The 139,753-nt window shown below is 48.3% G+C and overlaps 4 protein-coding genes across 8 annotated transcripts; all 4 read left to right on the top strand.

The window, feature by feature from the left end:
* Positions 1–15,758: 15,758 nt before the first annotated feature.
* On the top strand, positions 15,759–63,911 carry LOC138814820 (protein DDI1 homolog 2). 4 transcript variants are annotated; one of them, XM_070003902.1, is made up of 9 exons: positions 15,760–16,077; positions 30,038–30,167; positions 34,278–34,514; positions 37,293–37,419; positions 42,122–42,249; positions 44,201–44,329; positions 47,094–47,197; positions 49,090–49,282; positions 52,531–52,593. In XM_070003902.1, exons 1-9 carry the CDS (start codon positions 15,940–15,942, stop codon positions 52,545–52,547), a joined length of 1,203 nt encoding a protein of 400 aa, XP_069860003.1. In that variant the 5' UTR covers positions 15,760–15,939; the 3' UTR covers positions 52,548–52,593. The 4 variants fall into 4 exon arrangements, with proteins under 4 accessions (XP_069860002.1, XP_069860003.1, XP_069860000.1 ...); XM_070003899.1 differs by lacking the exon at positions 52,531–52,593 and adding an exon at positions 55,287–63,911 and having other exon boundaries at positions 15,764–16,077; XM_070003901.1 differs by lacking the exon at positions 52,531–52,593 and having other exon boundaries at positions 15,759–16,077; positions 49,090–49,311.
* A 12,594-nt stretch (positions 63,912–76,505) lies between these two features.
* On the top strand, positions 76,506–117,920 carry LOC138814819 (pleckstrin homology domain-containing family M member 2). 2 transcript variants are annotated; one of them, XM_070003897.1, is made up of 20 exons: positions 76,506–76,683; positions 99,327–99,433; positions 99,653–99,762; positions 100,755–100,854; positions 101,370–101,457; positions 103,137–103,323; positions 105,904–105,963; positions 109,309–109,537; positions 111,134–111,958; positions 112,650–112,719; positions 112,829–112,919; positions 113,137–113,201; positions 113,528–113,616; positions 114,045–114,177; positions 114,415–114,605; positions 114,960–115,025; positions 115,490–115,649; positions 115,943–116,122; positions 116,231–116,347; positions 117,008–117,920. In XM_070003897.1, the coding sequence occupies exons 1-20, from the start codon at positions 76,624–76,626 to the stop codon at positions 117,143–117,145; spliced, it is 3,066 nt and encodes a 1,021-aa protein (XP_069859998.1). In that variant the 5' UTR covers positions 76,506–76,623; the 3' UTR covers positions 117,146–117,920. The 2 variants fall into 2 exon arrangements, with proteins under 2 accessions (XP_069859998.1, XP_069859999.1); XM_070003898.1 differs by lacking the exon at positions 105,904–105,963.
* A 1,614-nt stretch (positions 117,921–119,534) lies between these two features.
* Positions 119,535–125,089, top strand: LOC138814818 (solute carrier family 25 member 34). The gene is made up of 5 exons (XM_070003895.1): positions 119,535–120,079; positions 121,127–121,192; positions 121,278–121,430; positions 121,746–121,880; positions 123,156–125,089. Exons 1-5 carry the CDS (start codon positions 119,675–119,677, stop codon positions 123,336–123,338), a joined length of 942 nt encoding a protein of 313 aa, XP_069859996.1. The 5' UTR covers positions 119,535–119,674; the 3' UTR covers positions 123,339–125,089.
* An 832-nt stretch (positions 125,090–125,921) lies between these two features.
* Positions 125,922–132,784, top strand: LOC138814802 (transmembrane protein 82-like). Its single transcript, XM_070003870.1, has 6 exons — positions 125,922–126,032; positions 126,213–126,285; positions 126,464–126,638; positions 128,042–128,459; positions 130,046–130,236; positions 132,414–132,784. Exons 1-6 carry the CDS (start codon positions 125,945–125,947, stop codon positions 132,567–132,569), a joined length of 1,101 nt encoding a protein of 366 aa, XP_069859971.1. The 5' UTR covers positions 125,922–125,944; the 3' UTR covers positions 132,570–132,784.
* The last annotated feature ends 6,969 nt before the right edge of the window (positions 132,785–139,753 follow it).

Genomic DNA, 139,753 nt, shown 5'->3' with positions numbered 1-139,753 from the left:
GATGGGCGCAGGAAGCGCCGTACAGGTCCAGGTGCACACCTCCTCTCAGGCCGAGCACGGAGGCCTGGCCGGATCCGTGGGGAGGAGGCCTGAACCACGCCGGGGATAGTCGCGCCCAGGCTGCTCACCCCACATTTAGCGTTGCACCCCCGGGTGACGCCCGACGCCCGGGAGGGCTCAGGCCAAGACGGAGGCCAACACCCAGGAGGAAAGCGGCCACCGGAGAAGCGCCCCGCCGCACAAGGTCCGGAGACGTCCGGGGACGTGCGCCGGGGATGAACCGATGAACCGCAAAAAGCCTGGTTTGCAGCTGTCAAAGCCCGCCCGGAACTGGGTCGCCTAGCAACCAGAGCCGCTCGCGGACAGCCCTCATTGGCTGCTTGCATCACGTGAGCCAGCGCAGCGGGCCCATTGGGAGCGGGCCTGAGCGCACGTGACGCTCGCACACGCAAGCGCGTAGCTGGGCGCCGGGGCGGGTCCGGGTCGGCCCCCGGGTGCTGCGGCCTGCGGTTCCCAATCTCGGTACTGTTTGGACTTTGCAGCCTTTGGCCGTGGCCAGGGTGAAGCAGTCAAACGCAGCGGGATGGGAACATCTCGTCTGGCAAGACTCTGACGTCAGGGACTAAAATCTGTGTCCTGAGGGAACACGGAATGGACGCGGACAACTGTTGGGCCTCGAAGGAGTCTTGTGCAAGGGGCTGGGGGGGCGGGGGGGGGGGGGGGAGGCCTAGCGGGACACTGTTTATCCAGCGCGGTCTGGAAGAGTTTGATTGGACCGGAAAGACGTCCTGGAGACTCAGTAAAAGGAGAAGTAGAAGTTTGTGTTATCCACGTGTCGGTTCCTGAAATCCAGACCCTGCTACCCGCGGTCCAGGATGATCCACAACCTGGTCCCCCAGACCTTCCCGGGTGAAAAGATCTGAGATCTCGGGGTGCAGCCCTTCCTCTTAAATCCACCTTGGAGGTGGTAGTCGATGCTCTCTGTCTCTGTCTCTCTCACACACACACTTTGCTGACACCCTAACACCCTTTAATTAGCACCTTGGGGACGACTTCTCCTAATGATTGGGGTCTGTTCATTTTACTTCCCAAAGCATCGGGGACACCTGAAAGCAGTGGGACAGGTCACTCCCGTAGTCCTACCAAATTTTCCAACATGAGCTCTAAGTTGACTGTTCCAGAGACACCCCATTGGCTTGCCTGCGGTAAGACTCTCCAGCTGACTGATTTGCAGTCAAAGGAAACTGACTTGCTTTGGAATAGGGAGTTTGGGTCTGGCTGGATGGTGGATGGTAGGGTCTGGCATCTTGTCTTCTTGGTGGAGGAAGGTAAAGCCCCTGCTTCTTAGGTGATGGGCATGCCTGAATCTCTGGAGCTAGGGGTAGGCACTTGGCTAATAGGTTACTAAACCTGTCAGTCCAGTTCCTGGGACTGGGAATTTCCTGTGACCCTGCCCCCTGACCTGAGACTATTTAGGTCTGGACCAGCTCAAGTGCCATGGTGCCATGCCATATGTGCCTCCGTGTTGGTGTCCTGCCTCCTGTCTCCTGCCTCTCTTCTGGTCACCATGGCATCCCAATTTAGCTCTTCTTTGGAGCTGAACTGGTTTGTTAGTATTGTTTTTTCTTTCCTCTCGGGCCTTTATGTTAAGTGTATTTTCTGGATGCTAGTCTACCATGCAGTTGCCAGCCTTTGAATAATACTCCAAGATTCAACCTCTCAAATATTCAACCTTCTCTTAGCTGGGCACTGGTGGCTTATGCCACCAGCTACTCAGGAGGTTGAGATCTGAGGATCGCAGTTCAAAGCCAGCCCAGGCAGGAAAGTCTGTGAGACTCTTATCTCCAATAAACCACTCAGGAAACCAGAAGTGATGCTGTGGCTCAAGTGGTAGAGCGCTAGCCTTGAACTGAAGAGCTGAGGGATAGCGCCCAGGCCCAGAGTTCAAGCCCTACAACAGACACCCCCCCCCAAAAAAAAAAAAAGTGGCTTCTCTATCTTCTCACCTTATAACATCTTGTCTACTGAAATTGGGCCTCAGTATCATTTAAACAATGGCCTGGAACCTTCCATTTTAAGATTCTTACTGATTTAAACAATTCTCCAACGAAACGGCGAGGGGTCCAAGGTCCACTATACCCATATACCCATACCCCCACTGCTGGTCTTGTTTTGCTCACCAAGTCCTTCTCTGACCTCCGCTTCAGATGTCCCCCCCCCCCACCCTCCAAGCTCTCCTGCCTTGCTCACCAAGCCCTCCTCTGCCATAAGCCTCCCAGCCATCTCCTCTATAAAGGTAACTCTCCTTATCTTGTAGCAGCTCAGTCTCTCTCTCCTCTCTCTCTTCTTTGATGACCTTCAGACCAGAGATCTTTTTCTCCTTCCTTGCTCTTATAGCACAATCTGTCTGTCTGTCTGTGTCTCTTTCTCCTTCTCTTCCTCCTTTTATGACCTCCAGACTGGAGATCCTTTTCTCCATCCTTGCTCTTTTAACTACATTCTTGCTTTTTGCAGTTGGTCCAGATTCTCTAAGCTAAAACCATCTGTCCTGTAAGTAAACTTCCTTTATCGACCTTTGCTCCTGTGTGTGTGTCTGCCTGTCAGTGTAGCTGACTCAAAGTGGGGGCAGGCATAAGCCTCCAAAGGTAAAACAAGCTAACAACCCTGCTTAAACTCCCTCTAAGCAAGCCCTTTTCTTTTTCTTACGAACCACTCACTCTTTAACTTCATAGGACAGACAATCATATTCCCTACCAACCTCAATCCTCTGAAAAGTCAGAGACCTAACAAAACCCTTAAGAAAATTTTAACCCAATTAACTGTGGAGTTCAAACAAGACTGTTAGGTTTTGAAAAAGAGGTAGCCAAGTAAGAACTGCACCACGCGGGCTGGGAAGATGGCTCAGTGGTAGAGCACTTGCCTTGCATGCCTGAGGCCCTGGGTTCGATTCTTCAGCACCACGTAAGCAAAAAGAAAAAAGTCAGAAGTGGTGCTGTGGCTCAGGTGGTAGAGTGCTAGCCTTGAGCTGAAGAGCTGAGGGACAGCGCCCAGGCCCAGAGTTCAGGCCCCACTACCGGACCCCAAAAAAAAAAAAAAAAAAAAAAAAACTGCACCACGCATGTGGTATTCAGGTAGGGGTATCAATGCACATGAGACTTCTCCTGACTCCATCTAAGAATTCAACCCCACCAAGGGACAGCTGCTGCTCACTGCCTTCTCTGGGAGGAGACCAAATTCCAGCCTTTTACCCCTATTGTCGACGCCCCTTGTCAGCAGGAAGTAGCCAGAGAGAATCCGCGCCCTATTTCATGATTATTAAAAGGCTGGAATGTAAGGTCCGCTCCTGGTTGGCTAGCAGACTCCAACCTCCTTGCAGCAAAGTCTCCACCCAGTACCTGCGTTACCTAGGCAACTGGGACACCTGGAAGAGGTCACATCTGCATCCGCTGAGGTCACATCTGAATTTGATGTGGCCACACCCTTCTCCGCCCATACCCTAGATAAGGCCTAGAGCAGGCCCAGAAGCTCTCTCTCTGTTCTTTTCTTGCTCTCTCTGCTCTTTTCTAGCTCTTTTCTCTCTCTTTCCTCTCTCTTTCCTCTTTCTTTTGCCAGCCGCGTGGAGTGCCAACCTTGCCTGGTCCCAGCAGGTCTACTGAATAAACCTACCCCTACCTGAATACCCCGTGTGTGGTGCAGTTCTTACTCGGCTACCTCTTTTTAAAAACCTAACAAAGACTGGGTTAAACTTTTACCCCTAGCACTTCTTTACCCTTCCCCATAAACCTTGCTAAATAAGCCCCTTCAAACTTACACATTTCCCAATTATCTTCTCTGGCTAATACACCTTCTTCCCTGTAAACTCTAAATAAATGGGTCTCTGCTCTGGCTCTTTCACTAATCTATCACTGACAGTGGCCAGCTGGCTAACACCCTAAGCTAGCTTCTCTCCTTTCACCACCCCTAAATTTCATAATAAAAACAAACCACTTTTTTTTTTTTTTTTGGTCTTAATCCATTCCTTTTCTCTTTCCTTAGTCTACTCACTTCAGAATTTGGATTCTTAGTTTCTCCTTTAAGGCAATCTCCTCTAGGAGACTGCTAAAGGTCCCCTAGAGAAACTCCTTCTCCCCTAGTTCTCTCTGTAGGTCCTAGAGACTGATGCCTAGAGAGAGACAAAGGCCACATGATAGGTTTTTCTTTTTCTTTTTTTTTTTGGGGGGGGGGGCGTCTGGTCATGGGGCCTGAACTCTGGGCCTGGTTGCTGTCTCTCAGCTCTTCAGCTCAAGGTTAGTGCTCTACCACTTGAGCCACAGTGCTACTTCCGGCTTTTTTTTTCTGGTTATGTGGTGCTGAGGAATTGAACCCAGGGCCTCATGCATGCAAGGCAAGCACTCTACCACTAAGCCACCTTCCCAGACCATGGTGGGTTTTTCTGCAACCCCCAACCTTCCACTAAGCTTACTCTGTCTTCATCCTTCTAAGTGTTCAAAATCAGTTTATATACTAATGTGCCTCATTGTCTTAAAGGTTTTCTGTTGTTGTTATCACTGTTTAAACATGAAAATTGTGTTAAATTCTCTTTGTTGTTGGCAGAAGTTAAACTAAAGTGCCTCTGGCTTGTTGTGTCTTGAGTTTTGCCTTGTATTTTGTTTGGTGTTGTTTATTTTTCTAGCATTGACCATATGGTTCTATAATAAAATGGGCAAAAATATCTTTGCCATTGAAATTCCAAAAGCCTTATGGCCAATTTTCATTTTTTTCAAAACCTAAGCACACCTTAAAACTTTTGTGTACAAGTGTGTGTGTCTGTGTGTGAACATGTTCAAAGGAACCTCATTGAAATACATAAAAACTGTTATCATGGTATGAGAAAAAGTAATTTTTTCTATTTCTTGGTACTGGTATTTCCTAGAATTACTTGCTTTTTGATTGCAATTGTAACTAGTAGTCATGTGAGGAATGTGAACCTTGTATTATAAAGGAGTTAATTATCAAGTGTGCTGCTTGTTAAAAGGAAAAATCTTCTGAACAACAGGAACCAATATACAAGGACATGTGCACCTCCATGTTTATTGCAGCACTGTTCACAATAGCTAGGATATGGAAACAACCTAGATGCCCCACCACAGATGAATGGATTCAAAAATTGTAGTATCTATACATAATGGAATATTATGCAGCCATTAGAAATGACAAAATAATGGCATTTGCAGGGAAATGGATGGAGCTAGAAGGAATCATGTTGAGCAAGGTAAGCCAAGAACGAAGAGACAAATGGTACATGGTCTCCCTGATAAGTGGATGCTAAATCCAAAATGTTAGGTGATATGACAAAACTAACAGGACTTAAGAAACAAAGAACTCCCACTCATCTGGTTGAACCACTACCAAATATCCCCATGCTGCTGATCACATATATGGTATATAACATGTGAGCACCGTTATATATTACAGAATGTGATAGACAATTTGCTCCAGGAAAGTTAGAATGAACTTGTGACTTTAAATGAGCATCATTATTCCACAATACTGTGAATCTCCGGAAATTATGTAATCACTTAATCACAATAAAAAAAAAAAAAGAACCTAGGGGAAGGGAGGGAGGGAGGGGATGGTAGAGGGAAAACAATGGAGGGGGTAACAATGTTCAAGAGGAAGTGTACTCATTACCTCACTCATGTAACTGTAACCCTCTGTATAGTATTTTTACAATAAAAAAATAAAAATAAGCTGGGCGCTGGTGGCTCACGCCTGTAATCCTAGCTACTCAGGAGGCTGAGATCTGAGGATCGTGGTTCAAAGCCAGCCCGGGCAGGAGAGACCGTGAGACTCCTATCTCCAATAAACCACCAGAAAACCGGAAGTGGCGCTGTAGCTCAAGTGGTAGAGCGCTCTCCTTGAGCTGAAGAGCTGAGGGACAGCGCCCAGGCCCAGAGTTCAAGCCCCACGACCGACAAAAAAATAAATAAATAAATAAATAAATAAAAATAAAAATAAATAAATAAATAAAGGAAAAATCTTTATCAATGGAAGTAGTTAAAGGAATGAGACCCAGTCCTGGTCCTAACCAGTCAGGAGATAAGGAAATGTAAAAAAAGAGAAAAGTGTTAGGTGCTGGTGGCTCACTCCTGTAATCTTGGCTACTCAGGAGGCTGAGATCTGAGGATCCCGGTTCAAAGTCAGCCCAGCAGGAAACTCCGTGAGACTCTTTTTTTTTTTTTTTGTAGGTCATGGCATGAACCCTGGGCTTGGGTACTGTCCCTATGCTCTTCAGCTCAAGGTGAGCACTCTATTGCTTGAGCCACAGCTTCACTTCCAGTTTTCTGGTAGTTAGTTGGAGATAAGAGTCTCATGGACTTTCCTGTCCTGGCTGGCCTTTGAACCTGAACCTCAGATCTCAGCCTCCTGAGTAGCTAGGATTACAAGTGTGAGCCACTGGTGCCCAGCTCCAGCTCTGTGACACTCTTATCTCCAATTAACCACCAGAAAACTAGAAGTGGCATTGTGGCTCAAGTGGTAGAGCACTTTCCTTGAGCTGAAGAGTTCAGGGATAGTGCCCAGGCACAGAGTTCAAGCCCCACCACCAACAAAAAAATAGAAAAGAGAGAGGCCGGGCGCCGGTGGCTTATATCTGTAATCCTAGCTACTCAGGAGGCTGAGATCTCAGGATCACGGTTCAAAGCCAGCCAGGACAAGAAAGTCCGTGAGACCCTTATCTCCAATAAAACCACTAGAAAACCAGAAGTGGTGCTGTGGCTCAAGTGGTAGAGCACTTGTCTTGAACTGAAGAGCTGAGGGAAAGCGCCCAAGCCCAGAGTTCAAGCCCCACGACTGACAAAAAAGAAAAAGAAAAAAAAGAGAAGTCAGTATGAGTAAAGTTAGTAAAGTTGATATGTAATCAAGTTGGCTATTATATAAATAAGATCAAGATTAATACACTGATGTAAAACTAGCATTTCATTCTTTATGTCCATCTATGAAAGTGATTGTTTGTGCACTCTTAAGTTTGTCACACAAAACTAAGTGGCAACTGAACCAAAGTTCACTTAAGTGTTTGTTTTTGTTAAGGTCCTTCAAATGAACACCTTTCACCTAAAATGCCATTTTGCCCTGTTTAATGTCTGTTTCCCAAGTAATTAGTATCCTAAAGTGCTATGTTAAGTAAATATTAACTAGATTATTTAATCAGTTGCAGTGTCAAAGATCTCATGTTTGCTAAGTTTGTCATTACAAATTTTATCCTATGTAGCATTTATACTCACAGAGGGACAAATGACTTACAAGTTTGTCAGATTTAACTTTGATTCTTATTAAGTTTCAGGTAAGCCCTGTTTAAAAACAATTTCTATTGATCTCCTTATTGCTTAAATTGGCAATAAAAGGGGTACAGATTCTATCACCCCCTCCAGTGTGGGATTCAGCCAACTAGCACATGTCATTCTAGCAACGATCAATGGCAAGTATCAACTCAGCAAGAAGAGACCTCCCAGACCCACCTGAACATTTCTGGTGACCGGGACCACACAGGGGCAGTTGGGAAGAACTGCTCAGCTAAGAAAGGAAGGTGTTGGATCCTGAATAGAGTCACTGGTGCTTATCCTTTCAAAAGTAATCAAAAGCCAGGAAATCAAGAGAAAATAATTTATAAGCATGCCTCTCTAATATCCATACCTGTCTACCTTCTAACTGGACAGGAACTTACATTCTTGCCTTTGGTACCTGCTATTTCTATTTCACATCCATACTATATAGAATCTATAGTCTAGTAATATGGAAATTCCTCCTTCCCTATAATAGGCTACAACTGGGATGATGCTCCAAATAGAACTTTTCTGGCATGTGCCCAGGTGTGTTTTCCTGTGCCATTCATATCAACCAGTACTGTTACCTTGTCAGCCTTTTGCCTGATCTCATCTTTTTCAAGTTTTTCTTTAACAGGTTAACAGCCATCACTCAGGACATTACCTGGGAGCACTTCAAGGCAATCCTATTACTGCAGGCAACCAGAGGCTTCACTTACAACAGCCTGTGCTGCCCAGCACCGATGTGGACTCCTTGATGCCCCCATGTCAGCAGGAAGTAGCCAGAAAAGACCATGACATCTCTCAACTTTTTATTCTTCAGGGTTTCAAATGATGGGAATCTGCTTTGTTCTTATAACTCCATGTTGCTCCCCTCTCAGCCCATTCTTTTTATGTATCCAAAGACCCTATATGAAGGACTTGTCTCTCCTCTCTTGGCCCATTCTTGGATATGCATCCAAAGATAGATTATGAAGGTTTGACTCCCACCTTGTTTTCTCAGGGGCATACAGATACCAGGCAAGCTACCAAACAATATGCAAAGACTGCCTGGCACAGGCAGGGCAATCTACCTAAACCTGGCTGTAAGAATTCCATTGTGGGCCCAACTGAAACCCCCATCCCCACCAACCTAGACCTTATAGCTTTTTCATTAACCTCTGCCTCTTTGCTCAGATCTCATAAAAGCCCAACTCCTGTTCCACCTCTTTTCTCATTCTCCAAGCCCTAGAGAAGGCTGTGCCCCTTGCTGTTATGACTCAGTAAACAATCCTTGCCTGTGGAAGATCAAGTCCAGCCTGTTTCCTTCCTTTTTCCTCCATTTTCCTAACAGAGAACAGTTTTGAAAAGGAACACTAGGGGCTGGGAAGTTGGCTCAGTGGTAGAGTGCTTGCCTCTTATGCATGCGGCCCTGGGTTCGATTCCACAGTACTACATAAGCCAAAAAAAGCCAGAAGTAGTGCTGTGGCTCTTCAGCCTTGAGCTGAAGAGCTGAGGGACAGTGCCCAGGCCCAGAGTTCAAGCCCCACAACCAACAAAAGAAAAGAAAAGGAACACTAGACAACTCAGGAGAGTCAGGTGGAGAAAAAGCCTAGGAGCAGAGGAAGGGGCACCAAGTTGAACTTGCTGAGGATGAACTTTGCCCTATTTTGTACTTTTGTCTAGGCTGGTTCTAACAAGCAAAATACTTATTGATTGATCTCTAGCCTCAAATTGGTGAGTCAGCAAATCATGGCATCTGATGAACCAAGTTCAGAATTATGTGATTTTTGTTGTTGCTGTTGGTGGTGGTGGTCATGGGGTTTGAACTCTAGTCCTAGGCACTGTTCCTGAGCTCTTCAGCTCAAGGCTAGCGCTCTACCGCTTGAGCCACAGTGCCACTTCCATCCTTTTCTGTTTATGTGGTGCTGAGGAATCAAACCCAGGGCCTCATGCATGAGGGGCAAGCACTCTACTGCTGAGCCACCTTCCCAGTGCCCCATTTTTTTTTTTTACAGGTGTGAGTCAACAGCACCCAGCACTTGAACTTTTTTAAATACCCAATGAGTTCAAGTTCATTGGAAAGGGTTAACTCAGAGTACAGTGGGACTCATCTTGCCTGTAGGAATCAATCTGGTGTCCAGGTCAGAGAGGATCACTCTAGGGGGCTCCAGTGTGTCAGAGCTGGCCACTCACCCCAATGTGCGAAGTAAAAAGGCTTGCTTGTTTTGGCAAAGGGTAGAAAAAGGGGACTTATTCAAACTTGGCTGCAGGAAGATGGAGAGTAAGCATTTCAAGCCATCTTCCTGGTACTGTTATGAGCTTGAGATTTAAATAGAAGAATTGGGGCTTGGGCTAGGAAGGTGGCTCAGTGGTAGAGCGCTTGCCTTGCATGCCTGAGGCCCTGGGTTCGATTCCTCAGCACCACATAAGCAAAAAGAAAAAAGCCGGGGGCTGGGAAGGTGGCTCAGTGGTAGAGCACTTGCCTTGCATGCTCGAGGCCCTGGGTTCGATTCCTCAGCACCACATAAGAAAAAAAAAAGCTGGAAGTGGCGCTGTGGCTCATGGTAGAGTGCTAGCCTTGAGCTGAAGAGCTGAGGGACAGCGTCCAGGCCCAGAGTTCAGGCCCCACGACGGGACCAAAAACAAAAAGAAAAAAGCCGGAAGTGGCGCTGTGGCTCAAGTGGTAGAGCGCTAGCCTTGAGCTGAAGAGCTGAGGGACAGTGCCCAGGCCCAGAGTTCAGGCCCCACAACCAGACCAAAAACAAAAAAAAGAAGAATTGGGGCTTAAGACAAGAAGTATGCATAAATAAGCAGTCTTAGTCGAAGCTACCTCCAGTAGATCAGTGTAGGGCACATGGGCAGCAAAGATGGTGCTGAGAGGGAGTTCAGTGGGCAGAGCCCGATTTACTGTAGAGCTCATGGGCAGCAAAGATGGCGCTGAGAGAGAGTAGAGTGGGCAGAGCCCAATTTGCTTTACGTTCAGTGCGTAACCAGCCCGTGGAAGTTTAGGTGCATGATAGAGTGTGACTTTGACAGTGATTGGTTCCTCTTCCTCCCCTGCCATGCCACCGCTCTTTTTTGCTTTAAAAAGGGCTGCTCTTTGTTAATAAACGAGTTTCTTCCTGCTTGATATGACTCCCCGCTGCATCTGATTGTCTCCCGCGCTGAGGGAGGCTGGGGAATGGGCGAGGGGCCGCACTTACCTTTCCTTGGACCCCGTCTGTCTTTCGTGGGACAGACAAGACCCAACAGATCAGTATCTCAGAATTGGTATAGTGGGGTTGTGTCACCATAAGAGTTATTGTTGCCTGGGGATGGATTAGGTTCTTGTCACAAGTATTTGTCCCTTGGACTGGGAATGTGGCTTAGGGGTAGAGTGCTTGCCTACCATGCATTAAGCCTTGGGTTCCATTCCTAGTACCACATAAACAGAAAAGGCTATGAGTGGCCCTATGGCTCAAGTGGTAGAGCACTAGCCTTGGGCACAGAGAGGCTCAGGCACAGTGCCCCAGTCCTGAGTTCAAGCCCCTTAAGAAAAATCTTAAGAAAGATAAGCAAGAAAGGGAGCTGGTATTTCATTACACAAAACACAGTATGCTAGCCAAAGAAATGGAAAGTTTTTGTGTTGAAAAGAGTAAAATGTAGGGCTGGGAAGGTGGCTCAGTTGGTAGAGTGCTTGCCTTACATGCATGAAGCCCTGCGTTCGATTCCTAAGCAGCACATAAGCAGAAAAAGCTGGAAGTGGCACTGTGGCTCAAGTGGTAGAGCACTAGTCTTGAGCTTAAGAGCTCAGGGACAGAGCCCAGGCCCATAAATTCAGGCCCCACAACTGACAAAAACAAAAACAAAACAGAGTAAAATGTAAACTGAGCACTGGTGGCTCACTTCTGTAAATCATATCTACTCAGGAGGCTAAGAGCTGAGGATCATGGTTCAAAGCCAATCCCAGACAGAAAAATCTGGGAGATTCTTTATCTCCAATTAAACACTCAAAAGCCAGAAGTGGAACTGTAGCTCAAGTGGTAGAGTGCTAGCTTTGAGCAAAAAAACTCAGAGACAACACCCGAGCCCTGATTTCAAGTCCCAGGCCTGACAGACAGACAGACAGACAGACAGACACACACACACACACACACACACACACACACACACACACACACACACACACAAGTAAAATAGTAAAATGTAGCAGCTATCTACTGCTTTTTATGTGCTAGAATCAGGGAGGCAGTGAGAGGCTGCTTTGAGCACCAGAGCCAGGAAAGGGGCTCCTTGGCTCCTCTCCTTTTTGCCCTTTCTTGTTCCTTTATGCCTAGTTGGTGAAAAGGAAATCTCATTGTGTCATCAACCAATAGCAATAGTATGAACTAACTTGCAGAATAAAAATATGTGTGGGGGGCTGGGAAGGTAGCTCAGTGGTAGAGCGCTTGCCTTGCATGCATGAGGCCCTGGGTTCGATTCCTCAGCACCACATAAGCAAAAAAGAAAAAAGCCGGAAGTGGTGCTGTGGCTCAAGTGGTAGAGCACTAGCCTTGAGCTGAAGAGCTGAGGAACAGTGCCTAGGCCCCAGAGTTCAGGCCCCACGACCGGACCCCTCCCCCCAAAAAACAAAACAAAACAAAACAAAAAATATGTCTGGGGTTGGGAATGTGGCTTAGGGGTAGAGTGCTTGCCTATCATGCATGAAGCCCTGGGTTCCATTCCTTAGTACCGCATAAACAGAAAAGGCTGGAAGTGGTGTTGTGGTACAAGTGGCAGAGTACTAGCATTGAGCAAAGGAAGCTCAGGGACAGTTCCTAGACTCTGAGTTCAAGCCCCAGGACTGGCAAAAAGAAAAGTCTCTCTGAAAAGAAAATGGGCCTCACACCTAAAGTCTAGGTGGAGCATTTCTTTTTTTTTTTTTTGCCAGTCGTGGGGCCTGAATGCTGGGTCTGGGCGCTGTCCCTCAGTTCTTCAGCTCAAGGCTAGCATTCTACCACTGGAGCCACAGGACTACTTCCAGCTTTTTCTGTTTATGTGGGGCTGAGGAATCGAACCCAGGGCCTCATGCTTGCAAGGCATGCACTCTACCACTGAGCTACCTTCCCAGCCCCTAAGTGGAGCATTTCTTAACAGTTACAGGTTAGGCTAGATATTGGTGGCTCACAGCCTAGAATTCTAGCTACTTAGGAGATTGAGATCTGAGGATCAAGGTTTGAAGCCAGCCTGGGCAGGAAAGTTCATGAGACTCAGATTTCCAATTAACCAGCAAAAAGCTGAAAGTGGAGCTGTGGCTCAAGTGGTAGAGTGCCAGCATTGGATGAAAAAGCCATATGAGAGCATCAATCCCTGATTTCAAGCTCCAGTACTGTTTTGTGTGCGTGTGTGCACATGCTCACACACACACACACACACACACACACACACACACACACACACGAAATAGATAGTCTTATTCTTCAGTTCGGAGAGTTTGCTACTCAATATCTGTGTGAACTTATTAAGTTTCCTCAGATTCCTTATACGTGAAATAGCCATCATTCCCCTAGGGTTATTTAGAATACAATGAGGTCCTATCCATAGCAGTGGAGCATAGTGGTTAAGACTGTGGGTTCAGTTAGATAGCTTGGTTTGAATCATGGAGCTCCTATTTACTTGTATATCCTGGGCAAAAGACTATTTTTCTTTTTCATTCGTTGTGAAGCTTGAACTCTGGGCCTGGGGCTGTCCCTCAGCTCATCAGCTCAATGTGAGCACTCTACCACTTGAGCCACAGGGCCACTCCCGGTTTTCTGGTGGTTTATTGGAGATAAGGGTCTCACAGATTTTTCCTGCCCAGGCTGGCTTTGAACCACAATTCTCAGATCTCAGCTTCCTGAGTAGCTAGGATTATAGGTGTGAGCCACTGGCCCCCAGCAAAAGACTATTTTTTCCTGTGCCTCATTTTCTTCACCTGTAAAATGGAGATACTTCATAGGATTTTTGTTGTTTTGTCAGTTGTGGGGCTTGAACTCAGGGCCTGGGCACTGTCCTTGAGCTTCTTTTGCTCAAGGCTAAGAGTCTACCACTCTAGCCACGCACCACTTTCCAGCTTTTTCTGTTTATGTGGTACTGAGGAGTGGAACACAGGGCTACATGCATGCTAGGCAAGCAATCTACCACTAAGCCACATTCCTGGCCCCATCCCTGAGTCTTTTTGTGCTCAAGGCTAGGGCTCTACTATTTGAACCACAGGGCCAACTCTTCTTTTTTTTTTGTCGGTCGTGGGGATTGAACTCTGGGCCTGGGCGCTGTCCTTGCACTCTTCAGCTCAAGGCGAGTGCTCTACCGCTTGAGCCACAGTACCACTTCCAATTTTCGAGTAGTTTATTGGAGATAAGAGTCTCATGGACTTTCCTGCCTGGGCTGGCTTTGAACCGCAATCCTCAGATCTCAGCCTCCTGAGTAGCTAGGATTACAGGCGTGAGCTACCGTTGCCTGGCTACTTCATAGGATTTTTTTGAGGACTAAATGACTTGAAACAAAGTACTTAGTAGAATGCTTGGCAAAAAGTGAAAACTTTGTAAATGTTAGAAATCATTTCTAAGGTGCTTAACATAGCAGTGATAGATGATTGAGACCTATTTTCTGTGTGTGTCTGGTCAGTACTGGGACTTGAACTCAGAGCCTTATGGCCTCACTTTTTTTTTTTTTTTCTGAATACTGGCCTTCTAGCAGTTGAGCCTCGCTTTCACTTCTGGCTTTTTTCTGGTTAATTGGAAATGGTAGTCTCAAGTACTTTTGACCCAGGCTGTTTTCCAACTGTGATCCTCAGATCTGACTCCTTAGTACTTAAGATTAGAGGCATGGCCACCAGTGCCCAACTGATATCTATTCTTGGTAGCACTGTTGGTCTAGTGCAGGATTCCAAATTCTGGCTAGCTGTTCTGTGTTTGGTATTGAACTCAAGTCCTTGGTCATGATAAAGAAAGTGCTCTAAAGCTGGGCACCAGTATTATAATCCTATAATACTCAGGAGGATGAGAACTGAGAATCATAGTTTTAAGCCAGCCCAGGGCTGAAAAGTCTATGAAACTCTTAATCTCCAATTAACTACTAAAATGCTAGTAAAGCTATGGCTCAATTGGTAGAGTGACAGCCTTGACCAAAAAAGCCAAAGGACTGCATGCCCAGGCCCTCAGTTCAAGGCTTAGTACACACACACACACACACACACACACACACACACACACACTTCAGCTGGAGTTTTCCATTTTTCTCGCACCATACCTACCTACTTACCTGCATCCACAGCCATTCTTCCTGTTTCCCTCCTTTTACACAAGAGGGTCCAGCTCCTTGGACCAGGGGAGTGGGAGTAAATGGAAATGCTATTCTCACCTCTATTTTTATATTGGTCTCTCAATTTGGCTTTTCTCATCCATCCTCTTGTCTGGTTCTCTACTACATAGTCTTAACTAGGTCATTAAAGTAGCCAATATTACTGAGTAGATTGGAATCTGTGCCTAGTAAAGGCACTGTGTTAGATACTGGGGGCTACCAGGGCTGGCAAACAGCTGCAGTCCAAGAGGGAAGAAACGTATTTACAAAATAGAGGGATGGAGCCTTAGAGGAAGTGAGCCAGCAATGTAGCTACAAGTTCAGGAGGCTGAGTGGACAGGTAGGCAAGAGAGCTAGTTGGCTTCTGTAGACAGACTCATGATTTTGGTTTTCATGGTACATCATTAAGACAAAAGTGAATTAATATCTCTATGAGCCTCCATTTCTACCTCGAGAGAAGTAAATTTCAGAACTATCTGCTTAGTTATTAGCTGCAGTACTAGGTCGATAGTTAAGGGCAAGGTCATGTATGGGTATCTATAGTATCCTTAGCGCCTAGTTCACTACAAGGACTTTATAAACTGCTGGATGAATAAATGTGAATGTGGAGGCTGCGTAGCATGCCCGTAATTCCAGCTGCCCAGGAGGCTGCGGTCTGAAGATCACGATTGGAAGCCAGCCAGGGTAGAGAAATCCATGACACGATTACCTCCAAGTAACCAGTAAACATCCGGAAGTGGAGCTCTGGCTCAAGTGGTAGCTCCTTGAGCAGATAAAGCGATGCGACAGGGCCCAGGACCGGGGTTCAAGTCCCAGAACCAGCATGCATAAATTAGCAAATAAATATAATGAGATTGTGGAGTCTCTTGGAGTTGGGTTACTATTAAATCAGCCAATATTGTACCCCACCCCCACCCGCCCCACGTTTCCTGCCCGCAGGCCACGCCCCTCCCCCGCACGCTCCAATCTTCTCCAGGCTTCCCGCCTCCCCTTTTTGGCCCCGCCCCCGACTGCCTGTCGCGAAAACCTGGGGAGAGCCGGGCGGGCTTTACGGCAGCCGCGTTGCGGCGGGGCGGAGCGGCGGGCGCGCTTGGCGGCAGCCGTGGGAGGCAGGCCGGCAGACGGACTCGCAGGCGGGTGGCGGCTGCGGCGGCGCTCGCTCGTGAGGGCGGGCGGGCCGACTGGCGGGAGGGAGGCAAGGAGAAGGAAGGGAGGGCGCCGCCGAGCGAGTGTGAGGGAGGGCAGCAGCGAGCAGCCCGCGCCGTGCGCCGCAGCGCCCTCCAGGCCCCGCCGCCACCCCCGCCTCTCCGCCCCTCCGCCCCGCGCCCGGGCCGGGCCGAGCCGGACGGGCCGGGCCATGCTGCTCACCGTGTACTGTGTGCGGAGGGACCTCTCCGAGGTGACCTTCTCCCTCCAGGTCGACGCCGACTTCGAGCTGCACAACTTCCGCGCGCTGTGTGAGCTCGAGTCCGGCATTCCCGCCGCCGAGAGCCAGGTACGCCCGCCGGGCAGCGAGCGGGGCCTCCCCGGCCCGGGGCCTCCGGGGGGGGGCGGGGAGTTGGGAGGGGTGGCGGGAGCAGACAGCCTCGTGCCCGCCCGCACGCCCCGCACGCCCGCCCCGCAGCCCTCACGGAGAGGTCCGCGTCGGCGGCTGCCCCCACGCGTCCCGGGCGTGCGCTGGGGGCTGAGGAGGAGGACAGAGATCTCGGCCGCCGGCGGCCCCCCCACCCCCCGCCCGGTGCAGAGAGGGGCACGGCGGGCGGTTCGGTGGACACCTCTCCCTCCATCCTTCCCAGACTTCCGGCTCTCGGGCCCCTTCTCGCTTCTCGATCCAGAGTTTTGGGGGGTGTCACCGTGGACCCAATTAACAGCCACGGGTTTTGCAAGCATCAGAGTGCTTAACTCCTGCTTCTCCAACCAGAAATACCAGTTTGGATCCCGGCAGAGAGACATCCATCTGCTGCTTGGGCAGAGTTCCTGCTTAAATATACGCAGTTTACCTTTAAACGTGCAGATTGACACTTTAGGGTGAGGGGGGTGGGAAAGTTTGAGACACACTGTCTGGTTTTGAGGTCTTTAAAAGTGCTTATTCTTGTCACCGCAGGCTTTTCTAGGTAGATTCTTTTTGAAATAATAATAATAATAAAGTAATCAGTTTAACCTAAGCTATTTATTTCTCTCGATCCTTTTCTGGTGGCAAGCCAAGTCCCACCTTCTTTCGGATCACAATTCAGTTCACAGTTGAGTTGAGTCGGTTCAAAGCTCAGTGCTTTATAAGGATATTAGCTTGAAAATTGTTTACTTTCTTCTTCATGGGACTTGGTTTTCATTACCCTCTCCTGCTTGCGGGGAAAGGAGTTAAGCTGTCTTACATTTTAATTATCAACGTAATTTATTCTCAAAGTGCTGTTGGGCTGCCACTATGATTATGAAACAGAATGGGTGTCAACTGTAGGCATTACAGCCATCCCTTAGGTTATACCTTGAGAAAGTGGGCTTTCTACTTGATAATGTCTAAACATTAGGAGACAGAAGACTTCCCAGGTCTCAGAATGTAAATCTCGATTTTTACTGCAGTTATGAAGTAGTTCCAAAAACGGTTGCCCAACTACAGCTTGTTCTTTCCTGGCTTACGATAAACAAATGTGTCAATATTTTTTTCAGAAGTACACAGTATGAACTTTAGAACCTTAGCATAAACTCAGTTCGGAAAGAATTTATTCCAAGGCACAAGGTGTCAGTTATGTAGTATAGCAAAATCTACACAAAGAAATTGGTTTTTAAGGGGTTTGTTTTCTCAGCTTTTTTTTCTTTTAATCCACAAAAACTCAGGAACCAGTGGGGAACCAGGAAAGAGAGGGGAAAGTAAACCAGATTTTCAGGGTGACTTCTCAATGGTTCTTTTCCCTCTGGCTACTAATTTACACCTATTGTAATCACTAGCTGGTTGGAGAAATAAAAAATGAAGATGTGATTTTTTTTTTTAAGATTTAGGAAAGAACAGAAATTGATATTGTTTCTCTCCACGCCTTTTTTTTGTGTGTGTGAAGTTCTAGGGGTTGAATCCAGGTCTTGTGAAAGTACTGCTTACACAATGCCCAGCTGCCCCTCCAACCTGCTGCACTCTAGATTACTCAGATTAAACAAAAAGTTTAAGTGGATTAAAAGGGGTGTTGGATTGGAAGACGGTTGTATGATCCAGATAGGCTCTGCCCTCTGCCAGTTGGAAATTTAGGAATACATTTATAATTGAGCAGTTAGGCTGGCTCCAAATTCTTCCTTGTTCATTATGTCAAAGTTCTGGCATTTGCTTTCTTCCCAAGCCAAATTAGCATAAAGAAACCTGGGCTCCAACTAGTGTTAAACCGGGATTTGGTCGCTGTAAACAGCGGCCTGTTTTTCAAGTTTGTTCTGTTGGCTCTATTGTAACCTGACAGCATAGTGTCTATTTTAAGATGTCTGGTGGTCGGTTTTCTTTCACTGGCTTGTCCATCAGGCAGGAACAGGATCCACCCCAGACACTTGAGTCATTTCCTTCCATCAAATCATAGAAGTAAACATAGTTTTTACCCGGGTTTACCTACCAGGACTCTGCTCTCCTTCCTCTCCATTCTCTTAATCTGTTTATCTCACTGGGGTCACTTCCCTTCTCATTTCTTCACCTCCCATTCCTGACTCAGTTCTATAAGGACTTTTTGAGGGGAAATAGGGGAGGAGAGGCAATGCCAGTCCTGGAGCTTGAACTCAGGGCCTGGGCACTGTTCCTGGGCTTTTGCTCAAGGCTAGCATTGTACCACTTGAGCCACACCTCTACTTCTTTCTGCTGGTTAATTTGAGATAAAAGTCTTTGTGGACTTTGCTGCCCTGGCTGGTTTTGACCACGATCCTCAGATCTTAGCCTCCTGAGTTGCTAGATTACATGTGTGAGTCAGCCATGCCTGGTAAGTGCACTTTTGTTGTTTTGAATAATCTACTCCCCTCCTCGCAACAGTCCCTAAACTCAAGGCCTGGGTACTGTCCTGGAGCTTCTTTTGTTCAAGGCTAGCATTCTGCCACTTAAGCCACAGTGCCACAGCTTTTTCTGAGTAGTTTATTGGAAATGAGAATCTTGTGGATTTTCCTGCTCCAGCTGGCTTCAAACTGCCATCCTCAGATGTCAGCCTCCTGAGTAGTTAGGATTACAGTTGTGAGTCATCGGTGCCTGGCTCCTGAATATTCCTTGTGTGTTCAGATCACACTGGTCTCCAGACATGTTCTTTCATAAATCCGTATCACTGAGATGTGTCAGGACATCCTCCATGTTCCGAATATATATAATACATTACTGTGTTATATATAAATGGTCCTTTATGTTTTGTATGTGCATGTTTATGCAGCATTTATTATGCTTTGTGATTCAGCTACATTATACCCATGGACTAATACATATTGTATATGAAAAAATAACAAAACAGTTTGAGGATTGATAAAATAAATGGGAATGAAAGTTGTAGTATTCTGTTTCTTCCTATTGTTGCAAGGTAGATTCAGTTGTAAGAACATAGAAGCCACCACTTAAAAGACTGAATATGGAGTCTTTCCTAGCTGGTGGCAAGGAGACTCCTGTCACAAAGCCCTACTGCCCTGAATACAACTAACAGAGCTTATATGGCCAAAAACCATATAAAGTGCATAGAAATTAATCTTAACAAAATAGAAAGCAGCTCAGATAGGAGCACAAAAGTAAATTTTTAAAAAGTGAACACTTAGATCTAACAAAGATGTTAAATATAAGCCAAAACAAATCAAATGACATAATTTTTTTTTTTTTTGTCGGTCGTGGGGCTTGAACTCTGGGCCTGGGTGCTGTCCCTCAGCTCTTCAGCTCAAGGCCAGCGCTCTACCACTTGAGCTACAGTGCCACTTCCGGTTTTCTGGTGGTTTATTGGAGATAGGAGTCTCACAGTCTCTCCTGCCCGGGCTGGCTTTGAACCGCGATACTCATCTCAGCCTCCTGAGTAGCTAGGATTACAGCCACCAGTGCCTGGCTTTTTCAAATGACATAATTAAAGGTAATCAAGAATCAATCATCTGGGTTGGGATTGTGGCTTAGTGATAGAGTGCTTGCCTAGCATGCATGAAGCCCTAGGTTTGATTCCTCAGTACACATAAACAGAAAAGGCAGAAGTGGAGCTGTGGCTGAAGTGGTAGAGTGCTAGCCTTGAGCAAAAGAAGCTCAGGGACAAAGCCCAGGCTCTGAGTTCAAGTCTCAGGAATAACCCTCCCCCCCCCCCAAAAAAAAAAAGAGGAACTAATTTTTCATTTTATTTATTTTTTGTTGGTCATGGGCCTGAACTCTGAGCCTGGGTGCTGTCCCTGAGCTCTTCAGCTCAAGGCAAGCGCTCTACCACTTGAGCCACAGCACCACTTCCAGTTTTCTGGTGGTTAATTGGAGAGAAGATTCTCACAGGCTTTCCTGCCCAGGCTGGCTTTGAACGGAGATCCTCAGATCTCAGCCTCCTGAGTAGCTAGAATCACAATTGTGAGCCACTGACACCAGCAAAAGAATTATCTAAACAGAATAAGACTTTTGTGGAGCTTATCAACTCAAAACACATTTGTAAATTAAAGAATGTCTTCTATTAATTAATGGCTTTGCTTAGACCCAGTCTCCTTCATTATACCCACCTTGGAGGTGGATTATGGGCTTATAATCCATCTTTCATGTCAGTATCACTTGTACCTTAGTAAACAAATGGAAAGATGATCATTTTTTCTTTTTCTGCCAGTCCTGGGGCTTGAACTCCCTGAGATGCTGCTGCTTTTTTTTTTTTTTTTTTTTTTTTTTTGTCGTGGAGCCTGAACTCTGGGCCTGGGCGCTGTCCCTGAGCTCTTCAGCTCAAGGCTAGCGCTCTACCACTTGAGCCACAGCACTACTTCTGGCTTTTTCTGCTTATGTGGTGCTGAGGAATGGAACCCAGGGCCTCATGCATGCAAGGCAAGCACTCTACCACTGAGCCACCTTCCCAGTCCCTGTGGTTTGTAGAACTAGTAGAAACTGAAACTTCATGTTGTAGTTAGTTTGGGCAAGTTTATTTTCTCAGGTGTTTTTCTTGTATATGTTTCTGGTAAATTACAGAAAACTTATAATAATAGAAAACGATTAAGGATACAGTTTGTGTTGCTTCATAACCCAGAGATGAGAGCGCTTGATCTTCTCTGTTGTTGACATTTTGAGTCAGGGTCTTGCCATGTAGCCCAGGCACTGCCTCAGCCACCCCAGTGCTGGGATTTATAGATCAGCTAATACTCCCATACTGAAGTGTGTAAAGTATTGTGTTTTCCCCTGTAATGCTGAGGATTGAACTCATGGCCTTGGTGCATGCCAAATAAGCACTTAACTATGTAAGTATAGTGTAATATATTTAACATTTTCTTGTTTCTGGGCATTTGAGTTGGAAAAAATTGGAAGCAGTTCTAACTGATATTGCCACAGACATCCAAATGCTTAGATTTGTCCCCCACTTCTGATTGTTTTCTTAGGATAGGTATTTGGTACTGGGGTTTGAACCAGGGCTTTATGATTTCTAGGCAAGTACTCTACTACTTGAGCCACATCTTCAGTCTTTTTTAAATTTAGGTTTGTTTTTGTTGTTTCTTTTTTTAGATAGTTTTGTCTGGGTTGGCCTGGGCTACAACCCTCTGTCCATGGCCTGTAGCTGGGGCTACAGGTGCATCTTGCCCCACACATCTAGCTTTTGTTGAGATGGTGTTTTGGTAAACTTTTTTTTTTTTTTTTGTCGGTCGTGGGGCTTGAACTCTGGGCCTGGGCGTTGTCCCTCAGCTCTTCAGCTCAAGGCGAGCACTCTACCACTGGAGCTACAGCGCCACTTCCGGTTTTCTGGTGGTTTATTGGAGATAGGAGTCTCACCTCAGCCTCCTGAGTAGATAGGATTACAGGCGTGAGCCACCAGCGCCCGGCTTTTGGTAAACTTTTTAATCATGTTGGCCTTAAACCACAAGCCTTGATCCTCCTGATCTTGAGGATTACAGAATTGCCCAGTCAAAAGCAGATCCTTTCTGAAAGACTTTTGAGTAATTTGCCAAATTGCCTTTCAGAAGGATCATAATAGTCAAGCTGGCTGTTACATATATTATTATGAGTAATTCTGAGTCCATTTAAGTGTGATTCCAAGAGTTTGTGGCCATATTATAGCCCTTAGTGCTAGAAATATTAAATGTAAGTGCTAGAAATGTTTCTTAGTGCTGGGATATAACTCAGTGGTAAATTTCTAGCTTGTGTGAGGACTTTGGTTCAATCCCTAGCATTTGTCCTTTGCAAAAAAAAATTTCTGCTAATCAAAGGCTCTCAGAGACCTCTTGCTTAAAGATTTTGGAGTCTTGTTAATTAGCCTCTGGTTAAATGTTGATTACTATTAGAATGTAGTCTCTAGGGGGACTTCTGCAGTAAGTACAAGCAGCTGTGCCAGTTCTGCAGCTCTACACTTGTGGCTCTATGGCGTCCAATGTATGGCTTATGACTGACATATTGTTCATTGTAGCTTTGGACTTGGGAAATTTGCAAGGCTGAGAGCCCAGCCATTGTGGTGTTCCTTTTGTTTCCACTGGTAGGGATTTGAAGCCACTGTTGTATAATAGCCTGATATCTTGGTCCATACCTAAGGCTGACCTTGAACTCACAACTCTCTCCTCAGTCTCCTGAGTCCTGAGATCACAGGTCTATAACCACCTCAGTCCTTGTCTAGTATCACTAAAAAATTAGAGCAGATAGCACTGTTCTTTCCATAGTTCATAAATATGCTTGATGTTAGTGAATACCTGAACCATGCAGCGGGGAGCTGTCCTGGGACTTGAATTCAGGCCCTGGATGCTGTCCCTGAATTCAGTTCTGGAAGGCTAGTGCTCTACTACTTTGAGCCATAGCACCACTTCCGGTTTTTGAGTGGTTAATTGGAGATAAGAGTCTCACCAGGACTTTTCTGCCCAGGCTGGCTTCCAACTGTGATCCTCAGATCTTAGCCTCCTGAGTAGCTAGGATTATAGCCACTAGTGTCCAGCCCTCTGGGCTTTTTTGCTTAAGTCTAGCATTCTGCCACTTGAGCTCCACTTCAGCTTTTTTTGGTGTTTAATTTGAAATGAGAGATTCAAGGACTTTCCTGCTCATGCCTGCTTTGAACCTCAGTCCTCAGATCTCAGCTTCCTGAGTAGCTAGGATTACAGGACAGAAACAAAAAGTAATATTATCTGTTGCAATAAAGATAGAGCAGCTTTGCTGCCCTATTTGGCACATGGCTGTTGTCTGTAAACCAAAATCCAGAAGGCCAGGAGTTGCATAATTCTTTTTCATTTCCTTTTCTTTCTTCCTTTCTCCTTTTCCCCTCGCTCTCCCCTTTCCCTCTTCTCTCCTTTCTTCCCTCCTCTTCCCTTCTAGTGTTGTACCATTGAGCTACATCCCTGGCCCTGCTATTCATGTTCAGTCAAAGGACATTTTGTTTTTTGTGTTTTTTGGGGGGGTCCGGTTGAGGGCCTGAACTCTGGGCCTGGGCGCTGTCCCTCAGCTCTTCAGCTCAAGGCTAGCGCTCTACCACTTGAGCCACAGCACCACTTCCGGCTTTTTTTTTTCTGCTTATGTGGTGCTGAGGAATCAAACCAGGGCCTCATACATGCAAGGCAAGTGCTCTACCACTGAGCCACCTTCCCAGCCCTCAAAGGACATTTTGATTTTGGTGAATGTAGATCCTTGGTGATGATGGATGGCTCCATAGCCCTAGTTAAAGTCACCCCATGATTCATGAGGCCGTGGGTTGTGGGGCTATGTTTGCAGAAGTAGTGTGGCACCAGAGAAGAGTACAGGCTTTAATGACAAGCAAATGTGTGTGGTACTGTCTCTCAGTTCTCAGTAGTTCTGTGGCCTCCATGTCTTTTTCAGCCCATGAAATTGGACAGATAATGCTTCACAAAATAATAGTGATACATCAGTGGGGGATATGAGGACCAAATGGAGACTGAGAGCCTGACTTGTTGCTGGCTTAGTAGCATTATCTCTATGATTGGAAATTGGTAATACGGAAAGAGCCATAATCAGAAGTGGCACTTGGTGCCTGTATTAGTGGCTCAGGTCTGTAACACTAGCTACAGAGACATAGATGGGGATTCAATAATTGAAGCCCCTACATGCCTGGGCATGAAGTTTTGAGATCCCCCTCTTGGGCTGGACATGGGGCCCATGCCTCTCATCCCCAGGGACATTGTAAGCACAAGTAGAATGGTTGTAGCCCAAACCAATCCAGGTATAAAGTGAAGTAAAGAGACCTTATCTCAAAAGTAATCAAGGTAAGCTGGGTGCTGGTGACTCACACCTGGAATAGCCTGCGAGCTAAGGATCAAAGTTCAGAGCCAGCTGGCAGGAAAGTCCTCTGACTCTTATCTCAACCACCAGAAAACTAGAAGTGGAACTGAGGCTCAAAGTGGAAAAGTGCTGGCCTTGAGCAAAAGAATTCAAGCCCCATGACCACTCCCCAAAAAAAGTAAGTTAAAAAGGGACTGGAGGAGTGGCTTGAGTGGTAGAGCATCTGTTCCACAAGCATGAATCCCTGAGTTGAATCCCTAGTACTCCTGAAAAAAAAAAAGAAAAAGTGATACTTGCCATTCAATAACCTATTTTAGTTGACTTTTTTTTGGCGGGGGGGTCCGGTTGTGGGGCCTGAACTCTGGGCCTGGGCGCTGTCACTCAGCTCTTCAGCTCAAGGCTAGTGCTCTACCACTTGAGCCACAGCGCCACTTCCGGCTTTTTTTCTTATGTGGTGCTGAGGAATTGAACCCAGGGCCTCAGGCATGCAAGGCAAGCGCTCTACCATTGAGCCACCTTCCCAGCCTTTAGTTGACTTTCTATGTACTTTATCCAACCAGTGACAGTTTAGTGGTCTTGTGGTCAGGGTCTTACTTGTTTTTTGGTGCCATGGATAGGACCCAGGGGCCTCACACATATTATGCAAGTACTCTACTGCTGAGTTACATCCATCCTGAGTTGCTAGAGTTGTTCCCTTTCTCCTGAGTTTGATTCCTCATTGTAAGAAGTTTTCTCCTATGAGGGACTGGGAAGGTGGCTCAGTGATAGAATGCTTTCCTCGCATGGTTGAGGCCCTAGGTTCAATTCCTCAGAACCACATACACAGAAAAAGCCGGAAGTGGTGCTGTGGCTCTAGTGGTAGAGTGCTAGCCTTGAGCTGAAGATCTGAGGGATAGTGCCCAGACCCAGAGTTCAAGCTCCACGACCAACCAAAAAAAATTTTTTTTTCCTCCTATGACTACAGTTAAGAACATCTATGGGAGCAGGTGGCTCATGCCTAGCTACTCAAGAGTCTGAGGGCTGAGGATCGCAGTTCAAAGCCAGTCTGATAGGAAAGTCCATGAGACTCTTATCTCCAATTATCCACCAGAAAACCAGAAGTGGTGCTGTGGCTCAACGTGGTAGACCACTAGCAAAAGCTCAGGGACAAAACCCAGGCCTTGAGTTCAAGCCCCATTACTCAACACTCCCCAAAAAAGAACATCTCAAGGAACTAATCTTGTCTCTTTATACAAACAGTTGAATTACTGTATATGAGAAGTTAAAAGAGTAGCCATGATGAGTGAACTCAGCCGCGACCACTCTACCACTGAGTGCCCCCTTTGCCTAATTAAATTTAAGTTTTTCATTTTTGCCCTGGCTAGCCTTTAACCTTAGTCCTCTTATCTCTGGCTCCTACGTGGTTAAAAGTTACTAGTATACAACACAACACCCAGCTTGGTTATCACTGTCCACTTCAACCTCAACCTATGACTGTTGTGTGTATTGGTGTTGAGGTCCTCTTTCCCTTGGGTTTTTCCACTCACTGGTGGTGCTTTGCTTTTTTTTTTTTTTTTTTTTTGGGTCTGGTCCTGGGCCTGAACTCTGGGCCTGGGCTCTGTCCCTCAGCTCTTCAGCTCAAGGCTAGCGCTCTACCACTTGAGCCACAGCGCCACTTCCGGCTTTTTTCTTTTTGCTTATGTGGTGCTGAGGAATCGAACTCAGGGCCTCAGGCATGCAAGGCAAGTGCTTTACTACTGAGCCACCTTCCCAGCCCTGGTGGTGCTTTTCTACTTGAGTCATATGTCTCCTTCTAACTTTCTGCTGTCTCTCAGATTTGTATTTGTCTGCCCAGGGTGGCTCTAAACCTCTATCCTCAGATCTCAGCTTCTTGAGTAGGCAGGATTATAGGCTGTGCCTGGATCCCTTATCACTTCTGATTTATGGTGGTTTTTCAGTGCAGTCTCACAAAATATGTGTTGATTGTAATGTTTAGTAAAATCCTGGTGGTTGAACATTATGCTGTATACTCTCTGGCTTTACTGTGAGATGAATGCATAAGTAAGGGTTTGTGAATGGCATGATCCCAGGGACAGTGTATTAAGATGTCTTCAGCTGATTCAACATGAGAATTTATTTTTTTTTCTAGTAATTTGTGCAACTTGTATGATGAGACCTGCAAGTTCTATAAATCAGTTTTCTACTCCTCTACAGAAGGATTTGATTTTGGAGGATCATTCTACTCTTGTAGGGCACATCTTAAGAGTAGATATGAAGCTGGGTGCCAGTGGCTCATGCCTGTGCTCAGGAGGCTGAAACCTGAGGATCATGGTTCAAAGCCAGCCTGGGCAAGAAAGTCCGGTTTATCTCCAATAAACCACTAGAAAACCAGAAGTGGTGCTGTGGCTCAAGTGGCAGAGCCACTTACCTTGAGCTGAAGAGCTGAGGGATAGCACCCAAGCCCAGAGTTCAAGCCCCATGACCGACAAAAAAAAAAAAAAGTAGATATGACAGAACCAATTTTTGCAGTTTAAATAAATACTGTACTCTTGGTTTCAGTGTACAGGTAACCTGACCAGGAGAACTTTGAGGACAGGTGATGGAACATGGTAGATGATAGTGTACAGAACGAACTGAAAGGGACAGCTGTAACGATGATCTTGCCCCAGCTGCCTGCTTGACTAATGGGAAATGTGAGGCCTAGTCCGGCTGGGTGGCAGGTCTCTCCCAGGGACTTACTAGCAGAGTCAGGACCTAACTCAAGTTGCCTTTTTTCCATGTGGCCCAGTATAAACAAGAAAAAGTCTTAAAGTGAATGCTCCTCTGGAGTATATAATAATGCAATCAGATCTTTGTTCTTTTGTGATAAAATTATAGTATGCCTTTGGGGCTGGGAAGGTGGTTCAGTGGTAGAGCGCTTGCCTTGCATGCATGAGGCCCTGGGTTTGATTCCTCAGTACCACATAAGCAAAAAGAAAAAAGCCGGAAGTGGCACTGTGGCTCAAGTGGTAGAGCGCTAGCCTTGAGCTGAAGAGCTGAGGGACAGAGCCCAGACCCAGAGTTCAGGCCCCACGACCAGACCCAAAAAAATTTTTTTTAAATTATAGTATGCCTTTATGTGTTTGTTCTTTTCCTTTTACAATACATAATGTTACCTTTTTTTTTTTTTTTTTTTTTGGGTCATGGGGCTTAAACTCGGCCTGGGCGCTTGTCCCTCAGCTCTTCAGTTCAAGGCAGCACCAGCCTGTTTTTGTTTTTTATTATACAATATTAAAGAAAGAAGAATTTGCCAGGCGTCGCTCATACCTGTAATCCTAGCTATTCAGGAGGCTGAGATCTGAGGATTGCGATTCAAATCCAGCCCGATTCAAAGCCAGCCCGGCAGGAAAATCCGTGCAACTCTTGTCTCCACTAAACCACCAGAAAACCGGAAGTGGCACTGTGGCTCAAGCAGTAGAGCACTTGCCTTGCTTGAGCAGAAGAGCTGAGGGACAGCACCCAGGCCCAGAGTTCAAGCCCCACGACCGACAAAAAATAAAAAAGAAATTTTTTAGAGGGGCACTGGTGGTTCATGCCTGTAATCCTAGCTGCTCAGGAGGCTGATATCTGAGGATCTCGGTTCAAAGCCAGCCCAGGCAGGAACATCAGTGATACTCTTATCTCCAATTAATCACCAGAAATCCAGAAGTAGTGCTGTGGCTCAAGTGGTAAAGTGCTAGCCTTTAGTTGAAGAGTGCAGGGACAGCGCCCAGACTCAGAGTTCAAGACCCACGACCAAAAAAAAAAAGTTTTATTAACTATTGGTTCTACATTCTTCCATCTGTTTTAGTTGATATTTTCTGAATTTCTTTCACTTTTTTTTTTCTCCCCTCTTTCACTTTTATTTTTCCTTCATGGACATAATAAGGTTCTTAAAAGTTTGGGGCTGACTAGGCAGGAAAATCTGTGAGACTCTTATCTCCAATTAATCATCAGAAAACCAGAAGTGGTGCTGTGGCTCAAGCCATAGAGTGCTCGCCTTGAGCTGAAGAGCTGAGGGACAGCGCCCAGGCCCAGTGTTCAAGCCCCATGGCCAACCAAAAAAAAGAAAAACAAAGCAGCTTGGGGCTGGTTAAGAGGGAAGAAAACATGCAGGAAGATAGTAGAGCTGTCACTGGACAAGCTCATTGTGAAGTGTATACAATATGTATTTGTACTGTAATGGCATACCAAGAATATATCTTCCCCCATTTCTCTTGTTGCTCAGAATTAAATCTTAGATTACATATACTACTTCCATCAGTTCATATTTCAAGAAACAAGTAGCTACATTTTAGTGGGACCAGGAAGGCATTAAACAAGTAAGCAAGTGGATGAGGCAAGGGTACATTTTATAAAAAATTCTTGTGTTGCTGAAGTTGGAACCTAGGGCCTCATGCTTATCTATTAGATAAGTAGGCTTTTTTGTTTTTGCCAGTCTTGGTCCTTGAACTCTGGGCCTGGGTGCTGTCCCTAAGCTTTTTTGCTCACGAATAGCAGTCTACCACTTGCTGCAGCACCACTTCCAGCTTTTTCTGTGATTAATTGGAGATAAGAGTCTCATTGACTTTTAGATCCTTAATCTCAGCCTCTTGAATGGCTAGGATTACAGGTGTGAACCGGCAGCACCCAGCCCCTTCTCCTTTTTATGTAGCAAAGTATGGTATCTTCTAAAAATAACTACTCAAAACTGCTAGGCAAGCAGTTTTGAACACTGAGCTCTAGCCATAGAGAGGGTATTAGAAAACTAAAGGGGCATGACTTGATGGAAGGACAGGAGAAAAGACCCTGCTGAAGTAGAGAAGGAACAAATGAACAGCCCTGAGGGTAGTGAATCCCATTTCTTGAGGACAGCAATCCCAGTGTGAACTGTGGTCTGTGGGCAGCGGAACCCAGTAGATGTTAGGAAGGGCTTTGGGGTTCGTTCTAAGTATAAGAATCCTTGGGAGATTTCTTTCTTCCTTTATCTATCTATCTATCTATCTATCTATCTATCTATCTATCTATCTATCTATCTATCTATCTATCTATCTATCTATCTACCTACCTACCTATCTATCTATCTATCTATCTATCTATTTGGGGGGAGGGTCCGGTCATGAGGCCTGAACTCTGGGCCTGGGTGCTGTCCCTCAGCTCTTCAGCTCAAGGCTTAGCACTCTACCACTTGAGCCATAGCCCAACTTCTGGCTTTTTTCTTTTTGCTTATGTGGTGCTGAGGAATCAAACCCAGGGCCTCATGCATACAAGGCAAGCGCTCTTACCACTGAGCTACCTTCCCAGCCCCTCTTCTTTCCTTTTTTTTTTTTTTTTTTTTGGGGTCCGGTCGTGGGGCCTGAACTCTGGGCCTGGGCGCTGTCCCTCAGCTCTTCAGCTCAAGGCTAGCGCTCTACCACTTGAGCCACAGCGCCACTTCCAGCTTTTTTCTTTTTGCTTATGTGGTGCTGAGGAATCGAACCCAGGGCCTCGAGCATGCAAGGCAAGCGCTCTACCACTGAGCCACCTTCCCAGCCCCTCTTCTTTCCTTTTTTAAAGGTCTGAACTGGAACTCAAACTCAGTAACTGATACTTTCATTCATTAGCTGGTGCTCTACCAACTGAGCCACACTTCCAACCTTTGCTTGGGAGGTTTCTCTCTTTTTTTTTTTTTTTTGGTCCAGTCATGGGGCCTGAACTCTGGGCCTGGGCACTGTCCCTCAGCTCTTCAGCTCAAGGCTAGTGCTCTACCACTTTAGCCACAGCGCCACTTCTGGCTTTTTTCTTTTTTGCTTATGTGGTGCTGAGGAATTGAACCCAGGGCCTCATGCATGAAAGGCAAGCGCTCTACCACTGAGCCACCTTCCCAGCCCTGCTTGGGAGGTTTCTAATAGGGATGAACCTTGCCTGATTAAGAGGAAAACTGCGATCCTTTGCTTTATGCTGTGTTAACTATTTTTTTTTCTTTTTTTTTAATTTAATTTTATTTGTGAACATACTGTACAGAGGAGTTACAATTACGTGGGCAGGATAATGCATACATTTCTTACCAAACATTGCAGCCTCCTCCTTTGTTTACCCTTCACATCCCTTCCCAGCCTCCCCCCTCCCCCAATTAAATATTTTTTTGTAGATCGTCCATGCTGAAAGACCACTCACAGACAACCATAGGTCACTGGCTTCTTATGGCTTGAAGGATGGAGATGTTGTGATTTTGCGCCAAAAGGAGAATGCAGACCCTCGGCCTCCAGTACAGTTCTCAAGTAAGATAATCCCTGTGTTTAGCCTCCCCTGACTTGAGCACCTCTAGTGTTTCTGCATTGTGGATTTGCTTTGGGTTCCGCTTTCTAGGGTATAGTTTCCAACTTCACCTAGTGGGTGACCTTGGAAAAGTTGTTTGACTTTTCAGATTGGTTTCCTCTTCTGTAAAGGTAGCTGTCATAATAACGAATCCTAGCCCTGAGAGCTGAGGTGAGACCAGTGCATGTGAAATCTTTGGCACAGAGAGCCTGTGGTAAACATTAGCTTATGTCTTTACCAGTAATCTTTGTCCTAGAGAAGCACTTTGAGAGACTGTGTGAGCCTGTGATTACTGATTGACTTGCTATTCTTGTCTGGTGGTTAGGACTTGGACTTACATTTTTTCACTTAGTCCCTCTTTTTTTTTCTCAGTTGTGGTTCCTCTTTACTATTACTATTATAAGAAATGAGGCTGGGCGCTGGTAGCTCATGCCTATAATTCTAACAACTTAGGAGGTTGAGATCTGAGGATCATGATTCAAAGCCAGCTGGGGCAGGAAAGTCCATGAGACTCTAATCTCCAATAAACCACTAGAAAACTGGAAGTGGCACTGTGGCTCAAGTGGTAGAGTGCTCACCTTGAGCTAAAGAGCTGAGGGACAACGCCCAGGCCCAGAGTTCAAGCCCCACAACCAAAAAAAAAGAGAAATGAAGCTCAGATTTCACTGATGTTAGCAGAATGACATAGCTAGTAAATAAAGCACAGAAACTCACCTGATTGCTGGTGGCTCATGCTTGTAGTTCCAGCTACTCAGGAGGCTGAGACCTGTGGAACATAGTTCAAAGGCAGCCCAGGCAAAGAATCCATGAGACTCTTACCTCCAATTAATCATTCAAAAGCCAGAAGTGAGTTGTGGCTTAAAATGGTAGAGAACTAGCTTTGAGCTAATATGCTCAGGAACAACGTCCAGGCCCCATAACTTATCACCACCACCATCACCACTCCCCCGCGCCTCCCCCCCATACCCTGCAAAAAAAAGCACAGGAACTCAAAACTTGGTGCTCTTTCCCTTCACACTAAAACAATCTTGGATGCTCCATTCATAAAAGTTTGGAGTTTGTATTTGGTTATAAGTTCCTTTGGGGGTTGGGAAGGTGGCTCAGTGGCTCATGCATGCATGAATCCCTGGGTTCGAGTTCTCAGTACTTAGATTTTTTCACTTAGTCCCTCTTTTTTTTTCTCAGTTGTGGGGCATCACTTGATACCTCTTTACTATTACTATTATAAGAAATGAGGCTGGGCAGCAAAAGCCAAAAGTAGTGCTGTGGCTCAAGTGGTAGAGCACTAGCCTTGAGCTTCATGAAAAGCCGGGCCCAGGCCCAGGGTTCAGGCCTCACAATCAACAACAACAAAAAAAAAGAAGTTCATTTGTCCCAGAAATACACAGAATTGTGGGCATGTAAGAGCATTTGATGATAGGATCCATAGTTTTCCTTAAGACAGGCAAAGGGGTTCATGATCCATGAAAAGGACACATATATAGTCCTATGTAGTCCAGGCTGGCCTCGAACTCACAATCCTTCTACCCCAGTATCCTGACATCATGGGTCTTGATGTAGAACTACTTGATGAATGTGCTAGTGTTCTACTTCCTGCCATAACTGGTAGAGTTCTTTAAACAATGCTTGGCCACTGGGTGACCTGATTTGAAAGTTACAGTAGATGATAGGTGTTGTGGGTAATGGACTCCAGCTTGAAGCACAGGGCTTCTATTCAGTCTGACACTGGAGCCACAAAGAGCAGCAAGCTCTGGGTCCTTCTCATCTTGATTGCATTAGTCCCTGGCAGGCTACAGCTAAACTTTAGAAAGATAGTGGTTCAAATAACTCCAGTCAGTAAAAACCAAATCTTCACTTTGGCTAATCTGGTGATGTTGTTGGTACTAGCAAGTCGCTGTTTCCATATGGACAGGACAGCAAGTAGGTTTGAGGGAATAGCAAGATCTGGTTTACAGTACACAAGTGTTTCAAAGTTATTTTGAAGAGAATGAAGAGAATGGACTCTCAGGGTAATGTATAGTGGGTAGGAATCAAATTTCTGACAGAAGGCATGCTCCATAGATGTTTAAACTAGCATAGATAAGCCACTTGTTCATTTTCTTGTTGGATGCATATTCTCCAGCTCCTAGCTGAGTATTTCTTTTCCTGGTCTTGGCTTGAACTCAGCCTGGGCACTGTCCCTGAGCTTCTTTTGCTAAAGACTAGCACTCCACCACTTGAGCCACAGTGCCACTTCTGGCTTTTTCTTTTTTTTTTTTGCCAGTCATGGGGCCTGAACTCTGGGTCTGGGTGCTGTCCCTCAGCTCTTCAGCTCAAGGCTAGCGCTCTACCACTGGAGCCACAGCGCCACTTCTGGCTTTTTCTGTTTATGTGGTGCTGAAGAATCGAACCCAGGGCCTCATGCTTGCAAGATATGCACTCTACCGCTGAGCTACCTTCCCAGCCCCCACTTCTGGCTTTTTCTGAGTAGTTTATTGGCAATAAAAATCTTACTGACTTTCCTGCCTGGCCTGGCTTCAAACCCTGATTCTCAAATCTCAACCTCTAGAGTGTAGCTAGGATTAGAGGTGTGAACCACCTGTGCCCGGCTCAGCTGAGTTTGTTTTGTTGGTTGTGGGGCTTGAACTCTGGACCTGGGTGCTGTCCCTGAGCTCTTCAGCTCAAGGCAAGCCCTCTACCACTTGAGCCACAGCACCACTTCTGGTTTTCTGGTGGTTTATTGGAGATAAGAGTGTCATGGACATCGCTTCTCGGCCTTTTGGCTAAGATAAGTGAAGAGTCTCATGGACTTTCCTGCCCAGGCTGGCTTTGAACCTTGAACCTCAGATCTCAGCCTCCTGAATAGGATTATCCAGGCATGAGCCACCAGCACCCAGCTCAGCTAAGTTTTTGAACATGGTAACTAGTTGAACCCTCAAATGTGAAGTTGAAGCCTTACCCCTGAGTTTAAACATTCCTTTTGATAGTCCCAAACTTGGGACAGGTTGTTTGAGGATACATGTATTTTTGGGATAGAAAAACAACAGATTGACCCAGGCCAATACCCTCATTTTGGCTCTACTTGTCTACCAGTTGAACTGTTTTCTCAGTCTTTTGTGTTTTTTGTTTTGTTTTTATGATAGCATGAGGCTTGAATTTAATGCCTCTTGCTTTCATTTGGATTTTTCTCTCATGTCTGGAGTTCTACCACTTGATGCATGCAGGCTGCCAGTTATAGTTTTTTGCTTATTAATTAGAGATAGACTCTCTAGTTTGTCTACCTGGACTGGCTTTGAACTATGATCATCAGATCTCTACCATCTTAGTAGCTAGTATTACTGTAGTATTACTGATATGAGCTATTGATTGCTTTATTTTTGGGGGGGGTGAGGTGGAGAGAGCTGTTGTTTTGTTTTTGCTGGTTCTGGGTCTCGAACTTAGGAGTCAGAGGCTGTTGCTGAGTTTTTTTGCTCAAGGCAGGCACTCTACCACTTGAGCCACTGCTCCATTTTCTGTCCCCCTTTTCCTATCAACTCATTCTCAAGACTACAGTTTTTGGTCTGGGAACATGGCTTAGTGGTAGGGTGCTTGCCTAGCATGCATGAAGCCCTGGGTTTAATTTCTCAGTACCACATAAATAGAAAAAGCATGAAGTGGCGCTGTGGCTCAAGTGGTAGAGCACTATCCTTGAGCCCAGAGAGGCTCAAGGACAGTGCCTAGACCCTGAGTTCAAGCTCTAGGACTGGCAAAAAAAAAAAAAAAGACTACAGTTTTTATAGTCAAAAGTATGATCAAGGGCTGGGAAGGTGGCTCAGTGGTAGAGCGCTTGCCTTGCATGCCTGAGGCCCTGGGTTCGATTCCTCAGCACCACATAAGCAAAAAGAAAAAAGCCGGAAGTGGTACTGTGGCTCAAGTGGTAGAGTGCTAGCCTTGAGCTGAAGAGCTGAGGGACAGCACCCAGGCCCAGAGTTCAGGCCCCACGACCAGACCCAAAAAAAAAAAAGTATGATCAAGTGGAAACATGCTATTATTGCACACTGTGTATGAACTTGTTTTTTACTCATTTGAGTGTATTGTATATATCTTCCCCACAGACTTACCCCGGATAGACTTTAGTAGCATAGCAGTGCCTGGCACATCAGGTCCCCGGCAGCGCCAGTCTCTAGGAGCACAGCAGGCCCACCCATCTCCTAGAGAAATGGCATCATCTCCTCAGGGCTTGGACAACCCAGCTCTGCTCCGAGACATGCTGCTGGCCAACCCGCATGAGCTGTCCTTGCTGAAGGAGCGTAACCCACCTCTGGCTGAAGCCCTGCTCAGTGGAGACCTAGGTAAGCTTGCCTGCTCATGTCAAAGACGGGATTATTTGTCACTAAGCCACATTCCCAGCCCTTAAGCCATTCTTTTGTTAAATAGAACATTTGGTTTTTGTTTTTTTATCTTTTTGTTTTTTTGGGTCCAGTCATGGGGACTGGGCGCTGTCCCTCAGCTCTTCAGCTCAAGGCTAGCGCTCTACCACTTGAGCCACAGTGCCACTTCCGGCTTTTTTTCTTTTGTCTTATGTGGTGCTGAGGAATCGAATCCAGGGCCTCATGCATGCAAGACAAGTGCTCTACCACTGAGCCACCTTCCCAGCCCATTGGTTTTGTTTTTAAGACGGTATCTCCATGTAGCCCAAGGTGGCCTCAGATGCCAACCTTTTCTCTGTGTACAAGCATATGCGTGTGCGCATGAGTGCTGATACTGGGACTTGAATTCAAGACCTCATGTGCTTCTTGGCTGGCATTCTACCACTTGAGCCATGACTCTGCTTTCATCTTTCTGCTTTTTTTGTGTGTATGTCCTGGGGCTTGAACCCGCGGCCTGGGTGCTATCCCTGAGCTTTTTTACTCAAGGCTAGTACTCTACCACTTTGAGCCACAGCACCACTTCCAGTTTTCTGAAAGTTAATTGGAGATAAGACTCCCACACACTTTCCTGCCTAGGCTGGCTTCAAACCATGATCCTCAGATCTCAACCTCCTGAGTATTTAGGATTATAGGCATGAGCCACTGCCACCCGGCTTTTTTTTGGGGGGTGTCAGTTGTGGGGCTAAAACTCTGGACTTGAGTGCTGTCGCTCAGCTCTTTCTTCAACTCAAGGCGAGCACTCTATCACTTGAGCCACAGTGCCACTTCTGGTTTTCTGGTGGTTAGAGAGTCTCACAAACATTCCTGCCTGGGCTGGCTTTGTCAGACCTCAGCTTCCTAAGTAATTAGGATTACAGGCGTGAGCCACCGGTGCCTGGCTAGTACTATATCTTTATACTGAAACTGAATGAAGAAATTATCTGGCCTCCAAATAGAAAGTAAATATTCATTGCATAAAAAGGGTCTTTTTTAGGCATCCTTTCTACATCTTTCACAGGTGTTTTTTATATTTTATTTTTCCTTTTTTTTTTTTTTTTAAATTCTTTGTCATGGGCTGGGAAGGTGGCTCAGTGGTAGAGCGCTTGCCTTGCATGCCAGAGGCCCTGGGTTCGATTCCTCAGCACCACATAAGCAAAAAGAAAAAAGCCGGAAGTGGCGCTGTGGCTCAAGTGGTAGAGCGCTAGCCTTGAGCTGAAGAGCTGAGGGACAGCGCCCAGACCCAGAGTTCAGGCCCCATGGCTGGACCCAAAAAAAAAAAAAAATTCTTTGTCATCATCCCTGCTTTTGGCCAGTCCTGAGTTTAAATTCACGGCCTTGTGTTTGCTTGTTTAGTTTGTACTCTTGTCTGGTACTTTACCACCTGAGCCATTCCTTCAGCCTAGCCTTTTGCTGGTTATGTTGGAGATGGAGTTTTGCAGACTTTTCTACCTGGGCTGCTTCAAACTGCTATCCTTAGCCTTCTAAGTAGCTGAGATTTTAGTTCTATTTTAAGAAATCATGTGGTATGGAAAAGTAATGATTTTGCTTTTTTTTTTTTTTTTTTTTTTTTTTTTTGGTCGGTCGTGGGGCTTGAACTCTGGGCCTGGGCGCTGTCCTTCGGCTCAAGGCGAGCGCTCTACCACTTGAGCTACAGCGCCACTTCCGGTTTTCTGGTGGTTTATTGGAGATAGGAGTCTCACGGTCTCTCCTGCCCGGGCTGGCTTTGAACCTTGATCCTCAGATCTCAGCCTCCTGAGTAGCTAGGATTACAGGCGTGAGCCACCAGCGCCCGGCTATGATTTTGCTTTTTAAAAAAAGTATTTAAGACACTTTAAAGTGTTTGGTGCTGGGCGCCTGTGGCTGACTCCTGTAATCCTAGCTACTCAGGAAGCTGAGATCTGAGGATCACAGTTCAAAGCCAGCCCAGGCAGGAAAGTCTGTGAGACTCTTATCTCCAATAAACCACTAGAAAACCAGAAGTGGGCGCTGTGGCTCAAGTGGTAGAGTGCTCGCCTTGAGTTAAAGAGGTCAGGGACACGCCGGGCGCTGGTGGCTCACGCCTGTAATCCTAGCTACTCAGGAGGCTGAGATCTGAGGATCGCGGTTCAAAGCCAGCCCGCGCAGGAGAGACCGTGAGACTCCTATCTCCAATAAACCACCAGAAAACCGGAAGTGGCGCTGTAGCTCAAGTGGTAGAGCACTCGCCTTGAGCTGAAGAGCTGAGGGACAGCGCCCAGGCCCAGAGTTCAAGCCCCACGACCGACAAAAAAAAAAAAAAAAAAAAAGAGGTCAGGGACAGCGCCCAGGCTGAATTCAAGCCCCACAACTGACAAAAAAAAATGTGTTTGGTGGGCTGGGAAGATAGCTTAGTGGTAGAATGCTTGCCTAGCATGATGAAGCCCTGGGTTCAATTCCTCAGTACCATATAGACAGAAAAGGCCAGAAGTAGTGCTGTGACTCAAATGGTAGAGTGCTTGAGCAAAAGAAGCTGAAGGACAGTGCCCAGGCCCTGTGTTCAATCCCCAGGACTGGCAAAAAAAAAAGTGTTTGGTATCCAACACATTTATCCTGGCTTCCTTCTGATTTTGCAGCTGAGGCTAACAGGGTTTGTGATCATGAAAAACTATGTTGACATATATGTTTGAAATAAAATGTTGCATGTTACACAAATGAGAATGAAAATACAGTGAAATTGAAGATATCCCTTCCTTATTTCTATAGACAGATTTTCTAGGGTCCTGGTAGAGCAGCAGCAGGACCGAGCCCGGAGGGAGCAAGAAAGGATTCGTCTCTTTTCTGCTGACCCCTTTGACCTTGAAGCTCAGGCAAAGATAGAAGAAGATATAAGGTAATGACCCATGGACCTAATGGCCAAACTTTAGAGCAACCAGGGCTGGGAATGTGACTCAGTGGTAGAGTGCTTGCCTTGCATGCATGAGGCTCTGGGTTTGATTCCTCAGCACCACATAAGCAGAAGAAAAAAAAAGCCAGAAGTAGCTCTGTGGCTCAAGTGGTAGAGCACTAGCCTTGAGCTGAAGAGCTGAGGGACAGCGCCCAGGCTCAGAGTTTAGGCTCCAGGACTAGCAAAACAAAAACAAACAAACAAAAAAAACCAAACAAACTTAGAGCAACCAAGTTTCCCCAACTAAATAGTATCTAGTATAAGTTAGATGTCTGTTTGGAGACAGCTTCCTATTTCAAAGATAACCTCAGGGAATCTTAGATAATTTTCTCCTTGGGACTGGGAAGGTGGCTCAGTGGTAGAGCGCTTGCCTTGCATGCATGAGGCCCTGGGTTCGATTCCTCAGCAACACATAAGCAAAAAGAAAAAAGCCGGAAGTGGCTCTGTGGCTCAAGTGATAGAGTGCTAGCCTTGAGCTGAAGAGCTGAGGGACAGTGCCTAGGCCCAGAGTTCAGGCCCCACGACCAGACCCAAAAAAAGATAATTTTCTCCTTGTTCCTATTCCTCATGTTTTGAATCAACTTTGCAAAGATACACTTATTATTGACTTTCTGTTCTAAATTTTTTAAAATAATTTTATTGTCAAGGTGATGTATAGAGGAGTTACAGTTACATAAGTAACATTTCTTGTCTAACTTGTTGCCCTCCCTGCCCACCCCCCCTTCTAAAATATTACAAAGAGTCTCTGACTGGCAGACAACATATCATTAGAGCCAGGTATATAACCCCAATATCAAAAGAAATGACCCTAACAGGTAGAAACTACAAGGCTGATGACAGGCTGATTTGAATCTTTCTCCTTAGAAATATATGAGCCTCAAGATGACTGGATTAGAGTGGCATCTGCACTAATGGAACCTTATCTCATCTTCCTTTTTTCTTTACTGACCCCACTGAATAAACTGCTTGGCAGCAACTCTGGCTTCTGTAATGTAGTGGTTCTCATCTGGAGCTATATTAAAAGCTAGAAGCTTTAAACATGTAGATTACACTAGTGGCTCATGCCTGTAATCCTGGCTATTCAGGAAGATCTCTGTTTGAAGCCAACTTGAGCAGAAAAGTCTGAGACTCCATATCCAATTAACCTGCAAGGAATCAAACTGGAGACATGGCTCAAGTGAAGGAGTATCAGCCATGAGCAAGAGAGTTGACTAAGAACCCGAGGCCCTGAGTTTAAGCCCTGGTTACCCCATCCCCTTGCCCCTGATGTAGATGCTTCAGCTCTTCCTTCTGACTCTGATGAGTCAGAATCTTCAAGAGTGGAACCTCAGCTAGTACAGCGATGTTAATGGCAGTCTTGGCTCTATCATTAGTCACAGCAGAATGCAATTTGAGTAAAAAGACAGCTATTTCTGCCCTACTGCTGCTCCAAAAGTTTTGGAATAGTTTTTTTTAAACTCTAGAAGCAGGAATTTTATGAAGACATTATATCCGCAAGTCATAGAGTAGAAGTGAATTGGAGCATCTCCAGATAGCTTGTATTCTACCCTATGAATGCTATATTGGAGACTGGATAATGCATTCATTTCTTTGTAAGGGAGAAAGTGCCTCTGAATACAACCCATAACAACCAGAGCAACTGGTTTTATATCAGTGGATTTCTTCTGTTGAAACATACTTGATTTGAGTGAGTATAAGATCAGGTACACAATTTTAGGTTACTTATAAAATTTTTAATAATATGCAGTAGGATAAAAGTGATATGTGATATAATTAGTCTAGCTACTCCAGAGGCTGAGATCTGAAAATCATGGTTTGAAGCCAGCTAGGGAATGTCTGTGAGATTCGTGTCTCTAATAAACTATTCAGAAAAGGCTGAAGTGGCACTGTGGCTCAAGTGATAGAGTACTAGCCTTGAGTAAAAAGAAGCTCAGGGACTATACCCAAACCTTGAGTTCAAGCCCCAGGATTGGCCAAAAAAAAAAAGTGGTATAATTATATCAAGTGTCTATTAAAATTTTATTTAACATGCTGTGCACGGGGCATGTGTGCACTGAGGTACAATAGCTTTTCTATTTGCCTAATTAAACAAGGGTGCCTTTGACTTTCTTTAATATTGTATTAAAGATGGCTGGGTTAAGCCATCAGTTTGGTTGATTACTAAAGCATTATTACTAAAAGGACAGGCACTATAGTTTAGAGGAAAGGATAAGGGGATATTTTCTATAGAGGGAGGTAATAAATATTTTAGGCTTGGCAAGCCATATGATCTCTACCACTCATGCTCAGCTCTGCCAGTGCCATGTGAGAGCAACCACAGTGAGCAGGACAGTGTAAATGCATGATGCCCCCATAAAATGCTGTCCATATAAGCAGATGAGATGTAGTTGTTTTTTGTTTTTGTTTTTTGCCAGTACTAGGGCTTGAAGTGTAGGCCTGGATGCTACCCCTGAACTTATTTTTGTTCATGACTAGTACTTTACCACTTGAACCATGGTTCCACTTCGGGCTTTTTCTATAATTAATTGGAGATAAGAGTCTCAGAGACTGTCTTTCCTGGGCTAGCTTTAAACCACAATCCTTAGATCTCAGCTTCCTGAGTAGCTAGGATTACAGAAATGAACCACCTGCCCCTGGTAGGAAATATACTTTGAAAGTTCCTTGTTCAGTATGGTTAACCTCTAAGTTTTGGGGTACCCTCTTCTGGTACTGTCTCAGTCTTCACTGCTGATCTAGCTTTCATTACTTTTTGGGGGGGGGGGGTCCGGTAGTGGGGCCTGAACTCGGCCTGGGTGCTGTCCCTCAGCTCTTCAGCTGAAGGCTAGCACTCTACCACTTGAGCCACAGCACCACTTCTGGCTTTTTTCTTTTTGCTTATGTGGTGCTGAGGAATGGAACCCAGGCAGGCAAGGCAAGTGCTCTACCACTGAGCCACCTTCCCAGCCCTCTAGCTTCCATTACTATTGGTAGTGTTTGATAGTGTAAAGAAAAAGTTGGGAATGAAGACATGAGATAACAGACTTTTATATGCTATTTTTTCTTTTTCTTTTTTTCTTTGTTTTTTTGGTCAGTCAAACTCTGGGCCTAGGCACTGTTCCTGAGCTTCTTTTGCACAAGGCTAGCACTGTACCACTTGAGCCACAGAACCACTTCCAGCTTTTCCTGTTTATGTGGTACTGAGGAGTCAAACCTAGACCTTCATGCATGCTAGGCAAATATTCTACCACTAAACCACATTCCCAGCCCAGGTTTGTGATATTTGTTTTATTTTTGTTATTGTTGTTTTTGGCTGGTTGTGGGCTTGAACTCAGGGCCTGGGCTCTGTCCCTCAGCTCTTCAGCTCAAGGCTAGCACTCCTAGCACTCTACCACTTGGGCAACAGTGCCACTTCTGGTTTTCTGGTGGTTAATTGGAGATAAGAGTTTCAAAGACGTCTGGGAAGGTGGCTCAGTGGTAGAGCACTTACCTTGCACGCCTGAAGCCCTGGGTTCGATTCCTCAGCATCACATAAGCAAAAAGAAAAAAGCCGGAAGTGGTGCTGTGGCTCAAGTGGTAGAGCGCTAGCCTTGAGTTGAAGAGCTGAGGGACAGTGCCCGGGCCCAGAGTTCAGGCCCCATGACCAGACCCCTCCCCCCCCCCAAAAAAAAAAAAAAAAAAAGAGAGAGAGAGAGAGAGAGTCTCAAAGATTTTCCTGCTCAGTCTGGCTTTGCACTGTGATCCTCAGATCTCAGCCTCCTGAGTAGCTAGAATTACAGGTGTGAGCCATCAGTGCACGGCTTGGTTTTTGAGTTTTAAGACACCCTGGTCTTTCAGAGTCAAGAGAACTTTTGTCACACATACAAAAAAGCAGCAAGGCTGGGAAGCTGGCTCAGTGGTAGAGTGCTTGCCTTGCATTCATGAGGCCCTGGGTTCAATTCCTCAACACCACATAAACAGGGGGAAAAAAGCCAGAAGTGGTGCTGTGGCTCAAGTGGTAGAGAGCTAGCCTTGAGCTGAAGAGCTGAGGGACAGTGCCCAGGCCCAGAGTTCAGGCTCCATGACCAGACCCCAAAAAGAAGCAACAGCATTCATGAAATTCTAACATACAGCAAAGGATTAACACCCTGATTTCAAGGAGTTTATTTTTCTATTTCTGAGCTTATAAAGAGAGTTCAAGCCCTATGACTACTTAAAAAAAAAATGAACTTTATAAAGATGCACAGTTCCCGGGCACTGGTGGCTCACACCTGTAATCCTAGCTAGCTACTCAGGAGGCTGAGATCTGAGGATCTCGGTTCAAAGCCAGCCCAGGCAGGAAAGACCGTGAGACTCCTAACTCCAGTAAACCACTAGAAAACCGGAAGTGGCGCTGTAGCTCAAGTGGTAGAACACTTGCCTTCAGCTGAAAAGCTGAGGGACAGCGCCCAGGCCCAGAGTTCAAACCCCGAGACTGACCAAAAAAAAATGCACAGTTTTTTTACAGGAAGGTCTTTTTTTAAAAAATGATTTTAGGTCTTCTGCCAGCTCTGTAGCTTGGATCTGCATAGTGTTAATTCCCAATCCTATGGCAAAAGATGTGGACAAATCTGTTTTTAAACATTGTAACTTTGAAACAGACTTTTCTTCCTGGAAGTAGAGTATTCAGTGTACCTTGCTTGTTTTGTTACAGGCAACAGAACATTGAGGAAAACATGACAATAGCTATGGAAGAGGCTCCAGAGAGCTTTGGCCAAGTAGTGATGCTTTACATTAACTGCAAAGTGAATGGACATCCTGTGAAAGCCTTTGTTGACTCAGGTGATGCTCCATCCTTGTGTATCCTGTGTCCTCTAACATCGTTACATGATATGGGAGAAAGGGAGACAAATAGTAAAGAACCATGTGGTTCTTTGGTCTGCCACAAGCATGGAAGTAATGGTTTGCTTGCCAGTCTTCTTATTGGTAATAGGTTTATTTCCTAAACCATTTCTTTTATGTTTATGCATTGTATTTTATTTTCTTACTTTCCTGATTTCTCAGGCATTTCTCTAAAAAAAAATTAAGACAGATCTGGGTAGGTGGGAGAAGAGGCAACGGCCTCTTGTCACCCTAGTTTGCTTACTTTAGGTTAGTAACTAACTAGGAGAAAGGAGGAAGGAAAGAGAATTGCCTTCCCACACATTCCTTTTCCTCTGACTCTGGAAAGTCTAATGAGTGAGATAAGTTCTGGACTTTATCGCTGAGATGAGATCTCAATAGGTGAGCTCAAGACCTGGCCCTTCCTTAAATGCAGGTGAACTTCAGAGAAAGAGCTTAGAAGGGGACACATTACTCTTGCCAAAGTAGACAGTATCATAATGGAAATACGAGGCTAGAGATATGCAGCAGCTGGTGTAAGGTGGGATGTAAAGCCATGGTGGTATGGGTTGAGCTCTTAAAAAGCACAAACCATTGAGGGCTTTGCAATACCTCAGAAGGTAAGTGATTTGAAGGTGAGAGTTGAGGAAGACTGAGGATAGAGACAGATCTGGAGCATTCTGGACCCATAAAGGCGTAGCTGTTAAATTACACATCCACCAAATGGAATGGAAGCAGAGATGTGGCCACATTCAAGTGGTAAGAAAGTGCTAATTGGGCCAATAGCTGTCGGGGGGAGGGTTCAGAAGTAGCAGACTGCAGAGACCTCAGTGAACTGTTTCTCAGCAGGGCTGGGTTAGAGTTTGAGAGCAGAAAGGAAGAAAGAAGAGTAACAGCAAAGTGTGCCCTGGTTTTAGGATTGTCAAGAAAAGTCTTCCATTGGTAAAGATGGAGAAATCCCAAGTAGGAAATACTAGGGTCGGAAGTCTTTTTTTTTGGTCCGGTGGTGGGGCCTGAACTCTGGGCCTGGGTGCTGTCCCTCAGCTCTTCAGCTCAAGGCTAGCGCTCTACCACTTGTGAGCCACAGCGCCACTTCTGGCTTTTTTTTTTCTGCTTATGTGGTGCTGAGGAATCGAACTCAGGGCCTCATGCATGCAAGGCAAGCGCTCTACCACTGAGCCACCTTCCCAGCCCGTCGGAAGTCTTTTATACCTTTGGCTCTCAGAAAGTTAGCATAGGGAGAATTCAGAGAGATGAAAATTGTAGGCAAAGATTAGAGAAAGAGAAGATCTTGTCTATTACAGCTGATTACATGGACCTGGGGGAATAGAAAACTGCCTAAATATTCCTAAATTTAGAAGGAAGTAGGACTGCTTATTGCCACGTTATTGTTGAGTCATCTGCTCTGGGGATTAATCTCAGTGAAAACTGCTCTGAGTGTGAATTGCTGCTTAGCATTGCTGCCAGGAGTCTCATCAGAGTCTCATCATCTTAACTTTTCTTTTGCTCAGTTGTGGGGCCTGAACTCTGAGCCTAGGTGCTGTCCCTAAGCTCGTCAGCTCACGGCTAGCCTACCGCTCTACCACTTGAGCCACAGCACTACTTCTGGCTTTTTCACTTATGTGGTACTGAGGAATCGAACCCAGGGCCTCATGCATGCAAGGCAAGCACTCTACCACTAAGTCACCTTCCCAGCATCTGAACTTTTAGGAGGTCCCTTCCAGGTAGTTCTGCTTTCTATTCCAGCTGCAAATGTTAGGCAGAGCACTGGTAAGGAAATGCAAGGTGAAGAGCTACCAGGTGCAAACAGGCTTCGTTCCAAATTCATTGCTGCTCTTTTAATTGCTGTATTTTGGATCTTGATACAGTGTGAATTGCATTTTTGTTATGTGATGGTTCTGTCTCCTTCCAGGTGCCCAGATGACTATTATGAGCCAGGCTTGCGCAGAAAGGTGTAATATAATGAGACTGGTGGACCGGCGGTGGGCAGGTATTGCCAAAGGAGTGGGCACCCAGAAGATTATTGGAAGGGTTCACCTAGGTGAGTGGAAGCCATTGGGAGTTGCCATCTAAGGGACAATGCCAAGGCTCTGAGTTAAAAAACAAAAACAAAAAAAAAACAGTCTTAGACTTTCCTGTCAGGGCTAAATTTTTTTTGGGAGGTGGGGGGAGGTTGGTTGTGGGCTTGAACTCTGGGCTTGGGCACTGTCCCTGAGCTCTTCAGGTCAAGGCTAACATTCTACCACTTGAACAAGCCACAAAACCACTTCTGGTTTTCTGGTGGTTAATTGGAGATAAGAGTCTCACGGACTTTCCTGCCTGGTCTGGCTTTGAACCGCAATCCTCAGATCTCAGTCAGCCTCCTGAGTAGCTAAGATTACGGCATGAGCCTCCAGTGCTTGGCCCTCTGGTCTTATTTATTTGTTTGTTTGTTTGTTTGTTTTTGTCAGTCACAGGGCTTGACCTCTGGGCCTGGGCGCTGTCCCTCAGCTCTTCAGCTCAAGGCTAGCACTCTGCTACTTGAGGCACAGTGCCACTTCCAGTTTTCTGATGGTTTATTGGAGATAAAGAGTCTCACAGGACAGGAGGCTAGGAATATGGCTTAGTGGTAGAGTGCTTGCCTAGCATGCATGAAGTGGCTTAGTGCTAGAGTGCCTAGCATGCATGAAGGTTCAATTCCTCAGTACCACATACACAGAAAAAGTCGGAAGTGGCACTGTGGCTTAAGTGGTAGCGTGCTATCCTTGTGCACAGGATGTTCAGGGACAGTGCCAAGGCCCTGAGTTCAAGTCCCAGGATTGGCAAAGAAAAAAAAAAGTTACACAGACTTTCCTGCCTGGCTGACTTTGAATGGTGATCCTCAAAATCTAAGCCTCCTAAATAGTTAGGAGCACCAGCACCCATCTCTCTGGGCTAAATTTTTGTTTTTTGTTTTGTTTTTTGTTTTTTTGGGGGGGTCCAGTTGTGGGGCCTGAACTCTGGGCCTGGACGCTGTCCCTCAGCTCTTCAGCTCAAGGCTAGCACTCTACCACTTGAGCCACAGCGCCACTTCCGGCTTGTTTCTTTCTGCTTATGTGGTACTGAGGAATCGAACCCAGGGCCTCATGCATGCAAGGCAAGCGCTCTACCACTGAGCCACCTTCCCAGCCCCTCTGGGCTAATTTTTAACTACAGTTTCTTCAGATCTCAGTCCCCTGAGTAGCTAGGATTTATAGGCATGAGCCCAATGCCTGGCACTAATTCACCTCTTTATCCCTTTTTCTTTACACTTTGTAGATCTCCTCTAACGGGGTATTTTGATGTATCTGGATGTGGATCTTGCATCTGTGTGGGTGATATTTGATAGCCTTTTCAATCTGGAAACTCTGGCCCTTCAGTTTCTGGGGATGAACCCTGGGTGGACCTAGGTACACATCAAGTACAGTCTTCCACTGAGCTGTCGCTCCTTTCCTTTTCCCTCTCAAAGGAAGGGTAAAGAGCACAGGAGTCAGTTAGGACCTCATGGTGTCTAGACAGACTAGCCTTCTGCTTTCACCATTTTGTCTCTAGTTGTACCATAAATTACATTCTTTATTTCTTTTGTCTCTTCCATCATTTTTGGTCTTAGGAATTTGTACCTTATGGGGGGAAAAACATGTGGCTGGGCACTGGTGGCTCATGCCTGTAATCCTAGGTACTCAGGAAGATCACATTCAAAGCCAGCCTAGGCAGAAATGTCTCTGTGACACTCTTTATTTCTAAAATAACCACCAGAAAACTGGAAGTAGAACTGTGGCTCAAAGTTGCCAAGCACTAGCATTGAGCAAAAAGGCTTAAGGACAGAGCCCAGGCCGAGTTCAAGCCCCATAACCAACAAAAAACAAGAGGTCTGGAAATACAGCTTAATGGTAGTGTAAGCACTGGATCCTATTTCCCGTACTGCAAAAACTACAAAAATCTTTATAACTTTTTAGGAATAAATATCCATGCATGTGTTTAGTTCTTAGTTTTTTGGGTTTTTTGTTTGGGGATTTTTGGTGCCAGTCCAGGGCCTGGGTCCTGTCTCTGAACTAGCTCTACCACTGGAGCCACAGCTTGACTTGTGGCTTTTTGGTACTTAATTGGATATAAGAGTCTCATGGACTATCTTGTCTGGGCTGGCTTTGAACCACAATCCTCAGATCTCAGCTTTTTGAGTAGCTAGGATTATAGGTGTGAGCCAATGGCAAACTATTTTTCAACCATGCTAGGGCTAGAACCCAGGATTTATGATGCTAGACAAGTACTGTACAACTCAGGTACATCTCTCTGATCCATGGTGAGTTCAGGTCTTCATTGGCTTTCAAACTGGTATTTTACTGTTTCAGTGTTTTGTTTTGTGTGTGTGGGGGGGTCCCTGAACTTTTGCTCAAGGCTAGTGATAGCTTTCAAACTGGTCTTTTGACTGTTTTCGTGTGTGTGTGTGTGTGTGTGTGTGTGTGTGTGTGTGTGTGTGTGTGTGTGTGTGTGTGTGTGTGTGTGTGTGTGTGTGTGTGTGTGTGTGTGTGTGTGTGTGTGTGTGTGTTTGAACTCGGCTTTGGTGCTGTTTTGACTCTTTCAGGTGTGTGGGTGTGTGGTGTGTACTCGGCCTTGGTGCTGTCCCTGAAAAGGCTAGTGATCTGCCTACTTGAGCCACATCTCTACTTCCAGTTTGACTGGTTTTTAGGTATCTAACCTACTAGTTTCTGAATTGAGATTTGGCTGTGATTGAGTGAAGGAAACCAGGGCTCAGGATGATGGGTTCACTTCCAGAGCCATGAGTAATCTGTTCTCTTCCTGTGTTTTAGCTCAGGTTCAGATTGAAGGAGATTTTCTTGCATGCTCCTTCTCTATACTGGAGGAACAGCCCATGGACATGCTTCTGGGACTGGACATGCTTAAACGGCATCAGGTGATTAAGAATTTTATTTTTTATATATCTGCTTTTGCTGTGTTACAATTACTACATTTCTGTTGGTGTTACATACAATGGAAAGCCAAGATGAATGACTTTTCAAACCTGTACAAGTGTCTTTAGTCGATTTTGTCATCATACAAAGATGGAGATGATGTGCCATTGAAAAATAGAATCTAAGGGCTGGGAAGGTGGCTCAGTGGTAGAGTGCTTGCCCTGTATGCATATGGCCCTGGGTTCGATTCCTCAGCACCACATAAGCAGAAAAGGCTGGAAGTGGCGCTGTGGCTCTAGTGGTAGAGAGCTCACCTTGAGCTGAAGAGCTGAGGGACAGTGCCCAGACCCTGAGTTCAAGCCCCAGGACCTGAAAAAAGGAATCAAGCAAGTTGAGTCAGTTTGCGGGCACTGAGTTCAAGCCCCAGTACAGCCAAAAGGAATAGGTATATAAGACCTGAATCCTATAATTATTGCCCTGTAGGAGTGAGGTTCGAAGCCAGGAAGGGCAGACAAATCTAGGAGATTCCACCTCTAGTTAGCAAAAATGCTGGATTGGATATATGGCTTGAGTGGTAAATACCGGCTGTGAGTAAGAAAGCTGAATAAGAGCACAAAGGCTGTGAGTTCACCCCAGTACCAGCACATACAAACCAAGAAAAAAAGTTGACAAGACTCCATGTTGAGCTGGGCCCAGTGGCCTACCTCTATCATCCCCAGCAACAGGGACAAGCAACAAGATTGCAGCCCAGGCAAGCCCAGACATAAATCAAGAATTCTACCTTGGCCAGGTGCTGGTAGCTCCCAGCTATAAGTCTAGCTACTCCCAGAGGCTAAGACCTGAGGATCATGATGTGAAGCCAGCCCAGACAGGAAAGTCCATGAGACTTATCTACAGTAAACCATTTAGAAAAAGCCAGAAGTGGCACTGTGGCTCAAGTGATAGTGCTAGCTTTGAGCACAGAAGAGATTCAGGGACAGTGCCCAGACCCTGAGTTCAAGTCCCAGGACCTGCAAAAAAAAAAAAAAATTCTACATTGAACACAGCTAGTTGAGAAAGGGGGTGATGCAGACATGGCTTAAGTTACGTTATTTTTCACAGGTAAGGCTTAAGTGTTTCTGGGGAATTGAACTCAGGGCTTTGTATTGCTAGGCTGATTCTCTTATCTGTAGAGTTACACCCCTGGCCCCCTTTTGTTTTTCTTCTTGTTTACTTTTCACATAGGGTATACTTAGATTATCCTAGACAGTGATCCACTTACATAAACTTCCCACAGGGGATGACAGGCTCTTGACACCATGTCCAGCTGTTGGTTGATAATGGAGTCTTATGTTTATTTGTAGGCTGGCCTCAAACTGTATTCCTCCTGATTTCTTCTCTGCCTTCCTAGTAGATAGGATTGAAACTTTTTGGATTTGGTGGGATTTGGGTTTTGTTTTTATTTTTTGGTGCTGATACCAGGGCTTAAAATCAAGTCCTTATATTTACCTTCTTTTTCACTCATGGCTATTGCCCAACTACTTGAGCCACATCTCCACTCCCAGCTTTTTTGCTAGTTAACGTGGAGAATTTGCCTAGCTTTTAACCTTGACTATTCAGATCTTAGCTTGAGTTTCAGTATTATAGCTAGCATCAAAAGGGTGACCCACCAGCTCCTGGAGTCAGCTTGTGGTTTTTGGTATTGATGTTAGTTTAGTAACTATTCAGCAAGTCTTAGATAGGTGGCAAACAGTAAGGACAAGGTACATTTGATTAAGGACTCCATCTCCACAAATACTTAGAAAGTATATTAATTTGTAGTGATATTTCTATACTGAAGCCTACGAATTTAAGATTCTCTGTGAGTGTACTTTTAAATACCAGATCATGATTTTTCTGTATTCTTCTTTCTAAGTGTTCCATTGACCTCAAGAAAAATGTCCTGGTGATTGGCACCACAGGCTCACAGACTACCTTCCTTCCTGAGGGAGAACTACCAGAGTGCGCACGCTTGGCATATGGAGCCGGGCGAGAGGATGTGCGGCCAGAGGAGATTGCAGACCGAGAGTTAGCAGAAGCCATTCAGAAGTCAGCAGAGGAAGCAGCAGGTATTTGGAATGGCCAGCCCCTTGAATAATGTTTGTGTTACCAGAGAGGGAAAGGACCCTTCTAGTCAGTAATGTATCATTCTCAGTAATAGATAAGGCTTTTGTTTGTCATTTTTCTTTCTCCTCTCATCACTTAATACTCAATGTCAACATTTCAAAAAGCAGCAGTCCATTGCTATGACCAGGATAGATGGTGGTATCCCTTTCTTGGGTTTCCTCAGACTCGTGTTTTTCCCCACAGGAAGTTAGAACAGTAAGCAGACACTTCTGAGTTCAGCAGTTATTTCCCTGAAAATAGCTTTTCATTTTTGTGAACCCATTCATGCTGAAGTGTACCTTGTCACTGGCTAAGCAGTGCTGGCTGTTATAAATTTGGTGAAAGTGCTGTTGCCCCAAAGGGGGAAGAGCCAGCAATAAGAGGCATACTTGGAGGTAGGGACCAGTGAATTCTGAAGATCGAGATTCTAAGCTAGCCTGGGCAGGAAAGTCCATGAGACTCTTAACTCTAATTAACCTCCCCTCAAAAAGCCGCAACTGTAGCACTGGCCTTGAGCAAATAAAACTCAGGGACAGTGTCCAGGCCCTGAGCTCAAACCCAGGACTGGCATGGTATACACACACACACAATGAAAAGATGTATTGAACATGGTGAGATGTAGATTTAGATTGCAATACTGACTTTGGGCCATGGAACAGTGTCAGGTAAGTCCCAAATCTAAAGACAGGGCCAAATCTCTGGGTAAAATGGCCTAGCACACTTGTGTTGGAATCCTGTTACAGAACAGTGACTGAAATGCATTTTCTTTTTTCTTTTTTTTTTTGGGTCCAGTCGTGGGGCCTGAACGCTGGGCCTGGGCACTGTCCCTCAGCTTTTCAGCTCAAGGCAAGCACTCTACCACTGAGCCACCTTCCCAGCCCCCTGAAATGCATTTTCTAAAGCTGAAAAGAAATAACTTTTTTTAAGTTTGAGTAATTTTAAAGTCTTGAGCCAGGCTTATTATTCATTAATATGACTAAGCTCACATATTGCTTTTTATGAACAATAAAATATATCAGAGTTACAAGTTTAGGGAACAGCTTTTTCCTAAAGACAAAAGAGACAATAAACTTGAAAAATAAGCAGCCAGGCTAGGTGTGAGTCGTGGTTGTAATTCCAGAAGAGCGTTTGAGGCCAGCCTGGGCAAAGCTAATGAGACCCTATCTCAACCACTAGGTGGATATTGTGGTGCGTGACCCATCCCAGATACATGGAAGCATAAATAGGATCACATGGAAGCATAAATAGGATCACAATCTAGCCTGGCCTGGCCAAAAACTTTGAGACCCTGTCTCCCAAAAATAAAAAAAGACTAGGGCCAGGCTAAAGTAGTAGACTCTCTATTAGCAAGCATGAGGCCCTGAGTTCAAACCCCCTGAACAGTAAATAGGAATGAATATAGCAAGTAAATAATAAGCAAGCCAGCCAAGCAGACTTTACTGGAAAACATTCCTGTGAACAGTGCACAGGGTGGCCTGACAGAATCTGTCACCTTTTGATCTAGTTTTACATATAAAGTGGAGTTTTGGTTGCAACTATACTGTTTTGAAAGAAGGGAAGAACTTTGAACTGCCAACAGTCATTTTAATCTTCCCAGCCATGTAAGCTTGCTTGAGTTTGACACACCCACTCACCACATTGCGGATAACTTGTCAGTTTAGTCATAGTGTCGTGTACTCTTGTGTGTGCAGCTTTTCAAAGTTCTTTTCTTTTCTTTCCTTCCCCAGTCTTGGTATTACTACTGGAGAAACATCAGCTGGTAGTAGCCATGACTTTTTAAACCTATTATTCACAACTGTCTTTGTAGGACAGTGACTTTATTTTGTTTGTTTCTTTTTTTTTCTTTTTCTTTTTGCCAGTCCTGGGGCTTGAACTCTGGGCCTGGACACTGTCCCTGAGCTTCTTTTGCTCAAGGCTAGCACTACAGTGCCACTTCCAGCTTTTTCTGTGCATGTGGTATTGAGGAACCGAACCTAGGGCTTCATGCATGCTAGGCAAGCACTCTACCACTAAGCCACATTCCCAGCTCTCCCTGAAACTTTTTTCTCCAATAAACCACCAGAAAACTGGAAGTGGCACCATGGCTCACGTGGTAGTGCGCCCCATGAACAAGGGGAAAAAAATCAAAATGTCACATGGTAGACAAAAGCATTTTGGAGAGCTTTTTCTTTGGTAACTATATCACATTTGAGTATGTTTATCTCTTCTATTCATTGACAAATAATTTAGAGTACTTTGAGTATGTTTATCTCTTGATTCATTGACAAATAATTTAGAGTACTGGCTATATCTGGTATATTTCTAAAAGCTGATCAAAAAGAAGGTAAGGATACAATTTAATCAAAATTTTTTTTATTTTCCTGTAAAAATGAGTCTTGATTCAGGTAGGATGTCTAAAATCACGGCACTAGGGGCTGGGAAGGTGGCTCAGTGGTAGAGCACTTGCCTTGCATGCCTGAGGCCCTGGGTTTGATTCCTCAGCACCACATAAGCCAAAAAAAAAAGCCGGGAATGGCGCTGTGGCTCAAGTGGTAGAGCGCTAGCCTTGAGCTGAAGAGCTGAGGGACAACGCCCAGGCCCAGAGTTCAGGCCCCACGACTGGACCCCCCCCCCCAAAAAAAAAAAAAAAAAAAGGAATATAATCACAGCACTGGAGAATCACAAACAAGGGAATCAGAGTTGAAAGCCACTCTGGGCTCAGTGGAGAGAATGTTTTATAAAAAAAACAACAGTGAATCTCAACTGAGCAAATTAGGAAGTGATTGTTACACATGTTTATTAACCTTTATAAGATTTATTTTTTCACAGTTTTGACAGATTGACTCTTTTCCTGTCCTATGTTTTTGCTTATAAATTATATGTATAGTGTGTTGAAGTTAATTTCTTTCCAAATTCAATATCAAACTAGAATTGAGTATGAATGTGCACGTCTGTAATTCCAAGATCTTTATGGGCTGGAGTGAAAGACCAGCCTGCATTTGTGAAGTCCTGAATGGGGGGGGAGTGGGGAGGCTGTTGGAGCTGACAGACACATTGTTTTACATATGGTGAGAGAATTGAAGCAACAGCACATCTTTGGGTTTCCAAAGGTTAGATGCATCCCAGCGTTGACTTTGTGGTTCCTGGCGAAGGAGTGAAGACTATAACCCTGCATGCTGTGTGGTTTGCATTGTTAACCCGAGTTTGCTTGTCTGTTTCCTAACCCAAACAGAGCGTCCGAAGCCATGATGCATGTAGTGTGTGTGTGCTGCAGCTGGAGTGGGCCCCAGACCAGGTATTTATAGACACCATCCCATTTGTCGCCTGTGATTTCAAGTCTATCTGGAGCATTTTGGAAGTTAGTCTCCACTGTTCAATCTGGTTACAACTAGCCTTGCACATATGTTTGAATGTATGTTGGCATGTATGCATACATAAGCATAAATTGCTTTTTAAATTTTTGTTGTTGTTGTTGTTGTTACTAGAATAGTGGGAGGGAGGTGTCCTTTGTACAACTTCTACATCTCACTGTCGTGAGTAGCATAGCAAGGGTGTTGGTGTCACAGCACCTGGTCAATGACGACTATGCTTTTATGGATTCCATGAGACCCTTGCCTCTGAAAAGCAGAAAGCTCTTTTTTCATAGCATTGCACATGACTACCTGGAATTAAAGGGCAGAAATTTTCATTCTTTTGAAGTGAAAACTTAAGCCTGATGCCTTATCCAGGATAACAGAGTCACTTACATAGGCAGGCCCAGTATGGTAATACACTACTACAATCCCAGCATTCTAGGTGCTAAGGCAGAGGAATCAAAGACCAGTTCTGAGGATGTAGTCCAGTGGTAGAGAATTTGTCTGGCAAAGCTCTGAGTTCAGTCCCTAGCATTATAAGAAAGTTAAAGACTGGCCTGGACTACATAGCAAGACCATGCCTCTAAAGTAATTCAGGGTACAAAGTAGATGAGACTTTATATTTTCCCATTAACCTATGATGTAAATAAGTAAGAAGATCAGTGTGTCAGCATGAGAAATTAGGAAGAAAGGTGATCTTTCAATGAACTGAGAACTTGAGGGGTTTGGAGACTGGTTATAATTTGTAATCTCCTCTCTGTTCCTTTCCCTCTCTCACTTTCTCCCCCTCTCCCTTCATGTCTCCCTCCCTTTTCCTCCCTCTTCCTTTTACTTTTCCCTTTTCTCCTCCCACCTCCACCTCCCTGTAACAGGTTAAAAGTAGGCACAATTTAATCTTAATACCCATTTCCTCCTCTTCTCCTAATCATCCTATAGTACTGACCCAGTCCTCTCCTACAGTTAGAGTGGGGCCAGTGGACCTGGCTGTCTCAGCCTCAGGAGGACTGCACACTGCTCTCGTAGTGAGTAGAGAGTCTACCGGCTGTGCCACACACACATTACATACATGCTTGTCTGTGACTGGCATGCCTGGGCCACAGTGCTGTTTTCTGTTAACAGCAGTTCAAAGTTACAGAGTTAACCTATCAATTAGATTGATAAACTAATACCTTTCTAGATCCAAGTGGGTATTGTTTAAACTGAGACAAGTACTATTTCCCTTTTTACCACTAAATTGTAAGATAACACTATTTCCTAAGAAATTGAGGACTTTCTCACAGTGCTTGATTTTGAACTGTTAACCAGTGTCTGGCTAGAATATTTTAAGACATTTAAATCATAGGTGCATTACTTCATGACTTCTTAAGTGAAGGTCAAACTCTTACTTTGGACATCATAACATTTGAGTTGCCCTTAAGCCTGATTGTGTAATGTGATGGGCCTTGTTAGCAGCCATTTGACTTGTAGTTTAAAGCATGACGTTGCAATATGTGGTAGGAAGGTGGTTGTGATTACATTTGTTTGATCTTCAGCTTTACTTTTGTTGTCTGACTTAAGATGATCACATAGTTTGACTACACTTTTTTGGGAAGTGTGAGTAGCAATACAATTTAATGTTTACTTCTCTATCTTCTGGAAGTCTCCAAATTTTTTTCTCTTTATAACTGTCACTTCTGAATATATTAAGCAGTGTTCACATTTGAAGCACTCATTTTTGTGAGACTTGCTCAGCTGCAAATATTCTCAGAGTTTACAATATGTTCAAGGAGGCTGTTAATGTAGCTTAGTGGTAGAGTGCTTGCCTACCAGGCGTGAAGCCCTGTGTTTGATTCCTCAGAATCACATAAACAGAAAAAGCAGAAAAAAAAAAAAGAAGTGCCGCTGTGATGCAAATCGTAGAGTGCTAGCCTTGAGCAAAAGAAGATCAGGGGCAGTGCCCAGGACTGGCAAAAAAAAAAGAGAGAGAGAGAAAATACCTGAGGAACTTAGGGGAAATGCAAACTCCTGAATTGGCTTCAAGGATGGCACCTCAGAACTCAAATGCTCACCAAGGCATCTCAGGTGTCTTAGGGCAAGTGGTAGAATAAACACACTTGAAGAAGCTATTCCTGAGTTTTCGATTCATTGAAGACAAAGATGCCTATGTAGCGTCACTGGTCCCAGTACTCAGGAGGTTGAGGCAGGAGGATCTAGAGTTCCAGGCCAGCCTGGAATTCACAGAGACATCTGTCTGAAAAGAACAACAAAAGCAATGCACAAGCCAAGTGTCCTTCAGTCCTGAGTACCATCACTGTAAAGCCATTCTGTAAAGGCTTACTTAAACAGTCACATTGAACTACAATAAAAATAAACAAGTTTATTAAGAATATGCCTACTTCTTACTCTGCTTCTATGATTTTAAGTTGTTTATTATAGAACTTTTGTCTTAAGCTTGAGGTCCTAAATTCAGTCCTCAGTGCTGGGAAAAAAATTGTCCAGCACAGATACTTGTATATATTTCAAACTCAACATGAATAAGAGAAACCTGAGTTTTAAGAACCTGAGTTGGAATCTCCTGTTTAGATTTGTATCCTCTGGTAACATAATGGCCTTTATTACCTGCTTATTAATCTCTTTCTTTCCATTTTGTTAACAGAAAAAAGTGGTAAAGAATCTACCTCACTGGGAATGTCATCGTTACCAACTTCAGATGGATTTAACCATCCAGCTCATTCTTTGGGACAGAGTCCTGAGATTGATAGTCCTCCGAGTCTTGCTCGCTCTGTCTCTGCTTCAGTCTGCCCTATCAAGCCCAGTGACCCAGATAGCATTGAAACTACAGCTGTGAAGGCTGTGAAGGCTTCAGCTGAGTTCCACATGAATTCTAAAGAGAAAGACACTCTTTCTCCACAGGATCTTCCTGACTTCGCTCCCTCAGCAGACCAGACTCCAGTTATGCCTTTGCATAATTCATCTGAAGAAGCAGTCATTACAGATACTCTGCAGAAATCTGAAAAAAACACCCAGGGCCTCGAATTTTATCTCCACACAAGACAGGAAGCTAGTTTATCTGTCACAACTACTACCATGCATGAATCACTGACATTTGTAGGTGAAAAGAATTGGCACCCAGAAAATCAGAGCCTGAGTCAAATGAATGGCCTTCAGCAGCACCACAAGCCAGGGAGTGAACAGCATGAGGTGGCACAGCAGAGAGCTCCATGGGACAGAGGACACCTCTGTGACATGGGGGACCTTGAGCTTCATGAGGAAAGACAAGACCAGCCAAAATTTGCTGATACAGAAGCTGCAATGAAAGAAGATGGGCATCAAGAGAGTGTCCTTCCAGGTGCAGGATGCTTTAGCTGCTCTGATGCAGACATTCTAATGGAAGTAGATGTTGTTGAACAGTCCCTAACTACTGTGCTTGATTCAGCAGGCCATGTGAGCACCAGGATCAAGAACACCGACGTATCGGATCTTTCCTCAGATAGTCTTTCAATGGAAGTAGAACCATCAAAACAAGACTCCTCAGAAAGTTTCAGTGATTCCATCTGCACTCAGCATTTGCAGCCAGCTGGAATTAATGTTGAAATGTCTGGAACAAATAAAGAATATGGCAATTACTCCCCCTCTTTAAGTTGTCAGCCCTCCATGGAATCAGAAGAATCTTGTTCATCTGTAACAGCAGCCTTGAAAGAACTTCATGAACTTTTGGTCATCAGTAGTAAGCCAGCCTCAGAAAATGCATCTGAGGAAACTACCTGCCAATCAGAAACAGTAGCTGAGCGCCAAACAAGTATTGAGGATCTATCAGAAAAGTGGATCCAGTGTGAGCATCTGACCCACTGTGACCAGTGTCCTCAAGTCTCCTGTCACCAGGCCAGTTCTGGTGGCCTATCAGTGAAGACAGGAAACTTAGGCTTAGAAGATGGAGAAAATACTTGCTTTGGAGGTCCAGGTGGCGATCAGTCAGCTGACAAGGAGGGGGTCCCCAGGTCTAGGGGGTCAATAAGCGAGAGGAGTTCTGATACTGTAACTTCAACTAAATCATCTAACCAATTACTCTGCACCTTAAGTATTGTCCCTGGTGAAGGGGGTGCACTCAGTCAGACTTCTGAGCAAACTAAGTCTTTGCCCTCGGGTTTCATACTGGTTAAGGACTTGGGTCAGGGTAGACATAATCCAGCAACAGCCAGGCCTGAAACTGGAGAAAACATCTCTCCTGAAGCTACAAGGTCATTTCTTGAATTGGAACCACCTACCAGCCAGCCACCATCAAGTCCCTCTACTCTTCCACCATTCATCTTTCCTGCTGCAGATATTGACCGGATTCTCCGTGCAGGCTTTACTTTGCAGGAAGCACTTGGGGCTTTACATCGAGTTGGTGGAAATGCAGACCTTGCACTTCTTGTTTTGCTAGCAAAGAACATTGTAGTTCCTACATAACTATGGGAAATGGGCTAGACCGTACTTCATTCCCTTACACAAACAAAGCTCTATATACACACATACACACTCACCACATACACAGTATATGTAGAAACCTGCAAGCAGAATGTTGAGCCAGACTTTTTTTTTTTTTAAGATTTTTTTTTTCCGGCCAAAGTAATTTATGATCTCTTGTCTGATGATTTTTTTGTCTATTCTACTTGTTAAGATTTGGGCCTTTTTAAATGTATTGGCAGTTATGTGCATACAAAAGCTTTTTATTCTCATTAAGATGATGTATTCTGGAATAAAATGAATGGTTTTGTGTATAGTATACCATTTTAGAATGAGAGTGAATGCTTTGAAAAGCATGAGAAATTATGAAAACTCCTACAACCCATGCAGCTAGAAACAGATCCAACTTCCACACTGGCTGTGTGTGTGTGCTGTTGACAGGGTACAGTTGATTGACTCAGTTAAACTGTCAGTTTAGAAACTTAAACAATCGTTTGGTGTTTGAAATTAATACCCAGTGTCTGTGTATGATGATTCACCAGTTATAACAGGAAATGGAAGATAATTCAATAACTCCTAGAGTCCTATGTTTTTATTTTGTGTGCTCAGGGTTTGATATTTTAATAGGGTGAGCGGGAGGGCTCAAAATTCCTCCTATATGGGGGGTCACAGGCTGCTGTGTGGATGGATGGCTAAAAATCTTTCTTAACATTGGGTGGGGTATATTATAGGGGAATTAACAGTGAAAAAGTGGTGCTACCCAGATTTAAAAGGGAACAGGGATAAAAAAAAATTGCATTTAAATGTCAAGGACTGGGTAAAATATAATAGCCTAAATAAACACTGGAATTTGCTTGAGATTGGGTTTGCTAGCCTCTCACCAATAACACCTCAATACTATATGACTGATGACAAAGGGAAGTTCAGCTATAGGTTGATTACCAACAGCTGATCTCCTTTTTGACTCAACCTTTCCTAGGAAAATGATCAAGGGCTTGGTGTGTGGATCAAGTGGTATAATAGCCCCTTGCCTTGCATGCTCAAGGCCCTGAGTTCAAACATGAGTATCATCCTCCCAACCCCAAAGAAGTTCTTCCTTCTGAAGAAATTTTGTTTGAGCTATGATCAGAGGTAAATAGTGAAGTGTGATATCCATCACCATTCATCTTGGTGCTTGGGACACGGGCTGTTCAGCAAGTGTCCTTCATGGCAGTGGAAATAGTCAAGCAAGTTCCGAGTCAAGTGGCCTTTGTAGAGTTCTCCCTTTCTTTCCTCAGGAGTTTCTTTTAAGCAAGATGCATATTTGTATTTCCCATGTCTGGTTAGGGTGGGGCATACTATATAGGTGTATGTATTGTGGCCTTTTTAAATGTAAGGACTAGCCCTTGGAAGTCATTGTCCTGTGGGCCCCACTGTGCAATAATCCTGCTAGATAGGTTTTGGGTAATTCTTTCCTGGAAAATAAACTCTTAGGGACCTAGCAGGATTCTGGAATCTTGCTTTTCTTGAGAAGGATAATTCTTGGTTCCAAGTTATCATTTTCACCATGTTTGAAATAGAAGCTTTGAAAGAGTGATCTCTGACCTTAGTGCTAAATGATATTGTCTGAAGTCTCATTTTCTGAAAGTTGGTTCTTCCTAGTCAAAATCCAAGTCGTCTAACACAATTAAATGGAGGCTTGTATCTCAGGAGTTGTTTCTTTGGAACTTTACTGTGGGACACTTGTCTATCCCAGTTTCTTTTTTCCTTCCTTCCTTCCTTCCTCCCTCCCTCCCTCCCTTCCTTCCTTCCTTCCTTCCTTCCTTCCTTCCTTCCTTCCTTTTGTATTGCTTGTGTGTGAAAACAGCAGCAGCATGGCAAGTCGCTTAGATTCATCATCATGATCCTTTCTCAAGTTACAGAATGGGTTGACAAGAGTTCAGTTTACTGCTTTCCAGAGGGCTCTCAGAACAGATTGGTCAGTCTGTCTTTAGGATATCTTTTTAGACAGCCTTGTGTTACTGCCTGTCCTACACCAAAGATGAAAAAATGCACAAATCATAGGATTTGTCTGCCAGTTTTTAGAACTGTGATTGTAGTTAACTAGTTGGTGCTTGTGATTGAAGTGAAATCCAGCAGCAGTACAGTGGGAGCTTGAATTTGCTTTAGGGGCGATGATTTGGGAGTGTATTTTAAGCTTACTACTGCTCTCTGGGTGGGATGGATGGAGGAATCTCACCCAAGGTTCTTCCCCAAAGGCCTTCTGTGTGAACAGACCAAACTCTGCCACTGTTCAGCAGATGTCACTAGATTTTTACAATGTGCAAGTTTGGGGCAGTCCCAGGTAGAGTATCTAATATCAGTCTGGCAAAAACCTCTGTACAATAGCTTTTCTCATATATATACACACACATATATATATACATATATATAATGTATGTATATATATATACACATATATATATGAGAAAATTGAATAAGCCTAGAGTTCTTGTTAAGAATGCTTTGAGCTTACACTTACCTACCAAATATCTTGTCCCTTTTGATCTTTTTTTATTGAACCTATAATTGCTTTTGATTTCTTAAATGTTTCCAGCACATATTTTAAAAAGTAGTTAATTGTTAGCATTCTGAATGACAAATTGAGCAGTTCTAGAATGCAAAGTACATTAAAGAAGATTACACTAGGTAGGTGAACAGCTTTTATCCTGTGTTTAACACTTTATGATTCTGGAAGTGCAGAAATTTTCGTCAGCTTCTAAGAAGATCAGGTTGTGAACCTGCCTGGTTGTCCACAGAACATAACCAGCAAGGGTGAGTTGTCCTGGACAGCTCCTTTTCCGTAGCCAGCCACAGGCAGCTGGTGAATAGCTTGTCTTCAGGGATGTCTGTTTATTCACCAAAGAGGATTTTCCTGTAAAATGTGTACTATATCCTTAAATTGCGTCCTGTGTAGAGAAGGTGACGTCAACCATTCCTAAGCTGTAGATTTTTGCTTTTTGACTGTTAAAATCATTTCCAGTTATAACTATGGAGGCCTCAAGATATCTAGCCAGAAGCTTCCAGCCAGCAGGATGTGCTTCATCTAATAGAAAGATGATCAGTTACTTGGCAAGGGAAGTTGAGATGGTGAGTGAGTGTGTGTGTGTGAGAGGGTGTGTGTGCATGTGCGTGTGCCCATGCGTAAGCTAGCTTCTGTACCCATGTTCTCCAGAGCTCCTTGCCTCTATGTACAAGCTGGAGATACAACCCTGTGGCTTTCCCCAAGCACCCCCCTAGCACCAGATGCCTAGGAATGAGATTTGAGACTGTCACTGTTCTTATGATAACCAGTGAACATGGAGTCTGATGGTTCTTAAACCTTTCTATCTAGTGAAAGCTATAAAAATTTATTTGGTTGACTCTTCAGCTCCTGTCTGTACATATCACATGCATCTGGTGATGAATAGCCTAGAGTTCATTCTCCCAAGGCTCAAAAACAAGAGGTTTGTTCTACCTATATTCCTTTTTTTTTTTTATTTGGGCGGGGGAGTCCGGTCGTGGGGCCTGAACTCTGGGCCTGGGCACTGTCCCTCACCTCTTCAGCTCAAGGCTAGTGCTCTACCACTTGAGCCACAGCACCACTTTTGGCTTTTTTTCTTTTTGCTTATGTGGTGCTGAGGAATCGAACCCAGGGCCTCAGGCATGCAAGGCAAGCGCTCTACCACTGAGCCACCTTCCCAGCCCCTGTTCTACCTATATTCTACATGGTAACTTTATCCCGCATGTATGCCATACACTGCCTTGCAAACCACTGGCCAGGACAGGCGGCTCATTCTTGCTTCCTGGAAAGGGAGCATAATGGTTGAATTGCCATGTTTGAAACTTCCCACTGGTCATAGATCCTTAGGCTAAGGAGCGCAGGGGTCAGGCTCAGTGTGAGAGAGTGCATGTTAACATGTGAGGCCTCAGGTTTGATCCCGAGCACCAGAGATAGCTAATACATAGCTAAGAGAAACTAATGAATTTTGCATTCTGCAGCACAAATAAAAAGTTCTCGTGAATTTGGTGAGTGTAGGCTGTGACTGACTAGAAATGGGGATGTGCTTCTGTGGAAGATGAGAGGCCTCCTCAGGAATGTTAGGAATTTCATAAAGACGGCTTTTTTTTCCTTCTTTCCTAAGAATGAATGCCAATTCCTCTTCACAGCACAGTGAAGCTCAAAGCCTGTCCTGAGAACTGTGAGTGAAGCCCCCACTCAAGCCTTCAATGGTACTGGAGCCCCCTGTAGCTGCTACTAGGAGCCTTTGATGTACTTGCTTTTCTTTTGTGCCTTAGTTTCTTTGATTAGCAGAGACATCAAGTTGTGGGGAATGGAAGTGGGGGGAAGGGGTTTAAAGCCCTACTGGAGGTGGAGGGCCTCAGGAGATGTGGCCCTTGGGCTGGCCCATGTCACTGTAACAAGCATCAGGTAGTTCCAGATAGAGAAGACTACTACATGGGCTTTGTATCCAGCATACCAAAAATGGCTTCCAGAGGTTAATTGTGCATTTGTTGTGGTTGGGGAGAAGGCATTACTTGACTGTCTCAACAAATGCTGAGTTGTCCATGCTGTCGGAGACAGCAGACTTGGGGTTCAGGGCAGCTGGAACAGACTTGGAATCTTGCCTTGTGGCGCTTCCAGTACAAAAGGGAAGAAAGCAAATTGTAGCTTCAAACACAATCTATTTTTGCCTGTGAGCTTGATTGTGTTTTTGAAATAGTCTCAACTTGTGTAGCACAGGCAGACATTACTCCAAAAATTTAGGTTTAGAGGTGTTTGTTTTTTTGTTTTTTTAAAAGGAAGGAGAGCTGCGGTTTTGAGACAAGGTCTTGCTATGTAGCCCAGGCTAACCTAGAACTTGAAGTCCTCCTGTCTACTTCCTGAATGCTGGGGGGGGGGGGGGAGGGGAGACTAAAGGCTGAATCAAGTCTGGGAGCATGGCTCAAATGGTAGAGCACAGGATTCAGTCCCAGCACCGAAATAAAACAAGAAATGTTTAAAAATATTTTTTTGAAAGAAGAACTTGGAGAGATGAGGCATTGAGAAATCAATTTATGATGCTGGTGGCAGGAAAAAGATGGACAGAAGTTCAAATAAATGAAAAATGACCCAGCGTATGCCCCAGTGCCAGCTTTCCCTCTGGGGGCTGCCTTTCCCCTCATACTCTGCCCATGCATTGCTCTAGAATCAGGATCATCTGGACTAGCAGGATGGCAGAGGGCTCTGGAAAACACACTATTTCAAAGTGTATGAGGGCTGGGAAAGTGGCTCAGTGGTAGAGTGCTTGCCTTGCATGCCTGAGGCCCTGGGTTTGATTCCTCAGCACCACATAAGCAAAAAAGAAAAAAAGCAGGAAGTGACGCTGTAGCTCAAGTGGTAGAGCGCTAGCCTTGAGCTGAAGAGCTGAGGGACAGTGCCCAGGCCCAGAGTTCAGGCCCCACGACCAGACCCCCCACCCCCTCCAAAAAAAAAGTATATGAAAATGGGAGTCTAGATCAAGAAAAAAACAAAGCATAGGAGAGGGTAGGAGGCAGGATTGATATATGGAATTCAAGGCCCTGAGTCTCCATCAGAGAGGTATTCTAACCCATTATTTACAATACCACTATAAGTTGTAATCCTGAACCATAAAGGTAAAATTTCTACATTTTCACTAGTAATTTCAGAAGTTTACAGTTTAAAAGGCTCGTCTTTTTTTTTTTTTTTAATCAGTTGTCTATTGGTGATTTGTCATGTGAACCCTGCAGGTTTGGACTGTGTGGGAGGAAGATTACTAAATACAGAGCATTCACTGCCTTATGAAATTTACCCAGGAAATAGCTTAAGGGCATAGGAGTTGGAAAATACTTCTCCACTGAAAAGAGTTCAGCCAACTAGGGATGATCAGATGGTGGTATGGAATACAGTATTAGAACCCTTTTTATAGAACTATCTGCATAGTAAGGTTCTTGTTCACTGATTTGGGACAGAGTTGTGCTGGGATGTAGTTTTGTTTACCAGTTTGTTTTCACCTGCAACCTCCAATAAAAGTGTCTGTGGCGTCTGACTGGCTTGACTGCCAGAGCCAGTCAGATGGATTTATTTGCATATTCTTTGGCCAGATTCCTTTGCTTTCCTTATCCACAGATCTCTTGTGTTTACAAGACCTTTCCATCTGACCGCTTGGGTTGCATTCTCCATTCCCCTGGTCATGTTCTTGAAGTAGCTCTGGTGTGAAGCCTAAAGTCACTCGACATGATTTAATTTGCCTGTACCAATAGTGACATGATTTGTGCATTTTTGTTCAGAGTCTCATCTTCCTGGCAAGTCAAGCTAATTAATGCCTTTGCACTCAGAAAAGATGTGTTTACTGGTTTTCTAGCCATATTTGGCAATGTGTAGTAAATAGCCACCCCTGTCTTCTTTCCCTTACCCTTGGAGTTGTTGATGTATTGCAAGATTTTCTAGCTTTTCTTTTTCAGCTTTGAAACTACTGCATCTTATGAGAAGAGCTAAGCTTGTTGGCAGAATCGACTTGCCAGTGGCTTAGTTATTCCCCAATGCTTTGGAAATTTTGAGAGTTGGGAAAACTCTGAGAATTTAGGGAATCAAACTCAGGAATCCCAAAGTTGGTTGCATGGTGCCATTGGTTTAGGGGCTGAACACAGGACCGGTCTATAGCTGAGCAAACTACATGCATTTGAGTTTGAACTTTTTTGTCACATACTGAAATGTAAGTCAGCCCTAAATAATCAAAACACTTTATTTTTCTTTTTTTTTAATTGGAACTTTCTGAAGAAAAAGTGGTGTGTAAAACAATTTGATATTTAAGACAATAAAGTTTTTATCATAAGACTTTGGTTTGATCAGTTTCTTTTAAATTGAGGTGGTTGCCTCCTTTCTTTCTCTGTCTTATGCCCCCTTTAAATGCTTACACCCAAGCCTTGTAACCTGTGGCCAGCTTCATGCTTGGGCCAGAAGCAATGAGTGTCCTGGGACATGGATTTTGTAACTGTTATGCCATGACACATGGAGCTGACGATGGAGTGCAGTGGTTGAGGCTTGACTGCAGCCAGACTGCCTGGGTATCAATTCTCTATTTGCCACTTAGCTTATATGATGGGGCAGTAATATAAGTTCCTCCGTTTTCTCACCAGTAAAATGAGGAATAATAAGGTTGATAGTAGGAATTTGAACAAGTTCTCATTAGATGTGAGGCAGTGTCTATTGTCTCTCCAGGGATTTGAAGTTGCTCAAAGGACTTACCAGAAGTGCAGCGAGGTCTCTGCCCCAGAGACCTCTGTGTGGGGCTCTAGACACCAGGATCTACCTCCTTTAGTGGGTCTCGTCCAAGACTGCCTTAGACACCAGCACCAGCAGCCACACTAGGAAATGAGTGAGGGTGGTCTTACCATACCAGGCCTAGAAAGTGGTGTGTGATGTGTGAGTCACTTCTGCCCCCATTTCACTGTTGGGACGCGATCACATGACCATGCTAGGCCACAAGGCAGGCTGTACAGTATAAACTACTTGTTGGTTTTTCAGACAGGGTTTTGGTATGTAGCTTAGACTGGCCTAATGTTTCCTGCTTTGATGTCTTCTGGGATTACAAGTGTGTGCTGCTATACCCAGGTAAGAAGTTGTTTGGTTTTTCTTTTCTTTTCTTTTCTTTTTTTTGTCGGTCATAGGGCTTGAACTCTGGGCCTGGGCGCTGTCCCTCAGCTCTTCAGCTCAAGGCGAGCGCTCTACCACTTGAGCTACAGCGCCACTTCCGGTTTTCTGGTGGTTTATTGGAGATAGGAGTCTCACGGTCTTTCCTGCCCGGGCTGGCTTTGAACCGCAATCCTCAGATCTCAGCCTCCTGAGTAGCTAGGATTATAGGCGTGAGCCACCAGCACCCGGCTTTGGTTTTTATTTTCAACCCCTTGAGGTCCCACATATTCCTACTCTATTCATTGTTTTTTGTTTGTTTTTTTTTGTCAGTTGTGGGGCTTGAACTCAGCCTGGGTTCTATCCCTCAGCTCCTCAGTTTAAGGCTAGCACTCTACTGCTTGAGCCACAGTGCCACTTCTGGTTTTCTGGGTGATTTATTGGAGATAAGAGTCTCATGGCTGGGCGCTGGTGGCTCATGCCTGTAAACCTACCTACTCAGGAAGCTGAGATCTGAGGATCGCGGTTCAAAGCCAGCCCAGGGAAGAACAGTCTGTGAGACTCTTATCTCCATAAACTATCAGAAAACCAGAAGTGGCACTGTAGCTCAAGTGGTAGAGTGCCCGCCTCAGAGTTCAAGCCCTAATGCCAGACAAGAAAAAAAAAAGTCTCACAGACTTTCCTGCCTGGGCTGGCTTTGAACCACAACCCTCAGATCTCAGTCTCCTAAGTAGCTAGGATTACAGGTGTGAGCCACTGGCACCCTACTTCAATTCCTTGTTATACCTGTTTATGATCAGCCAATTCTCTCTCTCTTTTTTTTTTTTTTGGATCCGGTAGTGCGGCCTGAACTCTGGGCCTGGGTGCTGTCCCTCAGCTCTTCATCTCAAGGCTAGCGCTCTACCACTTGAGCCACAGCACCACTTCCAGCTTTTTTCTTTTTTATAATCAGCCAATTCTCTACTGAGCTTAGGTCCTTCTGAAAAGACCATAACATAGAAGCCAACATACTACCATGATGGAAGTTTTTCTTCCTAATGAGAATTTTAGGCTGTTGGAATGTCCAAGTCACCACAGGAGGCAACCATTTCAGTGTTTTGTCGTCCTCAGTAACATGGATCTCCATTTTTGCAGCCTTTTTTTTTTTTTAATTTAGCCAGGGGCTAAATTGAACTCAGGGCCTCACATTTGCTTGGCTTCTTTGCCTGATTGGTATTCTATTACTTGAGTCATGCCTCCAACTCTGCCTTTTGCTGGATTTCTTTTGGAATGGAATTTTATGGATTTTCCAGGCTAGCTTCAAATATCAATCAGATTTCCAGCTTTCATGTAGCTAGAATTACAGGTATAATCAAGCCACCAAGCCAGTGTCAGCTTTTTATGACAAACCAAGTTCCATTTCAGTAACAATTTCTGTGTGAATTATGGCAAGCTAACTGCTGCAGCAAACCAGCCGCAAATGTCAGTTTATCAATTAAACCTTACTTCTGGGGCTGGGAATATGGCTTAGTGGTAGAGTGCTTGCCTAGCCTGCCTGAAGCCCTGGGTTCGCTTCCTCAGTACTACATAAACAGAAAAAGCAGCTTTTTTTTAGTAGTTTACTGGATATCAGAGTCTCACAGGTTTTTTGAGTAGTGTATTGGAGATAAGAGTCTCACAGAGGGTGCTGAGAATGAATGTAGCTTAGTGGTAGAGTACTTAGCATGCATGAAGCCCTGGGTGTGATTCCTCAGTACCACATAAACAGAAAAAGCTAGAAGTGGAGTGGTGCTGTGGCTCAAGTGATAGAGCACTAGCCTTGAGCACAGAGGCTCAGGGATATTGCCCAGGTACTAAGTTTAAGCCCAGGGCCGGCCAGCGACTTTTCTGTCTGGGCTGGCTTCGACCATGATCATCAGATTTCAGTCTCCCGAGTAGCTAGGATTATAAGCATGAGCCACTGGTGCCCAGCCCAAGCTATGTTTTTAAGATTCTTGAAGAACTTAAATTGTCTTGGGGGAGTTAAATAACCAAGGTAGAATAATTGTTTTGTGCTTTGTGTTCCACGAGGTCTTTATTTGAGAGACTCAGTGTACAGACAGCTAGCTGGCTAAGCAGGGAATGGCTCAGATAAACCCCTGCCTCTGTGGTTGTCCTTCCTTACCTGCCTAAAAGTATGAGCATAGAGGCTATTTCTAGTTGCTGTTCAGATTTCAACCTTTGCTATTCAGTTTCATTTGAAATGAGATTTATAGTATTTGAGAAAGAAAGAGCTCTGGTTAGTAAGAGTAGAATGGAAAGAGGGTATTCTTGACTGAGAAAAAAAAGGGAAGTATTAAAACACCATGAAGACTGGGTTGGGCTCAGTGGTAGAGTGCTAGTTGAACAATTCTCACACCTCAAAAATAAACTAGGCTCAGCACTGATGGCTTATGCCTGTATCCCTAGCTTCTCAGGAAGCCAATATCTGAGGATTAAGGTGTTTTGTTTTTTTTTTTTGGGGGGGGGAGTCCGGTCATGGGACCTGAACTCTGGGTCTGGGCACTGTCCCTCAGCTCTTCAGCTCAAGGCTAGCGCTCTACCACTTGAGCCACAGCGCCACTTTGGACTTTTTTCTTTTTTGCTTATGTGGTGCTGAGGAATCGAACCCAGGGCCTAAGGCATGCAAGGCAAGCGCTCTACCACTGAACCACCTTCCTAGCCCATGAGGATTAAGGTTTGAAGACAGCCCAGGTTTAAAAAAAAAAATCTATAAGACATTTATCACGCCGGGCATCGGTGGCTCACGCCTGTAATCCTAGCTACTCAGGAGGCTGAGATCTGAGAATCGCAGTTCAAAGCCAGCCCGGGCAGGAAAGTCTGTGAGACTTATCTCCAATAAACCACTAGAAAGCTGGAAGTGGTGCTGTGGCTCAAGTGGTAGAGCGCTCACCTTGAGCTGAAAAGCGCAGGGACAGTGCCTAAGCCCAGAGATCAAGCCCTACCACCGACAGAAAAAAAAAAAATTATCACCAATGAACCAGCAAAACACCAAAAGTGGAGGTGTGGTTCAAATAGCAGAGTACTAGCCTTGACTGAAAAGGTTAAGGGACTGCTGGGCGCCAGTGGTTCAAGCCTGTAATCCTAGCTACTCAGGAGGCTGAGATCTGAGGATTGCGATTCAAATCCAGCCCAGGCAGGAAACTCGGTGAGACTGTTATCTCCAATAAACCACTAGAAAACCAGAAGTGGTGCTGTGGCTCAAGCGGTAGAGCACTTGCCTTGAGCTGAAGAGCACAGGGACAGTGCCCAAGCCCAGAGTTCAAGCTCTAGGACTGACAAAAAAAAAAGGGCGGGGGACGGAGATCAGGCTCATAGTTCAAGCTCCAGTACTGGCACCAAAGATAAACACACAAGCCTATAAAAAACAAAGAATCAAGGAGGAAAAAGCATGGGGGAAGGGGTGGTGATTATAGCCAAAAATCCATGCCTATAGCTTCCAGGAGGAAAATGTAAGGGTAGACAGTCATTTATAAGTAGGAGCCAAGGAAATAATGCTGTGGCTTAAAGTGGTAGAGTACTAGCTTTGAGTGAAAATGCCAATGGACAGCACCCAGGCCCTGAGTACAAGCCCCATGACTGACAAAAAATTAAAAATTAAAAATAAAAAAAGTTTCAAGCTTGGCACTGGTGGTTCACACCTGTAATCCTAGCTACTAAAGGGGTTAAAATCTGAGGATTGCAGTTCAAAGCCTGCCTGGTCAGGAAAGTCCATGAGATTCTTATCTCCAGTTAGCCCTCAGAAAACCAGAAGAGGAGTTTGTCTCAAAGTAGTAGCACACTGGCCTGTCCCTGAGTTCAAGCCCCAGGACCAGCAAAAAAGATAAAACAAAAATAAAATTTGGACTCCTTTCTTCCCATCCTGTGTCCAACCCATCCAACTTCAAGCTGTAATAGAAACCTGAACCAGTAGGCAGCATCCCTCCTCACCCAGGGAAGCAGCAGATCCCCCCTGCCCCACCCTCCTTCACCTGCATGCTGTCCTGAGCTCTCTGCATCTGTGAGAGTGTACAAACCCAGCTGGAATGCCTCCAAAGCCCCTCCTTACCCCTCTGCCTTCACTTCCTACTTTCCTCCCCTCCCCCTCTCTGTGATCCTACTCCCAGCCAGGGCCCTGGAACTGCTCTTCCTTCACCTAGAATGCTCCTCCCTTAGATGCTTCCTGGTTTCATCTCTCATTTCTTTCAGGTCTGAGTGTGTGTGTGTGTGTGTGTACTGGAGCTTGAACTTGGGGCCTTGTGCTCCCTCTCAGCGTTTTCACTCAAAGCTGGCATTCTACCACCTGACTCACACCCCACTTCTGACTTTTTTTTGTGATTTCTTGGAGTCTCATGGACTTTCTTGCCTGGGCCTAGGCTGGTTCAAACCATGATCTTAGCCTCCTGTAAAGCTAGGATTACAGGTGTGAGCCAACAGTGCCCAGCTCAGATCTTTTCTTAAGCTTTACCTGTAAGGTCCGCTCCTGGATGGCCAGCAGACTCCACCCTCCTTGCAGCAAATTCTCCACCCAGTACCTGCGTTACCTAGGCAACTGGGACACCTGGAAGAGGTCACATCTGCATCCGCTGAGGTCACATCTGAATTTGATGTGGCCACATCTTTCTCCGCCCATACCCTACATAAGGCCTAGCGCAGGCCCAGACTCTCTCTTGCTGCTCTTTTCTAGCTCTTTCTATCTCGCTGCTCTTTTCTAGCTCTCTCTGCTCTCTCTATGCTCTAGCTCTTTCCTCTCTCTTTCCTCTCTTTCCCAGCTCTCTCATTCCCAGGCCTTTCCCAGCCACGTGGAGTGTCAACCTTGCCTGGTCCCAGCAGGTCTACTAAATAAACCTATCCCTTACCTGAATACCACGTGACTGGTGCTGTTCTTACTCGGCTACTTCTTTTTAAAAACCTAACATTACCTAATAAGGCCTTTCGCCTACTTCTTTATCTAAAATTGTAGCTGCTATCTAAGGGACAGTTCCCAAGTCCTGAATTCAAGTTCTAATACCAGCAAAAAGATAGATGAAAAGATAAAGATATAGATAGACAGACAGACAGAGAGAAAAGATAAAGAGAGATAATAACTGATATATTACATATATACAGATCTCATTATATTCCCAGGCTGGCCTTTAACTCCTAGGCTCAATTCCTCCTTCTATATCAGTGTCCCAAGTAGCTAGGACTACAGGTGTATGTAGCCCTAAACTCTTCACCTCTTCCCCAGGGTTTTTTCTTTGTCTTGTTTTTGTTTTTGCCAGTCACAGGGCTTGAACTCAGGACCTGGGCACTGTCTCTAAGCTTCTTTTGCTCAAGGCTAGCGCTTTACCACTTGAGCCACAGCACCATTTTCAGCTTCTTCTGTTTATGTGGTACTGATGAATCGAACCCAGGGCTTCATGCATACTAAGCAAGCATTCTACCAGTAAGCCACATTGCCAGCCCCAACGGGTTCCTGAGATAGAGTCTGGCTCAAGCTGGCTCACAGTCTTTCTGCTTCAGCATCCCAAGTGCTATGCCAGGATTACAGGTGTGCTCTACCATTCTGATTTCCTTTTCTTCTTTTAAATAACCCTCTCGAATGACTTTTTAGAGATGAAACTGACAGAATTTTTTTCCTGCCTTTTTTCTCTCTGAGGCAGTCTACATCACTGCAAAGAGCACTAGTGGCTCACATCTGTAATCCTAACTATTCAGGAAGCTGAGATCTGAGTATCCTGGTTCAAGACCAGCTCAGGCAGGAAAGTCCCTTAAATGTTTTTTTTTTTTTTCTTTTGGCCAGTCCTAGGGCTTGAACTCGGCCTGGGTACTGTCCCTGACCTTTAGCTCAAGGCTAGAGCTCTACCACTTGAGCCACAGTGCCACTCTGGCTTTTTTGAATAATTTATTGGCGATGAGTCTCACAGACTAGCTGGGTACCAGTGGCTCATGCCTGTAATCGTAGCTACTCAGGAGGCGGAGATCTGAGGATCGAGGTTCAAGCCAGCCTGGGCAGGAAAGTCCAGGAAACTCTTATCTCCAATAAACTACCAAAAAACCAGAAGAGGTGCTGTGGCTCAAGTGGTAGAGTGCTAGCCCTGAGCTGAAGAGCTGAAGAACAGTGCCTAGGCCCAGAGTTCAAGCCCCACAACCGACAAAAAAAAAAGTCTCACAGACTTTTGGCTGGCTTCACACCGCAATCCTCAGATCTCAGATGCCTGAGTAGCTAGGATGACAGGCGTGAGCCACCAGAGCCTGGCTCCAATGAGACTCATCTCCAATTAACCATAATCCAGAAGTAGCTATGTGGCTCAAGTGGTACAGGGCCAGCCTTCAGTGAAAAAGCTAACTGAAAGCATCCAGGCCCTGAGTCCAAACCCTAACACAGGCACCAAAAAAATAAAATGGAATATTAAGAGGCCCCCACACCCCTCTCTAGGTTCTTTTTTTTTTAATTTTATATTATTTTATTTGAGAATATACTGTACAGAGGGGTTACAATTACATGGGCAGGATAATGCATACATTTCTTACCAAGCATTGCAGCCTCCTCTTTTGTTTACCCTTCACCTCCCTTCCCAGCCTCCCCCCTCCCCCCCACTCTCTAGGTTCTTGCCTGGCCTCCCATCTTGCCTCAACTGATGGCACTGAGCATTGTGAGACTTACAAGAAGACAATATTGAACACATACACATTGAAATCCTTTGTCCTGTGTCACTGATTTGGAAGCAAAGGCGGAGAATGACTTGCCTGTGGCCTTGGCATGAATCAGTCCAAGCTTTTAATTCTTGTTGCCTTTTGACTCAGAGTCTCATGCACCTCCCATGTGACCAGCCAAGTCTTGCACAACAAATAAATGGGCTTCAATTGTAAATGTAAATGACTCCCAACAACAGAACTAAGAGGCATTCTGTGTTTTCCTGGCAGTGTATGTCCCCTGTCAGAACTCGGCACAGAACCATTACCTATGCAGGAACACACCTGACCTCTTCTCAGGCTTGTCAAGCCAGTCATCTCTCTCTTCTCCCACCACTGCATTCCAGTGCAATCTTAGGAAACCTGGTGGGTAGGGAAATGGTAAGTCCTTCTAAAAGCTGGATACCAGTGACTTGCACCTGTAATCCTGACTATTCAAGAGGCTGAGATCTGAGGATTGTGGTTTGAAGCCAGCTCCTGCTGGCAGGAAAGTCCATAAGAGTCTTTCTTTTATTTTTTTTTTTGGGTCCAGTCATGGGGCCTGAACTCTGGGCCTGGGTGCTGTCCCTCACCTCTTCAGCTCAAGGCTAGCGCTCTACCACTTGAGCCACAGAACCAGTTCCGGCTTTTTCTGCTTATGTGGTGCTGAGGAATTAAACCCAGGGCCTCATGCATGCAAGGCAAGGACTCTACCACTAAGCCACCTTCCCAGCCCCTCCATAAGAGTCTTATCTCCAATAAACCACCAAAAAGCTCAAATTAGAGTTGTGGCTCAAGTGGTAGAGCACTAGGCTTGAGTGAAAAAGCTCAGGGACAGGGGCCCATCAACTGCCTGGACATTGATGAAAATGAACTAAGCAACTGGAGAGTGGTGATGGGAGGGAGGGAATGAGAGAGAAAGAAGGAACAGCTGGTACTATGCAAAAGGATAGAAAAGTATGTAACACCCGATTTGGAAGAAACTGTCTTATTGTTAAAGTTTGTAGAGTTCATAAACTTTGTAGATTAAGATGATGAGGATTATCACAGTGAAGGTTAAAATGTGTTTGTGACCTTAGCTAAGTATAACTATGCCACAGTATTGTGAAACATATGTAGTCACTTAAATTCAATAAAGAAATAATTGGAGAGAAAAAAAAAAAAACTCAGGGCCAGAGGCCAGGCCCTGAATTGACCATTTCCCGCCCCCCTCCCCCCCAATGTACATGGAAGAAAATAATACAGCAGAAATGTCACCACCTTTCTTGTGTACATGACTAGCCAAATGACACCTCTGGCATATACCAAGGAAGATAAATCCTTGAATCATCAATGCATTCCAGTCATGAAGAGCCATTTGTTAGAAGATTGTGTCCAGCACTTGCTATTCAACAGCAGAAAAGAATCACAAAGCTTCCTAGTTCCTCTTTGGGGCTAAGGAGGTTTTCATGAGCCAGCATTATATCCCACAGGTTGGGATGTGCAGACTCAATGGCCAGGAGGGAGGAAGTAAGAAGGGAGTCATTCAGGCTGAACTTCTTCCACCTTGCCACACTTTTTTTTTTTTTTCCAGTCTTGCAGCTTGTACTCAGAACCTGGAAATGTCTCAGTGCTTTTTTTGCATAAAGTTGGCACTCCACCACCTGAGCCTCAGGGCCAGTTCTGGCCTTTTCTGTTTATGTGGTACTGAGGAATCGAACCCAGGGCTTCATGCATGCAAGGCAAGCAGTCTACCACTAAGCTACATTCCCAGCCTCCACAAATACCTTTGTACATCTGGCTAATTTTTCATCAGTCAATGTAATGTGTTCTCTCTGCCCAGATATCAACTGTAGTCTTGATTTTCCTTCTTTTTTTTTTTGGGTGTGTGTGTCTGTGTGTCAGTCATGGGGCTTGAACTCTGGGCCTGGGTGCTGTCCCTTAGCTCTTCAGCTCAAGGCCAGCATTCTACCACTTGAGCCATAGCACCACTCCTGGTTTTCTGGTGGTTAATTGGAGATGAGTCTCATGGACTTTCCTACCTGGGCTGGCTTTGAACTGTGATCCTCAGATCTCAGCCGCCTGAATAGCTAGGATTATAGGCATGAGCCACCGGTGCCTGGCTCCCTTTTTTTTTTTTCTCTTTTTTTTGGGACTTGAACTCAGGACCAGGGTGCTGTCCTTGAGGTGTTTTTGCTCAAGGCTAGTAAGCCACAGCTCCACTTCTAGCCTTTTTTGGTGCTTACCTGGTGCTTAAAGAGTCTCACAACCTGGCTGGGAAGGTGGCTCAATGGTAGAGTGCTTGCCTCACATGCATGAGGCCCTGGGTTCAATTTCTCAGTACCATATAAGCAGAAAAAGCCAGAAGTGGTGCTGTGGATCAAGTGATAGATTGCTAATCTTGAACCGAAGAGCTGAGGGACACCTCCTAGGCCCAGAGTTCAGGCCCTACAACCAATAACAACAACCACAAAAGAAAAGAGTCACAACTTGTTTGTCCCAGAGGGCTTCTAACTACAATGCTCATATTTTAGCCTCCTAAATTGTCAGGATTACAGGATTACAGGGTCTGTAATCCCTCCTGTAAAAGGGATTGGATTTAATTGCTCAAGCAGGTATTCTACCGCTTGAGCAGAACCCCCAGTACCGCTTTTTTGCAAGTTATTTTGGAGATTGGACCTCAAGGACTTTCTTGGGGGGGGGGAGGGTCCGGTTGTGGGGTCTGAACTCTGGGCCTGGGCACTGTCCCTCAGCTCTTCAGCTCAAGGCTAGAGCTCTACCACTTGAGCCACAGCACCACTTCTGACTTTTTTCTTTTTTGCTTAAGTGGTGCTGAGGAATTGAACCCAGGGCCTCAGGCATGCAAGGCAAGCACTGTACCACTGAGCCACCTTCCCAGCCCCACCTCAAGGATTCTGCCTACATTGTCTTCAAAACACAATTCTCGGGCCGGGCGCTGGTGGCTCACGCCTGTAATCTTAGCTACTCAGGAGGCTGGGATCTGAGGATCATGGTTCAAAGCCAGCCTGGCAGGAAAGACCTTGAGACTCCTATCTTCAATAAACCACCAGAAAACCAGAAGTGGCACTGTAGCTCAAATGGTAAAGCACTCGCCTTGAGCTGAACTTGAGCTGAGGGACTGCGCCTAGGCCCAGAGTTCAAGCCCCATGAAGGACAAAAACAAAACAAAACAAAACACAATCCTCTGGGTCTCAGCCTCCTGGGTAGTTAACTAGGAATGTCACCCAAGGCTTCCTATCCTTATTTTGTCCTCTTCCCAGACCCATGGAAATTATATTTTATTTTTCTGAGTTCTGTGTGAATAGAAAATCCTTGGGTTTAATTGCTATAGAAATTTTTTTTCCGGGGCTGGGAAGTTGGCTCAGTGGTAGAGTGCTTGCTTTGCATGCATGAGGCCCTGGGTTTGATTCCTCAGCACCACATAAGCAAAAAGAAAAAAGCCGGAAGTGGCGCTGTGGCTCAAGTGGTAGAGCGCTAGCCTTGAGCTGAAGAGCTGAGGGACAGCGCCCAGGCCCAGAGTTCAGGCCCACGACTGGACCCCCCCCCTGCCAAAAAAAAAGAAAATTTTTTTCCCCTAAAGGTTAGCCCAAGTCCTAGAAGTTGACTACAGTCTGCAAAACTGTGAAGACATTCTTGGCCCAGAAAAGTAGATAAATATTGGGATCTGAATCCCGGGTTTGTGTCTGGGCTCTATCACTTGCAGTATGATTTTCAGGCAAATTCCTGAACTCTTGACTCTTGAGGTGTTTGTAGCAGAGGCTGGTGTGAGTCCACAGGAGGCAGAGTCATGGGTTCCCTGCAGGGTAGAAAGTCTGACCTTCATCATTCGTGCCAGGAACTCCTGCAGGAAGGCCCAAAAGACCTAATGAATGTAATAATCCAGGTTTTCTTTTTTGTTTTCCTGAGTTTTTTGATGGCCCCTTATCCAGTGACATAAAAAGAAAAAAATTTGGGCTGGGAAGATGGCTCAATGGTAAAGTGCTTGCTTTGCATGCATGAGGCCCTGGGTTCGATTCCTCAGCACCACATAAGCAGAGAAAGCAGGATGTTGCACTGTGGCTCAAGTGGTAGAGTGCTAGCCTTGAGCTGAATTGCTGAAGGGCAGTGCCCAGGCCCAGAGTTCAGGCCCCATTACTGGCTAAATAAATAAATAAAATTAGAAGGTTGTCCCACTATCTTTGGAAAACAAGGATTTGGTGAGGGGTTTGGATGTGGAGGTGGAGTCCCTCTCCTACTGGCTTTCAGATTTGGAGGTGTCTTGGGGCTCAAAGTAGCTTGAACAGAAACTAGGGAATGGTGTGCAGTCAGGGCAGAGAACTGGAGGTCTGAGAATTGAAAGAAGGGACTAATGAGTATTAGGAGTAAATACTTTATTTGGGGACCAAGTAAAGCTGGAAGACTGCGAACTCTGTAGAGTGCTGGTGAGTTTGGAAAGAGGTTGACATGGCGGGTCTCGGGTCTGGGGGTCTCAGGTATGGAGGGAGGACCGGGGCCCTCGGGATAGGGAGGGGCTGAATTAGTGGGTGAGAGTGGGAAGCAGAGCCAGGCCGCTGATACCCTCAGGCCTGGAGGGGCTGCTGGTCTGGGCAAGTCCTGGGGGTCTGTGTGGGCCTGGTCTGTGTGAGTCTCAGTGTTTGTGGGGGGAAGGAAAGGGGGTCCCCAGATGTGTGGGTCCCAGGGCCTATTGGCCCCACTTCTTTGGGTCTCCGGACTTGTGGGACCCCAGGTCTGTAAATCCCTGGGATCGGTGGGTTCCAGGTTTATAAGTCTGCTGGTCTCTGGGATCTCTGGGTCCCAGGTCCGTGGGTCATGGATCTGTTGGGCCCTGATATTTATGGGTCCCAGGTCTGTGGGCCCAGGATCTGTGGGTACCGCGTCTGTAAGTCCCTGGGATCTCTGGGTCCCAGGCCTATGGATATCTGGAATCCGCGGGTCCCCGAGATGCGTGGGTCCCGGTCTGCGGGCCCCGGCCCGGGAATCGCGGGCGGGCGGCGGGGCGCGGGTCCCCGTGGCGCCGCCCTGCCTGACATCAGTTCCGCCGGCGGCGCGCGCGGCCTCCTCCCTCCTTCCCCGCCCGCCGCGCTCGGAGCCGCCGGGCCGGGGTTGGAACGAGGCCCGGGCGGGCGGGCGGGCAGGCGAGGCCGGGCGGCGGGCGGCGGGGCCCGCGGCCGGCACGACGGAGCCTCCGCACGGCCGGCGGCAGCGGTTGGCGGCGGCCCGGGGCCCGCGGCGAGGGCGGCGGCGGCGGGGCGGCGGCGGCGCCATGGAGCCGCGGGAGGTGAAGGACCGGATCCTGGAGAACATCTCGCAGTCGGTGAAGAAGGTGAGCGCGGCTGCGGCCTCCGCGACCCGAGGGACCCGGAGGACGCGAAAGACCCGGCCCCGCCCGCCCGGGCCTCCGCGGCCCCGGCACCCGCTCCGGGCCGTCGTTGAAGGCCGGCACCCGGGTCCGGGCAGCCCCGGGCGGACGGGGGGAGCCCGCAGCATCCCTGCATCCCGGGCGCAGGCCGCGGGACGAGCCCCGGCTTCCCCGCCCCGTGACCCCGCGGCAGCCCCGCGGTCCGCGAAGTCCCCGGGCGACCTCGCCGGGATCGCGGTTCTCGGGCAAGGTGACCGCGGGCTGTGCCAGCCCCACGGCGGCAGCGAGGCGGGTTGCGCGGTGATCCGACCGCGGGCGCCTGCTCGAGGGGCTGGCGGAGCCGGGGTCGGGGCCGGGCACCGGGCCGGTGGCCGCGCCTGCCACCCCAGCCCGGGGAAGCCCAGCCGGAGGATCCAGTTCAAAGCCAGCCTGGCTTTGAACCCGGGACCCTGGCTCAGAAAAGAACGAGGAAAGCTAGCATTTACAATGAAGTCAGCGTGTCGGGGAGAAAAAGCCCCACCGTGGATGAATTCACATCCGCTGAGAACCCAAGTGCTCAGCCAGAACGGAGCTTTTTTCTTTCCCTATTTTGATTTCTTGGTTCACCTGCTTGGCTGAGGAACGGGTGAGAGTGTGAGAGTGTGTGAGTGTGTGTTAGGTAGAGGGACTCAATAGTTATTTTACTACCTACAGGCATCAAAACAAGAAAATTACACACACACACACACACACACACACACACACACACACACACACACACACACACACACACACACACACACACACACACACACACACACACACACACACACACACACACACACACACACACACACACACACACACACACACACAAACTGGGACCCCTCCATTTAAATTCCTCAAAATTAACACATGGAAGCAATCTTATCTTTTGTTAAAGAAGGAAGGAAAGGAGGGAGGGAGAAAATAATCTTTCTAAACTGCACCACTCAAAGTGAGAGGTGACCTGCAAAGGTCCAAGGAGAGCTTGGTTTCTCTATGCTTGGCCAATGCAATGGGTATAGTTTTTGCTTATTCAAGGAAGGCACAGTGAGCCAATCCTTCCTTAAGAAGCAACATGTCGGGCTGGGAAGGTGGCTCAGTGGTAGAGCGCTTGCCTTGCATGCTTGAGGCCCTAGGTTCGATTTCTCAGCACCACATAAGCAGAAGAAAAAAAGCCGGAAGTGGCGCTGTGGCTCAAGTGGTAGAGCGCTAGCCTTGAGCTGAAGAGCTGAGGGACAGCACCCAGGCCCAGAGTTCAGGCCCCATGACCGGACCCAAAAAAAACCCCAAAAAACAAAAAAACAATATGTCGGGTTGGGAAGGTGGCTCAGTGGTAGAGCGCTTGCCTTGCATGCCTGAGGCCCTGGGTTTGATTCCTCAGCACCACATAAGAAAAAAGAAAAAAGCCGGAAGTGGCGCTGTGGCTCAAGTGGTAGAGCGCTAGCCTTGAGCTGAAGAGCTGAGGGACAGCGCCCAGGCCCAGAGTTCAGGCCCCACGACCGGACCCCCCAAAAAAAAACAAAAAAAAAACAAAATGTCTTGCCAGGCACAGGTGGTTCATGTCTGTAATTCTAGCTACTCAGGAGGCTGAGATCTGAGGATCACAGTTGGAAGGCAGCTGGGCAGAAAAGTCCCTGTGAGACTCTTTATCTTCAACTAAAGTAGAGCTGGGGCTCAAGGTGATAGAGCATTAGCGTTAAGCAAAAGAGCTTAGGGATAGTGGCCTAGGCCCTAAGTTCAAGACCTAGGACTAGCCAAAAAACAACAAAAAAAAGCATTTCTTTCCTAATGGCAGAGGAAAAACTGCTGAGCTTCCCAGTCTAATCTGTGACGATCATAGCTGCAAAAAACCAAAGGATTTTTTTTCTTTGGGTTTCAAATAAATGGGGAAAGTCTTCAATTACAGATCTGGTAGACATAGACACCTTGTCACAGATGTAAGCATGGGTCGGTCATTCAAAGGCAGTAAATCTTTTTAGTAAATCTTTTTCTTTCCTTTTTTTTTTTTTTTTTTGCCAGTATTGGCAATTGGAACTCAGGCCTAAGTGCTGCCTCTTTGCTTTTTTGCTCTGGGCTGGTATTCTACCATTTGAGCCACACTTTCACTCCCTGCTTTTTGGTGGTTCATTGGAGGTAAGAAGCATACAGACTTTCCTTACCTGGGCTGTCTTCAAACCATGATCCTCAGATCTCAGCCTCCTGAGTCATTAGGGTTATATGTGTGAGCCATCAGCGTCCTACCTGAGTCAGTCTTAATAAATGGTAGCTCTTCATTTGTGGTGGAGCCAAGCGCTTGCTTGCACAAGTCCTGTAGACAGTACCTCTCACCTACATGTGGTTATGGATCACCACCTCCTTTGTATGCCAGTTTCAGACACCTGCCATGATTCTTGCATTGTGAAGTGCATTACATTTTCAAAATCAGTCGCTACTTCTAATTGGAATCAGATGGGTTGGGGAAGTGAGGTTGAGGACTAGAAGTTTTTTTTTTTTTTTTTTTGGGTCCGGTCGTGGGGCCTGAACTCTGGGCCTGGGCGCTGTCCCTCAGCTCTTCAGCTCAAGGCTAGCACTCTACCACTTGAGCCACAGTTCCACTTCCAGCTTTTGTCTTTTTGCTTATGTGGTGCTGAGGAATCGAACCCAAGGCCTCAGGCATGCAAGGCAAGCGCTCTACCACTGAGCCACCTTCCCAGCCCCGAGGACTAGAAGTCTTGAGGTCAGACTTGCCCTTGAATATCAACTTCACCCAAATTCCTGAGAGTTGCTTTGTCTGTTTTCTCCCTCGTCCTAGTAAGATGGTCTTACTGGTCATTTTTTTTCTTTCTTTTTTTTTTGCCAGTGTGGGGCTCAAACTCAGACCCTGGGTGCTGTCCCTGAGCTTTTGTGCTCAAGGCTAGCCACCTGAGCCATAGCTCTACTTTGGTTTTTTTTGGTGGTTTACTGGGGAGCTCTCCTGCCCAGATTGGCTTCAAAACATGGTCTTCAGATCTCAGCCTTCTAAGCAGCTAAGATTTCAGGTGTGAACTACTGGTGCTTAACACATTTTTTTAAAGGATGTTGCATTAAAAAAAATGAGGTATATTGTATATTACTGTATTTTCAAGGAGTATTTCTGAACTTCAGTTTGATTGTACGTTCGGGAAAATACACAGACACTAAGAGTATAGCTGAATAAGTTTTCATATAGTGAACAACACCCAGACTGAGAAAGACATCCTTCTTGTGTCCCCAGCTATGTTCTCAAGGTCACCCACTACCCACGCAGTGCTGTTGAGTCCAGCTACTTTTCCACTTAGACATTGCTGTGGAAACATACTTTGTAACTCCAGAAAGATGAAATACTGGCTACCCCACCTAAGTCCCAGGACCTGTGTTCTCAAATGGAGATAGCATCCATGGGTGCTAGAGAGTTTGATAGTACAACTGAATGAAAATAGTAACAATGCAAAGTAAGCTCAAGCCATGTGGTGTCATACAGTCCTGTAATTCTAGCACTCAGGAGGCTGAGGCAGGAGAATTGACAATTCAAGTCCAGTGTTCATCTCAGCAGCACATATATAAAATTAGAATGATACAAAGAAGATAAGCAAGGTGCTGTGCAGAATGGTATATAAAAGTTTCTGCTTGGCGCCGGTGGCTCACGCCTGTAATCCTAGCTACTCAGGAGGCTGAGATCTGAGGATCAAGGTTCAGAGCCAGCCCGGGCAGGAAAGACCGTGAGACTCCTATCTCCAATAAACCACTAGAAAACTGGAAGTGGCGCTGTAGCTCAAGTGGTAGAGCGCTCGCCTTTAGCTGAAGAGCTGAGGGACAGCACCCAGGCCCAGAGTTCAAGTCCCATGACCGACAAAAAAAAAAAAAGTTTCCATATTTAAAACAAACGAATAAAAAAGCTGGGTGCTGGTGGTTCATACCTGTAATCCTACCTACTCAGAAGGCTGAGATCTAAGGATTGTGGTTTAAAGCCAGCCCAGGCAGGAATGTCCATGAGACTCTTAGTTCCAATTAACCACCAGAAAACCAGAAGTGGAGCTGTGGCTCAAGTGGTAGAGTGCTAGCTTTGAGCAAAAGAAGCTCAAGGACAGCACCCAGGCCCAGAGTTCAAGCCCCATGACCGACAAAAAAAAAAAGTCACCTTGGGCTATGTAGCAAGACTCTTATCTCCAAACAAACAAAAAGCTCTGTATGTTTTTGAAAGGAAGCTAATAGGAGAAACTACCCAGGTGCTGCTAAAGAAGCTCACAGTTACTGTGTTGGTAGTAGAAATGTATAGCACAAGGACAGAGATGGCATTTTATTATATTCATTTTATGTATGAATGTTTGTAGGTATGTGTGTGTGTGTATGAATGCTGGTCATGGGCTTGAACTCAGGGCCTGGGCATTGTACCTGAGCTCTTTTGCTCAAACCAAGCTACCACTTTGAGCAATAGCTCCACTTCTGGTTTTCTGGTAGTTAATTGGAGATAACAGTCTCATAGATAGGCTGGGAATGTGGCTTAGTGATAGAGTGCTTGCCTAGCATGCATGAAGCCCTGGTTTTGATTCCTTAGTATCACATAAACAGAAAAAGCCAGAAGTGGCCCTGTGGCCTCAAATGGTAGATTGCTAGTCTTGAGCAAAGGAAGCTCAGCGACAGTGCCAGGCCCTGAATTCAAGCCCCAAGACTGGCAAAAAAAAAAAAAAGTTTCCTGCCCAGGCTGGCTTTGAACCACGATCCTCAGAGCTTAAGCCTCCTGAGTAGCTATGATTATAGGTGTGGGCCACTAGTATCCAGCTTTTTTTTTTTTTTTGGGTCAGGTCGTGGGGCCTGAACTCTGGGCCTGGGCACTGTCCCTCAGCTCTTCAGCTCAAGGCGAGCGCTCTACCACTTGAGCTACCGCACCACTTCTGGCTTTTTTTTTCTTCTGCTTATGTGGTGCTGAGGAATCAAACCCAGGGCCTCATGCATGCAAGGCAAGCGCTCTACCACTGAGCCACCTTCCCAGCCCCTATCGCAGCTGTCTTTGTGCATGCCATCGGGCTGTAGAGCGAATGTGGACATTGTACATGCCATCACATGTCCAAGTATTCTGTCATTTGAAATATCACTGGGCGCCTTCCCTCAGCCCCTCGTGTTCCAGGCCTTAGGAAGGCCCCGTGAACTCCACTCTCATGGAGGTGGCAGTCTAGTAGAAGAGGAGTCAGTCAGTAGACAGAAACATCCTGCGCTGGATTCAGGTTGTGGCTGCTGTTGCACTGGTATCCAATAGAACACATGACAAATGCTTGGCCAGGGAAGTGAGCGTGGAGGGGGTGACCAGGGAAGACTTCCCTAAAGCAGTGGCAGTGTATGCAGCAAGGAGCACTGGCCAAGATGAGAGAAGGAAAATTATTCTAGGAAAACAGTAGCACCAGGCCTGGTGGTTCACACCTGACTCATGCCTGTAAGTCTAGTTATTGGAGAGGCTGAGATCTGGAGGATCATGGTTTGAGGCCATTCAGGGCACAAAAGTCCTTGATCCTCTTATCTCCAATTAACCAGCAAAAAGCTAGGCTGGACACATGGCTCAAGTGGTAGAACATCAACCAAGCAAATAAACCAAGCAAGGCCCTAAGTTTGAATCCTAGGATTCAGTGGTAGACAGAATGCAAAGTAACTGTCCCCTGTACCCCTCCCCTTTAAGCAGGACATATGAGCCATGAGAAAGTGGCAATGGTGCAGTGGCTGGGGGCATGCCAGCCCTCTCTAGTCATTGGGACAGACGCCATCCCAGAATCTAGGCTCTGAGAGGAAATTCTATTTCTGGCCGGTGAGCCCCCTCCGCAGGAGGCTCCCTGTGGACGGCTGGATGGCTGGGATGAGGCTGCAGCTGTTGCCCAGTCTGGCTAGCCAGGGCCGCTGAAGAGGCCACCCTGGGGAGTGGGCTTTCCCCATCTTCTTGCTCCTCCACACAGGTTAGCTCTGCCAGGACATTAAATTTAGCCAAGGCAGCTCATTCCTGCAGACAGCTCTGTCATGGGTCATTGGTTTTGGATGAGAATTACCTTGGCCATTTAGTTTAGATCAATAGTTTTGTTCTGTCTCGCTGCTGCTGGTGTGTGTGTGTGTGTGTGTGTGTGCGCGCGTGCACGCGCGCGCACACAAGCTGTAGGGGGAAGTTCTAAAAACCCCCAAGGATCTGAGTCACCAGGGCAGCAAAGACCCAAGCGACTTAATGCACATTTTCTAAAGAGAGCGTGTTCTCCCTGCTTCCTCTCCCTGAGGGTCTGAATTCTGTTTGAAGCCCATGACACTGTGGGCCTTCCCACCCCATCATAGAACATTCCAGGCCCTAGCTCTCAGGGCTGGGCCCAGCCAGGTGGAAAGGTTCTGCATCATGATTTGAGGCCAGGCAGGAACTCCTTTGCACCAGGCCTTGGAGTGAGCAGGTCACCTGCTGGCCGTGATGGGCTTCCTGGGCAACAGGTAGACCAAGGCCAACTGTCTGCGGTCAGGTGGAAGGCTGGCTCACTCTCTGGCTGGCTCTGTGGCGTTTCCTATGGGTCTTCCTCAAAACTCATCCAGCTGGAGCCCAGTGCAGAAAGGAATTTCATGGGTAAAAAAATGGAAAATCTGCTCCAGCTGGCAGCATCGCTCAATCTGGAAATGTAACGTGTTGTGTAAGCAGGAGAGGAGTTAGAACTTGGAGTCTGGAAGTCATGGGGAGGGGAGGCTGGCATTTCTGGTCCCTTAGGCCCCTGGGTCGGTGCTTCTTCCCTTCCCTGATCTACAGTGCCCATCTCAGCCTCAGGATTCACCACCTTGGCAAGGGCATATTGCTGCCACTGCTGGCAGCACCCTGTTTTCAAGGGGCTCTCCTACATGGCCCTTGCAGCCTTCTGGTGGCATCTGAAACCTAGGCCTGTCCCTGAAGTAGGCAGCTGTGCCCAGAGCCAGTCCTCTGGAGAGGCCAAGCTAGGCCAGTGCTGGTTAGCTTAGGCGATAGTCTTCCCTGCCTCCTCTGCCTTGCCTAAGGCGTGGGTGTTCTGGAATTTCTGTGTGTGGCAGAACAAGGACAGCTTCTGGGAGAGTTCCTGAGGCTGGGTCTGAAAGTCAGGTCACTGTTTCTTCATTATTGTGACCACTCAAGTCCTGAAAAAGGTCCTCCTCCACCCCACTTTCTTGCTCCGTGTGTGTGTGTGTGTGTGTGTGTGTGTGTGTGTGTGAGAGAGAGAGAGAGAGAGAGAGAGAGAGAGAGAGAGAGAGAGAGAGAGAGAGAGAGAGAGAAAGAGAGGGAGAGAGAGAGAGAGAGGGAGATCTTCCTTGGTTTTTCTACTTGTGGCTAGTGCCATACTCATTAATTGGAGCTAAGAATCTGATGGACTTTCTTGCTGGGCTGTCCTTGCACTGTGATCCTCAGATCTCTGCTTTCTGAGCAGCTAGGATTACAAATGTAAGCCCCTAGCAGCTGGCAAACATCTCCTCTCTTGTAGCCAAAGAGGTAGCTGGCTCTGCCACAGGGACAGTCTCCCCATTTTGCATATTTGCTCCCCTTACTTTTTTTTTGTTGTTGTTGGTAGTCATGGGGCTTGAACTCAGGGCCTGGACATAGTCCCTGATCTCTTTTTGCTCAAGGCTAGTATTCTATCACTTTGAGCCATATCACCACTTTTTTTCTTTGTCGGTTGTGGGGCTTGAACTCTGGGCCTGGGTGCTGTCCCTAAGCTCTTCACAACTCAAGGCTAGCACTCTACCACTTGAGCCACTGCACTACTTCTGGCTTTTTCTATGTATGTGGTGCTGAGGAATTGAACCCATGGCCTCATGCATGCCAGGCAAGCACTCTACCACTGAGCTATCTTCCCAGCCCCACTTTTCTGGTGATTAATTAGAGCTAAGATTCTCATGGACTTTCCTGCCTGGGCTGACTTTAAACTTTGATCCTCAGATCTCAGCCTCCTAAGAAGCTAGAATTACAGGTGTGAGCTATCAGCACCCGGCTCCCCTTGCTTATAACGGAAAACACTATAGAATTGCACAAGGAAGAAAGTGTTAGTTTCCCATAACCCCCTTCTCCATGGATAGCTATGTGTGAGCACAGCACAGGGAAATCCACAGAAATCCCCCACTGGTTTCTGGGAGTCTTTCCTAATTGTTCATGTAATTTGATGAAAGTTCTTTGTTTCTACGGTTCTCAGCTGCTCAAACATGTTGAGAGTAAGGGAATCTCCCACCATCTGCACATACACGCGCACACACACACAAGCACACACACACACGCACACACACAAACACACACACCCCACCCATGTCCACAAGCCCTTACACACACACACACACACATACACCCCACCCATGTCCACAAGCCCTTACACACACATGCGTGTGCACACACACACACACACCCCACCCATGTCCACAAGCCCTTACACACACATGCGTGTGCACACACACACACACACACACACACCCCACCCATGTCCACAAGCCCTTTCCCAGTCAGTGACAGCATAACTGGCAGGGCTGGCTCCTGCTGCCTATTTTAGTGCACAGGGAAATGATGTCATGATGTCTAGGAACATCTAGTCATAAAGCTCATAAGGTGCAGAACTGGGCTCAGGACCATTTTTCCAGTTCCTACTTTCTCATTTCTCTGTTTCTATAATGTCCAGTCATTCAGAAAGTGACCTATGCATTTGACATCTTTGTTGACTGAAGATTGTGCACTGAACCAATCCTGGGAAGCCTCTATCCTGAGGACTTAACATTCTAGAAAAAAAGATATTAAGCAGCTAGGTACTGGTGACTCATGCCTCCTAGCTACTCAGGAGGCTGAGATCTGAGGATCGTGATTCAAGGACAGACAAAGCAGGAAAGCCCATGAGATTTTTTTTTTTTTTTGTCGGTTGTGGGGCCTGAACTCTGGACCTGGGCGCTTTCCCTCAGGTCTTCAGCTCAAGGCTAGCGCTCTACCACTTGAGCCACAGCGCCACTTCCAGCTTTTTCTGCTTATGTGGTGCTGAGGAATTGAACCCAGGGCCTCATGCATGCAAGGCAAGCACTCTACCACTGAGCCACCTTCCTAACCCCCCCCCTTTTTTTTTTAAGTATAACTTGCCAGGTGCTGGTAGCTCACACCTATAATCCTAGCTACTCAGGCTGAGATCTGAGGCTCATGGTTCAAAGCCAGCCCAGGCAGGAAAGTCTGTGAGACTCTTAGCTCCAAAAAAAACCACTAGAAAACCGGAAGTGGCGCTGTGGCTCAAGCAGTACAGTGCTCACCTTGAGCTGAAGAGCATAGGGACAGCACCCAGGCCCAGAGTTCAAACCCCATAACTGACCAAAAAAAACTTTTCCCCAGAAGACAGTTGTGCAGTCCTTAAGGATCCAGCCCCTTCCATGGGTTTTGGTGGAGGTTGGGGGCAGCCCCAGTGTGTGTAAATCAGGGTGGAAGTGTTGGGGCTTTCTGGGCATCACAAGATCAATTGCTGCCCATCCTGCGCTGAATGGCACAGCTCACACAGTAATGGAGCTTTGCATAGAGTTGGGGAAGCCCAGAAGCTTCCTGAGTAGAGGCTACAGCCCCTACTGTGCTCTGAATGACAAACTTCGTAATGGCCTTGGCGCTGGACACACATTGGGTGCAATTTGTACAGTGATTAGGTTGCACGTGGTCTCGGCCCTTTGTGGCTCAACTGTTGTTCCTTCTTTTTTTTTTTTTTTCATCATCTTGGGCTCGAGGACAAGAGAGAGCCATGAGATTCTTATCTCCAATTAACCACCAGAAATCCAGAAGCAGAGCTGTGGCCCAAGTAGTAGAACACTAGCCTTGAGCAAAAAAATTTCAGGGACAGTGCCTAGTCCCTGAGTTCAAGCCTGAGGAGCAGCACACACACACAGACATGAGAGGCATCCGTTGGAGATTACAGTAGATAGGATGTACCCCACATTCCCCCATAGTGCTTTGATAATTATGGCTGGTGATGGTAGGAAGTTTCCTTCACACTCCTTCACCTGTTAGTATTTGTAGCTCATCTAGTGTCCCACAGTGCTGCCAGGGCCTGGGAATGGAGGTGGGGTCCCTGCTGTGTCCCCTGGCCTAGCCCTGTGACAGACACTGAGACTTAGGTAGCCAATTTCCTTTAGCATCCTGCCACTGGGTGGGGGGAACACTAGGGGGTCACGTGGTCAGACAGCTGAGAGAGGAAAGGGGAAGTGAAAGAGGAATACAGAAGCAGCCAAATGCCCAGCTTTCAAAGACTGACCTAAATGAGGCTTAAAGAAATCTCAGCCTCCTGCCAGGGCTCCCATAGCACTTCGGGGGAGTACTCAGGGTTTCTGCCAGCCCCTGCCTCCTGCCCAGCCATGGGAGCATAGAGTAGGTTGGCTGTGCTGGTGATCCCTCAGACGTTGGCTGCTTCTTGGCTTCTGGTGTCTGCCCAGGGACCTGTTGGCAGAGCCTCTCACTACCACTGTCAGAGGCACCCCAGGTCAGAGGCAAGCTCTAATTGCAAGATAGAAGAACGGTGCCATCTTGAGGGTTGGGCACTCCTTCCTAGAATAGGGGTAATAACTCTTTCCTTTGATTTTTTTTTTCTTGTGCCAGTCCTGGGGCTTGAACTCAGGGCCTGAGCGTTTACTGGCCATGACCTTTTGTGCTCATACTCTACCACTTGAGCCACAACTCCACTTCTGTCTTTTTGATAGTTCATTGGAGATAAGAGTCTCACAGACTTTTCTGCCCAGGCTGACTTTAAACCTTGATTTTCAGATCTCAGCCTCCTGAGTAGCTAGAATTGCAGGTGTAGCCACTGGCACAAAACTTTGATTTTATTTTGTTTTGTTTTGCCAGTCTTGGGGCTTGAACTCAAGGCCTAGGCACTGTCCCTGAGCTTCTTTTGCTCAAGGCTAACACTCTACCACTTGAACCACAGCAGCATTTTGTTTATGTGGTACTGAGGAATGGAACCCGAGGCTTCATGCATTCTAGGCAAACACTTTACCACCAAGCTACATTCCCAGCCTTTTGTTTGATATTTATTTGCTTATTTTACAGTGCTAGGACCAAACCCAGGGCCTTGCCTGCAGGCATGCAATCACAGTGCTGTTATCTCTAGCCCATGGTTTGAGAAACCATATTCTGTGAAATTGTCCAATTAAACTGGCCTGCCCAATCATCATTGCTCTATACCACAAAGAAAGTGCAGAAAGATGAAATCCAGGGGGCTGGGAAGGTGGCTCATTGGTAGAGCCCTTGCCTTGCATGCATGAGGCCCTGGTTTCAATTCCTCAGCACCACATAAGCAAAAAGCCGGAAGTGGCGCTGTGGCTCAAGTGGTAGAGCACTAGCCTTGAGCTGAAGAGCTGAGGGACAGTGCCCAGGCCCAGAGTTCAGGCCCCACGACCGGACCAAAAAAAAAAAAGAAAGAAAGATGAAATCCATGCACCGTTCTAGCCTTGATGCTTCTCTTTTTCCCCTGGTTATAGAATTGACTCTTGTGTCAGGTGGCAAATATTGGTCAAGAAGCCCAAACTTACTGGGCACCTGTGGCTCATGCCTGTGATCCTAGCTACACAGAAGGCTGAGATCTGAGGACCATGGTTCGAATCCAACTCAATAGGAAAGTCTTATCTCTAACCACCAAAAGGAGCTGTAAGTAGAGTTGTGGTAGAGCACTAGGCCCAGAGTTCAGGCCCCATGACTGACAAAAAAAAAAAAGAAAAAGAGTCTCATGAGCCAGGTGCTGGTGGCTCATACCTGTAATCCTAGCTATTCAAGAGGCTAAGGATTACTGTTCAAAGCCAGACCCTGCAGGAAAGTCTTTAGACTCTTATCTCTAATAAATCACCAGAAAACCAGAAGTAGAGCTGTGCCTCAAGTGGTAGAGTGCTAGCCTTGAGCTGAAGAGCTGAGGGACAGCGCCCAGGCCCAGAGTTCAAGCCTCATGACCTACCAAAAAAAAAAAGAGCCGGGCGCTGGTGGCTTGTGCCTGTAATCCTAGCTACTCAGGATGCTGAGATCTGAGGATCGCGGTTCAAAGCCAGCCCAGGCAGGAGAGACTGTGAGACTCCTATCTCCAATAAACCACCAGAAAACTGGAAGTGGCTCTGTAGCTCAAGTGGTAGAGCGCTCGCCATGAGCTGAAGAGCTGAGGGACAGGGCCCAGGCCCAGAGTTCAAGCCCCACGGCCGACCAAAATAAACAAAAAAAAAAAAAAAAAAAAAGAGAGAGAGAGAGGGAGAGAGTCTCAGGCCCAGGATGGCTTTGAACCACATTCCTCAGATCTCAGCCTCCTGAGTAGCTAGGATTACGGATGTGAGCTACTAGCACCTGGCTGAAAAAAAGTTTTTTTGTTTTTGTTTTTGGTCGGTCGTGGGGCTTAAACTCTGGCCTGGGCACTGTCCCTGAGCTCTTCAGCTCAAGGTGATCGCTCTACCGCTTGAACCACAGCACCTCTTCCTGTTTTTGAACAGTATATTGGAGATAAGAGTCTCACAGACTTTCCTGCCCGGACTGGCTTTGAATCATGATCCTCAGATCTCAGCCTCCTGAGTAGCTAGGATTACAGGCATGAGCCACTGGCGTCCGGCTGAAAAAATGTTTTGAGAGCCCATCTTCAGCAATAAAAAAGCTGGACACTATGTATACCTCTGTTTTCCAAGCTACTAGGGAAGCATAAGTAGGATTATAGACCAGGCTAGCCCAGGCAAAATTTGAGACCCTGTTCAAAAAAATAACAAAAGCAAAAAAGTCCCAGGGGTCTGGTTCAATAGGTAGAGTATGAGGCCCTGAGTTCAAATCCCAATACTGCAAGAAAAATAGAAGTAAAAAGTCCACAGAGTGCTGGGAAAGTGGCTCAGTGGTAGAGTGCTTGCCTTGCATGCATGAGGCCCTGGGTTCGATTCCTCAGCACCACATAAGCAGAAAAAGCCGGAAGTGGCGCTGTAGCTCAAGTGGTAGAGTGCTAGCCTTGAGCTGAAGAGCTGAGGGACAGTGCCCAGGCCCAGAGTTCAGACCCCACGACTGGCAAAAAAAAAAGTCCACAGACATAAAGTGTCTGACTCTGAGTTTCAGTTGAGCTTATTTAAGCATGGCTACTATGGGTAGATTTTTTTTTTTTTGGGGGGGGGTCAGTTGTGGGGCTTGAACTCTGGGCCTGGGCAATGCCCTTGAGCCTCTTTGTTTTCAAGGCTAGTGCTCTACCACTTGAATCACAGAACCACTTCCAGTTTTTGAGTAGTTAATTGGAGATAAGAGTCTCACGGGGATTTTTATACCCAGGCTGGCTTCGAACCACAATTCTCAGTTGTGAGCTTCCTGAGTAGCTAAGATTACTGGTGTGAGCCACCAGCGTCCAGCTTCAAATTACAGCTGCCTTTGACCCAACTGCTAGTGACTCACCTAGAAGAATTTTTGGTGTCAGCCATGGTAAGGGATATTGGAAGGAAGAGACAAGTCCAGAGGCCGGGCTGTGGCGGCTAGAGCCCTAATTACGATGCTCTGGGCGTTTCTAGGCTTGCTGGCGTGTGTCACCTGCACTTCCTCAGCTCACGTTGGCAAGACTGGTACAGTCTCGTGGGATCCCAGTCTTCTGGGATCTCTGTTGTCCTGGCTTTGAGGGAGTCCAGGATGGGCTGAGGGGGTCTCTCTGGGCCTGGTGAGAAGACCCCAGCAGTCAGGGACAGGAAAGTAACTTAGTCAATCTGGGGATGGTCTGGAAGCACGCCTTTGGGACAGAGGCTCCAGCATTCATGGGCTTTACTGTAGAACAGAGGCTCCAGCATTCACAGGCTTTACCACAGAACAATGTTTTTGTTTGTTTTGTTTTCCTTTGGTTTTCTCACTCTTGCTTGAGTGGCAAGCCTGGCCAATCAAGCTCTACCCCATCCACAACCTTGGTTTAAAATCAAGCCCTGCCACTGCCTCACTCTGACCTACTTCATGGGATTGCTGTGATGATGAAATGAAGTCACGCTTCTGAGTTGCCTCTTGTAAGCATTTGCAGGGCGTTGGGCCCTTTAATGGACATGCTCTTATCTACCTTCAAGACAGCCCTCAAGACACTGAAGAGTAAACTGGTATAAAAGATGGTAGCCAGGCGCTGGTGGCTCACGCCTATAATCCTAGCTACTCAGTAGGCTGAGATCTGAGGATCATGGTTCAAAGCTAGCCAAGGCAGGAAAGTCTGTGAAACTCTTATCTCCAATAAACAACTCAGAAAATCTGAAGTGGTGCTGTGGCTCAAGTGGTAGAGCGCTTAGCCTTGAGCTGAAGAGCTCAGCGCCCAGGCTCAGAGTTCAAGCCCCACAACTGACCAAAAAAAAAAAAAAGGATGGTAAATGAAGCCAAGCACCAGTGGCTCATGCCTGCAATCCTAGCTCAGGAGGCTCAGATGGATGGATCTTGGTTTGAAGTCAGCCTGAGCTGACTTGAAGTAACCACCAAAAAGCCAGAAATGGCAGTGTGGCTCAAATGGTAGAGCACTAACCTGAGTAAAAAAGCTAAGGGACAGCGACCAGTTCAAGCCCCAGGACCAGCATACACACAAAACAATGGAAAATGGTGTTTGTTTTACTGGGTCCATAAGTTCTGCCACTGTGGTCCTTATTCATGGGATGCTTGTTCCCCTTCCCCGCCTGCTGGTCCTGCTGGTCCTGCTGGTGTGGGAAGCACGGGAAGCAGATCACTGGCTGTGGGTGTTTGTTGACCTTGCTCTGCTGACTAGCTCCCAAAGTATGAGCTCAAGCTATCAACATAGCAATTCAGCAGGTTGGTGCATCGTTGATTCCCGGACCCTCTTTTTCTTCTTTCTGCTCCTTTGAAGATCAATGCAGGTTGTGGTGTTGATTCAGGATTTTCTTGTCCCCTGAGATGAGGGAGACCCTTTACCAACCTTGCCGTGGAGCCTTCTGGAAAAGACAGTGAGCCCAGCCACATGTAGCTGATGGGTGTTTGAGATGTGGCTGGTGCCACAAGAGCTGAAGTTTCAAGGTTGTTTAAGATTAATTTAAATAGTCATATGTGGCTTGAGGGTTCAAAGCAGTCCAATTCCAGAAAGGTTTTTTGTTTTGTTTTATTTTGTTTTGTTTTGCTTTGCTTTTGCTGGTCCTGGGGTTTTATCTCAGGGCCTGAACATTGTCTCTACTTTTGCTCAAAGCTAGCACTCTACCACTTGAGCCACAGTGTCACTTCTGACTTTTTCAGGGTAGTTTATTGAAGGTATGAGTCTGAGACTTGGGCTGGGAATGTGGCTTACTGGTAGAGTGCTTGTCTAGCATGCATGAAGCCCTGGGTTCCATTCCTCAGTACCACATCAACAGAAAAAGCCAAAAGTGGCACTGTGGCTCAAGTGGTAGAATGCTAGCCTTGAACACACAGAGGCTCAGGGATAGAGCCCAGGCAGAGAGAGGGAGGGAGAGAGAGACAGAGAGGAGAGGAGAGATAGGGAGAACTGGATAAATGGAGAAGGAGGAGATCCATGCACGCATGCTCCCAGTTAGGAAGACATGTGATTGCAAAGATGCCAGTTCTCCACCCAAATCTCTGCAGTCAGCAGTGTTATATAACACTGGGTACACACCCGGAAAAACTGCGTGAAATCTGATTAAGAAAGAACAGGCTAGAATAATCAAAACCACTTTTTTTTGAGGCTTCACACTTTCAATTCTCTTGCTTCAGCCTCTCAATGTTGGCATAACAGATGTGTACCACAACACTCAGCTCAAAATAGTTTTGAAGAAGGATAGGTGGATGGGGAGCTAGGGTAGTCTTGTATTCATATCAAAGTGCTGATAAAAGTGGCAATAATTGGGCAGGGAATGTGGCTTAGTGGTAGAGTGCCTGTCTAGCATGCATGACGCCCTGGGTTCCATTCCTCAGTACCACACAAACAGAAAAGGCTGGAATTGGCGCTGTGGCTCAAGTAGAGTGTTAGCCTTGAGCAAAAGAAGCTCAGGCACAGTGCCTAAGCCCTGAGTTCAAGCTACAAGACTGGTAAAATCAAAACAAAACACAAAAGTGGCAATAATTAAAAATGGGGCCGGGGCTGATACAGGAGTAGATAATAGACCAATCACATAGTCTAATCATGGATTAGTAGGAGAAACTGGGCCATTAATCAATATAGGGAAATCAGTATCCATCCAGAAGTTAATGAATATAAATTCTTGATGTCACAGATTAAGATCAAAATATAGCGGGCACTGCCAGCTCATGCCTGTAATCTTAGCTACTGAGATCTGAGGATTGCAGTTTGAAGCCAGCTGGGCAAGAAAGTCAGTGAGACGCTTATTTCCAATTAATCACAGAAAAAGCTGGAAGTGGTGCTCTAGTGCTAGCTTTGAGCAAAAGGAGCTCACAGACAGAGCCTAGGCCTAGAGTTCAAGGTCCAGGACTGGCAAAAAGAAAAAAAAAAAAAAAGATCAAAGCATACAAAACAAACTGGACACTGGTGGCTCATGCCTGTAATTCCAGCTACTCAGGAGCTAATTCCAGCTACTTAGGCTTGAAGGCAGCCCAGGCAGACAAAACCTAGATTTTTTTTTTTTTTTTTTTTTTTTTTTTTTTTTTTAATTTTTTTTTTATTGTAGAGATACTATACAGAGGGTTACAGTTACATGAGTGAGGTAATGAGTACACTTCCACTTCCTCTTGAACATTGTTACCCCCTCCATTGTTTTCCCCCTACTATCCCCTCCCTCCCTCCCTTCCCCAAGGTTCTTTTTTTTTTTTTTTTTTTTTGATCGTGATTAAGTGATTACTTAATTTCCGGAAATTCACAGTATTGTGGAATAATGATGCTCATTTAAAGTCACAAGTTCATTCTAACTTTCCTGGAGCAAATTGTCTATCACAGTCTGTAATATATAACGGTGCTCATATGTTATATACCATATATGTGATCAGCAGCATGGGGATATTTAGTAGTGGTTCAACCAGATGAGTGGGAGTTCTTTGTTTCTTAAGTCCTGTTAGTTTTGTCATATCACCTAACATTTTGGATTCATCATCCACTTATCAGGGAGACCATGTACTGTTTGTCTCTTCGTTCTTGGCTTACCTCGCTCAACATGATTCCTTCTAGCTCCATCCATTTCCCTGCAAATGCCATTATTTTGTCATTTCTAATGGCTGCATAATATTCCATTGTGTATAGATACCACAATTTTTGGATCCATTCATCTGTGGTGGGGCATCTAGGTTGTTTCCATATCCTAGCTATTGCGAACAGTGCTGCAATAAACATGGAGGTGCACGTGTCCTTGTATATTGGTTCCTGTTGTTCAGGGTAGATGCCTAGAAGTGGTATGACTGGGTCGTAAGGGAGGTCAATCTTTAGCTTTCTAAGGACCCTCCAGACTGCTTTCCAAAGTGGTTGTATGAGTGTACATTCCCACCAGCAGTGTAATAGCGTTCCTCGTTCTCCACATCCCCTCCAGCATTTGTCGTTGGCTGATTTGTGGATGTGGGACATTCTGACTGGGGTAAGGTGGTATCTCAGGGTTGTCTTTATTTGCATTTCCTTCACCACCAGGGATGATGAACATTTCCTCATGTGTTTCTTTGCCATTTTTATTTCTTCATTTGAGAAGTCCCTCTTTAGTTCCCTTGCCCATTTAGTAATTGGTGTGTTGGGTTTGGGAGGGATTAGTTTCTTGAGTTCCCTGTATATACAGGATGTTAACCCCTTGTCTGATATATTGCTGGTAAATATTTTTTCCCAATTAGTTGGTTGTCTTTCTAGCTTGGTTGCGATAGCTTTATCTGTGCAGAAGCTTTTTATTTTAAGGTAGTCCCATTTGTCGAGTCTCTCTCCAATTTGTTGTGACCCTGGGACTCTGTTCAGGAAGTTCCTTCCTGTGCCTATTAGTTCAAGTGTCTCTCCTACTCTGTCCTGCAGTAGTTTCAGAGATTCAGGTTTAATGTTAAGGTCTTTAATCCATTTTGAGTTGATGTTGGTGCATGGTGATAGGCTGGGGTCCACTTTTAGTTTTCTGCATGTGGCTGCCCAGTTTTCCCAGCACCAACGGTTGAAGAGGCTGTGTTTCTTCCATTGTATGTCTTTGGCTCCTTTGTCGAATATCAGCTGGCTGTAGGCCTGTGGATTTATTTCTGGATCTTCTATTCTGTTCCATTGGTCTTCGGGTCTGTTTTTGTGCCAGTACCATGCTGTCTTTGTTATTATAGCTCTGTAGTAGAGTTTGAAGTTCGGCATGGATAGCCCTCCCATATTGTCTTTATCCCCTAGAATTGTTTTGGCTATTCTAGGTCTTTTGTTGTTCCATATGAATTTTTGGACTGTTTTCTGTATTTCAGTGATGTACGTCATTGGGATTTTAATAGGAATTGCGTTGAATTTGTATATTAGTTTTGGAAGTATTACCATCTTTACTATATTAAGTCGGCCTATCCAGGAGCATGGGAGGTCTTTCCATTTCCTAGTGTCTTCTGCAATTTCTTTCTTTAACTTTTTATAGTTCTCATTAAATAGTTCTTTTACATCTTTGGTTAGGTTAATTCCTAAATATTTTATTTTTCGGGAGGTTATTGTGAATGGGGTTGCTCCCTTTATTTCCCTCTCTTCCTGTACATTATCAGTGTATAGGAAGGCAACTGATTTTTGTGGGTTTATTTTGTATCCTGCTATTTTGCCAAAGTGATTTATGATTTCTAAGAGTTTGGGGATGGAGTTTTTGGGATCGTGGAGGTATAGTATCATGTCGTCTGCAAAAAGGGATAGTTTAACTTCTTCTTTTCCTATGAGGATCCCTTTAATGTCTTTTTCTTGCCTTATTGCCCTGGCTAAGGGTTCTAGGACTATATTGAAGAGGAGTGGAGACAGTGGGCATCCTTGCCTTGTTCCTGATTTTAGGAGAATTGGTTGTAGCTTTTCCCCATTAAGTATAATATTGGCTATTGGTCTGTCATAAATGGCTTTTATTGTTTTTAGAAATGTTCCTTCTATTCCTATTTTCTCCAGAGCTTTTAGCATGAATGAATGTTGAATTTTGTCAAAGGCCTTTTCTGCATCTGTAGCGATAATCATGTGATTCTTGACCTTGGCTCTGTTGATATGTTGGATTACATTTATTGACTTACGTATGTTAAACCATCCCTGTGTCTCTGGGATGAAGCCTACCTGGTCATAGTGAATTATTTTTTTTATGTGTTTCTGGATTCTGTTAGCTAGAATCTTGTTAAGGATCTTTGCATCTGTGTTCATCAAGGAGATTGGCCTGTAATTCTCCTTTTTGGTTGGGTCTTTGCCTGGTTTGGGGATGAGTGTGATATTGGCTTCGTAGAATGAGTTTGGGATAGCTCCTTCCTTCTCTGTTTCTCTGAAGAGCTTGAGGAGTATGGGTATTAGTTCTTGTTTAAAGGTCTTATAGAATTCTGCTGTGAATCCATCTGGTCCTGGGCTTTTTTTTGTTGGAAGACTTTTGATAGCTTCCTGTATCTCATTATAGGATATTGGCTTATTTAATTGGTTAACTTCTTCTTTGCTCAGTTTGGGCAACTTGTATTTCTCTAAAAATGCATCCATTTCTGCCCGATTTTCTTCCTTTAGAGAGTATAGCTTTTGAAAGTAGTCTGTTAGAATTGTTTGGATATCTTGGGTACGTGTGGTGATGTTTCCCGTGGCATCCCTAATCCTATTAATATGGGTTTCCTCTCTTCTTTTTTTAATTAATCTAGCCAATGGGCCATCAATTTTGTTTATTTTTTCAAAGAACCAGCTTTTTGTTTGGTTTATTTTGAAAACCTAGATTTTTATCTCCAATTAACCAGCAAAATGATAGAAGGAGATTTGTCTAAAGTGCTAGAGCACCTGCTTTGGGAGGGGCAGGTAGCTAAGCAAGAACATAAGACCCTGAGTTCAAGCCCCATTTCCAGCACACATAAAACAAAGTTGCATAGATACAAGCACCTCAAGCTACTGACAAGGGGGACTAGGAAGCAAGAGGTCTTCATGCTTGGTGTACCCTTTGTGATTGCTTTTCTTTGAAAAAAAAAAAAAAAGGTTTTTCAGTAGTGGAGTTTAAACAAGGATTCATACTTCATCTTTACATCTTTAACAATAAGCAAATATGGTTTTATGTTTTGTGTTTTTTATTTGTTGTTTTTGCTAGTACTGAGATTTGTACTTAGGCCCTTGAACTTCCTTGTCTGGTGTTCTACCTTTGAGCCATGTCTCCAGCCTGGTGTTTTTTTTTTGGAGGGGGTGTCAGATTTTCTTCACCTGAGAAGAGTTAGTTCCTTCCTGGTCTATCACTTAGTGGAAAATCATTTTGAGGGATTTAATCACTTTCTTGTTTATAAATATATACGTATGCATGCATACTTTTCCTTGTTTCTCATGTTTTTGTTGTTTATAATCAAGAATGTGAAGCTGGGTGCAAGTGGCTGAGGCCTACAATACTACCTACTCAGGAGGCTGAGATCTGAGGATCACAGTTCAAAGACCAGGCAGGAAAGGCCATGAAAGTCTGATCTCCAATTAACCACCAAAAAAGCTAGAAGCGGAGCTGTGGCTCAAGTGGTAGAGTGCTATCCTTGGGCAAAAATCTCAAGGACAGCATCAGACCCTGAGTTCAAGCTCCAGAACCAGCACCAAACAGCTGCTGTTTACTTATTGTTTATTTAATTTATTTTGTGCTTCTGGGGTTTTTCCAGGGCTATCCATGCAATCTGAGCTATATTCCCAGCCTTGTTTTACTTTTTGTTTTTTTGCCAGTCCTGGGCTTTGAACTCAGGGCCTAGGCACTGTCCCTGAACTTCTTTTGCTCAAGGCTAGCACTCTACCACTTGAGCCACAGCACCACTTCTGGCTGTTTGTTTTGTTTGTTTTGTTGTTGTTGTTTTTGTTAATCATGAGGCTTGAAAGTTGTCCCTCATCTTGTCAGCTCAAGGCTAGCACTCTACCACTTGAGCCACAGTGCCACTTCCAGTTTTCTGAGTGGTTCATTGGAGATAAGTGTCTCACAGACTTTCCTGCCCAGGCTGGCTTTGAACTGTGATCCTCAGATCTCAGCTTCTTGAGTAGCTGGGATTACAGGCGTGAGCCACCAGCACCCAGCTTTCTGGCTTTTTCTGTTTATGTGGTACTGAGGAATTGAACCCAGGGCTTCATGCATGCTAGGCAAGCACTCTACCACTAATCCATATTCCCAGCCCCCTGTTTTACTTTTAAAATAAGGAAGTTGAACTTCACCAGTAAGGATCCTTCTAGCTCTAGGATCAACCTGAGATGCTCTGATCTCAGATTTTGAAATAAAAAAAAAAAGAAACTCAATTCAGGTTGTCCACTGAACACTACAGTGTGCATGTGTGCCCTTAGCCATTGCTAGGAGCCGGTGTGTGGGCATTGTGTGCTTATCTCTGTATTCTTGCAACTCTAGAAGACTTTGCCTCATCCACCTGCCTGGTAGGTAGGCAGAGGAGCCCTCAGGACCGAGGTCTGTCCCCAATCAGCAGGGTTGCTGGGCTTGTCTGGGCCACACAGAAGAGAGGCTGTTTTGTGTTGTGGGGGTTGAATGGTGGCCTCTCTCCAAGAGCACATGCTCGCTGGTGTGGCTGATGCCACTTGCCTCCTGTGCAGCCTTCCAGAAAACACAAGGACATAGTTGTCCCAGGAGCTCACACGACAAGTCAGGAAAGGTAGCAGCCAAGCAGGCCATGCTGATGTGAGCTAGGTGAGACTCTTCTCAAAGTTTTTGCCTGAAAGGGGCCCTGGGTACCTGCCGCAGCAGAGCGCTCAGCTGAGCCTTCCTCATGGGACCGGGCCCAGGCGCCAGGGAGTTAGCCGTGTGCTCACTCACCTCACCTGTGGCCCAAATCTCAGGCCTAGGAACAGTGTCCTTCTTGGTACCAGGCTTGACAGGAATCTGGCACACACCCAGATCTGTGGTCAGCCTGGCCAGTCTCCTTGGGCAAAGCCAGTGCCCATGTCAGCCTCTGGCAAGAAGGTACTGGGAGAAGGCGATCAGCTGATCAGCTCTGAGTGTGTGGGAGGGTAGCTCTGAGCAGGCCTGCAGTGTTGTGTACTCTGTGTGTGCGTGTGATTTTCACAGACAGTGCTGTTGGGATGGGTCCCCAGACTACAGCATCATGCAGACCTGGCCTAGTCTCAGCAGACGCCTGTGTGGGGACCTTGGGGCTGGGCTGTGAGGAGGCAGCTTTTGCTTTCTGGAACTCCAGGGCAGGGTCTGCAGCGGGGCAGGGCAGTCTGAGGTAGACTTGGTCATCGTGAGCACATGGCCTGTCCAAGGTTCTCTTAGCTCCCTTCTTGTTCTTACTTCTTTTTTTATTTTGTGCTAGTACTGAGGGCTTGAACTCAGGGTCTAGGTGCTGTCCCTTAGCTTTTTCACTCAAGGCTGGTACTCTGGCACTTGAGAGCCATACTTCCCCTTCTGACTTTTTTGGAGGTTAATTGGAGAGAAGAGTCCCATGGACTTTCCTGCCCAGGCTGGCTTTGAACCATGATTCTCCGATCTCAGCCTCTTGAGAAGCTGGGATTACAGGCGTGAGCCCCCAGCACCTGACTCTCAGTGCCCTCTTTGGTTTCAGAATGTTCACTCTTCCTTTTTTCTCATTTCCTGTTTGTTTGTTTTTTTCCTCTTAGCTTCAGAGCTACTTTGCTGCATGTGAGGATGAGACCCCAGCCATCCGGAACCACGACAAGGTCCTCCAGCGCCTGTGTGAGCACCTAGACCACGCGCTGCTCTATGGGTAAGAGCAGGCTTCCCAGGGCTAGGCATGCCCAGGCGCGCGCAGCAAGCTACAATGCCCTCCAGAGAGGGTTCCCGGGCCTGCCTTGTCAGCCTTGATCTACCGAGTAGAGCACTAGGCAGACATGGGGATGAGAGAGGGGTGGTGTGCTGGTGTGTGGTTGTGGGACCTGTTAACCACAGCTTCCTGGGTCCCAGCACTGCTGCCCTGCCCTCACAGATTGCAAGACCTCTCCTCCGGCTACTGGGTGCTGGTAGTTCATTTCACCCGCAGAGAAGCCATCAAGCAGATTGAGGTGCTGCAGCACGTGGCCACCAACCTGGGGCGCAGTGAGTAGAACCAGAGACCCGCCACACCCTCCCTGTGGACAGGATGGCTTGGGATGCAGGTCCAGCTGGGGTCAGCTCCAGGAGGCTGACTGCCTGGTACGGTCCAATTGCAGTAAGGTTTCAAAGGCCAGTGCCTTCCACATGGCGTCTGTTCTCCCTGCAGAGGTCAGTATGTGGATGTGGCCATGATATGCAGGAGAACTGAATGGGGCTCCTTGGGATTCCAGCACAGGAGTCTGGATTCCTCCCTGAGCTAGGAGCCTTAGGCCTGTGGGATTGAGGCAGCATGCCCCTACATCCCTAACCCATCAGGTTGGCTATAGTAGTTCATTTCACGACGGTGTAGTAGTAATCCTAGCTACACGGGAGGCTGAGACCTGAGGATCATGGTTCAAAGCCAGCCCAGGCAGGAAAGTCTGTAAGACTCTTACCTCCAGTTAACCACCAAAAAGCTGGAAGTGGAGTTGTGGTTCAAGCGGTAGCATACCAGCCTAGAGCAGAAAAGCTAAATGACAATGCCTAGGCCCTGAGTTCAAGCCTCAGTATCAGCACACACACAAAAAATAGTCTTCCACCTGACCTCTCTCATCTGCCCTGGCCTACCACAGGTTAGGGCCTGAAAGCTGTTAGACTACCTGGTCCCACACTTGCTCACTCCTTTTTTTTTTTGGTCAGTTGTGGAGCTTGAACTCTGGGCCTGGGCACTGTCCCTCAGCTCTTCAGCTCAAGGCTAGTGCTCTACCACTGGAGCCACAGTGTTACTTCCAGTTTTCTGGTAGTTTATTGGAGATAAGAGTCTCATGGACTTTCCTGCCTGGGCTGGCTTTGAACTGTGATCCTCAGATCTCAGCCTCCTGCGTAGCTAGGATTACAGGTGTGAGCCACTATGAAGCCCGGCAATACACTTGCTCTTTCTTTTCCCTGCTTGCCAAAGGGGGAAAAAGTCATACCTGGCTAGACATCCTCACAGTCATTCCTGCTTCCATTCCCAGGCCGGGCCTGGCTGTACCTGGCTCTCAACGAGAACTCCTTGGAGAGCTACCTGCGGCTGTTCCAGGAGAACCTGGGTCTGTTACAGAAGTACTACGTCAGGTGAGTCGGGAACACTCCGCCTCCCCTGGCTTTAAGTTCCCTGAGCTCCTGTCACATGCAGACACCACAACTTGTGACAGCAGAGGCTCGTCTGGCATCGCATGCTGAGGACATGTCTGTGTGCCCTGGAGCCCTGCTGGCAGTGCAGCGGCTTCCTCCAGAGTACCCGGTCCCACTTAGGTGTTCTGCTTCTGCCTGATCTTCCACCCAGGCCTCAGATGACCAAACGCCCAACTTTTGCCTCACCCTTTGCCAGGGTTACTACAGGGACAGAGTATTTATAGAGCCCCTAAGAGCCTGACAAACCTTTTATCTCCGGAGACACAGGCCACCAAGGGCAGTGCATCTCCAAACCCAGGAGAATGCTGGAGAAAAGTGCTGGGGACACCCAGGTCAATCTGGGTGCTGTGCAGAGTGGGCTGTCACCAAGTTCCACACGTGTGCTTTTGCTGGTGAGGTTGAGCCAGCAGGTCACCAGACCCAGAAGCACCAGTGTCGCTCCTCATGTCTTGCAGGAATGCCCTCGTCTGCAGCCATGATCACCTGACACTCTTCCTGACCTTGGTGTCTGGACTGGAGTTCATTCGATTCGACCTGGATCTGGTGAGGCTCCAGCATTCTGGCTGCTGTGGGGGGCAAGGAAGGAGAGGAGGAGAAGAGGAGCACAGGGGCTTTCTTTTTGCCATTTGTCCAAAGCTGGTTGGATATGGCTGAGCTTGGCAGCGCCTGTTTGCTCAGGTGATAGAAGGCTTCAGGATTGGTGGCATTGAGCAGGGAACTTCCGGTCTCTCTTCCCGCCTGGGGGAAATTCACATTGCTTTAAATATCCTAGCCCAGAGGGTCTCACCTCTGTGCTTAGGACATGAATGTCTAAGAGAGACAGATTCATGTGGTGTTCTCTGGGGCTCTGGCACGTGTCGTCAGCTCCACACTTCCCCCACTAACATGCTCCTGGTCACCCTCCCTCGCCACCATGCACTGTGCAGTGGTGCCCACCTCACAGGGCAGGTGTCCCGGGTCCCCAGTGGATGCCTGAACCCACATATCACACTAAACCCTGGGCACACTATTTTCCTGAATGTACCTACTGTGGTAAAGTTTTCCCTATAAAGTAAGCGCCACAATTACTAATAGTAGCTGGGTGCCGGTGGCTCACACAAGTAATCCTAGCTATTTAAGAGGCGGAGATCTGAGGATCATGGTTCAAAGCCAGCCCGGGCAGTAAAGTCTATGAGACTCTTATCTCCAATTAACCGCCATAAAACCGGAAGTGTCGGTATGGCTCAAGTGGTAGAGAGCTCACCTTGAGCTGAAGAGCTCAGGGACAGCACCCGGGCCCAGAGTTCAAGCCCCACGACCGACCAAAAAAAAACAAAAACAAAAAGGGGCTGAGAAGGTGGCTTAGTGGTAGAGCGCTTGCCTTGCATGCAGAGGCCCTGGGTTCGATTCCTGACCACCACATAAGCAGAAAAAGCCAGAAGTGGTGCTGTGGCTCAAGTGGTAGAGCGCTAGCCTTGAGCTGAAGAGCTGAGGGACAGCGCCCAGGCCTAGTGTTCAGGGCCAATGACCCACAAAAAAAAAAAAAAAAAACGAATAGTAAGATAGGATGATTAAAAACAATAGCTATAATATACGTTATTTAAAATGTGAATTGAGCCACCAAAAAGGCAGATGACAGTAGAACTCTGGCTCAAGTGGTAGAGCATCAGACTTGAGTGAAAAAGCCAAAGGACAGTGCCTAGGCCCCGAGATCAAGCCCCAGGACCAGCACCAAAAACAAAACAAAACAAAACACCACAAAAGTGTTTTATTTCTGGAAGTTTCCATTTACTGTTGGACTCTGAGTAACCAAAACCACAAAACCTCAGACTTAGGACATGATAACCTAAAGCAGCTCGGAGCGCCTCCAGTGCCTCATGAGTGCCCAGGCTCCCGAGGGCCGGTGAGGCCGCGCACGTGACCCAGTCCCTCCCTGGTGGGAACTGAAAAAAATGACTATTATCAAAAGATCATAGCTGAGGGTGTCCTTGGGTTCTGACAGCCTTCCTTTTCTATGTCTTGGGGTCCTGGGATGGAGGCCAGGGCCTCGAGCAGGCCAGGCAAGTGTGTGGCCATGGTCCTTTCATCTGTCAGCCCCGAGCCTGTGGTTGTTAGGAGCCACAAACATTCCCCTTCCTCTACATCCTCTCTTTTAATTAATCCATTCCTCTCCCAGAGAGGACCCTGCTTCCTGGCTCCCCCGAGGCCTCCCACCCCATGGCCTTCTCGCACTCTCTCCCCAGGACGCCCCCTACTTAGACCTGGCCCCCTACATGCCTGATTACTATAAACCTCAGTACCTACTGGACTTCGAAGAGCGCCTTCCCAGCTCAGTCCACGGCTCAGACAGCCTCTCCCTCAACTCCTTCAACTCTGTCACTTCCACCAACCTAGAATGGGACGACAGCGCCATCGCCCCATCTAGTGAGGGTAAGTGCCCAGGGCAGAAAGGAGCAGAAAGGAGGCTGAGCGCCTCAAACAGACCCAGGAGCTCCGGAGCCCTGGCCAGCCATGCTGGGTGACTTCTGGACTCATTTTGGTCTGGAGGTGGGGATGTGCTGCTGAACAGAGCTGGCCATCCCAGCCCTTTATTTCCATAGACCTTACGGTGGCTGAAAAGGTTTCCAGCTGGGGACCGCTGGCTCACACCTATAATCCTAGCTACTCAGGTGAAGGCTGAGATCTGAGGTTTGTGGTGTGAAGCTAGCCCAGGCAGGAAAGTCTGAGAGACTTTTATCCCCAATTAACTACTCCCAAGAAAGCTAGAAGTGGGGATATGGCTCGTAGGTAGAATGCTAGTCTTGAGCAAAAAAAGCTCAGCAATAGCACCAAGTCCTGAGTCAAGCCCCAGGACTGGCGTTTAAAACAAAGGGAGGGATTTTCAGGCACAAAAAGCCTGAAAGCAGGAATTTCTGAATGTTCAGTACATTTCTGGAAACATGTCCAGGGACTGTTGTCTAGAAGAGTCAGGGTTAGTAGCAGCGTGCCCTGGAAACTTGCCCGACATCGAGGGACTGTTACCTGCTTTGGGGAGCACTTCCTACCGAGGTTCTGAGAGGGAGGAAGGAGGCTGAGCAAGTCCCTGAAAATAGACATGGAGAAGGTCAAGTCCTCCACCCAAGCTGGCTCCTCAGGACAGCTGACCTAGTACCACGGAGGCCAGGAAGACTCTAGGTCATTCTGTTGTCTCATTCCAGCTTTTTTCCCCCTCTGGTACTGGGCTTTGAACTCAGGGCTTCAGGCTTGCCAGACAAGCAATTTTTTACATGAGAGATGCTCTGTCTAGCAATTTATTAGAACACCGAGGGCTGGTAGCATAGCCTGGCTCAAGTAGTATAGCACAAGACACTGAGTTCAAAGCCCAGTACTGTTTTAAAAAAAAATGGAAAAGCCGGGTGCTGGTGGCTCGCACATGTAATCCCAGCTACTCAGGAGGCTGAGATCTGAGGATCGAGGTTCAAAGCCAGCCCGGGTAGGAAAGTCCATGAGACTCTTATCTCCAATAAAGCACTAGAAAACTGGAAGTGGCGTTGTTGCTCAAGGGGTAGAGCGCTTGCCTTGAGCTGAAGAGTGCACGGACAGCGCCCAGGCCCAGAGTTCAAGTCCCATGACCGGCCAAATTAAAAAAAAAAATGTGCTAGAGTGGTGGGGCAAGAGACTCACACCTGTTACCCCAGCTACACAGGAGGCTGAAATCTGAGGATTGCAGTGTGAGGCCAGACAGGGCAGACAAGTCTGAGAGACTCTTAACTCCAATTAACTATCAGAAGAAAGCCGGAGAAGTAGAGGTGTGGCTCAAGTGGTAGACTGTTAGCCTTGAGCAGGAAAGTTAAGCAAGAGCCTGAGGCCCTGAGTTCAAGCCTCAGTAGCAGCAACACACACACACACACACACACACACACACACACACACACACACACACACACACACACACACACACACACACACACACACACACACACACACACACACACACACACACACACACACACACACACACACACACACACACACACACACACACACACACACACACACACACACACACACGCTTATACAACATCGTATTTTCGCCCTGAGTTCAAGCCTCAGTAGCAACACACACACACACACACAAGCTTATACAACATCCTCTTTTCTCCCAAACTATGGTGTACATAAAGATGGCCACAGCCCCACTTCATGCCCTGAGAGGTATCAATCTGCTCAGTCCCTTGAGCTCACCTCCATCAGAGGATGTGAACAGATCTTCAGCCTCTGGGCTCCATGGAAAGGCCTAGCATCGAGACCTTACCTCTTCCCTCTTCCCTTACTTCTGCTTGTGCCATGAGTCATATGACCCATGAGTCACTTCAGACTTACTGTCCACAGAATGACATTGCTTATTGTACAACTAGATACCTCAGTCTCTTAGGCTGGCCCATCGGCTGCCAGAGAGTGCAGACACCAGGTCCACTAGTCTCAGCAGCTCAGAGGCGAGAGCAGGACTGCATAGCCTACGAGGCACAGAAGGAATGGAGGTCAGACGTGTTGGGGAGCAGAGCCCAGGCTTTCCTCTGCTGACCAAGTGCTGGATTTAGAGTGGCCTGGCCTCCAGAGGCTTTCCAGCTGGTCAGGAGCCCTGGGCAGCGTACAGCCAAGCAGCTAAGCACTCTGTCGTTTCCTGTGACATTGACATAGGACATATAGAAAGCTCTTTTCAGGTGGGAATGTGGCCTAGTGGTAGAGTGCTTGCCTAGCATGCATGAAGCCCTGGGTTCCATTCCTCAGTACACGTATGTAGAAAAAGCTTGAAGTGACGCTGTGGCTCAACTGGTACAGTGCTAGCCTTGAGCAAATGAAGCTCAGGGACAGTGCCCAGGCCCTGAGTTCAAGTCCCAAGACTGGCAAAAAAAAGACAGCAAGCAAGCTCTTTTCCTCATCTGCTTTCCTCCCCGATTTCCCACCATTGCCCTATCCTCCTTCCACTGCCCGTGTTTCTAATCCTCAGTTTTGTCCCTCGTTTTGTAGATTATGATTTTGGAGATGTGTTTCCAGCAGTGCCGTCTGTCCCCAGCACAGACTGGGAAGGTGGGATAGAGTCCGCTGTCTCCCTCTTCCTGTTCTGCATCATGCCCATGCCAAGCTCGCTGCATGTCTCAAAATCAGCTCCTCCTTATTATTTATAATCACGTCCACGGTCTGGTGTTCTCACAGATGGAATTCTGCAGCAAGGCCTTGCGCTGTAGGCAGCCCCTTTCCCAGGGCAGCGCTGCTGCCTTTGTGCAGGGCTCACAAAGCGACTGTGTTCAGGGGCCACCAGAGCTCCCTTCCTGATTCCAGTGCCTGCTAACCCCCACCAGAGGCACAGGGAGCTTGTTCTAGAAAAGTGATGGTCCAAACCTGAAGGCTGTAAGCTCCACAGGCTCAGCCAGACAAGCACCTAGGAGAAAGGTGTTCCTCTCAGGTGTTATTGAGAGATCCAGGTCTGCATCAGGGGGCTGCACTGGAAAGGTGAAAGACCCTATAAGGAGAGTCTCTTTTTTGAAGTTTTATAGCAAATTAAAATAAGTATCTGTCACATTTCCACCCTGTCTTTAGGCAGTGGCCATGCCTGGGGCATTTCTCTGTTGCTATAAACTTATGTGAAGCAGTTCCCCATGCTGAGGTCTTGATAAGGCAAATCTGGTTTTAAAGCCAGGCTCTGGTGACTCACGCCTGTAATCCTACCTACTCAGGAGGCTGAGACCTGAGGATCATGGTTCAAAGATTGCCCGGGCAGGAAATTCCCTGTGAGACTCTTATCTCTAATTAACCACTCAAAAACTAGAAGTGGTGCTATGGCTCAAGTGGCAAAGCTTTAGCCTTGAGCTGAAGAGCTGAGGGACAGCGCCCAGGCCCATGACTGACAAAACAAAAAAAATATCTGGGGATATTCCAGACTCCTTAAAAAGCTTCTGTCAGCCAGGTGCCCATGGCTCAGGCCTGTAATCTTAGGCATTCAGGAGACTGAGAACTGAGGATTATGGTTCGAAGTCAGCCAGTGCAAGAAAGTTCAGAAGACTCTTAACTTCTATTAACTAGCCAAAAAAAAAAAAAAAACCTGGGAAGTAGATCTGTGGCTTAAATGGTAGAATGCTAGCCTTGAGCACACAAGCTCAGAGATAATGCCCAGGTCCAAGTTTAAGCCCAGGACAGGCAACAAAAAAAAAAAAAAAAAAAGCTATCACCAGGCACTGGTGGTGGTTCATACCTATAACTCTAGCTACTCACCTAGCTACTCAGGAGGCTGAGGTCTGAGGATCACAGTTTAAAGCCAGCCTGGCAGGAAAATCCATAAGACTCTTTATATTCAATTAACCACCAAAAAGCCAGGAGTGGAAGTGTAGTTCAATTGGTAGAGTGCCATCTTTAAGTGGAAAAAGCTGAAGAATAGCGCCCAGTCCCTGAGTTCCAGCCCCAGTGCTAGCTCCTGACTGGGGACCCCCTTCCAGCCTCGGAGGGGTTGTCCTGAGCCAAGGAGCAGAGGGTCCTTGCATTATTAGGGCATGATCTCTGAGCAGTGAGTGACAGACCATCTTTCCCAAGTAATGAGACTATGAAAGTCCCTGACTCTGAGAGAAATAAGATGGAGCACTGGGGGAGGCAGGTTGTGCCAGCTGCCCAAGAGAGCAGCGTGGCGGGGCTCCTTGTCTCAGCTCCATTAGCTTGAAGCCCAGAATTCCATCATGACATCACTTACCCTTGGGCCTCCTGCTGCACACACGGTGGACGTGGGTTCTCCCTGTGATTCTAACTACTAACCCCTCCTTGATGAGCCTGGAGGGCGGGGCCTGGCCTCCTCGAAGCCTCAGAACTAACAGCCACATTGCAATGCTTGCTTACATTGGGCCCCTGAGCAGGGGGAGCATTTTCTCGGCCACGATCTCCTGCTTTCCTGAGTTCTTCAACACCAGCCAAACTCAGCCAAACTCAGCTGGGGCTGCCTTATCTTATCCTGGCTCTGAAAAAAAGCAGGACTTGGGGGCAGCTCTAGACTGGGATCCTGGTGGAGGGGGAGGGCCCTACCATGGTCTTTTGGCTCCTCTGAAGAACTGTAGCCATCACCACCTCAATACCCCCACTCCTGGGTCTACACGCTGCCTCAGGACCCCTCCCATGAAGTGAGCTTCCATGACGCTCCTACAGGCCGCACTCCGTGGAGCCGAAGGGCATGGTTTACTGCCCCTGAGAACTAGGCCCAAGTCCTAATAAATAGGAAGGACCTCATAGGTCACTTGTGTTTTCCTGGCAGGGCTGTAATTACCTGATTACTTTTAGCTCCGCCCCTTAGCGCCTTCTAGCAGAAGTAACTTTTTTAATGAGTGGTATGCTGCACCAGCTGGCAGCTGCCAGTGGTTTCCAGGTCCACCGAGAAGTTGACAGCAGGTTGGCCCCTTGCAAGGGACTGGGCAGCAAATAATGGGCATATAGGGCAAATGGAGCACAAGCAGCCTGTCCACAGGCCATCTACCAGTCAGTGATCGTGTGCTTGTCACTGGTGTTCCTTGTCTGGAAGCTTCCAGTGATCTGGGATGGAGGAAGGGTGAGGGGGGGCCAGGGAGACCAGCCCCTCTCTGGAAGGGCAGCATCAGCCCCCAGCTCTTGCCAGGGAGAGCCATGGGTGCGCTTGTGACCAAGCCCGGCTTAAGAAATCCAATTTTCAGAAGCAGTGCTGTGGCTCAATTGGTAGAATACTAGCCTTGAGCAAAAGGAGCTCAGAGACAGCAAAAAAAAAAAAGAATGAAATCCAGTTCTGAACACCACCCTTACAGGCGCTCCTGATCCTGCCCCTTTAGGAGGGCTGTGGGGAGGGAGGGGCCACAGGGGTTTGTGAGGACAGCCCTCACACCCCTCTTCTCTCAGCTCACCCTCATGGCCCCGTCTGCCTCTCCTGGTGCCTACTCTGTGCTGAGTCCTTCCTGGCCCTGTTCTCCCCTCCTCCTGGCGCTTGCCTCAGTCTCTGCTCCCCATTTCCTCTGTTCTTTTCACTTCGTGTTCCCTGTGCTCAGGGGCCCTCCAAAGGCCCAGGGAGTGGGGCTGAGGGGCTGCTGGGGGTCTGCCATCTGACGGGCTCTAGGGATAGCCTAGAGCCTAGCTATTCTTGGGGTCTCCCAGATCCCAAGCTCACCTTACCTGGGGGTGGAGGCGGGAGGCGGAAGGATCCACCCTGGATCCTGCAGCATGAACTTGGCCAAACTGTGCAGTTGAAGATAACCCAGGACCAGGCTCCTAAAGCACAGATCTATCCCGCTGTGTTCCATCTTCGGCTCTGGAAGCAGGGCTGCCCTGGTCAGACTTCCTGGGGAGGAGCTCCCCTGCCTCCCCTGAAACAAGGCATCTTCTAGGGCCCAGATGGTGATTGACTGGCAGTGTCCTTCCTCCTTGTCCTCCTAGATGGCGACGTGACAGACACCGTCAGCGGGCCCCGCTCCACCGCCTCAGACGTGACCAGCAGTAAGGCCTCCACCAAGAGCCCCACCCAGCGCCACAACCCCTTCAACGAGGAACAGGCGGAGACTGTGTCCTCCCCAGACACCACTCCCGTGCACACTGTCTGCCAGGAACAGGGGGAGGCCCCGGCCCTGGACCTGCCGGACGCCTGCACGGAGCTGGAGGTCATCAGGTCAGCCGGGAGAGGGTGGAAGGATGGTATCCGCCCATCTCTGCTGGCCTGGTGGTGTAGTCCGGGGTAGATCAGGCCTGCCTGGAGGGCAGTGGAGCTCTTTGGGGAGAGGAGAGTAAGGAGTCGCCTGTCTCAGCCCTGAGGCAGTTCTCTGATCCAGACCAGCAGGGAGTGCTGGTCCTCTGTGAGCCGGTGCCATTGGGTGCCACATGGCCAGTTCCTTGAGAACCTTCTTCCAGAAGGACCCATGTTCTCTCGTGCCTCACACAGACATGGCAAAGCAGGGAACGGCTCAGGTTGATTTTTTTTTTTTTGTCAGTCATGGGGCTTGAACTTGGCCTGAGCGCTGTCCCTCAGCTCTTCAGCTCAAGGCGAGTGCTCTACCACTTGAGCCACAGCGCCACTTCTGGTTTTCTGGTGGTTTATTGGAGATAAGAGTTTCACAGACTTTCCTGCCCGGGCTGCCTTTGAACCGGGATCCTCAGATCTCAGCCTCCTGAGTAGCTAGGATTACATGCGTGAGCCACCAGCGCCCAGCCTCAGGTTGATTTTTATGAGGCGCCATCCCTGTTGGGAGGCAGGTGGACAGGCAGTGGCTGTTTCTGGCACTGGATTGAGCCTGAGCCCAGGAGCCATTTTGTGTGGTCCACCCAAGAGCAGAAAACTCTCTGCCCAGAATCTTCCCTCGGGAGTTCTTGGATGTCAGTGCACAATTTCTGAGATTCGCGCCAGGTCTAGCTCAGCACAGGGACACAGATGGGTGGGAGCAGGTGAATGAAGTTGTGGATTTTGGCTAGAGTCTTCTCAGCTCCTTGACCCTGCTTTTGGAACTCTCCACACCAGCTGACAGGAGAAGCCTGTGTGCCCTGTCATATTTGCTGGCCCTGGGCAGGTGCCCAGCTCCCCAGGTCCGGACCCCAATTAAAGAATAAAATGGTTCTAATGGTTCCTCATCTAGAGTAGGGACAGGACATTGAGCCCCAAAACTTGGAGTGCATTTCTGTGTATTTTCCCATGAGACTCAGTACCCTGAGAGGAGGGCTGCACAGAGCTGGTTGTTGGTCAATCAACCATGGTGGCCTGCTTTTGTTTCTTAGACAGACAGCTTAGCTCAGGTTTTTGTTTTTGAGACAGGATCTCACTATTTAGCCCAGGCTGGACTTGAATTCATGATCTTCTCACCTTAGCCACCCAAGTGCTTAGATACTGCGTATCACCATGCCCAGCTTCTGAGTTGTTTTGGTGCCAGTCTTGGAGATTGAACTCAGGGTCTGGGCACTGTCCCTGAGCTCTTTTGCTCAAGGCTAACACTACCACTTGAGCCACAGCACCACTTCCAACTTTTTTTCACAGTTAATAGGAGGTAAGAGTCTCACAGACTTTCCTGCTCAGGCTGGCTTTGAACTATAGTCTTCATATCTCAGCCTTCTGAGTAGCTAAGGATTACAGGTGTGAGCCCCGGCACCCAGCTGTAGCCGAGTTTTATCAGCTGGAATTAGTGGGATGTGATTAGGACCTGTGCGTTCTCAGCCAGCCTGATCCCCCTTGTCCTGGGATCTCGGGTGTTAATGCCCCCTTCTGTCACTGCCATCTCAGGGTTACCAAGAAGAAGAAAGCTGGCAAGAAGAAGAAGCCCAGGTCAGATGAAGAAGCAAGTCCGCTACACCCAGCCTCCAGCCAGCAGAAGTGTGCCAGGCATGGGGACAGTGACAGCCTTGTCAGCAGCCCAGGCCTTGGCCGGGACTCCCCAGACACCACCCTGACCTCCCCGCAGGAGGAGGGAGTGGGGCCTAGCAGCACGGCCGAGAGCAATGAGCACTCAGAGCTCGGCCACATGGACTTGCTCATCCCCGAGATGAAGGACACCTCCATGGAGCGCCTGGGACAGCCCCTGAGCAAGGTCATTGACCAGCTCCACGGCCAGCTGGACCCCAGCACCTGGCGCTCCTACGCAGAGCTCCCAGACCAGTCCTTTCGGACCCGCTCTCCCGGGGAGACCCCGGAGAAGGCAGCATTTGGCGACCTTAGTGAGGGGCTTCCAGCCCCCATGGACTTCTACCGCTTTACCCTCGAGAGTCCAAGTGCTGTTACATCAGGTGGCAGCGACCATGACACTGCAGGGCCTGGCCAACCGCTGCATGTTCCTGGTAGCCCTGCGATTGCTAGCCAAGAAGAAGGAGGAGGAGGAGGAGGAACAGAGGGACAGGCACAAACGGAAGCTCAGCCAGAACCCCAGGAACTGGACACCCAGTCACCCCTAACCAGCGAGGAGCCTGTGCTCCAGCCAGTGTCAGGGACCCAAGAGGCTCTTTGCCAGCTCAAGCGAGACCAGCCCAGCCCGTGTCTGAGCAGCGCTGAGGACTCTGGGGTGGACGAGGGCCAAGGGAGCCCTTCTGAGATGATGCATTCCTCAGAGTTCAGGTGAATACTGTCCTCTGCCACTGGCACCAAGCTAGGCTGTGTGTGTGAGTGTGTGTGTGATGCTGGGACTTGAATTCAGAGCCTGGGGACTGTCCTTTAATGTTTTTCTGTTGGTCGTGGGGCTTGAACTCTGGGCCTGGGCACTGTCCCTCAGCTCTTCAGCTCAAAGCTAGCACTCTGCCACTTGAGCCACAGCGCCACTTCCAGCTTTTTCTCTTTAGGTGAAGCTGAGGAATCAAACCCAGGGCCTCATGCATGCGAGGCAAGCACTCTACCACTGAGACACCTTCCTAGCCCTGTTTGTTTTTTTTTGTTGGTCGTGGGGCTTGAACTCTGGGCCTGGGCGGGTGCTGTCCCTGAGCCTCTTCAGCTCAAGGCAAACGCTCTACCACTTGAGCCACAACACCACTTCTGGTTTTCTGGTGCTTAATTGGAGATGAGTCTCACAGACTTTCCTGCTTGCGCTGGCTTTGAACGGCAATCCTCAGATCTCAGCCTCCTAAGTAGCTAGGATTATAGGCATGGGTTACTGGCCTCTGCTCACAGGTTCTTGAAGTAGAAGACTGGGCCCTCTGACCTCCCAGCAATGAGGCACAGCTGGCGGATGACCTGGCTTGGAGGGGGAGGTGGAAAGACATGTGGCCCCAGCCCAGCCTGATCTCCTATCCTCCCATGCCTGTCCCTCTCACAGAGTTGACAACAATCACTTACTCCTGCTGATGATCCATGTGTTTCGAGAAAATGAAGAGCAACTGTACAAAGTGAGTGCCAGGAACTCCTGCAAGAGACACGGCAAGGCCAGGCAGGGTGGGCCCGGCCTTGCGCAGCGGGGCATGCCAGGCCTGACTTCTGCTTGCTTTGGGCTCTCAGATGATCCGGATGAGCACGGGCCACATGGAGGGCAACCTGCAGCTGCTGTACGTGTTGCTCACAGACTGCTACGTCTACCTGCTCCGGAAAGGTGCCTGCCACCCCAGGCCAAGAGCAGGTTGAGGTTGAGAGTCCCATTCCCCCTCTCCCCTGCTAGCTGAGCCTGGGGACCTGGCTCCTGTGGGTATTTTCTGTCATGCTGCCACCCTGTCATCTGATTACAGGACAAAATGGGTCCTCTCTGCTTAGAAAATGGGGCCGGGGAGGGAAGCCAGCAAGGTAATAGGCATTGGGGTCTCCTCTCTCAGGGGCCACAGAGAAGCCATACCTGGTGGAAGAGGCCGTTTCTTACAATGAACTTGACTATGTGTCGGTGAGTGCGGGCTCCGCAGTTAGGGGTACCCGCTGTAGTACAGGGGTACCACCCACCCCCTTGCTACAGAGCAAGGCACATCCCAGGGCTGGGTATCCACAGGATTCAGTTCCTGGACGTGTGCTGGGTGCAAGAGCCAAGTGTGAGGTTGCCTCTCCTTGCACCAGATTTCCAACCACCCGCCCCTACCTCGTGCTGGGCCCCAGGCCTCGGGGGACCTCACCCCATGGTGTGCTCTCCAACCTCCCTGGTCCTAGCCAGCATTCGGTCTGGCCATGACGCCCCTTCTGCCAAGCAGTGGCCAAGCCCTGTATGGTTTCCTCCAGGTCGGTCTCGACCAGCAGACGGTGAGGCTGGTGTGCACCAACCGCAGGAAGCAGTTTCTGCTGGACACAGCTGATGTGGCCCTGGCTGAGTGAGTGTCAGTCTCGCCCCTCAGCAGCATCCGCTTTGGTGGGGCTGGGGGTGGAAGGTGTAAAATGGGAGACCCGCAGTGGACAGCACACATCTCTCTAGAGTCAGCAGTCCGGCCAGAGATGCTGGGGAGGGGACAGTCACCCATGGACTGACTCACATTTGTCTCAGTGACCTAAGCCCCTGCTGACCTACAGAGAGGAAGGAACAGTATGAGGGCACACGGGGCCTGCTGTGCCAGGCACTACCTCAGATGCTGTGCGAGATCACAGCATCATGTGTCCATGGGATCCCACTGACCATTACCTATACCATCTGAGCATTGAGCGCCATCTCCAGCTAAGCCCCTCCCCCTGGCTCTGCGCCCCATCTCCCGGGGCACAGGGCTTATCCTCGGGCCTCTGACAGCAACCCCCATCCCTGGCACAGGTTCTTCTTGGCTTCTCTGAAGTCGGCCATGATCAAAGGCTGCCGGGAACCACCCTACCCCAGCATCCTGACTGATGCCACCATGGAAAAGCTGGCACTGGCTAAATTTGTGGCCCAGGAATCCAAGTGTGAGGTGGGCAGGCAGCGGAGGAGGCAGCTGGGAAGCAGTCTGTGAAGAGCTGGGGTGGGCAGCCTTGGTTGATGCCTGGGTGATGCACAAGGTGTCTAGCCTGGGCCTGTCCCCCTGCCTCCCGGCTGTGTCCCAGGCTGAGCACCTATGCCTGGAGCCGGGCTATGGGGTTGCCGAGTCCTGACCCAGCGCCTGCCTGGCCAAAGCCTCACCTGCTTCATCTGCTGTCCCCATCTCCAGGCCTCCGCGGTGACTGTGCACTTCTACGGGCTCGTGCACTGGGAGGACCCCATGGATGAGTGCCTGGGCCCCATGCCCTGCCACTGCTCACCCCCAGAGGGCGCCATCACCAAAGAGGGCATGCTGCACTACAAAGCGGGCACCTCCTACCTGGGCAAGGAGTACTGGAAGACTTGCTTTGTGGTACTCAGGTGGGAGCCCCCACGGCCCCAAGTGGAGCGGGGGTTGGCAGTCAGGGAACTCTGGCTGGTCACAAGAAAGGCCCAAGGGAGGCTTTCCCTTCTCCACAGGGCATTGGGGTACACACCCAGGATGGAGGGGTTCCTCTAGGCCCAGACATCCTCAGGTACTCAGATGACGACCTGGGCTGCTGGACCTGGTGTCCCAGGTCTACTGAGGGCCAGCATTCCCAGCTGTCCCTCTGAGTCCACCCACCTCCTTTCCATAGAAAGCAGGCCCTTGGCTTGCTTTCCTTCTGGGGCACCCCTGGGATCTGGCCTCCAGTTCCTTGGCTGGATCTCACCCGCTGTGCTGCACCCCCACAGCAATGGGATCCTCTACCAGTACCCTGATCGCACAGATGTCATCCCCCTGCTCTCCGTGAACATGGGGTGAGTGACCCCCCCATGGCGTGCTGGGCGGGGCTTGGGGCCAGATGCCTGCCTGGTCACCAGCTTCCATCTCCCGTCTGGGATGGCTGTCCCCCTGTGGTTTCTACCTGCTCCTTTCCCTCCTCCTCTACCCCTCCAGCCCTGACCGGTGCCCTGGGATTTGCGGAGCTCTGCCACAAGGCATGATGGGGAAGGGCGGAGGAAGAGGTGTTGCTCCCCTGGACAGAGTACAGGAGCCAGTTCACACCTGTTCCCTGCTCAGGTGTGGGTATCTAATGGGAGCTTGTCGATTCTCGACGTTAAAGGTGTTTGACAGAAAGGGCAGGCTTCAGGCCATCCGGAAGCCACCTGAGAGCCAGCAGACCATGAGTCCAGGTCTCCGGCCCACCCCAGGGGCTCCCACACTGGCCACCGCTGCCTCCTGTGTCTCCTCGCTCCCATTTCACCCTCCTCCTCTGGCCCAGGGGGGAACAGTGCGGTGGCTGCCGGAGATCCAACACCACGGATCGGCCCCACGCCTTCCAGGTCATTCTTGCCGACCGACCCTGCCTGGAGCTGAGTGCCGACAGCGAGGTTGAGATGGCCGGCTGGATGCAGCACCTCTGCCAGGCTGTGTCCAAAGGGGTGAGTGTCTCAGCCCCCAGCGCCCCCAGCACCCCCAGCGCGCCCAGCCCCCGGCGCCGGCATCACTCACAGAGATGCCTGTGAGGACGGAGATTGGGGGCCCCGTAAAGGGCAACTGGGGAACAGCCTGGAATGCGGGGCAGCCTGTGGTGGGGACCACTCCCTCCTCACCCTCTTCCCACCTACACTACTAAGGGGGACAGAGCTAGCCAGACCCCCAGAGGCGGCAGCGTGCTGGTACCTAGCACCCTGGGAAATGCCCTCTGCCACTCCTGCCCCCTTCCCACGTCCAGGTCATCCCTCAGGGGCTTGCACCCAGCCCCTGCGTCCCTTGCTGCCTGGTGATCACTGAGGACCGCCTCTTCACGTGCCACGAGGACTGCCAGACCAGCTTCTTCCGCTCCCTGGGCACAGCCAGGCTGGCAGACGTCAGTGCTGTCTCCACAGAGCCGGGCAAGGAGTACTGTGTCCTGGTGAGCTGGCGGGATGGAGGGGCTGGTGGGGCTAGGGGCTGGTGAGACAGGGGTGCAGGCCCCGCAGAGAGCTGTGTCCATCCGCTCACCTCAGCTCCATCTCCCCAGGAGTTCTCCCAGGACGGCCCACAGCTGCTCCCACCCTGGGTCATCTACCTGAGTTGTACTTCTGAACTGGACCGCTTCCTGGCTGCACTGAGCTCTGGGTGGAAGGCCATCTACCAGGTACTGACTCCCTCCTGGGAAGAGTCCTGGGGTCAAACTGTGCCAGCAGCTCAGGGACAGACACAGGGGTAAGCCCTGGCTCCTAGAGTCTGTGACAAGAGCTGAAAAGGATACCAGGAGATGTCAACCAAGAAGGGCAGGGGGGGGGGGAGCCGGGGAAGGTGGCTCAGCGATAGAGCGCTTGCCTTGCATGCATGAGGCCCTGGGTTCGATTCTTCAGCACCACATAAGCAGAAAAAGCCGGAAGTGGCGCTGTGGCTCAAGTGGTAGAGCACTAGCCTTGAGCTGAAGAGCTGAGGGACAGTGCCCAGGCCCAGAGTTCAGGCGCCACAACTGGCAAAAAAAAAGGGGGGGTTGTACATAGTACTCACTCAGATGGGGATACAGGCTGGCAGGACCCTCCTCTGCCTGGAGCTAACTGGAGTGGCAGGGAAGGGCTTTTTCCCCTGGAGCCTGGGCCTCTGATCACAGGTACCCGGGCACAAGCCTAGGGCAAAGGCAGGACAAGACACGCCACGCAGCGGCACTACTGAGAAAGGACAGGGCCACTCTTGGTTGAGGCTGAGTGAGGCCTTCCCCTCCTGCTCCACCCCTGCAGCAGCCCGGAACCCCACCTCCTGGCCCTAGGAGCCCTCATGTTCCCCACTCACCCCAACACAGGTGGACCTCCCCCACAAGGCGATCCACGAAGCCTCCAGCAAGCAGAAGTTCGAGGATGCCCTTAGCCTCATCCATAGCGCGTGGCAGCGGAGCGACAGCCTGTGCCGAGGCCGAGCTTCTCGAGACCCCTGGTGCTGAGGCGGCAGGTGGCGTCCAGGAGGGCGGGGAGGGGCCGCAGCTGACCAGCAGACACACTGTTGTGTGTCATCATGCTGTTCAGGAGCCCGCCCACTCTTGCCCGGGGGCAGACCCACCCACCCCCAATGTGGCCTGAGACCGAGTCTCTCCACTCCCAGGGATCCAGAGTGGTGCCCACTGGACATCATGTCCGGTGGGCCACAGCTTGCGGTTGCTGGGGGCAAAGGTCTGAGCCCCGTGGGCTCTGCAGACATGCTCTGACCGCCCTGGGTCCCCGCCTCGGTTCTGGCCATGGAAATGATGCTGTCTAAGGAAGAGGGAAAGAAGCAGGAGGACAGGGGCCCCCTCCTCTCCTGGGTCAGGAGCCTGGGCAGAGGCTCAGGGCCCCCTGGGGGTCCTGAGTGCCCGGCAGTCCTTGTTCGTTTTTGAACACTCTCCCAGCTGTGCAGGGAAGCGGGAACACTAGGTGTCTGCATGCTTCCTCCTCACCAACCCACCACACATTGCGGCCTGCCTCTGGAAGGCTGCCCAGAGGCCCTGCATGCCCAAGGCCCTGCCCTGCCCTGCCTCTCCTCCATCCTTTGGAGCCTACCTAGGGCCCAGGAGCGAAGTGGGGAGAGGAGAGCAGAGCCACGCTGACATCTGACTGTCCCTGGCCTGGCTGGAGCTGGCCCTTCCTGAGTGCTTTGTACGAGCCCTTGAGAGCAGGGGGCAGGTGGTCTGGGGTTTGTTTTTGTTTTTTTTTTTAAATAAAATAGATATGTTATATTGCCAAGATTTGTCACTGGCTCTTTTTGAGCAAGATGGGGATGAGGGGTCTCCAAACCCTCCATCATCTGCTCTGTGCCCTCACAACAGACACACAGATTCACCGCCAGGGCCTCTGTCATCCGCTCACATTCACAGCACTGGGTCAGCCTGAGCTGTGGGAGGCTTCAGGCCCTGGGGGGGGGGGGGGGGGGGCTGACCCTTCCTGCTTCATGCACTGCTGCCACGAGGAGGCACTAGGAAGCAGGTGCTAATGTCAAATGGCTTGAACCAGGAAGTCCCTCTTCATACAAAGGCCCTGATTTGTCTACTTCTATCCCACCCAGGAATGAAGTATTCGGGAGAGCAAGGGAGAAGTGGTAGGAGCTGGTGGCTCACACCTATCATCCTAGCTACTCAGGAAGCTGAGGTCTAAGGATCATGGTTCAAAGCCAACCTGGGCATAAAAGTGCCTAAGACTCTTATCTCCAATGAACCAGCAAACAAAAAGCCGGGAGTAGAGGTGTGACTTAATATTGGAAAAAGCCGAGCGAGAACAGGAGGTCCTAAGTCCAAGCCTCAATACAGGCACACACGCACACACACCCAGTCAACCAGTCAGCAGCCCCTAATCAGCATCACCTTCCATAGTTCAGGTCAGTGGCCGTTCAAAATATGGAAATGGGAAATTCCAGAAACAAGCAAGTGAGTTTTAAACTGTGCCCATTTTGAGTAGTGAATCTATGATGCCAACATCCCTCTGTCCAGCATCTCCCTCTGTGTACCTGGCCCACCTGTTAGTACTGTGGGGGTGTGGCAGTACCTGTTTCAAGTGGCCCTTACTGAGTGGTGTTCCCAAAGCCCTGACAATCTAGACATGCCAGAGCAGCCAGGAAGTGGGTCCTGGAAATGAAAACCTGAAAGTGCTCTACTTAAGGAGAGAGAAGGAAGTCATAGGCTGTGCTTGCTAAAATTTGCAAGAACTAAATAGGGAAAGTAGGCAGTTCCAGGAACCCACTCACTGGGATCCCATACAGATCCCGCCCTCTGGGGGCACAAATGGAAGACTCAAGCTCAGAAAGGAAGTGACTGGGCACGGTCCCATGCTCCTAGCACCTATGATTCAGGGTTGAGGGGTGTAGTTCAGTAGCGAGGGCCTACCTGGCATGCTCAATGTCCTGTGTCCAGTCCCAGCACCACCAAAAGAGCAAAAGCAAAAAGCAGAATACCTCTGCAGGGCTCCAGCGCCTTGCTCTTCCTTTGCTGTTGCTGAACATAGAACCACAGCTTTTCAGTGCCAGATTGGAAGGCTTGAGGCCTGGGAAGGGCAGTCACACCAATTGCGGCCCAAATGAGACAGTTGCTGAGTTGTTGTGAACCCTGTGCCCAGCCTTGCCAGGACACTTGCCTTGGGCCCAGGGCTCTGAGCTGGAGCAGAACAATGTCTAAAAGGAGAAAAGACCAAAGAAGAAAGAGCTCAACCAGCTAATTAGCACCTAGTCCCCACCCCCAGTCTTCTTCCAGTCCCAAGTGAACTTTGCCCCAGATCCCAGGGTTCAGGCCCGCCCAGGCCAGAAGCAGCTACGATTGGTCAGAGGTGGAGGAGGCGTGTCCGGGCTCCAGCACACAAAGCTAAGCAGAGACCTGCAGGTGGATTTCCAAGACACACCAGGCAGGGCCGATCTGATCCGGACCCCTGTTCTTTCGACATGACCCTTGGTCTCTGCCGTCTCCAGCCCTGTGGCCCTGCGGAGGTACAAGCAGCATAATTCCTGCCATCCTATGGCCCTGACTCCTGGCATGGAGTCTGTGGAGACAGTGCCTCCGGCTGTGGACCTGGTGCTGGGTGCCTCAGCCTGCTGCCTGGCCTGCGTGTTCACCAACCCCCTGGAGGTGGTAAAGACGCGGCTGCAGCTGCAGGGGGAGCTGCAGGCCCAAGGCACCTACCCACGGCTCTACCGGGGTTTTGTGGCCTCAGTGGTGGCTGTGGCCCGGGCTGACGGGCTATGGGGCCTGCAGAAAGGACTGGCTGCTGGCCTTCTCTACCAGGGCCTCATGAACGGCGTCCGCTTTTACTGCTATAGCCTAGCATGCCAGGCCGGCCTCGCCCAGCAGCCAGGTGGTACTGTGGTGGCTGGTGCGGTGGCTGGGGCCTTGGGAGCCTTCGTGGGTAGCCCTGCTTACCTGGTAAGTGCCTTGTCTCCATTCTCTGCCACCCCAGCTGCACAGACACTCCAACCACTAACGCTCTGGGATCCTGGATGGGGTGGGACAGGGTGGGGCCAGAACAGGTGGGGCTACTTCTTGGGAAATCTCTGACTCAGGTGTGTAATCTGCTCTGGGCTCTGGGCACCAGGACCTTTCCTAGATCCTAGATCCCCTGGGTTCCTTCTGGTCCTTGCCTGGGGAGAGGGCAGAGGCTGGCTGGCTGAAATCTTGGTTTGACATTTCTTCCTTCTTTGTGGTCTAGTGTATGTTCAGAAGAAAAGCCTCTGAGCTGGGCTCTGGTGGCTCATGCCTGTAATCCTAGCTCTGAAGGCTGAAATCTGAGGATTGAGGATAGGAAAGTCTGAGACTCTTATCTCCAATGAACCACCAAAAAGCCTAAAGTGGAGCTGTGGCTTAAGTGGTAGGGGAACAAAACCAAGTGGGAGCTCAAGGTCTGGAGTTTGAGCCCCAGTACCTGCACAAAAAGCACAGCTTGAAGCCAGGTGCTGGTGGCTCATGCCTATCATTCTAGCTACTCAGGAGGCTGAGATCTGAGAATTGAGGTTCCAAGCCAGCTCAGGCAGGAAGTCCCTGAGACTCATCTCCAATTAACCACCTGAAAACTGCAAGTGGTGCTGTGGTTCAATGCGGTAGAGCTAGCCTTGAGCAAAAAGGCTAAGGGACAGGGTCCTAGCCCTGCGTTCAAGCACCACAACCCACCAAAAAAAAAAAGCAGAGTTGCCTCTAAGCAAGGATCCCAGGTCCTGTTAGGGGGCAGGGCACAGCACAGTCATCTTCTCACTCAGTTCTCACTCTAGGAGTGTTAGATTGAGGCTCAGAGTTGGCTGAGGAACTTGCCCCAAGTACCAGCAACATGCCAGCCCAGGCCAAACCCAGAGCCTCACCGCTCTCAAGCTTCAGGTTTGGGGCTGGGGCTTCTGGGTTTGGGCTGTTCTCTCTGCAGGACAGGTGCCTGTACACAGCCACCCAGCTCCACCCCAGACCCTCAGGCCCTCTGTTTCATAGGTAAAGACACAGCTGCAGGCCCAGTCTGTGGCCACAGTGGTCGTGGGGCACCAGCACCAGCACCAGGTGAGCCCAGGGGCTGTTGCGGGGGGGGCTGGACTCCAGGCCGGGCTGAGGCTGGCTAGTGATCTGCATCCTCCCCTCCCCACAGAGTGTCCTAGGGGCCTTGGAGACCATCTGGCGACAGCAGGGCCTGATGGGATTGTGGCGAGGTGTGGGTGGGGCCGTCCCCCGAGTCATGGTGGGCTCAGCTGCTCAGCTAGCAACCTTTGCCTCAGCCAAGGCCTGGGTACAGGAGAAACAGGTAAGGGGCCGGGGTGCCTGGTCACCCACACAAATGGGAGCAGGTCACCGGCCTCCTACACAGGGAAGTCCAGGGGAGCTGACAAATGAGAGCCCTTCAACTAACCAAGTTGTGGCCTGGCCCTTGTGCCCAGCAAGAGTTAGGGATCAGCAGTGACCATGAAGCTGTGGAGGATGTTGGGGTGGCAGGGTAGGGGTGGGAACAGTAAGAGGATCTCATCTGCTACCCTTACCAGCCCTTTCCGTGTTGGGGGGGGGTAGCCACATGGGTGGTACAGGGCAGAGGTGGGGTCAGAAGCCTATGCCTCCCCTACAGTGGTTCCTGGAGGACAGCTGGCTGGTGGCCCTGGCTGGAGGCATGATCAGCAGCGTGGCTGTGGTGGCCGTCATGACCCCCTTCGACGTGGTCAGCACACGGCTGTACAATCAGCCCGTGGACGGAGCAGGCAGGGTGAGCAGGGGTGATGGAGGAGAACTGGAGAGTCGGGGGTCCCCCAACCCAAGCACCTAGCCAAAGGCATGAGGACGCATGCCGGGTAGGCAGCCATCCCATTGAGACTGTTGCCTGAGTACCTAGGTCCCAGTCATCTGTGCGGAGCTTTTTTTCCTTGCCAGTACTTGGGCTTGAGCTCAGCTAGGATTACAGATATAAACCACGGTACCTGGCCCAAGCATTCTGATATGAAGATTTCTATGTGTGGAGCTGGGAATGTGGCTTAATGGTAGAGTGCTTGCCCTGCAGGTATAAAGCTCTGGGTTGGGTTTCTCAGTACCACATTAACAGAAAAAGCCTGAAGTGGCGCTGTGGCTCAAGTGGTAGAGTGCTAGTCTTGCACAAAAGAAGCTCAGGGACAGTGCCCAAGCCTTGAGCTCAAGTCCCGGACTGGCAAAAAAAAAAAAATGTGTGTGTGGGGGGGTGTGTATGTGTGCACACTGATACTGGGGCTTGAACTCAAGTCCTGGGCGCTGTCCATTAGCTTTTTCACTCAAAGATGGCACTCTACCACTGAGCCACACCTCTAATTCCAGCTTTTTGTTGGTTAACAGAGGATAAGAGTCTCATAGACTTTTCTTCTCAGGCTGTTTTCTTTGTGGGGGGGTCCGGTCGTGGGGCCTGAACTCTGGACCTGGGCACTGTCCCTCAGCTCTTCAGCTCAAGGATAGCACTCTACCACTCGAGCCACAGCACCACTTCCAGCTTTTTCTGCTTATGTGGTGCTGAGGAATCGAACCCAGGGCCTCATGTGAGGCAAGCACTCTACCGCTGAGCCACCTTCCCAGCCCCTTAGGCTGGTTTTAAATGGCAATTTTCAGATCTTAGCCTCCTGAGCCACTAGCCTTACAGGTGTCCAGCACTGGTTCCTGCTGAGGATTTCATTCTTTGCCCTGTTGCTGAATTTGAGGGTCAGAGAGTTCAAGTGACATTCTTGAGAATGTCACTCACCATCTGTAAACAGAGGAGCCAAGGCTGAACAGCTGCTTTCCCCTGGCACTGCTGGCCTCCATGTGACCAAGACAAAGGTGCCCATGTGCCATTAGCCCTGCTGCGCTCCCTGGCAGGGACTGTGTCTGTCTGAAGGCTCCTGAGCGGTCACTTATCATCCTCCCAGCTGGACCAGAGCCTTTTCTGATGTGCCAGCCAGAGCCCTGAGCACTCAGACACTTGGCTGTGCCAGCGGGGGGCCTAGCAGCCCTTGCAGTGACCCCTGTCCCTGTGTGTTCCCAGGGTGAGCTGTACAAGGGCCTTGCTGACTGCTTGGTGAAGACCTGCCGGCAAGAGGGTCCTCTGGCGCTCTACAAGGGTCTGGGCCCTGCCTATCTGCGACTGGGACCCCATACCATCCTCAGCATGCTTTTCTGGGATGAGCTACGGAAACTGGCCAGGAGGAGCCAACACCAAAGCACCTAGGCCTGACACTGGCCAGACCCCTACCTCCTGATACAGTCTGGCATTTGGACAGAGGACATGGCTTGCTCCAGTAGGACCAGCCACAGACTCAGGCCCAGGCCCTACAAACAGATTGGGAGAGAGTGCAGACAACCCCAGGCTCCACTCTAAGCCTTCAAGTCCCTTCTCTGTCTTGGGTCACTGATTCCCAGCACCTTGCTTGTTATCATAGTAAGAGCTGTGGCAGGAACAGCATCATGAGCTGAGTGACTCTGTACCAGTTCTAATGTGATGCTAAAATCCTCTTTGACTACAAAGAAGCTGAGGCTTAGCATGGCACAGCCCTGGCCAAAGCCACACAGCTTTCAAGTGGCAGGACAAGGGCATTACTATACCAGGACCATGGGGCTGGGTGTCCCTTAGGGGGCACTGTCCACACGAGGAGCCCCAAGGATTCCCCAGTGAGGCCGTGAGGTCTTCCATGGCTGCCCTGACTGGAACTACAGAAACTGTTCTCACATTCAGGAGGCTGGAAGTCTGAGATCCAAGCATTAGGGAGGGTTTTATGTTTTTTTTTTTGGTGGGGGGGGGGGTTCGGTCATGGGGCCTGAACTCTGGGCCTGGGCGTTGTCCCTCAGCTCTTCAGCTCAAGGCTAGCGCTCTACCACTTGAGCCACAGCGCCACTTCTGGCTTTTTTCTTTTTGCTTATGTGATGCTGAGGAATCGAACCCAGGGCCTCTGGCATGCAAGGCATGCTCTCTACCACTGAGCCACCTTCCCAGCCCAGGGAGGGTTTGTTTAGTTTCATTACTTTATAGCATGCTAGGCATATGCTGTGCCAGCCTAATGTTCTACTCTGTTCTCTCCTGACCACCCCACTGTGTGTATGTAGGTCCCAGCTGTTTCTTAGCAGCCCAGGTGGGTACTAGTAGCTCACACCTGTAATCCTAGCTAATCAAGAGGCTGAGCTCTGAGAATCAAAGTTTGAATCTAACTGGCACAGACAAATTGGGGAGACTCATCTCTAATTAGCCAGCAAAAAGCTGGAAGAGATGTAACTCAAGTGGTAGAGCAGCAGCCTTAAGCAAATAAATACATAATAAATAAGTGCTAAGGGGGAGCATGAGACTCTGGTTCAAACCCCACTACTGGTACAAGAAATATGAAAAGCTTAACAGTCATGTTGGACCCAGGACCTCATGTTAACTGACAGAGGCCATTTCCTATCTCTAGTGGGGCAGGACTGGGCTTCAGCACTTCATCTGGCTTTTTTTTTTTTTTTTTTGCTAGTCCTGGGCTTGAACTCAGGGCCTGGGCACTGTCCCTGAGCTTTTGCTCAAGACTAGCACTCTACCACTTGAGCCACAGAGCCACTTCTGGCTTTTTCTGTTTGATACTGAGGAATCAAACCCAGGGCTTCATGTATGCTACACAAGCACTCTACAGACACTAAGCCATATTCCCAGCCCTCAGCACTGAATTTGAGAGGACACAGTTCAGCTCAGACACTACCCGGGGTTTTTTGTTTTTTTTTTTTTTAATTGAAGACCTACTGGCTGACTCAGAGAATAGAAGGCAGAGTCTAGTAAGACTCCATACTACAGCCACACCCCACCATGGGCTACTTTAGAAAGCTACAGTTAAGTTTTGCACTACAGAGACACCAAGCAGGACAAGGCCAGCTCAGGGTCAAGCAGCTTTTCCCCAAGGGTGAGGAGCTGTTCCCAGAAGCAACCCCCATGTACACTCCAATAAAAGTATTTTTTTTTTATTTTGTTTACTTTGTGTCTCTTCTGTACTTAGCTGCTCTCGTGAAACCTCATCCTAGCTGTGGCTCTTTCTGGGAAGGAAGGGAGGGTGGAGGACTGGAAAGGTTTCCAACAGCCAGCCCTACCTCATCTGGCCAGGTGAGGCCTGCCACCTAGTGGGCGATGGAAGAATGTAAGCGCCAAGGTCACAGCGCCCCTGCAGTGACCTCAGCTGGGGAAGAGTCCAAACCTGCCCACTGGCTGGAAGCAGACTCGAGCCTGACAGCTGGCCGTGGACCCAGACTTGGGCTGAGGGCAGAGCCTGATCTCAGTTTGGGAGAGATGTAGGACAAAGCCTGGCCACTGGGCGCTAGATGGCAGAACCTGACACCAGGCAGTGGGAGGCCTCAGGCCTCATGTGTAGAGAGCAGACCCTGACCTCGGGCTTCATGGAGCCCCTCGGACAGAGCCTGGTGTTCGGCTAGGGGAGACCCTTACTTCACCGCGAAGGACAGACCACACCTAGGCTGAAACTGCGCAGGACCGGCATAGGTGGGCTTCAGAAAGGAGTGTAGGCTCAAAACCCTGAGGGAGGAGAAAGAGGTGGACGCCAGACTTTAGTAGGACAGAGGCCCATAGACACCCCTGTGCCTACCGCCCACATTGGACAGGGCAGGGGGGGCAGCCAGGGCCCTGAACCCCAGCCTGGGCCTTCCTTCCCACAGCCCTCAAGGGTTAAGGCCCCTGGCTCCCCCCACTTGGCCTTTGACCTCTCCTGGCTCCTCCCCACTGCCAGTCCCCATACCTTTGCCCAGTGACATCACTAGGTCTTGTCCCTGGGCCCAACTAGCTGGTGGCTGGGGCCGGTCCCGGCTGCCATGTTCTCCCTGCCGTCCCTCTCTGCCTGGCTCCCCAGCCTCCCATCCCTGGAATGGGGCTCCAATCTCCTGGACAGCCTCCTGCAAGGTGAGTGCCCCCTCCATTCCCGCCTGGGCCCGGCCCCTGTCGGGTGGGCGTGGCAGGTCCCTCCCACGTGGGCTCCCCCTATCCACGTGGCCCTGAGCTAACCTGTGCCTGCACCCACACCCCATGCCTCCACCTGCGGCGGCCTCCTGGCCTCCTCTGGCCCTGCCTACCCCGTCCCAGGCCTGGTGGGAGCATTTGGAGTCTCGGTTCTGAGCAGCGTCTTGAAAGTGTACTTCTTCGTGGGCTGTGCCAAGTGAGTGGGAGGGAGGGGGATATGAAGGGGGAGGGGGTCATGTGGGGACCCTGGCCACTCTGGGGAAGGCTGGGAGGAGCACGCCTCCCCTGGTGGGTGACTGGGCCCCCCCCCCCGGAGGGGGTGCTGGCACCTGCTCCCTACAGTGCCCCCTCCCCACGGTGCCCCCTCCCCACAGTGCCCCCCAGCGGCAGCCTGAGAAGGAGCGCCTGCGGGCACAGTGGGCCTGGCTGGAGCCCGTGCACCTGGTGGGGCTGGCCCTGATCCTGACGGTGGTGGGGGCCCGGGTGGCCGCCCTGGTGGTGCTGGAGTTCTCCCTCCGGGCTGTGTCCACACTGCTGTCCCTGAACAAGGTGAGAGCACAGGAGTGGACTGAGGAGGATTGTTCACTGGAGCCCCTTCCTCCTTCCAGTTCAGACCAGGAGCAGTTGCCTATTCCCTGGGTTGTTGAGGGTTAAGTCACATCTGCACTCCCAGCAGATACCAAGAAAAAGAAGCTGGCTCTGGATACCAAGCTTCCCAAAGCCAGGCTTGGAACATCATTCATTAATTCATTCATCAGCATTCATTAATCCCCACAGCCTGACTGGGGATTAGTGGCTCAGGCCTGTAATCCTAGCTACTCAAGAGGCTGAGATCTGAGGTACCAGGTGCAAAGCCAGCTCCAGCAGGAAAGTCTGTGAGACTCTTATCTCCCATTGACTGCCAAAAAAAAGCCAGGAGTAGAGCTATAGCTAAGTATTAGAGCTCCAGCCTTGAGTGTAAAAGCTAAGTGAGAGCATGAGGCTTGAGTTCAAGCCCTGGTATACCCACACAGCACGCTCATGTGCGCACCCCCCCCCACACACACACAGTCCCCATAGCCATAGGAGCAAAGGGCTTGATGTGATCTTTTGTTCTAGGTAAAGAAACTAAGACTCAGCTGGAGCCCACAGTCAACAGCCAGCAGGGATGGAGTCTAGGAGGTTTTTATTTTAAGACAAGCTTTTTTTTTTTTTTTTGTCCTGGGGTTTGAACTCTGGGCCCGGGCGCTGTCCCTCAGCTCTTCAGCTCAAGGCAAGCGCTCTACCACTTGAGCCACAGCGCCACTTCCGGTTTTCTGGTGGTTTATTGGAGTTAAGAGTCTCATGGACTTTGCTGCCAGGGCTGGCTTTGAACCGAGATCCTCAGATCTCAGCCTCCTGAGTAGCTAGGATTATAGGCATGAGCCACCTGCACCCATGCTGAGACAGGCTTTTTTTTGTTATTGTTCTGGGGCCTGAATTTTGGGTCTGGGCTTTTATATTCAAGGCTAGTCCTCCACCACTTGAGCAATAGCACCACTCCTGGGTGTGTGTGTGTGTGGTTTAATGGAGAAAAGAGTCTCCCAGATTTTCCTGCCTTGGGTTGGCTTCAAATTGTGATCCTCAGATCTCAGCCTCCTAAGTAGGGAGGATTACAGGAGTAAGGCATCAGTACTTGCCAGACAGGCTCATGATCTGTAGCCCAGGCTGGCCTTGACCTCATGATCCTTTTTCCTTAGTGCTGGGATTACAGGTATACCCATCCCATGCAACTTGAGTTTGAAGCCAAGTCTTCTGGAGTCTGATGGTCATCCTCCAGGAGTCAGATGGGCGAGTGGAAACCCTCCACTAGGGCCCATCCCAAAGACAGGGCTCCCCCTCTTTGGAAGGCTCTCCAGGTCCTTCAGCCCCTCCAGCCTCCTGCAGTGGAGCCTGTGTGACATGACAGCCCCCAGCAGCCGCCTCTCCCACAGGGCCCTGGGAACACAGAACACCTGAAGCTCTACCTGCTGTGCCAGTACTCACTGGGCTGCGGCCTGAGCTGCGGGCTGAGCTTCCTGCAGGAGGGCGCCCCTCACCGCACACTGAACCTGCTGCTGAGCCTGGGGCTGGCTGCACTGCTGCGCTCCAGCGCCCAGTGCCTCCGCCGCCACGTCCTCTGTCTCTACGAACTGCACAGCAGCCAGAACTACTGCGGGGTCTGCCTGGGCCTGCTGGCCGGTGCTTACCGTCTCCCCAGGCTGCTGGGCCGCTCTCTGGCCGTGGCCTTTGCCGTGGGTGACCTGGCAGCCGTGGCCCTCATCAACCGGGACTTCCTGAGCACCTCAGAGGCTGTGCGTTTCTGGACACCACTCACCATCTGCTATGCACTGCTGGTCATCTACATGCAGGGTGAGGGCCAAGAGGCTGCGTCCTCCCGACTGGTGGTCACAGCCCACTGTTTGCCCCAGGCTCAGACCCCAGCTCTGCCAGCCTGGTCTGGGACAGACACAGTCTGGTGGGGCATTTCAGAGCAGCTGGAGTTGCCCATGTGCAGCATGCACCAGTATACCCCAAGGGCATGGGGTAGAGGTGTTGGGGAAGGCTGGCCACATTCTTAAAGACCCCATTGATCAACCAGGCTGGGCAGTGTGATGAGAAACCACTGCAGAGTCCCAAGCAGGCAAAGGGATCTGGTTAGATGTGGCGTCTGGGATAAGCCACCTGGCTGCAGAGTAAGGATGGGGTGGGAGCTGCAGGACCAGGCAGAAAGAACAGCAAGTGCAAAGGCCCTAAAGTGGGAATGCGCTCAATATGTCCAATGAGCAAAAAGGAAGTGTAGGAAGCAGCGGGGAATGAGTCAGCTACAAGTTGGAAGTGGCTCAGGCCACAGCAAGCAAGACCTTGCATGTCAGTATCGCGAGGTTTGGATTTTACTCTAAACTCAACAGGAAGTCCTGGGAGGGTTATAAACAGGGGAACAGCTTCATCTGGTTGATATGACTAAAAGGTCACTTTAGCTGATCAGTAGAGACTGGATTATAATGTCAGGAACAGAAGCCAGGTGAGCATAACGGCACTTGCCTGTATTCCCAGCACTCAAGAGCTAGAAGCAAACACGATCTTGCATTTGAGGCCAGTCTAGACACAGGTGGAGAGATCCAATTCAAAGAAATGAAAAAACCATGTGGGGTGCTGGCCGCTCACACCTGTCATCCTAGCTATGTAGGGAGGCTGAGATCTGAGGATCACTGTTTGAAGCCAGCCTGGACAGGAAAATTGGTGAGACTCTTTATCTCCAATTAACCACTAAAAAGCTAAAGTACTGCCGGGCGCTGGTGGCTCACGCCTGTAATCCTAGCTACTCAGGAGGCTGAGATCTGAGGATCGCGGTTCAAAGCCAGCCCGGGCAGGAGAGACCGTGAGACTCCTATCTCCAATAAACCACCAGAAAACTGGAAGTGGCGCTGTAGCTCAAGTGGTAGAGTGCTCGCCTTGAGCTGAAGAGCTGAGGGACAGTGCTCAGGCCCAGAGTTCAAACCCCACGACCGACAAAAAAAAAAAAAAAAAAAAAAAAGCTAAAGTACTAGCCTGGAGCAAAAAATCAGATTAGAGCAATGCCCAGACCCCAAGTTCAAGCCTGAGGACTGGGGGCATATGCATAAAAGAAAACAATAGAAGCCAGGAGCCATGAGAGGCTTTGGAGAGAGGAAGGTGGAAGGGAGAAGGGTGTGGTGTAGGAGCGTGGACTTCCATTAGGCTTTGGTGAAGTGGCTGGGGTGATCAGCAAAGGTTTGTGCAGCCAGAGGCACCAGGGCTCAGGCCTCACCCAGCAGAGTAAGGCCTCCTGGGAGGTAGGCCTGGGTTCCCCGTGCTGCTCAAAGAGGAACTGGGTTGAGGAAGGGCAGGGAGGAAGGCTGGGAGCAGGCTGGGCAGCTAAGAGAGCCAGGCCTGGGTATGGCAGTGGTTGGTGGTGACAGGTGGGGCCTGTCTTGTAGAAGAGCAGCGGCATCAGCGCTTCAGCCTGCAGAGCCAGGTCCAGACAGTTCTTGTGCGCATGGGCGGCCTCTTCGTGCTGCTGCTGACTGTGGGCCGCTGGCTGGACCTCCTGGGCATCCTTGTCTCCCTGCTGGGTGAGCTCTGGTGCCTGCTGGACGTCCATATCCTGCTGGACCTCTGCCAGATACAGGTGGGCACCCTCCTCCATATACTCCCCAGAATCTACACCCAAATCTTTGTCTCCCTTTTTCTCTCTCTCTCTCTTTCTTTCCTCTCTCTTTCTTTCCTCTTTCTTTCTTTCTTTCCTTCTTTCCTTCCTTCCTTCCTTCCTTCCTTCCTTCCTTCCTTCCTTCCTTCCTTTCTTTCTTTCTTTCTTTCTTTCTTTCTTTCTTTCTTTCTTTCTTTCTTTCTTTCTTTCTTTCTTTCCTTCCTTCCTTCCCTCTTTTTTTTTTATTTTGTTGGTCATGAGGCTTGAACTCTGGGCCTGGGCACTGTCCCTGCTCTCTTCAACTCAAAGTGAGTACTCTACCACTTGAGTCACAGCACTACTTCCAGTTTTCTAGTGGTTTATTGGAGATAAGAGTCTCACGGAGTTTCCTGCCCAGGCTGGCTTTGAACCGTGATCCTCAGATCTCAGCCTCCTGAGTAGCTAGGATTACAGGCATGAGCCACCGGCACCTGGCCCATCTGTCTGTCTTTCTTTCTTTCTTTCTTTCTTTCTTTCTTTCTTTCTTTCTTTCTTTCTTTCTTTCTTTCTTTCTTTCCTTCTCTCTCTCTCTCTCTCTCTCTTTTTTTGGGGGGTCCAGTCAAGGGGCCTGAAATCTGGGCCTGGGTGCTGTCCTTCAGCAATTCAGCTCAAGGCTAGTGCTCTACTGCTTGACACACAGTGCCACTTCCAGCTTTTTTTTTTTTTTTTTTCTGTTTATGTGGTGCTGAAGAATCAAACCCAGGGCCTCATGCATGCAAGGCGAGTGTTCTACCACTGAGCTACATTCCCAGCCCTCTCTCTTTCTTTCTTTCTTCCTTCCTTCCTTCCTTCCTTCCTTCCTTCCTTCCTTCCTTCCTTCCTTCCTTCCTTCCTTCCTTCCTTCCTTCCTTTCTTTCTTTCTTTCTTTCTCCACTGTAGGGCTTGAAATCAGGGCCTGGGTGCTGTCTCTGGAGATCTTTTACCCAGGCTAGCGCTCCACCACTTTTAGCCATAGCTCTACTTCCAGTTTTCTTTTTTTGTTTTTTTTTTTTGTTGTTTTTTTTTTGTTTTTTTTTGGGGGGGGTCCGGTCATGGGGCCTGAACTCTGGGCCTGGGAGCTGTCCCTCAGCTCTTCAGTTCAAGGCTAGCGCTCTACCACTTGAGCCAGAGCGCCACTTCCGGCTTTTTTCTTTTTGCTTATGTGGTGCTGAGGAATCGAACCCAGGGCCTCTGGCATGCAAGGCATGCACTCTACCACTGAGCCACCTTCCCAGCCCCCTACTTCCAGTTTTCTGATGGTGAATTGGAGATGAGAGTCTCAAGGATTTTCCTGCCTGGGCTGGCTTTGAACTGCAATCCTCAGATCTCCAGCCTCTTGAGTAGGATTACAGACATGAGCCACTGGTGCCCAGCTATTCCTGAATCTATACCCAAGTTCAAAAGGAGCTAGGAGGGGCTGGGAAGGTGGCTCAGTGGTAGAGCACTTGCCTTTCATGCATGAGGCCCTGGGTTGATTCCTCAGCACCACATAAGCAAAAAGAAAAAAGCTGGAAGTGGCGCTGTGGCTCAAGTGGTAGAGCACTAGTCTTGAGCTGAAGAGCTGAGAGACAGTGCCCAGGCCTAGAGTTCAGGCCCCACCATTGGACCCATCCCCCCCCCCCCAAAAAAAAGAGCTGGGAGCCAGGCACTGGTAGCTCACACCTGTCATCCTAGCTACTAAGGAGCCTGAGATCTGAGGGTCGCAGTTCAAAGGCAGCCTGGGCAGGAAAAACCATGAAACTCTTTATCTCCAATAAACCACCAGAAAACCGGAAGTGGTACTGTGGCTCAAGTAGTAGAGTGCTCACCTTGAGCTGAAGAGCTGAGGGACAGCACTCAGGCCCAGAGTTCAAGCCCCATGACCAACTAAAAGAAGAAGAAAAAGAAGAAGAAGAAGAAAAAAAAAAAGAGCTGGCAGCCAGGGAGAGTGGGCTGGATCTCTTGATCTTCTTGCCTCTTGGTAGCTGAGCTTTGGGGTCCCTGGGAGGGAGGAGGTGGAGCAGCATCCCACCCTGCTCAGTACCCCAGAAGCCAAAATGGAGGAAGGTCTCAGTTAATGGGGGTCCTGAGGCCAAGCGGGGGGGGGGATGGAAAATGGGTGGTGTTGCATATTGCTTTTCTCCCCTCCTTCCTTCCGACAGAGTTTTCCATCCCTGAGACCCTCGGCTGGGGCAGCACCACGCCAGCCTCCATCTCCCACTACTACTACTACTACCCTGGCAGCCCCGTCCCAGAGGATGGCCTCTCCTGACATCCCCAGGGAAGCCCTGGGGTCGGCACAGGCACTCGAGAGCTGACCAGCCAGGCCTTCTCAGGATGCTGCTCAGGAGGTGGAGTGACAGGGCGGAGCCCATCTGGACATGGGGTTGGGCCCTAAGGGGAAGGGGGACCTCAGTGGACAGGGCTCTTAGAGCCCCCCATTAGTTCCTCTTGTCAGAGTGAGCAGGGATTAGGGGTGACTGTGTCCTCAGACTAGCATCTCCCCCTCCCACCCCCCACCCCCGTCCCGCTGTCCTCGTCATGAACAATAAAGATGGTTTTCTCATCCTGTGCTTAGAATCCCAGATAAGGAGAGGGAGAGATACATGTATCTCCGGGCTGGCACAGGTGGGTTTCCTGGGGACAGTGCTCCTTGCAGAAGAGAGACTGGGGCCTGGAACAGGGTGGAATATCATACTGAGGTGCAGAGGAGCCCCGGGGGATGAAGGGAGTAGTGCCTGTCCCATCCCATCCCCGAGTGGAGCTGGAGGGAGCGTGACAGTGCTGTTGGTCCCCAGCTCCCAGCCTTGGCTTGTGGAAGATCATGGATGTCCTTCCCATCTCCGCCCCATTCAGAGGCAAGAGGAAGGCCAGCAAAGCGCAGTGTTGGGGACCAGTTCCTCCGTCTCCCTTCGTGCAATCTCAGCTAAGCGCTGCCCTTCTTGAGCTTTTGTATGTTCCCTGCTTCCCTCTTCTGGTTGAAAATTGGGGGCCAGGGAAGTTCACAGGGCTAGCACTTCCTGAGAAATAGGTAGGTACATTCCTGTAAGGTTCTAGAATATCCTTGGCAGCTTTCTTTTTTTTGGGGGGGGGGGGTTGTGGGGCCTGAACTCTGGGCCTGGGCGCTGTTCCTCAGCTCTTCAGCTCAAGGCTAGCATACTACCACTGAACTACAGCCCCACTTTTGGCTTTTACTGCTTATGGGATGCTGAGGAATCGAACCCAGGGCCTCATGCATGCGAGGCAAGTGCTCTACCTCTGAGCCAACTTCCCAGCCCAGAACACCAGCCTTGAGTGAGGATGATAAGATATCTACTCAGGCCCTAAGTTCAAGCCTCAGTCTTAGCAAAACCAAAAAAGCAAAACCAGCCACACCATCTAGGACTACTTACAGGGTATGAGTCAGAGGCAGGGCCAGGGGCTCTGGGCTTGCAAAGCCCTGGGTGGTTTTAGCACCTACAGGGTACCTGAGCATCCTCCTCTAGAATGGGGGATCCCCATGGAAGCCCCACCCCTGCCTAGGCACCAGTGCCCTTCCCTCCCGGCGGGCAGGCAGCTTGCTCCGTGTGGAGGAAATGGCTCAGCTGGGTGGGCATGGGGCCAGCTCTACCAGACCCAGACGGGGCTCTGGGCTCCAACCGGGGCCCAATGTTTTTGCTGGAAGGTGTTCCAGCCTTCAGCCTCTGGCGCTGCTGGAGACCAATTGGGGACAGGACACCACTGTCCTTTTCTTTTTATGGGCACTGGGATCGTTTTCCAAACAAAAATGTGAACATGTGAGCTGGGATAGGATTCTTTCCTTATCAAATTATTTTTGTAGGCATTATTTTGTCTGACAAGGGTATAAAAATGGCATCTGAGGGGCTAGGAAGGTGGCTCAGTGGTAGAGCTCATGCCTTGCATGCCAGAGGCCCTGGGTTCGATTCCTCAGCACCACATAAGCAAAAAGAAAAAGCCGGAAGTGGCGCTGTGGCTCAAGTGGTAGAGCACTAGCCTTGAGCTGAAGAGCTGAGGGACAGCGCCCAGGCCCAGAGTTCAGGCCTCACGACTGGATCCAAAAAAAAAAAGAGTCTCACGGACTTTCCTGCCTGGGCTGGCTTTGAACCGAGATCCTCAGATCTCAGCCTCCTGAGTAGCTAGAATTACAGGTGTGAGCCACCAGTGCCCAGCTTTCTCCTCTCTTTTTTTACTTCTTTATTTATGTGTTTTTTTGTCAGTCATGGGGATTGAACTCAGTGCCTGGACACTGTCCCTGAGCTCTTTTGCTCAAGGCTACCACTCTACCACTTTGAGCCACAGCTCCATTTCCAGTTTTTGAGTGGTAATTGGAGATTGGTAATTGGACTTTTCTGCCCAGGCTGGCTTCAAACTGTGATCCTCAGATCTCAGTCTCCAGAGTAGCTAGTATTATAGGCATGAGCCACTAGCACTACGCTGTTCCTTCCCTTTCCCTTTCCTCTTCTCTTTCCTATACTGGGGATTGAGCCCAGGGCCTTCTGGTACTACTTGAGCCTGACCTCCAACCTTTCAGGCTGTTTTTGTTATTGCTTCTTTTTTTTGTTTGTCACCATGGGGCTTGAACTCAGGGCCTGGGTGCTGTCCCTGAGCACTTTTGCTTAAGGCTACCACTCTACCATTTTGAGCCACAGTGCCACATACAGTTTTCTGGTAGTTAATTGGAGTAAGAGTTTCATGGACTTTCCTACCCAGACTGGCCTTGAACCGTGATCTTTAGACCTCAGCCTCCTGAATAGCTAGGATTACAAGCATGAACCATGGTGCCTGGCTTCTATTTCGTTTTTTAGATAGGGTCTTAATAACTTGCTTAGTTTGGCCTTGAACTCAAGCTCCTCCTGCCTTTGCCTCCTGAGTAGCTGAGAGGTTGGAGTCATTGCATCCAGCTTTAGACTAGTTTTTTGTTGTTGTTGTTTGTTTGTTTTTTTAATAGAGATGAGAGGAAACCAGGGATCTGTGCAACTACCAAGATGGAGGTCCTGGGATAGGGTGACATTTCTTTTTTTTTTTTTTTTTAATTTTCATTGTTATTATAAAGGGGATGTACAGAGGGGTTACAGTTACATAAGTCAGGTAAAGAGTACATTTTTGTTTGTTTGTTTGGTTGCTTTTGCCACTCCTGGAGACTGAACTCATGGTTTGGGCACAGTCCCTGAGCTGCTTTTGTTCAAGGCTAGCACTCTACCACTTGAGCCATAGCACCACTTCCTGCTTTTTCTGTTTACATGGTGCTGAGGAATCAAACCCAGGGCTTCATGCATGCTAGGCAAGGCCTCTGCCACTAAGACACATTCCCAGCCCCAAGAGTACATTTCTTTTTGGACAAGGGGGTGACAGCTTTCTAAAGAGGCGGGAGAAGCTGGGCACTGGTAGCTCATCGGACAATCAACGTTCAAAGCCAGCATAGGCAGGAAAGCCCCTGAGATTCTTATCTCCAATTAAACACACACACACACACACACACACACACACACACACACACACACCACACACACACACGCACACGCACACGCACACACACACACACCCCAGAAGTGAAGCCTTGGCTCAAGTGGTAGAGCACCAGCCTTGAATGAAAAACCTAAGGGACAGCGTCCAGGCCCTGAGTTCAATCCGCAGTATGGACACAAAATTACAAAAAGTAGGAGGCAGATGGCATGGCTCAGAGTGGTTACTTAGCTTGGGGAAACTGGGTGGGCCTGCCTCCCCCTTCTGAGATCCTTTACTGGTTTTTCTGAGATAAGACAGTGTCCCTGCGGGTGTCTTGCATCATTTAGCCAGTAAGTCACCACTCTGACTTTTCAGGGGCCAGACACCAGGCAGGCTCAGAGGATGCTGGGATGAGTAATTCACACACCCTCCCTGGGCCTCCAGAGGCTACCCTCCAGGGGGAAGGATAAAAACAGCATGACATCTGGGGACAATTTGTGCTGTAAAGAAAAATGAAGCTGTGTACGGGGTTAGCAGACTTGGAAAAGTGTATTTGTTATCTGCAGCTGTGGAACAAACACTGCCTCCCCAGCAACCGCAAAAGCCCTAGGCCTCACTTTTTCAATGGGTCGGGAATCCAAGTGCAGCTCGGCCATGACCCCTGCCTCAACGTCTCCCACAGACTAGGACGCAGCCTGAACTGGGTGTCCCCTGTGGTGGGGAGCCTCCTCCTCTTTTTGCAGGGGCAGCTGGCTTCCCTCAATCAAGGGAGAGGGCAAGACAGGACTCAGGCTCAGGCCGGAAGCAGCCATCTTTGGGTCTTGGGGTCACCGAGTATGGGAAGTTGGGAAGTGACTTGCGTTTTTTGTTGTGTGCTGATTCCGGTGTTTGGCTTTTTTGTGTAAGCTTGGTGTTTTGCCATATGAGTCATGAGCCATTCCTCCTCTTCTGACTTTTTGTTTTTTCTTATTTTTTTGCCAGTCCTGGGGCTTGAACTCTGGCCTGGGTCCTCTACCTGAACTTCTGTGCCTGGGTGTTGTGCTCTTTTGCTTGAGGCTAGCACTCTATCACTTGAGCCACAGTGCTATTTCCAGCTTTTTCTGTGATTAATTATAGATAAGAGTCTCACGAACTTTCTGCCTGGGCTGGCTTTGAACCAGAATCCTCAAATCTCAGCCTGCTCAATAGCTAGGATTACAGGTGTGAGCCATTGCCCCCTGACTTCTTTTTGCTAATTAAATGGAGATGAATCTGCAGATTTTTCTGCCTGGGCAGGCTTTGAGCCTTCATCCTTAGATCTCAGTCTCCTGTGTAGCTAGAGCCACCAGCACACCCCACTTGACAGCCATGTTTTTTGCCACACTGTATTATAAGAATGTCACCAGGCTCCACCACCATCTCCAGTGAGGACTAAACAAAGGGGTAAACCTGGGCCCTCAGGAGATGCTTGAAACTTGCCCACATGTGAGTTCAGGGCTGAAGGTCCTCGTAAGGTACGAGGCTGTCACTGAGGTAAGATTTCAGATCTAGGGAGACAGTCTGGCTGGAGAGTTGATTGGGAAGTCAGAGTAGGGATGAAATCAAATGCTAAGAAATCCCTTTAGGAAAAAAAGCACATTTTTCTTGGCTGTACTGGGATTTGAACTTAGGGCCTTACGTTTGCCAGGCAGGCATTCCACCACTTGAGCTACAGCTCACATTCCTTTAGGAAAGGGAATTGCACTTCATTATTGGAGAGGTGCAGATTGGAGTCCATTCTTCTGACATCTTTCTGGGCCGTTTGCCAGGAACGGCTAATGGAAAGGTTTTCTGAGTAGAACCCGGCCTCCCTGCCTCCCCCACCCCCACAACCATACCCTTACCCTTCCCAGAGGCCTCACAAACACGTGAGTTCTATTAACTTCGCAGTGAGCCCACGGGGGACCAGGCAGGAGTTTGGTGATCAGAACCCACTGGGGGCTAGTTTCCCCTGTGCTGAAAGAATGAGGCTTTGGGGATTAGGGTGCTGGGAGACACCTGCTAGAATCTGCAAGATTCATCTCCAGTTAATTAGTAAAAAGAAGCCAGGTGGCAGTGGCTCACACCTGTAATCCTAGCTACTGAGGAGGCTGAGATCTGAGGATCACAGTTCAAAGCCAGCCCAGGCAGGAAAGCCTGTGAGACTCTTCGATTAATCACAGGGGGGTAGATACTATCAGGAGTGGAGGTGTCCAGTGGGAAGGAGCTCAAGGAGGGTGCGGGGATCTGTGAGGGGACAGAGGTAAAATGCTGAGGGCTTGGAGTCCCTCCAAGTGAGGGTTGCCTCCTCACTGGGCACAGGAGCTCTGACCACAAGGCCTGGTCATCCCCCACTCCTCACCCCTCACTCTGGGGTCCGTGGGAACCAGCAGGCTTGGTCAGGGCTGGCTTAGGCTCCGGAACCAGGAGGGGATTAACACGTAGACATGTTGTCACAGCCAGGGCACTGCCTAGTGAGGCAGATGGCCACAGACTTGGGGCCTGGGAATGGGCACTCGGTGTGGCTAGACCTATGGCTGGGTCATTGCCCTCTAATCTATTTTTTGTTATTGTTTCGAGACAGACTGGATCTTCCTATGTAACCCAGACTGGGTTTGAACTCTCTATCCTCCTGCCTGCTAAGATTACAGGTATGCAATACCATACACTGTCCTTACTTTCCCAGCATGGCTCTTGAGCAATAACTGCTCTAAAACTTGGTTTCCTAGGTCCAGGGGCCTGGAGCCAGACTGTGTGAGGAGCTCACGAATGGATGACTGTGAGCAAGTTATTTCAGGCCTTGTTTTTGTTTTTGCTTTGTTTTGTTTTGGTCCGGTCGTGGGGCCTGAACTCTGGGCCTGGACACTGTCCCTCAGCTCTTCAGCTCAAGGCTAGCACTCTACCACTTGAGCCACAGCGCCACTTCCGGCATTTGTCTTTTTGCTTATGTGGTGCTGAGGAATCGAACCTAGGGCCTCATGCATGCAAGGCAAGCGCTCTACCACTGAGCCACCTTCCCAGCCCTTTTTTTTTTTTTTTTAGGTTCTTTAGTTTTTGTGCCAGTCCTGGGACTTGAACTCAGAGCCTGAGCACTGTCCCCTGAACTTATTTTGCTCAAGGTTAGCACTCTACCACTTGCACCACAGCTCCACTCTGGCTTTTCTCCTTCTCTCCCCCCCTTTCTTTCTTTTCTTTCTTCCTTCCTTCATTAACTATTTTTTTGTCAGTCGTGGGGCTTGAACTCTGGGCCTGGGCGCTGTCCCTCAGCTCTTCAGCTCAAGGCGAGCGCTCTACCGTTTGACCACCACACCACTTCTGGTTTTCTAGTGGTTTATTGGAGATAAGAGTCTCACGGACTCACAACTCTGACCTGCTACTTTGGTGATGATTGTTGAGTCCATGCTCAAGCTTGCAATAAATGGCTCTCGTGTGCTTGCATCGGATTCAGCTCCTTGGTCTTTTGGGGTCTGCGGCCTGGCACAACAGTCTCACCCCAGCATTGACCATGTGGCAGATGCGCCATCTTGGCATCATGGAAGCTCAGCTGCTGTTTCGGGCCAACTCAATTTCGCACCAACTAGACTTGATTCTGTGACCCTCCCCCCTGACCTGACCAGCCCTGGCACCATTATGCCATGCCACATGTCTGTGTCTTGTCTCCTGTGTACTGAAAGGTTTCTTGTTGTTGGCAAAGTTTTGTGTTTTAAATTGACCATGTGGTTCCATGATAATTAAGCAAAGTAATACTGCTAGAATTCCAAAAACTTTAAACGGCCGATTTTAAAATCTAAGCATGCTCCATCATGTGTGTACCAACATGTCTGTCGATTTGTCTATCTGTAAAATATGAATAAACGGTTATAGTTCCAAAGTTTAAAAAAAAAAAAAAGAGTCTCATGGACTTTCCTGCCCGGGCTGGCTTTGAACCGTGATCCTGAGATCTCAGCCTCCTGAGTAGCTAGGATTACAGGCGGAGTGAGCTACTGGCACCCGGCTAATCTTTTTTGTTTCACGTCTCCACCTGTCCCAGTTCCATTTCCCACAGGATGTACACCAATAG

This window comes from Dipodomys merriami, unplaced genomic scaffold (genome assembly GCF_024711535.1).
Source record: "Dipodomys merriami isolate MVZ:Mamm:240054 unplaced genomic scaffold, mDipMer1.0.p SCAF_613, whole genome shotgun sequence".
In the NCBI taxonomy this organism is placed as follows: Eukaryota; Metazoa; Chordata; class Mammalia; order Rodentia; family Heteromyidae; genus Dipodomys; species Dipodomys merriami.
Note: the sequence above shows the minus strand (reverse complement) of the source record. Positions and strands in the feature narration are given on the sequence as shown.

What these genes read in the sequence shown, in the direction of transcription:
- LOC138814819 (XM_070003897.1), top strand. Translation starts at nt 76,624, where the DNA reads ATGGAGCCGCGGGAGGTGAAGGACCGGATCCTGGAGAACATCTCGCAG. An exon ending in TCTCGCAGTCGGTGAAGAAG is followed by an intron (nt 76,684 to 99,326) that starts GTGAGCGCGGCT and finishes TTTTCCTCTTAG; the next exon opens with CTTCAGAGCTACTTTGCTGC. An exon ending in GGTGGAAGGCCATCTACCAG is followed by an intron (nt 116,348 to 117,007) that starts GTACTGACTCCC and finishes ACCCCAACACAG; the next exon opens with GTGGACCTCCCCCACAAGGC.
- LOC138814818 (XM_070003895.1), top strand. Translation starts at nt 119,675, where the DNA reads ATGGCCCTGACTCCTGGCATGGAGTCTGTGGAGACAGTGCCTCCGGCT. An exon ending in GGCACCAGCACCAGCACCAG is followed by an intron (nt 121,193 to 121,277) that starts GTGAGCCCAGGG and finishes CCCTCCCCACAG; the next exon opens with AGTGTCCTAGGGGCCTTGGA. An exon ending in CCGTGGACGGAGCAGGCAGG is followed by an intron (nt 121,881 to 123,155) that starts GTGAGCAGGGGT and finishes GTGTGTTCCCAG; the next exon opens with GGTGAGCTGTACAAGGGCCT.
- LOC138814802 (XM_070003870.1), top strand. Translation starts at nt 125,945, where the DNA reads ATGTTCTCCCTGCCGTCCCTCTCTGCCTGGCTCCCCAGCCTCCCATCC. An exon ending in CCTGGACAGCCTCCTGCAAG is followed by an intron (nt 126,033 to 126,212) that starts GTGAGTGCCCCC and finishes ACCCCGTCCCAG; the next exon opens with GCCTGGTGGGAGCATTTGGA. An exon ending in CACTGCTGTCCCTGAACAAG is followed by an intron (nt 126,639 to 128,041) that starts GTGAGAGCACAG and finishes CCTCTCCCACAG; the next exon opens with GGCCCTGGGAACACAGAACA.
- LOC138814820 (XM_070003899.1), top strand. Translation starts at nt 15,940, where the DNA reads ATGCTGCTCACCGTGTACTGTGTGCGGAGGGACCTCTCCGAGGTGACC. An exon ending in TTCCCGCCGCCGAGAGCCAG is followed by an intron (nt 16,078 to 30,037) that starts GTACGCCCGCCG and finishes ATTTTTTTGTAG; the next exon opens with ATCGTCCATGCTGAAAGACC. An exon ending in ACATGCTTAAACGGCATCAG is followed by an intron (nt 47,198 to 49,089) that starts GTGATTAAGAAT and finishes CTTCTTTCTAAG; the next exon opens with TGTTCCATTGACCTCAAGAA.